This window comes from Onychostoma macrolepis, chromosome 25 (genome assembly GCF_012432095.1).
Source record: "Onychostoma macrolepis isolate SWU-2019 chromosome 25, ASM1243209v1, whole genome shotgun sequence".
NCBI classification, from domain to species: domain Eukaryota; kingdom Metazoa; phylum Chordata; class Actinopteri; order Cypriniformes; family Cyprinidae; genus Onychostoma; species Onychostoma macrolepis.
Window position 1 is genome coordinate 8560064 of NC_081179.1, and position 121896 is coordinate 8681959.

The window sequence follows — 121896 nt, forward strand, 5'->3', positions numbered from 1 at the left end:
TTATGCTTTGTTGTTGAATAAAGAACAAAAGTTGAAAAAAATCTTATTGACCCCAAACTTTTGAACTTTAATGTGTAATATCCATGAATTATTACGGTTCATTTTGATTAATTTCAAAATTCACAGTTGTTGAGGGAACTAACTGAAATAAGAAATATGTTATTTTGCATCTTGCATCTACTTTGCAGCTATTTTAGCTTATTTTATAGTGTGTTTCTTCTTATTTTAACTATTTTTGTAATAAGTTTGTTTTAAACCACTGGTCTAAAGTATTTTTGAGAGGTCTATATACAAGAACAGTTTCCAGACAAAAGTTGCTCTTACTTTTCTTCTCTCCTTAAAATGTTTGTTTGAAGATGGATGCCATTGTCTTTGAAGAAGTTTCCAGAGCTTCGCCTCAACCCCAAAAACTGTGGCGTCAGTGAAAATCTCTGAATGTCATCTATAGAGCAGTTACTATATTTAGTAACATGGTTTAAAATAATTTATATACAGTTAAACAAAACCGTACCATCATGCGATCACATCTTACACTCATGTGAATCTATAAGTGGCCAAAACAGTCACTGACAGCCACTTAAAGATAATGGTTGTTTTGTGCTTGTTTTTCCTGCCAGAAATACAAATGCGGTACAAATAGGCACTATTTGATTAATGGATGTTACACAGTAATGTCAATAAGTCCCAGTAGAGTTTAACAAAGCAAGAATAGATACAGGAAGATAAAACACACGCTGACATAATACCAAACATGCCCTGATTCCTAATTACAGACTCTCTTATATTAGATACATAACACCCAGCCGGCATCAATCATAATGTTTACAGTCACACTCATCTTTTTGTGCTCGTACAATGATCATTTATTTAGCCGTCCATCTGTGTTTGTTATAGGGGTGATAAGGAAGTGGGGGTGTGTTTTAAATGAAAGCCGAGCAGCTAATGTAATTGAAATGAATCTGAAGTGCAGGTATATAGCGGAGCTCCACGCTTTACGCTCATCATGACCATAACTAGGCTTGCTTTATAATAAAGGCAGCATAGATGGGCGCAGATTTACAGTGCCGTGCACGAGGAATGCAGTCAGACGAGGCCTGCAATGTCATTTTGAAGGTCGTAAACAATGTTGCAGCCCTCCGTGCTAATTTTATTGATGGCTTGCTTGTGCAGGAGTCTGCTAGAGAAAGAGAGAGTTTGTGTGTTTGCAGTTGCGTTCAGGCTGTATGCTGAGATTCCAGTTCGGCTGTAATTGAATGATGTGCGTGTGTGTGTGTGTGTGTGTGTGTGTGTGTGTGTGTGTGTGTGTGTGGTTATGAGATTGCAGAGTTGGATACAATAAGTGTCTATTTATGAGTTTGAGGTCCTAAAGTCTGAGTCTACTTTGTTCTAATTTAATTAAAAAAAGAACATAATTACAAATTATGGAAGAAAGCCTGACTGTTGTAGCATAATTTAAGGTCATAGCATCAATAAAATGAGCTCATTTCAAAGTTGTTTTTGTTACACTAATTTCTAATGTTAGATACTGACTATCAGAAATCACCTCATAAAAGAAACTAGCATGCTTCTATCCAGTTGTGCAGGTTGGGAAGGTTACTTTGGAATGTAAAATAATTAATAAAGAAAAAAATCCAGTAGTTTACATATGGCATAAATTTGATGATATGATAACATTCATAGTCAATAATGTCAATAATGAGTAATTGCATAATAAAATAATAAAAAATAATCAATTTGATTTAATTTAATTCTTGTTGACAAAATTCAAATTTTTGTTGACTAAAATTACAATAGATGCAGTTTTAGTCAGAGTAAAGTGCCTAAAACAATATGGCATGATGAAGTATTGACTTAATTTAAAGGGTATTTTGTCAGAAGAAAGATTATATAATTTTAATAACATTATGCCTAAGTACTGCAACTTTGAAAAGGCACTATATAAATAAAACATTATTTGTTTGTTTGTTTGATTAGTGACCTAAATATTCTTTGTTTTAAAATGTTCCAAATCCTAAAACTTTGAACTTTTGAATTCTAGATTTTCGACGTGGACTCCAACTTTTTGATGCCACTGTACATGTTTACTCATGTGTTTACATAAATGTGCATCTCCTTGTACCTCTTCGAGTGTTTATACCTGATCAGAGGCTTCGTAATCTATACTCTATCCCCCCAGCTCTCTCTCCATCCTCCTCTAAAACTCTTCTTTCATTTAAAGCTTAATCTCACAAAGCTCCACCGAGCACATATTTTTCATTTGATTACCAGGGGCCACCGAGAGAGATGGGCGCTGCAGATAGCACCATTGCCACGGTGATAACATCATCTCTAGGATGATAGAACCATCTCCACGGCAACCCGATCAAGTATCGGGGCGGATGGTAGGTGTCGGTAAAAAAAGGCTGTATGGGAACCATTAAGTCATCTGTGGAAGCATAACACTAAAACATGTCATCAAACGCTGAATTCTGGCTCAGTGTGTGCTGTAAGATTACACAGCTGATATCAGAGCTGTTTGCATATGCAAATTCTTTCCGCCACAGAGAGACGGGGGGAAAAGGAGGCTTTTATTCCCATCATGATCCTGGGTCAATTTGCAGGAACATTAGGACATCTACTATTGCTCGTTTTTTTATATAACATGAAATGACTCAGTTCATAGCAAGTTTATATTTAAATGATTTCTCTTTTTTGTTTGTTTGTTTGTTTAATTAATTAAATAAATTGTTTTACTGTTTACACTACCATTTAAAAGTTTGAGTTCTGTAAGATACTATTTTTAAAACAAATGAATGCGATTAATCGCATCCAAAATAAACGTTTTTGTTTACATAATGTATGTGTATACTGTGTACATTTATTATGTATATATATATATATATATATATACACACACACATACAGCATATATTTTGAAAATATTACCATGCATTTCCATGTATATATTTATATTCATAAAATTGATATTATGTATATAAATATGTTAAATATATAAACATAACATATATTTCTTAAATATATACATGCATGTGTGTGTGTATTTAGATATACATAATAAATATACACAGTATACACACATATATTATGTAAACAAAAACTTTTATTTTGGATGTGATTAATTGCGATTAATCGTTTGACAGTGCTCATTTTTATCAAATAAATGTAACCTTGGTGAGCATAAGAGACTTTCAAAAACATTAAAACATTGTACTGACCCCAAACTTTATTAGTTCAATAGACATCCAATAGCTTTCATGTCGACTTTAATGAATATATCTACACAGTAATGTTTAAAACCAAACATATCTTGAAAAATATTTATAAATAAGTAAATAGTGTGACAACTTCCCCCGGTCTTCCCTACTGCTGGAGCAACTGTTGTAGCATAATTTAAGGTCATACATAGCATCAATAAAATGAGCTCATTTCAAAGTTGTTTTTGTTACACTAATTTCTAATGTTAGATACTAACTATCAGAAATCACCTCAAAAAAGAAACTAGCATGCTTCTATCCAGTTGTGCAGGTTGGGAAGGTTACTTTGGAATGTAATAGATTACAGATTACAAGTTATCCTATTTAAAATTTAATAAGTAGTGTAACTATTTTAATTAGTTTTCTTAAGTAATATAACTGATTACATTGGATTACTTTTTGATTACTTTTCTCAATTTCTAACGAATATTTTCTACTGTTAATCATTTCAAGCATTTAAAGCAGGCGGTTAAACTTACAGTAGTTCTCAACACTGATTACTGTCAAAATCCTCAAAAATCCACTTGAATTAAGATTATAAAAATTTAATAAAAAAAAAAAAAAACAGGCACCACAAAATTAGACTTTAGCACCTCTTTTTACTTTGAGATCATTCTGAGGTTAAACAGTGATTTAAATCATAACAAGCAATAGTAATACAAGTATTCAGATGTAACTTACGTAACGCCATTAGACATAACTAGTTACTCCCCAACACTGCAGTTGTTACGCTAACCAGATGCGCTTGCTAAACACAGAGCCATGTATACGATTCTGGAACATTCTGGTCATCTGAACCCTATAAAAGTCATAAGGTACTTTCTATTGGCCCCAAAGGGACTGTGCTATGCCCTTTAGTGGCTGGCTTTTTGCGTTAATAACACAGCTTTCCAGAATTAAATTTCTCTCTGTCTCTCTAACGAGGTAACCTTTCCAGATGCCCACTAATAATATTACATTTCCTGCTTTTGGGCCTAGTGAGAGGCCACAGGGAGAGCCGGAGCTCCAGGACTCTGTTATATGAGCTAGCTGGAAGAACAAGAGTGTGAGAAATGCTTCTGTGTCAGACAGATGAACATACATACAAATACAGGGCTGACCTGTCCTATATAGCCCTTTTAAACCAGCCTAAATTGGTTTTAGTCTTAGGTGGTCTGTTGGATGTTTTAGCGGAGTAGTTTTTAGCTGGTCAGGCTGGGAAAACCAGCTGGCCACCCAAGCTACAGCAGCTAAACACCAGTTTGGCCAGGCTGTGAGGCCATCTTAGACCAGCTTAGGCTGGTTTTAGCTTTTTTCAGCAGGGGGTCTCTCTTTTATGAGTTAGTTTGAAGACAGAGAGTGTGAGAAATGTTTCTGCTCAAGACAGATGCACGTAAATACAAGCCTGGTCTGTCCTATATACAGTAGTTCTGTAGTTGGACCATTGCTAGTCAGTCTAGAAAACCAGCTGGCCACCCAAACTAATTCCACTAAACATAGGTTTAGCCAGGCTGAGAGAACAGTAAACCAGCTTAGGTTGGTTTTCTAGTCCTATGTGGTCCATTGGCTGGTTTTAGAGGGGTTTAGAGCACATTTCAGCTGGTCAGGCTGGAAAACCAGCTGGACGCCCAAACTAAACCAGTCAAACACCACTTTAGTTAATCTGGGAGACCATTGTAGACCAACAAACCAGCTCAGGCTGGTTTTTATGAATTGGGTGGTCTATTGGCTGGTTTTAGAAAGGTTTAGGACACTTTTCAACTGGACAGGCTGGGAAACCAGTTGGACTCCCAAACTAAATCAGCTAAACACTAGATTGGCCAGGCTGGGAGAACAGTAAACCAGTTTAGGTTGGTTTTCTAGCCTTAGGTGGTCAGTTGGCTGGCTGTACTGGGGTTTAACCAGTTTAGTCAGGCTGGGAGACTGACCATTTTAGACAAGCAAACCAGCCTAGACTGGTTTTCTAGTATTCAGTGGTCCATTGGCTGGATTTAAAGGGATTTGGAACACTTTTCAGCTGGTCAGGCTGAAAACCCAACTGGACACCCAAGCTAAACCAGCCAAACAACACTTTAGTCATTCTGGGAGACCATTGTAGTATAGCAAACCAGCTAAGGCTAGTTTTCTGATATTAGGTGCTTCATTGGCTGGTTTTAGAGGGGTTTGGGGCACTTTTCAGCTGGTCAGTCTGGGAAACCTGCTTGACACCCAAGCTAAACCAGCTAAACACTAGATTGGCCAGGCTCGGAGAACAGTAAACCAGTTTAGGTTGGTTTTCTAGCCTTAGGTGGTCACTAGACTGGCCAGGCTAGGAGACAATCTTAGACCTGAAAACCAGCTTAGACTGGTTTAGACAGTGTTTTGGACCAGGAAAGACAATAAACTGCTAAATGTGCTGACATAATCAGCAACAACTAGGCAAAAAAGAAACATTGAATCCATATGAATAGTTAATGTTCTAGTATATGTTGGGAGGAGGGCAAATGTGACTGAACCCCCAAAATCTTCTTATTTTTACAGCACTATTTAGTTGCACTAAGATTAATTTTAAGAAGTGCATTAATGGAAAGACTCCGGCGCACCACGTCACGTCTGTTTTCATTTGCGCTGTTCTGCACTCACAATTGTGTCGTGACAGAATGAAATGGCTGGTGAGACGTTTTTTAAGGGGCTTTCATTTTTAACACTGAGCTTTATTTTCCCGCCCTGCATTGGAGATGATGGTGGGAGAGATGAGATGTGAATGAACACATTGAACGGCACCTAAATAATCTACGGCTTAAGTGTAAGAACCCAGGAACGAAGGCTATAGCCACAGAGGAGGCTGATAGCGCGTCAGCTCAGTCTCCACGTTATCATGCTACACAAAAGCACGGCTTTTATCCGTGGTGCTGAATAGGCTCGTATCTGCCTTTCTAGGAAAAAGATTAGCAAGCGAGCATGAGGCTGAGAAAATGCACCGCTTGTACATTAGTATTTGTTTGCGTACTTGTGTGTGGTGACACTTCAGAAAACAAAAATAAACATCAATATGTGACGAGCTCTGAATCTTCTCCTTATGAGATGTGGCAAGATTACACATCTCGTTTCAGGTATTTCTTGAATTACCTTCAGGTTTTAATGAATTACAAGTTTCTCCAAGGGTCATAATTATGCCATGATCCCAGCCCTGTCTCCCACAAAGAGTAATTTCCTCCCATGAAAGGATCTAGTTCAGAAAGCGTCTTCAAAAGTCATCATTCAATGTTCTTTGTCTGGAAATCTGTGCAGGATACAGAGTGTACAAACAGCCCCGGTGATGTGCAGTCGTGTGGGTTCGGAGACAAAGACATAGTGCCGTTCCTTTCTGCCTTCCGCTCCGGTTTTCCCCACAGCACGAGGACATTAATCACAGGGAGGATGTGGCATTGACAGACAGCTGGATATCCCAGCATGCACGCTGGGAGAAAACTTCATTTTTCTCAGCTTCCTTCCAACTAATTCCAGCCGATAGGCTATACAGCTTGTACCCTAATTCAGAAACACTTTTCAGGGCTTGTTCTGTATTCCATATAGCTTATAATAATGGATTTTAATGAGTATGATTTGTTTGATATTGCATAAACATAGGTATATTTTTGTAATTACTGTATATGACATTTTTCTTTGAAATGGAGACGTCTATGAAACCTTATATCTGAAAAAACTTATCTGTGTACAATATTTGCAGGTTGTATATTGTAAAGATGACACAATATTTGCACACATTTTATATATATATATATATATGTATATATGTGTATATACATGTATGTGTGTGTGTGTGATAGATAGATAGATAGATTAAATTTTTTTAATTTTTTGAAATTGAGATTTATATTGATGTATGGTTTGTTAGGATTGGACAATATTTGGCCGAGATACAACTATTTGAAAATCTGGAATCTGAGGGTGCAAAAAAATCAAAATATTGAGAATTTTCAAAATATCTTAATGGAACATGATCTTTACTTCATATCCTAATGATTTTTGGCATAAAAGAAAAATCGATCATTTTGACCCATACAATGTATTGTTGGCTAATGCTACAAATATACCCCAGCGACTTAAGACTGGTTTTGTGGTCCAGGGTTACATTTAACCAGTTGCAGTCCTGGCTTATTTTAACAGTTTAGTATAATATATAACTGCTAGGTCACCGCTTAATTCATTAATTTATTTGGGTGTTGTATTTAAATCCACATGGGTTAAACATCTGAGGTTTGAGCATATATGACGCTTCCAAATACTGGTCCATGGAAACATCATTCTGATATGCTGAAATGTAACATCAAACAGGGAATGCTCTGGCAACGTATCACAAACGAGCAAATGCTTTGAAGCTGACTTGCATATAAAACAAACAGATACCTTATTGTATGTGTGCTGTCAGGGATTGCAACTGACAGTAGATTGTACAGGTACAGTATGTTTGTTAAATGATTGGTTTGTTTTATGAATTCAACCGAGATACTGTATGTGTGCCATGCAGTGTAAGCAGTAGGATCTGCATTTGTTCCACAGGTGTACAACATCTCACAGTTGGTTTCCCACTGATTTGAAGACTCATTATTTCAGGTAAACAGGTGGGGAAGTGCTACGGTGAAATCCCTGGAGAACTGGAGCATTAACACGGTCCAATCAGACGCCACTTGTTGTTTAGGGTGATTTTAAGTGCTGTAGTTGTGATGATGACTTCCAGCACTGATTGATTGAGATTTTTTTCCTTGCTGTCTCCTGTCTCCCTCTCCATATCTCTCCAGTTTATCACCTCCTTTTTCATTTTCTCCCAAAGGATTTGCTGCCTTTCCTTGGATTTTCCAGGAATCAAGCCTAAGAGCTTCTTCCAGCAGAAATGAGCACAAGATCTGATTTGCAGGTGAGCTCTATAAATGTGCTTATATGCATATAAAAAAGTAGTTTTAATGCATAAGAGCATGCACATGCTTGAAGCGATAGCTCAAGCATGTGCATAAAAATGAATAAATTAAATTTGTTATTCACTGAAAATCTGTCTCTTCTTGACATGTTTATAAGAGAAAGCATTATTATGGATTATGGACTTAAAGCACCTTCATGGTTAATTTGTTTCTTACAAACAAGCAGCTTTTCGCTTTACATAAAAGTAATTGATGACTGGAGTGGTGTGGATTACTTGTGATGTTTTTATCAGCTGCTTGGACTCTTATTCTGACGGCACCCATTCACTGCAGAGGATCCATTGTTGAGCAAGTGATATAATGCTAAATTGTGTATGCAATTCAAATACATATAGTAAATCGTACATTTACTGTAGGCCTAAATACTTTTTAAGCGCATCAGATGATCATTTTGGAATACCAAAATCCATTTAAATCCACATTTAACCTGCCTTAAAGTATTTTCATGCAGAGATCACACTGTCAGTCATCCTCCATTACAACTTTATTGCGACATCACGACTCAGGAGGGGCCGATCTCTGCTGGTTGGTCCTCTGCAGGCATGTTGTATATTTATGGGGGAGAGAGGCTGACGTTAATGAAGCTGCGCAGACCAGACCCGACAGGCAGCACTTTCCACCGCAGGCTCGCTCTAATCTCCGTTAAAATAAAAGATAATGAAGCATTTAAACCATCTGAACCTCTTTCAGCCTGTGGCCACACGGAGAGATTTGATATGGAGAGACAAGGCGAGAAGCGATCTGGTGAAAGAGGGAGGGAGGAGGCTGTCATTGTTGGGTCAGAACAGTTGATCAGCCTCAAGGCCTGCAGCTGCAAGCTGTGAAGGAGGTGGTAATGCTTGTGTGCCGCGGTATGTGTGTGAGCAAGTTTGTGAATTTTTAAAAATGTCCTTACAAATATATTAAAACATGTCAAAAATGCATTTTTAAGAGGTGTTCACCATTTGAACACCTCTTAAATCATGTTTTGCTCCAAATGTTATTTTTCTATGAGGGCATGGTTTAGGACTAAGGCTAATTAATGTTAAAATATATGACAGAGAAATATTTAACTAAATATAATATATATTTAAAAATACAAAAAGTATAAAATATTGCAGATTATTCAGTAATATATATATATTTATCTTTATATTTCAGTTGCAAGAAAAGGTAAGTGAACTATTTTCAATTTCCTGGTTTTCTGCTTAAATTGGTCATGAAATGAAAGTCACAAATATCAACAAACAATATTTCTGAGCTGATAAAACCCAAACAGTCATGATCTTAAATGTATTTATTGAACACACCCATTAGTGCTTTAATAACTGGTTGAACCACTTTGGCAACAGTAACCTCAAGCAAGTGCTTCCCGTAGCTGTGTATGAGACCTGCACAACGTCCAGGAGTAATTCTGGACCATTGTTCCTCACAGAACTGCTTCAGATCACCCATATTCTTAGGACATCTGGTGCGAATGGCTCTCTTGAGGTCATTCCACAGTATCTATATTGGGTTGAGGTCTGGGCTTGACTGGGCCACTCCAAAAGATGGATTTTATGTCTCCGAAGCAATTCTGTAGTAGATTTACTTCAGTGTTTTAGGGTTATTATCCTGCTGCATCACTCAGCTTCTTTTGAGCTTCAGCTTTTGGACAGCCACCTTGAGATTATCCTGTAGGATATCCTGAATAAACTTTGGAATTCATTTTCCCCTCCACAATGGCAAGCGGTCCAGAGGCAACAAAGCAGTCCCAAATCATGATGCTCCCTCCACCATTCTTCACTATTTTCATGTGGGTAGGCTGTTTTCTTTTTATGCCATAAATAGCACTGCATGTTCTTCCCAAACAGGTCTACTTGTCCACAAGACATTTTCCCATTAGTGTTGTGGAGTGTCAAGGTGGTCTTTGGCAAACTTTAGGTATGCTGCAATGATTTGTTTGGAGAGCAGTGGATTCCCTTATGGTGTCCTTCCATGGATACCATACCTGTTCAATGTTTTACGTATGATTGACTCATGGACGGAGCTGTTACTCTATAGAGTTCTTTTTCACCTCACTGAGCATTCTGCGTTGTGCCTTTGGAGAGATCTTGGCTGGGCACCCACTTCTATGGAAAGTAGCCACATTACCATATCGTCTCCATAGTTAGACAGTTTGTCTAACTGTGGACTGATGAATATTTAAAGTCTTAAAGTAAAGAGATTACTTTGTGACCCTTTCCAGCAACATGCATATCAACAACTCTTGATCATAAGTCTTCTGAGATCTCTTTTTTTTGCAAGGCACATCAGCTAATGCCGCTTGTGAATAGCACACTGACACTGTTTGGGTGTTTATATAAGTCAATTTAGCTCTTATTTCATTGATTGGACTCCAGGTTTGCTAACATCTGACTCCAGTTGGCATTTGACACCAGAAGCCTAGTGTGGTCCCATTAGTACACTGTAAAAAAAATTCCATAAAATTTACGGTAAAAAAACAGCAGCTGTGGTTGCAGGAATTACATTTGAGGTTTTACTGTTTTAACTTAAATTTACAGTTTCATTAACTGATATAATGTTAATATACCAAGCTATCCAGTACTGAAATCTGTTTTGTACCTTTGAAATACACTGATAACCACCAAATGCAGGTGGTGATGAGAAAGTCACGATGAACCAAAGCCCATCACAAGCATCTTTTAAATAATAACATATATAGAAGGTGCACAGTATCATTCAGTCAAACAATAAACACCATCATGGTGAGACTCATTAAACTGAAATATGCAATAAACATTCATTTAACAACATTAGATGTAACATACAACCCTAATAAACATAACTGATAAGAAAAATATGGAAGAAACATAGTTATTTCAAAGAAAAAATATCAAATTCAAACAAAATTTGAAATGCAACGTAGGAAATTCTGGGAACGTCAATTTACGTTTTTTCCCTGTAAATTCTACATTCTTTTTCACTTCCAAAAAGAAAGTGAACTTTTCATTACAGTTTTTCACCGTATATATTAGGGGAACTTACCGTTAACCATTTAACAGGTTTTTACTGTAGCATTTTCACAGTTTTTTACCATTAAAATCACAGTCGTTTTTTACAGTGTAAGCATTAGTTAATGCATTAACTAATATTAAATAACAAAAAGCAATATATTTGTTACAGTATTTATTAATATTTGTTAAAATTAGTTTAAAAAAATACAACTTCATTTATAGTTCATGTTAAATAATTAAATAATATTAACAGATACAACTTTTAATTTTAATAATGATTTAATAAAGTCAATTTTAAAAATAACATTAAAGAAGTAAAGAAGAAATGCTTTAAGAAGTAATTTTCATTATTAGTTCATTTTAAATAATGTAGTTAGGTAAAGTTAACAAATGGAACCAAAAACGGTAACACTTTATTTTAAGGTCTCTTAACTAGTTGCTAATTAGCATGCATATTAACAGAATATTAGCCATTTATTAGTAGTAATTAAGCACATATTAATGCCTTATTCTACATGACCTTATTCTACATCCCTAATCCTACCCAATACCTAAAGTTAACAACTATCTTACTAACTATAAATAAGCAGCAAATTAGGAATTTATTGAGGGAAAAGTCATAGTTAATAGTTAATAAGTGTTCCCTATTCTAAAACTATAGAATGTTCTTGGAACCTGGGGTATAGTAAGGTAAATATTGTTATTTTAGCTTGAAAATAAACATAGCTTCAAAAAATTCTAATTTTATCTTGATAATATGTCCACGTCTCTCTGTTTCTTACTTTCAAAGTTATCACATCATTATCTAATGTTTTGCTGTGCCAATCTGTTTTCTTAGTTGCATCATAGGAATTGCTGCCAGGGCAAAGAGGCGTGAGAGAAAAAGGATGAGAGTAAAGCAGCAGTGAATGTATGATGGATAGAGATGGCGAAAGAGTGGGAAGAAAGAAAGAATAACACACAACACTGGTAAGAAACAGGGTAGAAACGTGTTTGCAGCACCACATGGCTCACCTCTGTACTGAAATTACCTTTTCTCTTCCACTCAGATCCACAAAACCCCCACAGCCAGCAGAACCCAGACAATTAATGTTTTTCTGTTATCCGGTCAGTCCAGCTCCGTGTCTTTTCTCCTTTAGCCCCATGGAGCAGATACATCTCTGTGGGATCTGCCCTCACCAGCACAATCAACCCAAACAAAGCCGCGTGATCAAAGTATACTGCAGCATAAACAAAGCTCGAGAGCCCTGTTCGCCTCGCTCAAGCTCTGAGTTTTTGATGATGAAAAGCCACTCAGTGTTCTTACATCTGAAAATGAACTATTTGAAAACATCATGGTAATTTATTTGGTACGTTTGAAAGAAAAGATGTGTTTTGAGTTTATTTGGAACTTTGCGGCACTCACAAAAACTTTTCCAGACATAAAAATTGAAGGTTCCTAAAAGAGTTTTTTTAGCTTCATGCTGCAGAGGAATCTCCAAAAAGTGCCGTAGAACTTCCTAGAACACTAAATTACTTTTAAAGATTCTATAGCTTCATTGGTCCTTTAGAACATTTATGCGTTCCAATGAAGCCATATAAGAACCTTAAGTTCCTGTGGTGGGACCATGATGCCCTAGAAGAATCGTTACATTACATGTTTTGAAATTTATGAACGTTTTATGGCCCATTTTTACGACAAGAAAAAGTTGGATAGGAACTTATAAAACGGTTAGTTCCATTCCTTGATTCTGATTGGTCAGCAGCTGTGTTTTATTCATGATACAGCACGGCTATGACCGCTTCCCCCCAACGGTTCTGTGTATCACTGAGCAACACCCTTAGCATCAAAACTGTTTCATGTATTATGTATTTCGGCAGAATTAACTGTTTGTTATCTATTTAATGAAGTATGAGTGACCCCTGCTGACATTATGTTGCATCTGTTGTAAATGCGGTTGTACATTATGACGCTTCGCGTCATGCCTAACAACGCCCTTCAGCCGTGATTTATTCACCATACAGCACGGCCTCTCGTACCTTATTGCTTACATATAATGTTATATAGTACCATGTGAACTTAAAAAGTTTCCTCCGTGGCTTCACTGGAACTTAAAATGGTTCTTCTTTGGCATTATGGGAATATGTAATGGTTATATGGCACCACAAGAACCTAAAAAGTTTCTTTCATGGGTTTAATATAACTTATAAAGGTTCTAAAATCCAATGAAGCCATAGAAGCTTCATAAGCTCTAATGCAGTCATAGAATGTTTGTAAGTCAGTATGATGCCATGTAATGATTCTTCTATGGCATCTGGGAATTTATAATTTAACAACATTAGATGTAACATACAACCCTAATAAACATAACTGATAAGAAAAAACTAAGAAGAAATATTGTTATTTCAAATAAAAAACATCCCATTTGAAATGCAACACAATGGGAATTCTGGGAATGTCAATTTACGTTTTTTCCCTGTAAATTTTACATTCTTTTTCACTTCCAAAAACAGTATTTCACCATAAAATTGTCTGAAATGTCTATTATAGTTTTTCACCGTATATATTAAGGGAACTTACCGTTAACCATTTAACAGGTTTTTACCGTAGCATTTTCACTGTCATTTTTTAGAGTGTAACCTTCATAAGTTTCCATGATGCCTTAGAAGAACCTTTATATTACTTCATTAGAACTTATAAATGTTCTACACTCCTGTGACAACGTACAAAAAACTTTTGAAGTTCATACGATGCTATAGAACCTTTTATAACCTTAAGAAGTTCTGAAGAAAACTGAATACGTACAGGAGGGCTTTACTTTTCGTCTGTTAACAGACTGATACCTAGTCAATATGCCGATCTGAAGAACCTATACTCTAACACCAAGAACTTTTAGAGCGAAATATACAGTGGTTCTCGATGTGAAGAGGTTTCTCTCAGCGTAAGTGTGTACACAAGCACACACTTTATTGCCAATTTCCATCATATTCTGTCCGAGCGTGAGAGCGAGAAGGAGAGGTGGGCTTCACTCATAACATGACTAGTGCTTCTTCTGCTTGGTGATGTGGAGTGAATGTAAAACAGCCCTGTGGAGTGAGTGAGAGGGGAGTGCTGGGAAACCAGTGGTGGTAATATCTGCTGTCTCACCTCAGCGCCTCTCCTCATCTCTCCTTGATTAGCTGCAGAAACGCAGTTTACTCTTCACCCCAAATGAAGAGAAAAATAGATATGTGTTTGGAGTGGGGGCTCAGAGGAAGAGAGGAGAAAAGAGACACAGCAGCTTGTTTTGGTGAGTCGTCGTTCCCTTCCCTTCCCTTCAGGCAATTTGTTAAAGGAATCGTGGTCCCACTTTATATTAGGTGGCCTTATGTACTTACATTTAAAGTAATAATTTGGTACAATGCACTTATTGTGTACATACATGTTTCTACATTGTACTTATATTTTAAAAAATACCTATATGTAATTACATTTGTAATTAATTTCTGTAATTACATTTAGAATTACACTGTTGACCCATCCCTTACCTTAACCCACCCTTAAACCTACCCATACCACCAAACCTGTCCCTAACCTATATCCCACTTCAATAGCAGCAAAAGTGTTTTGCAATACAATGACCACAATAAGTACATTGTACTTATTTTTTGAAGTAAGTATATACAGTAGTAGTTAAGGCCACCTAATATAAAGTGGGACCGGAAGCGCTGACCACCAGCTGGGAGAAACACACTCGCGTTCAAGTGCACTCTGGTCTGCCACAACCTTTTTGAGTCCTAATTGAGCATGACAAGGCAAAGTGTTTTTTTGACACTTCCTTAAGGCATGAAAAAACCCCATAAGCACTTCCTGGAACAGACACAACACTCATTAAAAGGGTTCAACCTAATGTCCGTGTGCCACAATAGTGTGATAGTTGCATATTTAATAGCTTTATTGCCCCGGCTTGCCTGCTTGGCTCACATTGCAAGTGGATTGCTGTAAATACACCACTTGTTCCTTTTTACAATCTGAGGGACGAGTCTAAACTAGATTTGTATTTCCTGAAGGAAATACCAGTGCTTGCATAATAGTGTTTTAGGTAAGCTAAGGTTTGAGGCTCTGTGTAAATTAAATGCTACATCTAGCTGTACTTAACAATGAGTATAGGAGCTGTTGGTCTAAGGCCACGTTCACACAGCAGAACAATACGGTTGTTAATCCTGTATTTAAGTCCTTAATACGGTTACGTTCACACACAGTTCGGTATTTACCGCATTCTGTAACTGAACTCACACCCGTAAATTTTCAGGACTCACAACCGCATTCTCGGAACACAGGCGCTGTGAACGGAACAGGGCTGGACAACTAGTTGTCTGTCACATCATACAGCGCGAGAGAGAGCCACTCTGCCGCACAACGCGCGTCTACCGTGTGTTGCGTGTTTTCATGTGTGTTTTCGGTAACTTACAGTGACGAAGAAATGAGCTGCGTGTCATCTGAAAGGTTTAGGTCCAGTCAGTTTTCCATCGGAGCCACTCCCCTCAGTTTTGTGTTCTGCGCGCGACTGAAATACTCCGCTCTCCACCCAAATTTAAAAGCTGCTGTCGGTAAATGAAGATTTGACAAAAGAACTAACGGCTCGATTGGACTCTTGTCGTGTCAAAAAGTGATAAGACTTTCAGTTTTATGGACATCGCCATCTTTGATTTTACTTTGGTCACTGTCGCTATGGTTACTGGTAAGGAATACAGGCTTGACTCCCGTTGCACGTTCATACAGACAGTATTCCAAACACAATTGTAAACTGCTATGTGAACGGGACATTTCGAGACTCACACCTGCAAAGTAAATGCGGTTGTCAATCCCAAAAACTGACAGTGTGAACGTAGAAATATCAGCATGTCTGTGTTTTGGCTAATATTCATATAAACATATTTGCAAGTTTGATATTGATTAATTGTTCTACAGTAGTTCAGTATTCATCTTACATTTCAAACACAATATTAGTCTATTTTTGCAATATTATTTTTTTATTAAATATCATCTATTTTTGCTCTGCCAACTAAAATAGTTACAAACGAGCCCAAAACAGCCATGGTTTTGTTACAGTAAAAGTGTAGTAGGCCTAGCCATGGTTTTTTGATGGATAGATCACCATTTATAACCACAGTTTTACTACAAATACCATTGTTAAACTATGGTTAGTGTAGCTGTCACGGTGCACGCAGCAGGGAGGAACGAGGAACACGCAGACAAGGATAAACTCAAATTAATAGTCTTTAATGTTGACATCAGGGCAGGGCAAGACCAGGCAAGGCTGACACACAGACAGAAACACCGGGAATAACGAGTAGACCAGACCAAAACTAACTGAACAGGCAGGAACTAAATAAATACACATGACAATTACTGATAAATAGACACACCCGAACTGAATAAACTAATAAATCACACTTGACAAGGACAGGAACATGACCAAATATGGAAACAAGAGGCGGGAACACATGACACACACGACAGAGGACTGACAGTAGCAAAACCATGGTTCATTTTCATAAGGGCATTCCTAAATAAATAATTTTGAACTAATTATCTGAATGAATTTGGAACAACATTCCATCATATAATAACTTGTTGTAAAACTTTATTTATTTATTCATTTATTTCTTCGACATTTACTTTCGAGGCATTTTCTGAATGAATCAGTGTTTTTAAATGAATCGCTTAATAGAACGATTCTCTGAATTTGGAGTAGAATACTACCATTTTCCATTTATTATTTCTTTCATAACTCTACATGGCAGATACAGTAAGAATACTATGCTAGTTTGCTATTCCGAAGTCAGTCAGTTACTTTTCCGTTTGTAAATGAATCTGTGTTTTTGAATGAATCATTTGGATGAACGATGCAAATGAATAACTTATAAAAATAGGTTCTTGTCACCATCTTCTTGTGTAATTATGTATGCCCATATGAGCTGCTTATTGCATTCCTTGAATTAATTATTTTTGAATGAATCAATTGATAGAATGATTCATGACTGGCACTTGTTTCTTGTTTGTTTGTTTTCCTGAATAAATCAGTTTTTTTTTTTTTTTATGAAACTGATTAAGATAATGACTCTCTAAACACAGTGGCTGAATTTGGAGTGGAATACTACCAAATAATTTTTATTTCCTAAAAGAATCTGTCTTTTTGAACGAATCAGTTTCGTGTCGCCACCTACTGGCGTTACTATGTAACCTGCTTGTTGCATTGCTTGAATTAGTTCTTTAATTAAACAATTGATAGAATGATTCACTGACTCACTAAAGACAGACACTTGTTTTTGTTTTTTCCTGAATAAATGTTTTTGAATAAATCATTTATTGATTTCAAATGAATTGTTCCTCAGTGAATCTGTTTTTGAACAAATCAGTTGAATGAACGAGTCAAATGAATCACTCGTGAAGACAGTTTCAGTTAGAGTAACAGAAAAATCCCAACCATTATTGCAAATGTTGTGATGACTTTAAAGTTGGTTACATTTTACAAGTCAAAAGGAAATTTTCACATTTTAATCTTAAATTTCTTTAAAAAGTGTAACAAAAAAATAGGGGAATATTTGACAATACTTTGTATATTATTGCTTGGTAGAGGTGCAAAAATTCTGCATTTCACATTTAAGTTGTGGTACATTGATGGTGTCCTCTTGTCATAAGTGTTTTTTTCATGGTAAAACCTGAGAAGCTTTTTTGTGGTAACATCTCTCTTTTCTACACTTCTCAGAGCTCCAAGTCTGGCTTCTCCTGTGTTCCTGAACCTGACAGAGAAGTGGCAAACTGTGAGTGCCCTTGTCAAAAAGTGCATCACCCCATAACTGCTAAAGAATCCTCCTGCTGCTGCAAGGAATTCTGGGTAGGAGTGTGTGGGGATGCTGTTAGGGTTCATAAAAGTCGATCCATGGGGGATTTACATGTATGAACTGAAGCTAAACCTAATCAACATACCGCTGAGATCAATAAATCAGACTTTAAGCCCTGTAACTGCAGGCTTTAAAGAAAAAAACAACAGCAAACAAAATGCCCTGATTGCAGTATAATTTTTATTTAGACAACCACCATTCGTGCCAATTTTGATCATGATCGTTATCGCGATCGACATTATCATCATCGCAGTGCTGACAGCATCATTATTCCATAGGAATAGCCTACAGATGCAGATCATCTACAAGGACACATGATGGGACACGTTCATGGAAAGCCATTGGTGCTCTCATTGTGTGTCGTGATGATCTAGATCGTTTTCTGCGTTTGCGACCCTTTAGATTTATGAATGCATAAATATGGACCATCTCGCTTGAAAATATACAATGACTCTCAGAGGGCAAAATCAAACTCTAGTGGCTTCAATTATACGCCATATAAAAGCCAATGGGGAGAATCTATTGTTTGTGTCCAACAGCAGGCTGCAAATCCATTGTGTGGCGAGTATATGTGCGTGGAAAAAACAAATGTGTCTGAAAAGCTTGACTTTTAACTACCAAAATAAAATAAAAACACCCACTGATTATTATTGTTTCCATTTTGACAGTTCTGAATGGACTATTCAGACTGAAATGAGCTCTTTTCCAAAGTCTAGTGTGCTGCAGACTTAGGCACAGTATTTGTTTAGTATAATTGAGAAACTATTACGAATATTTTGAAAAGGTGTTGATTTTTATTTTATGGATTGTGTTTGTCATTTTATTAGATTTTATTTTTTTTTTTTTTTATATATATTTATATATTGTTTTCATTCATTTTTATTATCTTACTACAAGTTAAACTTAAAGAAAAAGAGAAATGGCAAACTTTTATTTTAGTTATAGATTTAATACTTTTATAGTGTCATGTTTTATTTATTTTTATGCATCTATTGTATATCTTTTTTACTTCAGTGTTAGTTTTAGTTATATTAATACATCAAATTCAACTAAATGAACATTAGAAATGAAGCCATGGCGAAATAGTTTAAATATTTGTTGATGTTTTCTTATTATTATTATTTTAATTAAAGTTTTTTTTAGTAGTTTTGTTCTGTGTTTTTGTCATTTTTATTAGTTGTTTTTTAATATGTACATATATATTTTAAATTAATTTCTATTTAGGTTTTATCTTTAGTTATTTTAATAATTTAATTATAGTTGAGAAATAATTTACATTTTTTTTATATTTTATTGTTCATTTGTAATTAAATATAACAATACTAATTAGTAGCATGTCTATTCCCTAAAAAATAGGCTCCTAAAACAGTAGGCAACATGATAATTTTGCTTTTTCAAATTTAAAATTTTGGCAAAACTGTAAGGCTACATTGGCAAAAAAGACAAAAAAAATTTAAAGTATTAATAGAAAATTAATGGTCAATAGAGTTAATTAATTCAGTGTATTACTTGCCATTTCTTCTTAATTATTTGTGCAATTTCTAAGTGAAAATTGTTTCAACAAATCCTACAGAACTTTTTTTTCAAAGTAGGCCAGAAATACCAAAAATGTTCCCGTCATTGCATCTCTCTTTTGAAGCGTGTGACTGCTTTCCTACTTTATTAAATGTGCTCTCATCTGAAAAATATTTAATATTTAATAGCACAGCATTTAATCTGGCAAGTGAAAACATGTAAACCCTTGGTAGTTATTAGCGTTTGTTTTGTATTGCATGTCAGTGCAGTGTTTACAGATGAATGCAGTGTAATGCAGTAGTCCATGATCACATGCACACCCCTGCTAGCTGCTGGTCATCAGCGGAGTCTCTTTCCTTCTGCTTGTAGAAAAGGAGTGTGACATGTTCATTAAACAGCAGGAATCCCATTAATAACCCCAGCAGCCACATGTCACATCACTCACACATAATTAGTCAAACAAACGGCCACAGGAATGATAATTGTCCCCTGATCTCTCTCCTTCTCTCTCTGTCATTGTCACTTCATCCCTATTTTCTGTCCTCTGTGCTCTATCCTTTCTTCCCTGTTTAGTGACGTCCGCAAACCTCAAACATTTTTATGCTATTTTTATTTTTGTATTTATTGTACTTTAATAATTTCATTTTTTATTTTATTTGATATGGGTAGGGGCAGTCGTGGCCTAATGGTTAGAGAGTCAGACTTGTAACTGAAAGGTCGCAGGTTTGAGTCTTGGTGCCGGCAGGAATTGTCGGTGGGGGGAGTGAATGTACAGCACTCTCTTTCAACCTCAATACCATGACTGAGGTGAGACCCTTCACTGCAAAAAAAAAAAAAAAAGTTGAGCAAACTTAAAATTTTAAGGCAACCAGCTTCAGCAGATTTTTGAGTTTTCTCAACTTGTCGTTTTAAGTTCATTCAACAAAAATTGGAGAAAATAAGTTGTGCAGACTCAAAAATCTGCTGAAGCTGGTTGCCTTAAAATTTTAAGTTGGCTCAACCTTTTTTTTTTTCACAGTGTTGAGCAAGGCTCCGAAACCCAACTGCTCCCTGGGCGCCGCAGCAATATGGCTGCCCACTGCTCCGGGTGTGTGTTCACTTGGATGGGTTAAATCCAGAGCACAAATTCCAAGTATGGGTCACATGGGTCACTTATATGTTGGTTATTCTTTTTTTTATTATTCTTTTTATTATATATTATTCTTGTTTTGTTTTTTTATATATCATTCTATTAATGTTATACCCTCCATCCATTGTATTTATATATACATATATATACTGTATACAGTCAGGTCCATAAATATTGGGACATCGACACAATTCTAACATTTTTGGCTCTATACACCACCACAATGGATTTCAAATGAAACGAACAAGATGTGCTTTAACTGCAGACTGTCAGCTTTAATTTGAGGGTATTTACATCCAAATCAGGTGAACGGTGTAGGAATTACAACAGTTTGCATATGTGCCTCCCACTTGTTAAGGGACCAAAAGTAATGGGACAGAATAATAAATCATAAATCAAACTTTCACTTTTTAATACTTGGTTGCAAATCCTTTGCAGTCAATTGCAGCCTGAAGTCTGGAACGCATAGACATCACCAGACGCTGGGTTTCATCCCTGGTGATGCACTGCCAGGCCTCTACTGCAACCGTCTTCAGTTCCTGCTTGTTCTTGGGGCATTTTCCCTTCAGTTTTGTCTTCAGCAAGTGAAATGCATGCTCAATCGGATTCAGGTCAGGTGATTGACTTGGCCATTGCATAACAGTCCACTTCTTTCCCTTCAAAAACTCTTTGGTTGCTTTTGCAGTATGCTTTGGGTCATTGTCCATCTGCACTGTGAAGCGCCGTCCAATGAGTTCTGAAGCATTTGGCTGAATATGAGCAGATAATATTGCCCGAAACACTTCAGAATTCATCCTGCTGCTTTTGTCAGCAGTCACATCATCAATAAATACAAGAGAACCAGTTCCACTGGCAGCCATACATGCCCACGCCATGACACTACCACCACCACGCTTCACTGATGCTTAGGATCATGAGCAGTTCCTTTCCTTCTCCATACTCTTCTCTTCCCATCACTCTGGTACAAGTTGATCTTGGTCTCATCTGTCCATAGGATGTTGTTCCAGAACTGTGAAGGCTTTTTTTTAAACTCTAATCTGGCCTTCCTGTTTTTGAGGCTCACCAATGGTTTACATCTTGTGGTGAACCCTCTGTATTCACTCTGGTGAAGTCTTCTCTTGATTGTTGACTTTGACACACATACACCTACCTCCTGGAGAGTGTTCTTGATCTGGCCAACTGTTGTGAAAGGTGTTTTCTTCACCAGGGAAGGAATTCTTCGGTCATCCACCACAGTTGTTTTCCGTGGTCTTCCGGGTCTTTTGGTGTTACTCAGCTCACTGGTGCGTTCCTTCTTTTTAAGAATGTTCCAAACAGTTGTTTTGGCCACGCCTAATGTTTTTGCTATCTCTCTGATGGGTTTGTTTTGTTTTTTCAGCCCAATGATGGCTTGTTTCACTGATAGTGACAGCTCTTTGGCTCTCATCTTGACAGTTGACAGCAACAGATTCCAAATGCAAATAGCACACTTGAAATGAACTCTGGACCTTTTATCTGCTCATTGTAATTGGGATAATGAGGGAATAACACACACCTGGCCATGGAACAGCTGAGAAGCCAATTGTCCCATTACTTTTGGTCCCTTAACAAGTGGGAGGCACATATGCAAACTGTTGTAATTCCTACACCGTTCACCTGATTTGGATGTAAATACCCTCAAATTAAAGCTGACAGTCTGCAGTTAAAGCACATCTTGTTCGTTTCATTTGAAATCCATTGTGGTGGTGTATAGAGCCAAAAATGTTAGAATTGTGTCGATGTCCCAATATTTATGGACCTGACTATATATTTTTTTATTCTGTATGTTTTTATTCTTTTTTATTTTATATTATTCTTGTTTTTTTTTTCATTCTATTTGTGTTATACCCTCCATCCTACATGCACTAACCTTGAAAATCGCACTGTGATGTCTAATATAAAAAGTGATTTTATATTAGGATTTTTATTTTTATTATTTAAATTATGATTTAAAAAAATGTTTGTCATTGTTTTTTATTAATTTTATATATGCTATACTATTTTTTGCTTATTTTTGTTATTTTTACCATTTTTAATTTTACTTTTTATTTAATTTGATATATTTTAATTATTTTGTTTAATGTTTTATTTTGTTTTAATTTTATTCTCTTTATTTGATATGTTATTCTTTTTATTATTTATTTATTTTATTCTATATGTTATTTTGTTATTTTTATTTATGCTATTCTTTTTATTTTTATTAACTTTTATTTATTTTTATGTATTTTAATTATTTTGTTTAATGTATTTTATTTATTTTTGTTATTTTATTACAATCTATTCATGTAATGTTATTCTTTATATAATTTTTATTCATTTTTACTTTATTTAATTAGATTCGAATTTTTTAAGCTATACAGTAGTTTTATGTAAGGAACAAACTGGAGTTTAAGTTATTATTCACCATAATAACAAATTTTACAGTATTTATTTTTTCTTTATTGGCACTTGACAGCCTCTAGTCACTGTGTTCTTTCACACTGTAAAAGAACAGTGGGAACATTCTCCAAAATATCTACTTTTGTGTTTCCGAGAAGAAAGAAAATCATATGATTTTGCGTAAACACTGCCTACAAATGTTTGTGTGAACTATTCCTTTAACCTCAGGTTGCTCCAGGGTGCTTGTCACAATAATTGTTGTGAATCTCTTCAGATAAAAGCATCAGCCTAAATGATTACTCATCAAAGACCATAAACACAGGCACACTCATGTGAGAACGCATAAGAACGTAGGTACTGCTTGAGCACCCAACAAGATCTCTCGTGTTAAGATTAGAATTGAAGGATGTTAATAGACCTCAAATCAGATCTACTACAAAGGACATGGAGAGGGTTGCATCTGCTCCCACACCTGCCGCTTAAAATAAACTTACTGCTCAATTTAACCATGTCACCTCAAAGCAATGAGTCACCGGTGCTGTATACTAATGCTAAAATAGCAAAGCGCCGAAATTAAAGGCAGATCGTGACCCTGGCAGTGACTAAACCTTATTTTGAGAAAATAGGAGGAGGAACCTGAGAGAATGCGTTTCAGTGAATCATAATCCCCATCGTGTTCGGCGAGAGAGATGTGCTCGACCTAAAAGTGCGCTTTGTTGGTGTAATCGCACGATTTGGCTTGTTTGTTTGCGCATTCACGTTTTTTTTTTATCATTATTCCCACGGTTTGCCAGAGGATGTCTGCGCCAACAGCTCACTTCCCCTCCGCTGAGCTCCGGAGCGGCGTTCTGTTCTGTCTGAATGAATCTTTCAGAATTAATTTGTTTCCCAAAACCCCTTCGCAGACACAAAAGAGCGCTATAATTGTTGCAAAATCCTGTCGACGTTCTTCTGTAAGAACTCATGGCATTCCGTACGGAATGTGGGCAGCGCACCAAAATGATTGGAAATGTTGAGTGTGTGTGTGTGTGTGTGTGTGATTTACCCATCTGTGACTCGGTCTGTGTATTTACAACCTTAGCACACCCTGTGGCTTTCAGAGCGACTATCATTCCAGAAGAGCTCCGGCCTCTGTTGTCCAATTTAAGCCTCTCGACCGATGTCCAGCCAATCAGAAGCGAGCTTTCCCCGAGCCCTTCTGCCCAAGCAGAGACAGAGAAATCCGTGGCGGTTGTGATTTTAGAGGGCAGCGCTGGCCGGCAGACGTCGGTCACTGGAGGTTTGCTTGGGCCGTAGCCTGCAGGCTGCCAGGCATGTAACAGATAACAGGAGCTTATGGTTCTATAGAGAGCATTGCTAATTTAACAACACAGACTTGCAGGTGGGCTGCGAAGAAGGCCATTCATACAGAACACAGATCATGGGGTACTAAAACTGAAGCTTTTCTTTAATTAGCGCTCATACTTTTGTGATCTGAGAACTTTAAACTTATGTATTAAAATTGAATGCATAACTATGCAACAAACCTTAAATTGTACAGATTGTTGAGATGTGTGCTGTTTCTTCAGGATCAGACTTCAGATCTTTACCTATAAATTTAAATTTAAATTATTAAATGGGCAAAGAAATTTAGGGGATGCACCACATGGTGTGGATGATATTAAAAGTCTTCTGATTCCTGTAAGGCAATAATTATTTTTATGTTGTTTAAAAAAAAGTTCTATACTATTGTGAAAACAGTAGTGATTATTTAAGAATTAATAACAACTATAATAATTATATTATTATAAAATGTTATTATTATTTATGTATTTTATTTGCATGTATTTTTAGTTTATTTATTTGTACATTTATAATTTATAGCCTGTTTGTGTATATAAATTAATTTAATATTTATCTATATTACATATAAATAAATGTATATAATTTTGTACTATTTACACAATTTTAAATTTATTAGTTTTATTTTATATGTATAAGCTATATTTTTATATTAATAATTTATATTTATGTTTTATATAATATGACAATTATTTGTTTTTGTTTTTTTAATAATTTAGTACTATTTACTATTTTTAAAAAGTTTTTATTTACTATTTTGGTTTCATCTGACCATATGACATTCTCCCAATCTTCTTCTGGATCATCCAAATGCTCTCTAGCAAACTTCAGACGGGCCGGACATGTACTGGCTTAAGCAGGGGGACACGTCTGGCACTGCAGGATTTGAGTCCCTGGCGGCGCAGTGTGTTACTGATGGTAGCCTTTGTTACTTTGGTCCCAGCTCTCTGCAGGTCATTCACTAGGTCCCCCCGTGTGGTTCTGGGATTTTTGCTCACAGTTCTTGTGATCATTTTGACCCCACGGGGTGAGATCTTGCGTGGAGCCCCAGATCGAGGGAGATTATCAGTGGTCTTGTATGTCTTCCATTTTCTAATAATTGCTCCCACAGTTGATTTCTTCACACCAAGCTGCTTACCTATTGCAGATTCAGTCTTCCCAGCCTGGTGCAGGTCTACAATTTTGTTTCTGGTGTCCTTTGACAGCTCTTTGGTCTTGGCCATGGTGGAGTTTGGAGTTGGACTGTTTGAGGTTGTGGACAGGTGTCTTTTATACTGATAACGAGTTCAAACAGATGCCATTAATACAGGTAACGAGTGGAGGACAGAGGAGCCTCTTAAAGAAGAAGTTACAGGTCTGTGAGAGACAGAAATCTTGCTTGTTTGTAGGTGACCAAATACTTATTTTACTGAGGAATTTACCAATTAATTCTTTAAAAATCCTACAATGTGATTTTCTGGATTTTTTCTCATTTTGTCTCTCATAGTTGAGGTATACCTATGATGAAAATTACAGGCCTCTCTCATCTTTTTAAGTGGGAGAACTTGCACAATTGGTGGCTGACTAAATACTTTTTTGCCCCACTGTATATGGCACCAATATATCATGCATCCCTAAAAAAAGAAAAAAGAAAATCCCATAAATTTACATATTCATATCTAGGGAACAGAATAGTATAGAAACTTGACATTGTGCTTTCGTGATTTGGGCCCAAAAACACCCTAGCAACCACACAGCAATCCTGTGGCAGCCACCCACATCACTGAAGTATTGTGGTTGTTAAGCACATAAACGAACTCTTTCTGCCTTTTTCTCAAAATAAGCGCAGTCGCACTTACCCGAGAAAGTCCTTTTCTACCATTTCTCACTCTCACGGGTCACTTCACACAATGTTAAGTCTTTGTAGCCTACTTGTAAAACTTGCAAAGCAAAAACAAGTGAAATTAAAAATATATATCTCGAATGAAAAACTACATGCCAAGTAGTGGTTTACATGACAGCTTTCATATTTTAAACAAGTGCTTGTGCTGCTGTTCCAGCCATGCGGCGTGACTTTAGTGAGCTCACAGTGCCATCAAGTGGCCTTCAGGCACATTGACCCGCTTCCTCCCAGAATGCAGCTGTGCAGGAAGAGAAGGGAAGTCAGACACATACGGTCATAACACACCGCAACATAGGACTCTTCAGTTCAACTGCTGTAATTAGACATTAGGTGTAATTACTCACGTGTGATGTTCAACAAATACAGAAGTGTGTAACACACACACACACACACATGCAAGAAACTCCTCATTCGGCACAAATCATTCGACTGATGCGCTGCTCATTACTCTAATTACATAGTCATTGTTCTCTCACAAAAAGGACGTAAAATTGCAATTTAGCCCGAGAAATTGTCATTTGTAGCTGTAATTGACCCTAATAAAATCATCCACTCTCTTTCTTTTCTCTGTCTCTTTCTCCACCTCGTGTGAAATATTAAAGATGACAGCTTTGAACGTGCTGATGAGAGCCTAATGAAGGGATCGGGTGAAATGAAGGGAGGGAAGGAAAGAAGGATTTCTGGTCTGTAATGAGCGCCTTTCTCGCAGACTGAGTGAGTTTTCTGGCAGCCGTTCCTCATGACTCAGCCTAAACACTGGTCTTAAATCTAAGCCTGGCTAGATTAGATCTTAATTTAATCTTGACAGTGTTTGAAAGGGTACAATGAAATAAAACGAAAACAATTCACTGCCTTTGAGGGGACTTTCAGCTCAGAGTCTTTCAAATTTACATGAGGTGTAATGTAGACAAGACAATAAATCAAAATGAGCCTTCTTGCAACAGTTGAAGCTATAAAGATGAAAGAACATATTCACAGCGTCAGATGGGACGTCACGCGTATGAAAATTACATTCATATTTTAGTTCTATAAATGAACTGTTTACGTTTTTAAAATTTCATGTCTAGGTTTCATGTGTGCCAGTGAATTGGGTTGTTTTTTATTTATTTACTGTTTTGATATTAATTTTCATTTTTGTTTTACTTAATTTTATTTAGGTCTTACAGAAATAAAATACAATAAAATTTCATATTTAATTCATAAAATTGTAATTACACGCCGCCCCCCCCCCCCAACCAAAAAAAGTCAATTTTATATAAAGTGCTGTTATCGTCGTCTTTTATTTAAGTAAAGTTGAAATATAATTAAATAGAAATATTAGATGAAAAACTTAAATACAAAGCGTAAATGAAAATAAGAAATGTTGACTTGACAACTGAAATAAATTGTTTGTTTAAAATGTATAAAATTAAAATAAAAATTGTGAAAACTAAAATATTAAAATAAAAGCTCATTCAAAATATTCATGAAGACTATAATTATATATAGATAATGCTAAAATAACACTGTTCATATCATTAAATTCATAGTTTTTCAGTTCACAAAAACATCTCAACACACTCAACACAATTATGCAAACTCTGTTTCTTTTTAACTAATGTCTTGAAAATATTATTAAAGACTATAATATAAATAGCAATAAAATAACACTGTTCCTATCATATTAAATTCATATTCATTTTATTTTATTCAAAGCTTTTCAGTTCACAAAAACAACACAATGCAAACTCTGTTTCTTCTTAACTAATGTCTTTTAAAAAATTACTAAAGTCTATAATAATAAATGTGACCCTGGACCACAAAACTTAAGTCGCTGGGGTATATTTGTAGCAATAGCCAAAAATACATTGTATGGGTCAAAATTATCCATTTTTCTTTTATGCCAAAAATCATTAGGATATTAAGTAAAGATCATATTCCATGAAGATATTTTGTACCGTAAATATATCAAAACTTAATTTTTGATTAGTAATATGCATTGCTAAGAACTTCATTTGGACAACTTTAAAGGCGATTTTCTCAATATTTACATTTTTTTGCTCCCTCAGATTCCAGATTCAAATAGTTTTATCTCAGCCAAATATTGTCCGATCCTAACAAACCAAACATTAATGGAAAGCTTATTTATTCAGCTTTCAGATGATGTATAAATCTCAATTTAGAAAAATTGACAGTTAAGACTGGTTTTGTGGTCCAGGGTCACAAATAATAATAAAATAACACTGTTAATGTCATATTAAATTCATATTTATTTCATTTTATTCAAAGTTTTTTTTTAGTTTGCAAAAACATCTCAACATACTCCACAAAATTCAAACTCTTTTGCTTATTAACTAACATCTCAAATCGTGACAGCAGATCTTTTCGTGCTTTTGCTTTGGCAGAGCTGCTGTGCAGATGTTGCATTGGCCGAAGTGTGTGAGGCCACAGATGTAGATAATATCCAGCACATATGTTGAGTCAGAATGAAGCAGAGTTTCTCTGTGATTTACCCATCATGTGTCTTAGAGCTTCAGAGCCTCTTTAATCAACTGCGTAAAGCCTCCCACTAACCTGAGCGCTCGCGGCCTGCTGTTTCTGTGTATGTCAGGGAACATCAGACCTCTGATCACGGAAGCACCACGTTCGTCTGAGAGCGAGAGACATGCAGCTTATGTTTTGATCATGTTTTGTTAGACAATGGAGTTTGCCGATTTATCTTATACTAACAAGTTGTCTGGGTGTAAGCATTTAACAATGGGTCGTATTATAGAGGATTCTCAATTATTTGGTTTGTTTTGAATTTCTCTTTTTTTACTACTTTGTGATTAACTATTACTGCGTTGCTGTTGTCATTCGTTTCACGTTTTAATGTATGTGCCTTTAACTAAATAGTTGCTTTAAGTTTTTTAATGACCTTTAAAAATGAAAGTAACAGAAAATATAAAATGAACAACATATTTTATAATGTAATTTTATATTTATTATATATATATACACAGTAAGTATATATATATATATGATTTTGTTGTCGTTTGTTTTGTTTTGTTTTAAAAAAGGAAATTAAACGTATTAAACCACTGATATTATTCAATAGAAATAAAACTAATAAAAATGACAAAAGCATATTACAAAATTAACTCAACTGAAATACTAAAAATACTATAACTAAAAATATTAAAATAACAGCTTGAAAAATAAAATGTATATTATATAAGTTACTATATCTATAGACTATTAAAAGCCTAAAATAGTATTTAAATAATGCAAAAAACTGTGATCATAATAAATTCATACTTCTTTTTTCAACGCTTTGAAAGTAATATTAAAATGAACTACTAACTAATAAATAATTATTATAATCATTAAGTTTTTGAACAGAAAGATTTTTAATGTTTTTTAAATAATTCTCTTCTGCTCACCAAGCCTGTATTTATTTGATTCAAAATACAGCAAAATAATTAATATTGTGAAATATCTTTTACTATTTGAAATAACTGATTTCTGTTTGAATATATTTTAAAATGTAATTTATTTCTGTGATCAAAGCTTAATTTTTAGCATAATTACTCCAGTCTTCAGTGTCACATGATTCTTCAGAGATCATTATAATATGCTGATTTATTGTTCAAGAAACATTTTTTTTTTAATTATTATTATTATTAGCAATATTTAAAACAGCTGAGTACTTTTTTTTTCAGGATTCTTTGATGAATAGAAAGAGCCAAAGATCAGCAGCTTTTGTAACATTATACACTGTGCCATTCAAAATCTTGGAGTCAGTTTGTTTTTGTTGTTATTTATATTGCATATTGTAATACTTTTATTTAGCAAGGATGCTTTAAATTGATGAAAGGTGATGATGAAGACATTTATAATGTTACCAAAGATTTCTATTTCAGATAAATGCTGTTCTTCTAAACGTTCTATTCATCAAAGAAACCTGAAAAAAAATTCTACTCAGCTGTTTTGAACATAATAATAATAATAAATGTTTTTGAGCAGCAAATCAGAATTTTAGAATGATTTCTGGAGGGTCGTGTGACTGGAGTAATGATACTAAAAATTCCGCTTTAAAATCACAGGAATAAATTACATTTCATAATATATTCAAATAGAAAACAGTTATTTTAAATAGTAAAAATATTTCAAAATTTTACCGTTTTTGCTGTACTTTGGATCAAATAAATGCAGGCTTGGTGATCAGAAGAGACCTCTTAAAAAAAAAAAAAAAAAACCTTACAAACTTTTGAGTTTGATAGCGTGTATATAAAAGAGTGGCTGACTATATCTAGATATTTCACTAAAAATAAAATTAAAAGTTTTTTGCACAAATTTTAAAGAAAAAGTTTTCACAGCATAATGTGCTTAATCTTCATTCAAAAATATGTTTTTTTTTTTTGGTCTTTTATGACCCAGAAACTATTATTAATAAATAATATAACTAATAATATCACCCTGAGAGTCAAAACGGGAAAATAATATAAAAACAAAAAGAGCAACTGGATGGTTGAGTTCTCGTTAAACATCAATAGATTAATCACCGGCAGGATTGCTTAAGCATGTGGGTGAGTGTGTGGGCGAGCGAGAGAGAGACTGCTAGTGTGTTCATAGTGAAAGTGACTTGCTACAACACTACCTTTTTTTTACCATATGCAAATTCCCAGTAACCCACCTGGCGTGAAAATAAGCCAATCAAAGCAGCAGGAAGCAGACAGAATAAAAATCCTGATTGGTGAACGAGGTTGCACTCTGTCACAGGAGTTTGGCAGGCCTAAGCAGTGTCACAGGTACACAACGCAACCTCTCCATTAAACTCTAATCTTCTCTCCCATACAGACGCTGACAACTTTAGAAAGAGAAGAAAGAGACATTTAACTCTGAACCAGAAGCAGTCTGCCAGGATCACATTCAACATCTCTGGTGAGACACTTTAATTCTCTTTGACTCTCATTCACTCATGCACTTCGGTGACGATGCAAAACTATTTTAATCATACAATAGTTGTAATATATCTGAAAATCCCAAAATAATTCAAATGTTGTGCCATTTGTTTCCCTTACTTTTACTTTAGGCAACTTTTTTTTTTTTTTCAGCATTTGCTTAAGCATGTTATACTTTAACTTGCATACATGTAGTATTCTTAAAAATCAAGCAGGCTGTTTATTTATGTGTTATTTTAAATAAATGCACATTAAACCAGTTCTAAAAATCAAGAACTATTTGGTGTCACATTGAAAATGTTAAACTCAAAAAAACGATTTTAAAAAATGCAATAAGAAGTGCACGTTTTTTAGGTTTAAAATATAAAACAATATATAGATATACTGTTTAAAATGAATATAAAGCACTTTGTGGTCATCATAAAGTAGTGGACTTGACTTGAACGTCGTCTAAGTTGGGACTAGTTAATAAACAGTTGCTAGAATTGCTTAAAAAAGATGGCGAAGTTACTTTTATGAAAAGCATCATTTGTTTGCAGATGCCACTTGGTTTGATTGTTTGATGCAATGACATTCATACATTTGTAAATGTCCAAATACTCTTTGGGGCCGCTGAAACTTGGAAACACTTTGCATACTGTGTACAACACATACAAATTGAGTGTAAATGGCCCGTATTTCTCCGTAACTGATAGGTAAAGGAAGTTGATGGCCTGTAGCCCAAAATGTTTGGTCAGTTACTTTAAGGAATGTGATAAACACCAAAATATGTGTTTATTGTTTTCTTTCCTCATACATTACACCATCACCATAGTAACACACCAGTCTGGGATGAAATGCATCAGATGGGTTTCATAATGCTGGAAAGAATCTGGCAACCTGCTTTTCCAGTTAAAAGAAACAAAGAGTGATTCATTAGTCATCATTTGATTTTTGAATAATCTTTCCATTGAAATAAAAAGTAGATTCATATCATTATTCTAGATAAATGACGACCATGATTACGCAGAATGTCCATTCATATTCGGAAATCTGTTTAAATTAATTCATTTTAGTAATTGCTTTTTAAATTAAAGTTTAAATGTTATTTTAAGCAACTTAGAGTTTTTATTATTATTATTATTATTTATATATTCATAAAATATTTATGAATAAAAAATCAAGAACTATCTGATAGGAATATTTGGATTAGAGCAAACTGAAAATGTTAAACTCAAGAAATTAATTCCTACGTTTTAGTAATTACTTTTTTAATTGAAGTTTAAAGGTTATTATAAGCAACTTAGTGTTTTTTATTATTAATATTATTGTTGTTTATATATTCATACAATATTCTTATAATTATTAATGGATAAAAATACGTATTCAAGAACTATTTGATAGGAATATTTGGATTAGAGCAAACTGAAAATGTTAAACTCAAGAAATTAAAAGAAAAAAAAAGTGCGCTAATCCAAATCATTTTAATGTGGGAGGAAGGCTACTAAGTTTTGGTTGAACGCTGAATGCTAAGTTTTTAATTTCCTTTGTTTGCTCTTGGTGTGAACATTAGTCTATTGTTAGCATAGCTCCCCCCAGTTTTACACACTTTCCATAAAATGTTCTGCTAGGTCATCTTCGGATCAATAAAAAGACAAATATAGGTCAGATTTCAAGTAGGAAGTTTGCTAGTGGAACAGATAACACAGATACGTTGTTCCCATACAGCTTCATACACTAACGTATAAGAGAATTTTCCAGAGTTGACACCAAACTAAACAGGTTAACAACCGTTCCAAGGAATGTTGATAAACTCAGTTCTTGTAAATAATGTCTACTACTGCTACTATCACTTGACTGAATCACATTTTTATCATGTGTTTTTTTTTTTTACGTTCATATCCTGTTGTTTCTTTGCATAATATGACTGTTATCTGATTTTTTTATATCTATTCCAAAACCTAGCGAAGTCTTCACCTCGTTCACACTAACAGCAACTTGAAGTGTCAAAACAACCATAGGTACGACCTTAGCAAAAGTTGACATTGATGATATGATTTGTGAAAGTCCAGTTATGCAACAAAATTGAGAAAAATCTAGCTTTATGCAAATGAGCAGCATCCTGATGGGACAACCAATAGGAATACACTGGAGATCACGTGGCCCATGTCATGTGAGATACTGTAGTTGAGTATAGGCTTTTATGTTAACATTAAATGTTACTTTTTGCAGATAGAATAAAATATTGTCTTATTTGTAACCAGCCGTACGTCTCATTTGAGCACACAAATAACATTAGAAAATCCAATGCGACATAAAGCAACATCTCAAACCTCATGGAACCTCATAAATGACAATTTTGTAACAGTCAACATAAGCAGCAACCACAAATTTTTTTTTGCATTTTTAGCATGTCACCACTCAAGCATACAAATTCATAGCACAAACTAATGTTGCATTACATATTTTTGAATTTTAAAAGCGTGTTTACAATAAACATTTTTTCTTGTGCTGAAAAATTCCACCATCTTGGATTTTTCATTGAAGTTATGAGTTATCATAGGAGGCTGTAAAATGAAGTTGCATACCTTTTGGAACAAGGTCTATAATGCCCTGAAACTAGGTTTTTAAATGATCATGGAACAGCATTATTTTATAAAGTTCAACAGACAAACGTTTCAGGATACTTGATTGGGATTCGATCTCGCTGATGTTTTTCATTGAGCTCCTCTGTACTAAAACTGTACGAAAAGTTACTTATGCAGTATAGCTTTCAGCAAACCTGTAACTCACAACACAGATGCATTCACAGCGTTAGATGATTTTAAAAAGTGCTTTGTATAACGCCGATCACATGATCATATAAAACAAGGTATGACTGCACCATTGATCCAACTGTTAAACTGAAGGACAGGTGGACCTTTTGTGTATGCAAAGCAGTTAGATACACTAACACATTCCTGTGCAAATGTGTCTGCATGTGTGGTTGAGTGCGGCACGAAAGACACCTACGCAAAATTCACCCCCTCCCTTTACCCCTTCGAACATACAAGACCTTTGTTTTCACTCGCTGATCATAACTGTAAACTGGTATAACGTCTACACTTAATTACATGTCCATTTTTGGCACAGTGTGTATGTTTACTATTACAAAAATGTCGTCAAGTGTGCTCTTACTCTCCCATGCAATAATTTTTATAAACATTGTGATAGTAGGAAGGGAGTTTGATGGTGCATTGTAAGGCTTTGGGCTATGGGTTGTTGGGTCAAATCCCACAAGGAACAAGCTATAAGGCATCAACTTTGTGCCTGAGGCTAAGTTGGACTTTTCTAGAGCATTGAATGAAAGTTTCAGAACTGTCTCTGGTTATGTGGCAAGAAATAAACTTTCCTTTCCATTCCTTTCAGTAGCACTGGATCATGGTCCTTCAGGCCAGCGGTGTCATGAGTATCCCAGCTACTGTGAGTGTTGATAACCAGCTACCTGCTTCCTGGACAACCCACTACAACTGCACTGATGGTAAAGTTTTTTTCTTGTCTGGAACAGCAGAGTCTAAGAAGGTGCACTTGTGATTATTCCACCATCCAGTACAGATTTTAGGTTGTAGGTTTTGTTTCTAATCTAATCAGCCGAGACTTTTCTGGCAAGTTAATAATTTACTCTAGTCACTGCTGGAGTTACTAGGTTATCAGTTGCATGCACTGGGGACCATGTACAGATAGTGAAAGTGATTCACACTTATCTATAAACCATGTGCAGTACTTTTATTTACACTTTTTTACAGTGTGTAACTGAATGATAAGACTAGTTTAGCTGTTCGGCAGCATATATTGTGTTTTGGATGTTGGTCCCCACATGTGATGCTAGTGTGCTAGAGTGCTCTAGACTAGAGGTCTTCAACCCTGCTTGGAGACCAAGTATCCTGCAGAGTTTAGTTCCAAGCTTGAACCAGTTAATCGAGGTCTTCAAGACTGCTTGAAAATCATGGGAAGGTTTGTTGAAGCAGGTTGTAAATAAACTTTGCAGGATGAGGGGTCTCCAAAAGCAGGGTTGAAGACTTTTGCTCTAGCGATACAAGCAAGACTTCCTTAAACAACCTGCTTCAACAATGACCTTTCTAGTCAACCAACTTCACCGGAAAACTTTGCTAGGAACACTATGATTATGCTGGTCCGCAAGCTTGAATAGCTCCCAGTCAGGTGTGCGTTTCCCAAAAGCAACTGTGGTTGCAAGTTCCGTTGTTAACAGTAGAGTTCAATAGAACTTGTGAGCAGTGTTGGGCAAAGATACATCAAAATGTATTTTAAAATAAAATGCCAAATACCTTCATTTTAAGGGCAGCCACACCATGTATCAAAATAAACTACTGTATTGTTATATTTTTAAAAATACTAAAATATACTTTTACAAGGGAGCATAACATTTCTTTGCAAACCTTCCATCAATTGCCTGTTTGATCTGTCTGACAAGTAAACAATGTTTGATAGCAACCGCTTTTCTCTGCCCGAGCCATGCCATAAATCTGGCATATACAACCAGTTAACAGATCAAATATTCACATATCCCTTTAATCTCCCAGATGAAGGTTAATTTTAAAGTAACCAACAGTTTAATTTTAACAGTTTGCGAATGACTCATAATTGTATCCTAATTTAGTTACTTGGTGTTTGGTAACAAAGGGCCTGCTTTGCATCAGCAACACTGACTCAGTGACAAACAAGTCATTCATAAGAAGACAATGATGGCACCTGTATTCAAAGCAACTAGTTTCTAACTTAATCATTTGATTGTTAATCACAACTAATAAACAGCTACTTCAATTAGGGTACAATATTCAGCAATCAAATATTTATCATTTATCATATCAATCATTGGACAGTGCACCCCAGCTTGTAACAGTTTTACTTCACTCTGGTCCAGTTAGTATTTTTATCTGGGGCCCTCTAGATAGACCAACAAGTCTTTCTCGTGGTCAACCAACTTCACTAAAAAAGCCAAACTTGACTTGCACCAACCAGCATAAATCAGGTTTCAGTAGGGACATTTACTAAACCCTTTTTGAAAACTGATCCACAGTGACTTCCAGTTACATGAGCCGGCTCTGGTCTCAGGATCTTCACCCACAAAACTGGACCAAGTACCAGGTGTGGGAATGGCTCCAACAGACGCTGGACATGCACCAAATCGATGCCACCAGCATTCCCTTCCAGAACTTTGACCTTGACGGGAGGCAACTGTGCAACATGAGCTTCCAAGACTTCACCCGAGCGGCCGGATCCGTAGGTTCCATTCTTTTCCAGAGCCTGACTGACCTCAAGTGGAATGGTAAGATCCAGAAGTAGTAGAGGTTGCATTTTACCTCTGTCTACCCTTCCAACCCTGAACAAGATGGTTAATGTGATTTTGCCATGTTCCTGGATCAACAATCTTGTTGGTCCTGGATCAACATTGCTGTCAACCAGTTATCAGATTTTAAAGGGTTTAAGAGTTGACATTGAGTTAGCACTTCTCGTCGATCTTCAGCTTCCTTCTGACGGTGTATGTTATGATTTGGCTTTGTGTAGGGATAGGGTTTGGCTTTCAGTTGTTTGCTATAGGAATGTCGTTTCATACAGGATGATAATCAAGGTTGGAGCCATAGCCTATAGCATGGTCAAAGCCTTTGGATAACCAAGCTTGTGGTCTTTTCCCAGTTCCATTCTGCTCTTTCCATTCCAGTCGTTTCCTGTCTCTCTTCGACTGTCCTATTAAGCCAGAAAGGCCAAAAATATTATTTTTTTAGGATTGTAATCCTAGAACCTGTACTAGTTGGTAAAATCACATTGGCTGATCTACAGATTCTTTGTCCATCTTGCCTTTAAGATAGTATTGTTGTTGAGCTAAATACTTGCAATCAAACAGTTAAACATTTTATCGAATACAGCGTGGTTCATACTTTTCACACCCAGTAGAAGCATTATTTTGTGGCAAAAAAATATTGTTGGTTATAAGGGATTCTCATAAGCATGAGCTTGGAAAGTCCAGTCATTAAGCATGTGTCCCTCTTGTATGGTATAGTACGTAGGAATTGAGCAGTCCATTTCTTTCTAAATAAGTAGTTGTCATGAAAAATTTCCCCCTTAGATATTCCCATGAAAATGTTTTTAGAGAAATAAATTATGCAATGTATTACACATTTTCATGTACTATGCTATAATAAATCCAGGAGGGTGTTGCTAACAAGTCAGTGCTATAAGTTTGATACACTTTCCATTACAGTGCATTACTTAACCTAATAAAATCCAGAAAAACCTATACAGGTGACATATGAGAACTGTACCAACAAGTTAAGCTGGTTTAAGACAACATGATGCGGGAGTGACTTGGAAATTTGATGGTAGTCGTGGCAAAACGTACTCTGTTATTGAGACATAATTTCTCTTTTTTGTCTTTTCTTATTTAATGTCTCACAGGTCAGTATGGTCAAACGGATATGTTTACACCAGGGGACATTAAAACAGAAATAGAGAGTAAGTAACCACACACAAAGTAAAACGAAAGGATCTTTTGGTTTCATTTCAATCCTTTTAGCATAAAGTTCACATAAAGTCAATGACTTAACATCGACCCACATCTACTGCTGAAAACAGAAGTTTACAGATTCTCTTGAAATAACTGTAGACTTTTCATATCACGATTTTGTAACCAAGTACTTCAATTTTCTCAGCAGATTTCCCTTGTTCAATCCTCCCCTTTAAGGAAGAAACCAACTTTTACAACACTTCAGGTACCTGTGAAATTACTCAATGATTTTAATTCATTTTTTATTATTTGTTTATGTATTTCCTGTTAAAACAAGGTGATTATTTATTTAACCTGTTGGTTTGACAATATTGTGTCATATGTTCTCTTTCCTAAGAACTGTTTGACATCAAAAGCTCATTCCAGCCCAACACCATATTATCCTCACCAGCTCCGTCAAGCCCAGGTAAATGATCTTAATTTGAATTGTCCTAAATCTAATCCTAAAAGCAGCATTCTCTTTGCTTCCTTCCATATAGAAAAGTACTATGCCAGTACCATGGCATGGGGATTGTGTTTGAAGGTAATACCATGGTAAATGTCCAGAAACATTGGTACACTCTCAGAAATAAAGGTACAAAAGCTGTCACTGGGGCGGTACCTTTTCAAAAGGTACATGTTTGTAACTAAAGGGTCCATTTTGGTACCTTAAAGGTACATATTAGTACTTAAAGTGTACATATTTGAACCTAATAGGTACAAAAGTGTACCTTTTGAAAAGGTACCGCCCCAGTGACAGCTTTTGTACCTTTATTTCTGAGAGTGTAATGTTTAAGGTTATCGCATTTTACATTGCAAGGACATTGGTTCAATTCCCAAGGAATGCATTAAATGATAAAAAAAAAACATGAATGAATGCAGTGGAAGTTGCTTTGAATAAAAGCATTTGCAAATGCATAAATATATCTGTTTTAACACACTTGCAAATAAATTTTTTTATAGACAAAGGTTTATAGTTATAAAACAATGCCACTTGCCCGGGTCTCTTTGCTGAGTTCTTCCCAAATCCAAAAAGGTTCGCTGCAGGCAAATAGGACTGAGATCAGGCCAATTAGATAGTCACGCAGTGCTGTTGCAAAGCTACTGATACGAATGAAAATCTTTACAGCCCACCTACAGACATTTAAACAACACAGTTAAACATAGGAACTAAAAATACATATGCATTAACTAGTGCACTTCCTGAATAGGTTTTCCTCCATTCCCATGAATGGATTGATTTTGAAACTGATTTTTCTTTTGTTCCATGGAACATGAAAAGTCCAATACATGAATACTGACTACAAAAGTACCCTTGAAATAGTCTAAATCTTCAAAAGCCAAAGTTGAAGTTATTATTCACACATTTTCCATGAAAAGATACATGAGCTGTCCCTTTAACAGCAGTGGTTTCATTTTAATTTTCTCATTTCAGATCCCAAGCGGTCACAAGTCAAAAGACACAGTGAGTTGAAATTTTCACATATTACTTCCCTAAAGGTTTTTTTTTTTTCTGTTAATGTGTCCTGAACTTCACCCGGCGGTTGTCTTTAGAGAACCTGACAGCAGCGCATACCGAAACCTCTGGCACGTGGATGTCTTGAAGCTGCTTTAGATTCCATCTGTTTCTCATCTAACAACGTTCACACAGTCTCATATTTCCACAGACCCTCGTGGGACGCACCTGTGGGAGTTCATCCGAGACATTCTCCTGAACCCCGAGCGCAACCCCGGCCTGATCAAGTGGGAGGATCGCTCCGAGGGAGTTTTCCGCTTCCTTAAATCGGAAGCTGTGGCTCAGCTTTGGGGCAAGAAGAAGAATAACAGCAGTATGACCTACGAGAAACTCAGTCGAGCGATGAGGTAACATCTTCCCTGGAGTTTTGCTTTTAAACTTTTTAAAGGACTCAAATCAGTATTCTGAGCTTCTCACATGTTTCTTTCTCTCCAAAGGTATTATTATAAACGAGAGATCCTGGAACGGGTGGATGGACGTAGACTTGTCTATAAGTTCGGCCGAAACGCTCGAGGCTGGAGAGAGTCTGAGAAGTGAAGGACTTTGTCTTCACGTGTAGCTTCCAAGTGAAACCTGTATTTATAACATTATAGCCATTTGAGTTGTTTTTTGAAGTACTTGTCTGTCAACTTGTTATTATTTGATTATATTTTTAGATGCTCTTTACATTGTTTACATTACAAATGTACCATTATTTTATATGCGTTTGACTCTGAAGGCATAACTGTTTTTGTATCAACTGTGCGAAGCTGGTTAACTGGCTTTTGGAAATGAGAAACCAACTCCAGCTTTGCTTTTAAATAGCTTCATTTGTCTTGAATGCAGGGACCTGTTCATAAAGTAGAATGAACTCAGTTTAGAGTAGACACCCTGGTAAAACAGCAAAGGAGTTGGAACGAAGGACTAAGATGTATAAAAACAAAAAGCACTAGCTTGTGGTCTTTATTGATGTGGCTGTCAATGTACATCATGAACCACAATGTAAAGTTTTTATCAATGCTTGTTTATAGGTTGTGTATTTTATAATTAAAGTTATTTAAAAACAAATAAAAGAGGTTTTAAACACTAAATTAAGGTTTTGTTTTGTATTTATTTTCTTTTCTATTAATCGAATTGAAATCGTGCCAGATTTAGACAAGATGGCAACTAAAAAATTAGCCCACAGATGTAATTTTATGCTTTTCTATGAATCTAATAATTATATGATTCTTAAACATGTAGTATATTTATATATGTCAAATATATAATTAAATATATTAAATCTATAATTATACAACCATATATATATAGTTTAGAATTTATAGTTATATAAATATAAGTATTTAATATATTCATATTTTATTATGTTTATATATCAATATTATATAAAAATATGAAATATAATAATATAAAACATTACATTTATTTATTTCTTTATGCAAATGTGAACATTTCTTATATTTGATTTTAAGATTTGAGTGGCTGATTTCATGTCGTTTTGAAATTTCAGTCGGAGGACACCTGAGAATCCTAGAAAGAATATAATTACATGCAAAAGTTATATTCACTTCAACATTTGTGAGACCGAGCTGAGTAAAGGGCACTTTCTAAAATGACTCGTCACAGAAAAGATGAATTTCAACCTGATTGAACCAGTGACCAATAATGTCCCTGAGTGTTCGGGAACGCCTCATCCCTTCACACACAGGAACAATGCTGGACGTCAAGCTAGTCTTTTATTTTCCTTTTTGTTGCTCGGATGGCAATGATAGCTAATGATTTGCAGCAGCTGTGGCCAAAGATGTTGTCAGTGCTGAGTTATGTTAGATAAGACGAAATGCCAGCGAGTTAATTGTTCCACCGTGCGTGTCACGGCCACAGTGCTGCCACCTCCGGACAATAGATAAACGGCTCCCTGCTGCTCCGTGAGATAAGAGCCGCTGACACTCTCTGGCCTCTCTCTTTGTTTTCCTGTCTGATTTTTTCATAGGCAAATCCCTCTCTCAGCTTCCAACTCTTTGCCATCACTTTCTGGAGTATTATGCTTCTTTTCACAAACGCGATTTCACAGGGATTTATTTAGATTTTTTCTTAATCCTTATCTTTATCCGCACCCACAAAATTTGCCACTGCATGGTTGTGCTATCTCTCCATTCCCTATCTGAGACTATGAAAACGGGCTCCTATCACGGAAGGGGACCTGTAAAACAAAACACAGCAGCTGCAAATATGGGAATAACTGAAGCGTTGCTGCTGGAGTGAGCAGTGCTTGTCAACAAGTTTATTATGTGTAGATAATCCACTTAAAACAATATAGTTCCTGTAACTGTAACTAAATCCCAAACCTTCAGCTAAGGCATTTTGTCACTAATGCTAGTCTAGTACCAGTGTTTTCAATCCAGAGACACCTGGGGGACTGAGAAGGAACGGCAGGGCCTCAGTGGAAAAGACATACTGTAATAAGAATTGTCTTTAAATATTTTCTTTTAAATCAGCATTATTTTTGTATTACTGAAATGCTAATATAGTTGCATTTGTTTAATATTTAAATATTTAACGTTTTCGTTTTTGTTAAAGTTTTAGTAATCTTTATTTGGTAACACTTTATTTTACGGTGTCCTTGTTACACATGTTACATGTACTTACTATTATAATAACAAAAAAAAAAAAAATTATGCATAATTACATGCAAGTAACCCTAAACCCAACCCTAATCCTAACCTTAACCATATAGAAAGTACATAGAGTTAATTAATATTACTCAGTACTTAAATATATAATTACAAGTACACTTTAAAATAAAGAGTAATCCTTTATTCATTTATTTTACATATAGCTTTAATAAATGTTTTATTTTTAGTTTAAGTTATTAACTATATATATATATCTTATTTCAGTTACCATTTATTTTAATTGAAGTACCAAAAAATGTTTTTTTATGTTTAAGTTTTAAGTTTTCGTCAACTGTAATATTTCTGATATGAAAAACTAATCATGTCACAATATTTTTCATTATGGTTCATTCTGTTAATTGTTAACTGATGTTTGTTGTTGTTCGTTAACTGCTTATTAATATTCTATTGTTCATTTATGTTCATTCATAATGCTATATTATCATCCCCAAATGCATTTTTTAAAATATTAATTTATAAAAATGTATTTTGATACATGTATAAATGTATCAAATATTAATCATTACAATTAAGTATTAATGCATAGCAATTATGGCCAACAGACTAATAAATGCTATAAAAATACTGTTCGGTAACATCTATAACCTTATTAGAAAGTTCTGTTATTAAAAAATGTGTCTATGCGAGTGAGTTTGTAAAGATTTAAAAATCAATTGGTGTTGGTGAATAATTTGGGGCTATGAAAGGAGCCTTTGGTTCAAAAAATGATTGAGAACCCCTGATCTAATACACATACTGCGCATAAAATGTAACGTTTCTGCATGAAATCCATGGATAGCGCACTCAAAGGCCGTGGCATGGAGAGAAAAGAGGCTGAGGTAGAGCAAATGAGTATGTCTGACAGTGTCTCATCTTTCACACTGTCTGCTGTTAGACTGAGCAGGAAAAATGTAAAAATGAAAGACAGCCAGCTGTTCGGTGCATGTCACAACACACTGTTTGGCCAAATCACGGGAACGACATGCTAATATATTCATAGCTAGGCCAAGGGTTGCACCACATACCTGACAGATTCATATTTTTGGCCCAAAAGAAAGTTGCATACATGGTCTAATCTAATTTAATGCATAAATAGACCTACTTTTCTTATAGCCTATACTTAACAAATTTTTTTCTCTTGCTTTAAAGATGTTTTTAAGGATATTTTTAAAGGAAAGCGAGACACAGCTCATCAATTTCACCCTAAATAAGGTCTTTATACGTCGAATGAGATAGCATTAGCATTCTGTTTTACATGCTTAAAGGACCCAATATCTCAAAACACTACACTGATTATGAACCTATTTGAATGTGCCATGTGTGTTGTACTCAGACGTTTCATTATTTAAAGCACCTTGATCATCAGATGCAGCATCCAGAACAGGGAAGTGATGGCAGATAACCATAGGTAGCCAATAAAGACAGCGGCAACAGACGGGTGTCTATCAGCTGATCTTGGATCAGACGAGGCTTTGTGCTTGTTCTATGTAGTCTGGATCCATCTTATCGTTTTGCTTCGCATTCAAAAACTCCTTTGAGGTTTCAAATGAGGTGCATTAGTTTGGCTGATGGCAGAACCCAATCGCTAGGTCTACATATTTTGTGTGTCAGTCATGATGTAGCCTACAAAGTAAAAATGTTTTACGTTTTGCCTGTTTAGTTTATATCAATGGCCTTCCTCTTAACATACAATTAGAATGATTATTAAAACTTATTTGATGTGAACAGCCCTTAAAGGGTTACTCCAAACCAAAATGAAAATTTTGTCATTAATCACTTACCCCCATGTCGTTCCAAACCCGGAAAAGCTTCGTTCGTCTTCAGAACACAGTTTAAGATATTTTGGATGAAAACTGGGAGGCTTGTGACTGTCCCAAGTTAATAACACTGTCAATGCCCAGAAAAGTATGAAAAACATCGCCAAAATAGTCCATCTGCCATCAATGGTTCAATCTGACTGTTATGAAGCGACGAGAATACTTTTTGTACACAAAGAAAATAAAAATAACAACTTTATTCAACAATTCGTCTCATCTGCATCAGCATAGAGCCATTTTGGAGAATATCCGCTGGACGCGAACTGCGTACGCTGTTCTGTGTCAGCCGCACCACACGGATACACTGTTTTCGTTCCAATCATAGAACAGCGTGCGCTATTTGTGTCCATGCACCCAAAATGGCACTCTACGAATAGTCGTTATTTTTATTTTCTTTGTGTACAAAAAGTATTCTCGTCGCTTCATAACAGTCAGATTGAACCACTGATGGCAGATGGACTATTTTGGCAATGTTTTTCATACTTTTCTGGGCCTTGACAGTGTTATTTACTTGGCAGTCAATGGAACAGTCATCCAAAATATCAAATTATGTTCCGAAGACGAACTAAGCTTTTACGGGTTTGGAACAACATGGGGGTAAGTGATTAATGACAAAATTTTCATTTTGGGGTGGAGTAACCCTTTAACCCTACTAAAAAAAAACAAAAAACAATAGAAGCCCAATAGAAACCATAGAAACCACAGAAATTCTAATGGTTTCCATTAAAATACCACTATAAATCCATTAGCTTTTTCCAGTAAAACCATTACAAAATTCCTTTTTTGTAGTGTGTTTTGGGCATTTTTCCAATAGGATTTAACATCCCACCAATAGAATCCATCACATACCAGTAGACACCATTATAGTTTCCATTAAAACCAATACAATTCCCATTATAACCATTAAAACCATTACATTTTCTATTGTGTTTTGGGTCAAAATAAATGAAGTCAAAATATTATTCACTGGGACTGAATCAACCCCGAATTAGGTTATATCAAACATCTGTATTTATTTACTCACCCTTATGTCCATGAAATATAAAATGAGATTTATTTAAATTGAAAATGTTGTCATTCGTCCAAACTCTGCGCGTGATGATAAGACGTAGTGATGGTGGACTCACGATCGACTCGTTCTTTTGAGTCGGATCTTTTGAGTGAAAAGTTCGATTCGCCAAACTGCTCTGATTCATTGATGTTTCGGACTGATCCGATTCTAGAGTTCAACTCACGATAAAACTATCGTGTCAGATGAGATTATGACTTTATACATTATCTTGAATATAGCGCGTGCGTACAAGCTACCAGCACAGAGGCCAATTTTCTTCATAAAGTCATTTATAACATGCTAGTGAGTAGATGACGAAAGAATTTGCATTGTGAGGGAACGACAACTACACCTTTTCACTTTTTTAAGTGAGCCTACAGAAAAGTGGTAAGCATCTGTATTTGTTCAGTAAATTCATTCATGTTATAGGCCTATTTACTTAATGTGTCAATATGCTTTTCACCTACTTAGTGTATACAGTGAAACTTTATAGGCATACTTCCTGCTCAGGTATCACACTTGTTTAATTAATCTATTTTTATTGTATTTTTGTTAAAGCTTTTTTAAATAAATTATCAAACAACACAAAACACCATGTAGTTTATGGGCTACATTTGTTCTTGACTTGTACAACACATTTTATTCATGTAGAATCTCATCACATTTTTTGTAATTGAAGTACTCATGACAAATGATTGCACACTAAACAGGTGAAACCTGTGCAAAGAAACTTCAGTTTCCTTTAAAAGTCTCATACCACTAAGAGGGGTTTCCCCTGCATGCTAGACTCAATGGCACTAACCCACCATGCAAATATTAACAGCAGCACCAGCCCTACTTATTTCCTGGTCCAGAATCTTTGGGAAAATCAACTAAATGTTTGTTATACAGAACCGAAAATAAAAGTGACACTACTAAATCGACTAGAGGTATGTCCCCCCATAATATTCAAGGTTTAAAGGCTGATAAAAGTATAAAAGAAATGTTTAACAAACAGTATTGTTACTGAAACTACGTCTTGGATTGGTTGACTAAATGTATTGTATTGTTATTCTTGAGCTAGTCACCCAAAGAGTGTTTGACGGTAACCATAATACACTTTAAAAACCTTTATTAAGTGAGTCACAAATGTTTGAGGCAATCACACAAAGGTTGAAATTCACACATTGCTGACTTGATACAATAGAACAGACAAACTCAGTCAGTGAGTCATCAGTAAATGGTGTGAATTTGCACCCATTTGGAGATTGTATGCTGTTTAAAAAGAAACAAGTGAATAAGATACTGTAGACATTGGCAGTGAAGAGATAAAGATGAAGTGTGAAAGTTTTTTTCTCTGTTTCTGTCCTAGAAAACAACAAATTTGAGAGGACAAGGGGTGTTATTTAATTTTATGTAACAATTTATTCATATAACTATTAAAGGACACTTTATTCAAGATGATTCAAATATGTTCACAGAAACACTAACAAATGTGAAAAACTGCAGTCCCATGGTGTCTTTTTTTTTTTTTTTTTTTGTATATGAAAAGTTGTCTTTCTTCTCTTCGTTATATAAAATATCCAAAATGCAGCTGTTTCACCACTATCAATTTATAAATAAAGGCAAGTGAAAGCATCATGCTCTTGTAAGATAAAGTTATGTTAAATTTGCATTTTTGTACCACTTTTGCTGAAATCACTCAAGCATTTACATACAAACCTTTACAAAGAAAAAAAACTATTCAAATAGCAAGGTTTTCGTTGCCTCTTTAAATTACATTCTGACAGACATTTCAAAGTACAGTTAATGCTGTTGATGTTACATCACAGACCATGTAAAGTCATACACAAATAAAAACCCTTTGATAATTAAAGGCGACAAAATATGAATGAATCAGTTAATCACTCTGAGATGTTGAGCTGTCTTGGTGTAAACAACACTTTAATGTGGAATGAGGAAGTGGTTTGTTATGGATAAATCTGATTAATTGGGGTATGTCGATTCCCTTCAATTAGTTTCATTAACTTACTGGCAATGTTACATAAAAATCAGATGTAGTGCCACGAACTATTTCAGAAATATTAACAGTGACATTTAGGTCAACAGAGCTGCACTGATGCTCCGTTTGCAACCACTAGAGGTCAGTGTAGAAACACACTGTCATCAATAAGAAAAGCGTACAAGAATACGGATAAAATCTTTGGGATTGTGGAATCTCCCCTTTTTTTTTTTTTTTTTTTTTTGTTCATGTAAATTTAAAATCCAAAACGAACTTGAAGCCATGTTTCTTTGTGATCGAAAGGTACATGTTGTTTCCATTTATTTGCATAAGTACCTGCATCCACAGGGTATACATTTTCAATGTATTGCAATTCTAACACTGTTCCACAATTCCATGTATTGTGTGTGTGTGTGTGTGTGTGTGTGTGTGTGTGTGTGTGTGTGTGTGTGTGTGTGTAGAATATGTTAATTACGTCCCAGCAGGCTTTGCAGGTTAAGGTGCTTTTTAATGTCTAAATTTATTCTCAGAACTGTCCATAGATCATCTATTAAATCTATTCATGTCTCAAAGAACAAAGACAGATGAGTTGTCGTGATTTATTTGCCATTGTTGCAACAAAATACTTCTTATAATACAAAGAGTTTTATGTAATGCCTTAAATATAAATGGAAACATGCCGCTGGTATTCAAATGAAACAGGGAACTGTTTGTAATAGCTTATATTTTGGTTTAGCAAATGCAGTGTATTGTGTGGTTGTTGGGTTTATTTGTGTTTTGTTTTGTTTTTATTGTCATGTTCCACATGAAGTGTATTTTTCAGGTTACACTTTTTATAGTGTATTTAATGTAACCCAAATTTAGCAGCTGTTGTCTTTAAGTCTCATTAAAAATCTATTAAATCCTGTTTTATTACCATTTACCATTAGGTGGCAGAAAAAAGTTATACATTTCAGTTCTTTTAAAACATCTTCAGTACTTTGTGTGTGTGTGTGTGTGTACCTGGTATTCATCACGTTATGGGGACCAAATGTCCCCACAAGTATAGTAATACCAGTAAATTTTGACCTTGTGGGGACATTTTTTAGGTCCCCATGAGGAAACAAGCTTATAAATCACACAGAATGGAGTGTTTTGAAAATCTGAAATAGCAGAAAGGTTTCTGTTAGGTGTAGGGCGATAGAAAATACGGTTTGTACAATATAAAAACTATTACGCCCATGGAGAGTCCCCACAAAAAAATGGAAACCTGTGTGTGTGTGTGTGTGTGTGTGTGTACTTGTTTATGCTACATTGTGGGGACCAAATGTCCCCACAAGGATAGTAAAACCTGAAATTTTTGACATTGTGGGGACCGGCCTGCAGCTACATCAAATACACAAATTTCTATCATACACCCCATTTTTAATTTTTTTTTTTATTAGGTTTTTAAGCTCTTCCAAAAAATGTTTATAATACAGTGTAAATACAGTGATAAAACAAATACAAAAGTTTATTTTTCCTGTCCACAAAATTCACGTTATTTAATCTATACTTCACACATAACTCACACTTATTTAATTTATTTAATTGTGTAATCGATACAGAACTTATTTTGCATTTTCACTGCTTTGTCCCAATAGTTTTTACCAAATAAAGGAGACCAAAAAAAAAATGCTGCAGGAAAATAGACAGAACAAAGAACATTTCTTATAATCTCATTGCTACACTGAGGTTTTAAAACATCAACATTATCAAGAGTTAATCGAAGTAAATTCTCTTTCTGGACTACACATTTATCATCCTCCGCAGCACGTGCCGATTCAAGTCCCGCCTTCTGCAACATGATTGGCTGGTGACAATCACACGCGCAGTCTGTGATTGGACCGTTAAGACGTCGTTCACACAGTCGCGCCAATCACAACAAACAAAGCGCAGGCCTGAGACGTGACTTTATGGTAGTCTTCACTACAAATCCCATGATTCCAATCCTCCTTTAATCGCATCATCCAGGAGCTTCTGGATCGCTCGGGTAAAGCTGGGGGATTGAAGCTGATTTTGTTTACATGATTTTTGGCTCTTCCTGAAAGCAGAAGGGCGGAACAGCGATGAAAATGGACCTAAATGCCATTATAGAGAAGATGGAAACGGGCGATCAGGACGCCGCACTGACAGCTTTACAGACCTTTAATAAAGAGGTATATATAAGATGCATATAAATCAGGACTGTTACAATGTGATGCATGTGAATATGTGCCTGTTTTATGCATATGAAAAGTGTTTTTTGTTTAATACAATAACAGATATATATTTTTGTAAATATTGCATATTTTAGAGTTCACTGCATTGTGACATTTGGTTGTTACAAATAGTCCTCTGTTTTGTAAATATTGCATGGGGGAAAAAGATATCAGTGAGCTTCCTTGATCAGAATAATACATTATGTTTCAAATTATGCAAATACATACTAATTTCACTAGTAAAGGATATAAAATGAACGTCATTTACCTATATAGCTGTAGATATTTATCAAGAACGTTATGTTTTTGCGTAATATTACACAAACAGGAATAGAGAGAAATATCATATTCAAATAAAGAATAGAATAAGTACCAGTGGGTTTGTTCATATTGTCAATTATCATATTGTTATCCTGAGAGGCATTCAGAAATCCATAGCTTGAATAAAGTTGCTCTGTCAACAGTAAGGCAGACCTTTACTCAACTCCTCTTAAAAACTTTCATTTTTATCAATATATTGTCATACTACTTAATGCACTGATGTTTGGCACTTCATGCACTGCTATGGGGGCTTTCCTCTTTATACCTAAAATCCGATCAAAAGGTTTAAAAAAACAAAACCAGACAGGCCTTTGAATTCTTGACAAATGATCCACATGGGAAATAGGTTAGTGGGTAAATTGAAATCCGAAACGATCTTATCCAAAAAGAAAGTAATATGAGTTAAAGAACTTTGTGTGACGTTGGTTGGCTTAGGACTCAAGCAACATAAATAGATTTCTTAGGCTGATCCTGATGATTCGTGAGCCGGTATCACAGAGGTTCATGCGGTTAAGCGCTCTAATCATGCTTTAGGACAGAACTGATTTGTCACTGATACATACCAAGAGATTATAAATTAATATTATAATTTGATTTAATTAGCATTATATCACTTGCTCTCCAATGGATCCTCTGCAGTGGATGGGTGCCGTCAGAATGAGAGTCCAAACAGCTGATAAAGCATCACAATAATCCACATGACTTCAGTCCATCACTTAACATCTTGTGAAGCGTAAAGCTGTGTGTTTGTAATAAACAAATCAGGCATTATGACGTTTTTAACTTCAAACCCTTGTTTCCAGGTAAAATACTAGTTTTCTGTCCATAATATTGCTTTCAATCACCGTTTACATGCAAAAAGAGTCCAAATAAACAGTTTTTAACAAATATATTGGTGGATTTTTGACAAAAGGTGATGGATTTATTCACTGGAGCAAGCATTAGACTTGTATTTTGACCAGAAGTAGCTAATGGTTTAAAGGCATAGTTCACCCAAAAATGAAAATTCTGTCATTAATTACTCACCCTCACGTCGTTCCAAACCCATAAGACCTTTGTTCATCTTCGGAAAATACAAAGTAAGATATTTACTTGAACCCCTGATGTCACATGGACTATTTTAAGGATGCCCTTGCTGTGTTTCTGTGCCTTGATCGTGGTAATATCCTTTGCTGTCTTTGATTCCATCAAAAATATCTTAATTTGTGTTCCGAAGATGAACAAAGGTCTTACGGGTTTGGAACGACATGAGGGTGAGTAATTAATGACAGAATTTTCAATTTTGGGTGAACTAACGCTTTAAATTTCCTTAATGATGATTTTCTTCATTACAAACATGCAGCTTTTTGCTTCACAAGATGTTAATTGATGGACTGGAGTCGTGTGAATTATTTGTGATGTTTTTATCAGCTGTTTGGACTCTGATTCTGACTGCACCCATTCACTGCAGAGGATCCATTGGTGAGCAAGTGATTTAATGCTAAATTTCTCCAAATCTGCTCCGATTTAGAAACATCTTGGATGACCTGAGGGTGCATACATTTTCAACAAATTTCAATTTTTGGGGTGAACTATTCCTTTGCAGTATCTTTTGTATTTGCGCATAAATGTTTGTGTTTGGATTTCACATTATGTTGTTTTTTCTCTTTTAGAAATCACAGTGTTTTTCATTTACCCCTGGGGAGGAGGAAGACAGAGAGGTAAGCCTTACTCGACATCATAATGCAAGCAGTCAGCAATTCAACCCTGAACAATGAGCTTTTTAATGCTTTGTCTAGCCGTGTTAGATACATTACTTTCAGTATTCATGAATATTCATTAATATTTCAATGCCAAAATCTTCAATTGATTTCCAATAAATATAAGAAGCTAGTGGAATCATATTTCATAGCACTGCTATTGTAATTTGTTCTTTCTTTGACTTTATATGCTTTTTTTGCTTGCATTTTTGGTAGGATGGACATTTGCAAGAGGTATATGGGTAGCTCGGTGTTTTAGATGTAGCATAGCATTAGCATAGAACCCAAAGCCTATTTCTCATTCCTGATTGGCTAATGCTAGATGAATCTGGTGTTTTGACTACGCTGTAAAACAAAGAAGGTTTTATGGTATCACATGACAGGATCATTCCAAAAATATAAAGAAATACACTTTGGGGTTTTCTAAGATGGCACTGTGTTGAGATGGATGGAGTATGTTTCATGGGAATCAATGTGGTTCAGAAACAAGCCAAACATGATATCTTTTATCTGTATGCTGTCTCATTTGAATTGCAATATTTTCCCATTTGAGCACATTGGTGAAGTTGAAATTAGTCGATCAATATGAGTTTTTAAATGGCCAATGCTAATATCTAGACCAGCGGTTCTCAACTGATGGGTCACGACCCAAAAATGGCTCACAGGTCTATACTGGTGGGTTGAGGAAAGCAGAGAAAAATCAATGCTTAATGCAATCTATAAAACATTAGTCATAAATTCATGCAAAAAATAGAATAGCTTTTAAAAAGGAGCAGAGAAAGCAAGATTTTTATTGCAGATTTGGCTATTACCATATTTCATATTTTTTAGTGTTGAGTTCTACGGTCATTCTGGTCATTCTGTTCCTAAACCGCACTTTTGCTGACCACATTTTTGCTTTTGTCTCTAATATGAACTGACATGCAGTTTTCTTCATTGCTGTTTTTGACTCTAGTCTCTTATATAAAGGCTGACCTCTGTCATTTTAATATTGTTTTAAAACATCCACTTTACAAAAATTACAGTAAATCATTTTTGCACTGAGATGTATAGACCAGTGATTTTGAAACCTTTTGATGCCAAGGACCCCCAAACATGATGACTGCATTGCAAGGGACCCTCTTTCTCTTTATACTGTGTGAGGGAAAATAGTGGGAGTGATAATATTTGTGATAATATTTTTGTTGCAATTTAATTTAATTAATTTGTACTAAAGCCAAAATATATCATTATATTTTTATCTGGAAAATATTTGTTTGAATTCAAAACTATCATTCATAAATATTTATTTATAAAATGTATTTCTATAGCACTTTTACCATAAATTGGTTAAAAAAAATTATATATATATATATATATATATATATATATATATATAATATTATTTATTTATAATTTTTGGTAAAAGTGCTATAGAAATGTTTTTTTTTAATTTCTCCTAAATTTTCTGACGCCAGTTAGTTATAAGTTATAAAGACAAGTTTTGTTGCTGTTTTAATTTAATGATAATCATTTAATTTATATGAAAACCAAAAGAAATTATTAAAATATTATTTGAAAAATATTTGTATAAATTCTAAGTAATTATTAGTACATAATTATTTCTAAAGTGTATTTTTAGATCATTTTACAATAAAACGGCAGACCCCACTTTGAAAACCCCTGGAAAAGACTGTAACTCTGTAATACTGTTATATTTGGTTATCACTGTGTGATGCCACAGATGCGTTTCAAACAGATCTAATTTTGTTCATTGCTTGACTGGGTTATGTAAGGACGTGTCACAGTTGGACTCCAATTTGGTAACTGTAAATTCTACAGTGAGACAGTTGGAGGTCTTGGCAGTGAAACACAGTCAGGGAGAATTTGAGGAGTTGTCAGTCATCCACCCATGTGTATATATAGCAAGCTGTCTTCTCTAACAATAATGAATGATCCCTCTCAGGAACTCCAGGTGTCTATTTCTACAACACACAATGTGATTCATTAAATTACCTTGGGAAGAGCGGAGAAAAAAATGGATGTAATGTTGTTATGCTGCATAAACAGGTCTCAAGTATGTTTCAAAACACAAATTCAAAGCTGATTGTTTTTAACCACATTGAATCACATGAAAATAACAGCCATGAGATTTTCTCATGAAGCCTGTAACAGTGTTTCTCAAATGGTGGGTTTCATAATAGGTCTGTTTTGATAGCGTCCCAGGCATGTAATTTTCATGCATTTTTGTAATTTATGTATTTATATGTAGTGTATTTTGAAATATAGGTTATATATTTGTATTTTTTATTTACTTGTATATCTCTTTATGAATTTATATTTAAAATCTAAAATATATGAACTACCCTTCAAATGGTTGTCAGTCAAGATTAGTTTTTTTTTTTTTTGAAAGAAAGAAATTAATACTTTTATTCAGCGAGGATGCATTGAATTGACCAAATGTCACTGTAAATAAATTTGTTACAAAATATTTCTATTTTAAATAAATGCTGCTCTTTTGAACTTTCTATTCATCAAAGAATCCTGAAAAAAAAAAAAGAATGTTTGCACAAAAATATTAAGCAGCACAACTGTCTTCAACATTAATAATAGTAAGATATGTTTCTTGAGCATTAAATCAGGATATTAGTGATTTCCAAAGGTCTGAATGATTTTAGCTTTGCCATCACAGAAATAAATGACATTTAAAATATATTAAAATAGACAACATTTACTTTAAATTGTTATAACATTTCACCATTTTGCAGTTTTTACTGTATTTTTAATCACATAAATGCAGCCTTGGTGAGCATAAGAGACTTCTTTCAAAATCATTAAAAAATTTACTAATGTAACATTATTTTATGTATTTATATTATCATTTTTACATTTTTATTTCCTTTTTTTATTTTACATTTTAAAAAGTCTTTTTAAGTAGTACAAATTTAAAGTAAATCTGGATTTTGAAGCAAAACCAGTTGAGAACCGCTGGCCCATAAGGTGATGGTGGAGAGATGGTTGCTGCTGTTCACTGTATCTCTCTCTCACCTCTCAGCATCTGGGCGAGTTAGTGCTGGGCTTCCTGGAGAGAGACCTCCAGCCGTCCTGTCAGCTGGCCTGCCTGGAAACCATCCGCATCCTGTCCCGTGACAAGAAGAGCCTGCTTCCCTTTGCCACCCGCCACGCCATGCAGATCCTGATCCGACATGCCGGCCTCGGTCAGGGTGAGGGCTTCACGCCCGAGATCCCGGACCTGGAGGTGATCGTGGAGGCCCTGAAGTGCTTGTGCAACATCGTGTTCAACAGCGAGGCGGCTCAGGAGGCGGGGGCGGAGCTCCAGCTGATCGTGGGATTGGCCGAGAGGCTGAAACAGTGCCGCGAGCCGCAGTGGAACCACGACGTGCGATTCTTCGACCTGCGCCTCACTTTCCTGATCACCGCCCTGCGCGTGGACGTAAGAGCCCAGCTGGCCCGCGAGCTGCGGGGGGTTAGTCTGCTGTCCGAGGCTCTGGATGCACGCTTGGCCTCTGCTGGCCCGACACGTACGAGGTGGCGCGTGCAGGCTTCGACGGCTGCTCAGAGCTGCCCCCGCTGGGGAGACAGGAGACGGAGCGAGCCATGGAGATCCTGAAGATCCTCTTTAACGTCACCTTTGATTCCAGCCGCCGCAAGGTGGATGAGGTGAGACTGTGCCACCACATTTAATTGTGTAAAGCAATGGTTTGCAGTCAAACAGTGACAGTGCTGCTGTTTCCTGAATTTTAGTGCCCTGATTATATGCAGGAATATAATTTTTGTAAAATAAAGTTCAATTGGTGAATCTCACGAAACCTGTAAAGAATATGTGTGTATATATAATTATATTTATTTTGCATTAAGGCCACAATTCCTACTTTTATTTAGGAATTTTTGTAGTTTGAGACAATACAATAAAAAATAATATAGAATTTAAAAATATATATAAAAAGGGGAAGATGTTCTTAATTTTCATGAAAATAATGCAACAGTGCAAAATTTTATTTCAATTATTTTATTTTGAACAATATATATATATATATATATACACACACAATGCTGCTTGAAAGTTTGTGAACCCTTTAGAATTTTCTATATTTCTGTATAAATATGACCCAAAACATCATCAGATTTCCTGAAAGTAGACAAAGACAACTGAATCAAACAAGTGAGAGAAAAATATTTTCTTTGTCATTTATCTATTGAGAAAAATTATCCAGTATTAAATATCACGATCAAAGGAGATCATCAGGCTAAAAAAGGTTACAAAACCATCTCTAAAGAGTTTGGACTCCACAAATCCACAGTCAGACAGATTGTGTACAAATGGAGGAAATTCAAGACCACTGTTACATTCCTGAGAAGTGGTCGACCAACAAAGATCACTCCAAAGCAGAACGTGTAATAGTCTGCGAGGTTGCAAAAGTTCCCAGGGTAACTTCTAAGCAACTAAAGGCCTTTCTCACATTGGCTAATGTTAATGTTCATGAGCCCACCATCAGCAGAACACTGAACATCTATGGTGTGCATGACAGAGTTACAAGAGGAAAGCCACTGTTCTCCAAAAAGAAGATTGCTTGCTAAAGATCATGTGGACAAGCCAGAGGACTGTTGGAGAAAGGTTTAATGGATGGATGAAACCAAAATAGAACTTAAGAATCTTATCCCATCTGTGAAACATGGTGGTAGTATCATGGCTTGGCCCTGTTTTGCTGTTTTTGCAACGCACAGATATGTAACACTGGATCATTTTTCTCAATAAATAAATGACAAAGAAAATATTTTTCTCTCACTTGTTTGATTCGGTTCTCTTTGTCTACTTTCAGGACTTGTGTGAAAATCTGATGATGTTTTGCGTTATATTTATGCAGAAATATAGAAAATTCTAAAGGGTTCACAAACTTTCAAGCAGCACTGTGTATATATAAACAAAACATACAAACACAGTAAATGTGTTGCAACATAGCAAAGGAAAAGCCACATTTACAAAGATACAAATGCTGCAAACAATAATTACAACAAGTCCGAAGTCTGATTATAGTATAATTGAATATACTATAAAATATATGTATTAAAAAATCTAAATACATGTACATTATAATTAATTTATTACCATTTAAATTTTAATATTTTAAAATATATGGTTATTATTATATTATATTTATTATAAAAGATATAATAGAATGGCAAAACTGAATTTTACTGTCAGTATATTAGAATTAAACATTCATATTTTTCAAGTCTGTTATAAAAAGTTAATATTGTTTAAGCCTGAAAAAATAAGATTATACCATTATCTGCCTGTTCTGATCTGATGTGGTAATATTTTATTTTTATTTTTTTACAATTTATAAGCCAGTGTGTTAAAGGTGTGTCAATTTAATTTTCACATCTTGCTGAATAAGCATTACTCACCCGCAGCAATTAGATCTGTTCTCACAGTGTAAATAACAGTGTTTAATTAGTGATGCAGATCTAATGTGGTTTCATGGGACTTGCGTTATGCTGGTGTGTGTGTGTGTGTGTGTGTGTGTGTGTGTGTGTGTGTGTTGCAGGAGGAAGCAGCCACTTACAGACACCTGGGTGCCATACTGAGACACTGCATCATGAGCACCTCCGAGGGAGAGGAGCGCACAGAGGAGATGCACAGGTACACACACACACACAGCAGGGCAGAAGATTTAGATACACAGAGGTTTATTAAGGCAAGGATACCGTTTCTCAATAATGCATAAAATAGCACAACTGAATCATGTAAATTTGTTTGACACAGTGACACACTGGCACAGATTCTCACCATGTGTCTTGATCTGATTTGTAGAGTTTGGTAACAAATTAGAGCAGACCCACAGGGATCTCAATCTCAATTAGTTTGTAAAAGGAAACCAAATTTGATGTGAATTTGTGGTAACACTTTATTTTAGGGTCTCTTAACTAGTTACTTATTAGCGTGCATATTACTAGAATATTAGCCATTTATTAGTACTAATTAAGCACATATTAATGCCTTATTCTACATGACCTTATTCTACATCCCTAATCCTACCCAATACCTAAACTTAACAACTACCTTACTAACTATTAGTAAGCAGCAAATTAGGAGTTTATTGAGGGAAAAGTGGTAGTTAATAGTGAATTCGTGTTCCCTATTCTAAAGTGTTACCGTATTTGTTTTACAGCCACACGGTGAACCTTCTGGGGAACCTGCCGCTTCCATGTCTTGATGTCTTGCTGATGCCTAAAGTCCAGCAGGGCTCTATCGAGTACATGGGCGTCAACATGGACGCCGTCAAGGTGCTGCTGGAGTTTATGGAGAAAAGACTCGACCGGGTGAGCAATCGAATGCTGCTTTTGTGCAAAAGTATGTTCCTCATACGTCAATATTGTGATAAATCACATTTCTTCAAGTGTTTGTTAAAAATGGCAACACTGTCACACATAAAGACACATTTTTTTAGTCACTTGGTTGGTAGCTCCGCCCACAGTGAAATGTCATTGGTCCAAAATCACACTTATTTATATACTAAATGTAATTTTAGTATAAATCATTTTAATGAATAAACAAATTGATCATTATTTTTTTACTCTGCTTTTTCCATATTCTCCAACAAAAAATTTTCAACAGTTAAAATGAAAATTACATTCATTTATTATTAATGTACAGACTCCTATAAGTATATCCAACCTTACCCAGATTCATACAGCTATACAAATAAATTGGGCTTGAATTTTGCTGCGTAGTTATGTTTAGGTGAAACACCTGCGACAAAGTTATTTTTGTTCTTTCTTTTCTGGGAGCTGCCCTCCACCTGTTTGTGCTGGTTGGTTTGTTATTGTTTTTGTGCTGTGTGTGATGGGAATGCTTTGAGGGATTTCTACACCAGGACACAGCTGGAGCTCCAACGTACAACAATTTAACTGCTCACGTCTCCACCTGCTGATGTTGTATTTCCAGGGAAACAAGCTGAAGGAAACCCTGCTGCCCTCGTTAAATCTACTAACGGAGAGCGCTCGCATCCACAGAGAGACCAGGAAGTTTTTACGAATGAAGGTGAGATTGGATGAAAACTCGACTGTGAACTTGATGGACGTTTTATTTTTAGTCATGAAAGTGTATGGTGTCTGTGCAGGTGCTTCCACCATTACGAGATGTCAAAAACAGACCTGAGGTCGGGAACGCTCTACGGAACAAGCTAGTGCGTCTGATGACACACATAGACACGGATGTGAAGCACTGTGCGGCTGAGTTCCTGTTTGTGCTGTGCAAGGAGAGTGGTATGTTACACTATTATTAAAAATACACAAGATCACTGGAATGTTTTTTTTTTTTAACACTGGAGTGTATTTTTATTTTTTTTAGAGCAAACAAACAAGAGTTTTTTTTTTAGGAACACCAGTACATTTCTTTGATAGATTTCTTGATTAAAGTCTGACAAATACAATTTTAAGCGAATTTAATACAATTTTAATTAAGAATAAATGATGACTTCTAGTAGTGACTGCATAAATAATCCCCCTCACATATTAACATCTTTTGGAGTGATTCGATTTTTTTAATTCTTCAAAAAAATAAGTCTCTTATGCTCACCAAAGCTGTATTTATTTGATAAAAACAAATGCAGTAATATTGTGAAATATTCTTACAATTTAAAAACTCTCTTCTATTTTAATATATTTTCAAATGTAATTTATTCCTGTGATGCAAAGCTGAATTTTCAGGAGCCTTTACTCCAGTTTTCAGTGTCACATGATCCTTAAAAAATCACTTTAATATGTTGATTTGGTCATCAAGAAGCATTTCTTATTTATTGATGTTGAAAACAGTTGTGCTATATTTTTGTGGAAACTGTGATAAATTTTGTTTCAGGATTATTTGGTGAATTGAAAGTATAAAAGAACAGCATTTATTTGAAACCATTTTATTTTCTTCTGTTTTTTGTAACATTGTCTTGTTGTCATTTTTGGTTAATTTAATGCATCCTCCCCTGAATAAAATTATTAATTTCTTAAAAATCTCACTTTTAAACATTAGTGTGTGTATATATGTGTGTGTGTGTGTGTGTGTGTGCATATATATATATATATATATATATATACATACAGTGGGTACGGAAAGTATTCAGACCCCCTTAAATTTTTCACTCTGTTATATTGCAGCCATTTGCTAAAATCATTTAAGTTCCTTTTTTTTTTTTTTTTTTTCTCATTAATGTACACATAGCACCCCATATTGACAGAAAAACACAGAATTGTTGACATTTTTGCAGATTTATTAAAAAAGAAAAACTGAAATATCACATGGTCCTAAGTAGAAGGAATTTAGTAGAAGCACCCTTTTGATCTAATACAGCCATGAGTCTTTTTGGGAAACCTGGATTTGGGGATCCTCTGCCATTCCTCCTTGCAGATCCTCTCCAGTTCTGTCAGGTTGGATGGTAAACGTTGGTGGACAGCCATTTTTAGGTCTCTCCAGAGATGCTCAATTGGGTTTAAGTCAGGGCTCTGGCTGGGCCATTCAAGAACAGTCACGGAGTTGTTGTGAAGCCACTCCTTCGTTATTTTAGCTGTGTGCTTAGGGTCATTGTCTTGTTGGAAGGTAAACCTTCGGCCCAGTCTGAGGTCCTGAGCACTCTGGAGAAGGTTTTCGTCCAGGATATCCCTGTACTTGGCCGTGTTCATCTTTCCCTCGATTGCAACCAGTCGTCCTGTCTCTGCAGCTGAAAAACACCCCCACAGCATGATGCTGCCACCACCATGCTTCACTGTTGGGACTGTATTGGACAGGTGATGAGCAGTGCCTGGTTTTCTCCACACATGCCGCTTAGAATTAAGGCCAAAAAGTTCTATCTTGGTCTCATCAGACCACAGAATCTTATTTCTCACCATCTTGGAGTCCTCCATGCGGGCTTTCATGTGTCTTGCACTGAGGAGAGGCTTCTGTCGGGCCACTCTGTCAAAAAGCCCCGACTGGTGGAGGACTGCAGTGATGGTTGACCTTCTACAACTTTCTCCCATCTCCCGACTGCATCTCTGGAGCTTAGCCACAGTGATCTTTGGGTTCTTCTTTACCTCTCTCACCAAGGCTCTTCTCCCCCGATAGCTCAGTTTGGCCGGACTGCCAGCTCTAGGAAGGGTTCTGGTCGTCCCAAACGTCTTCCATTTAAGGATTATGGAGGCCACTGTGCTCTTAGGAACCTTAAGTGCAGCAGAAATTTTTTTGTAACCTTGGCCAGATCTGTGCCTTGCCACAATTCTGTCTCTGAGCTCTTCAGGCAGTTCCTTTGACCTCATGATTCTCATTTGCTCTGACATGCACTGTGAGCTGTAAGGTCTTATATAGACAGGTGTGTGGCTTTCCTAATCAAGTCCAATCAGTATAATCAAACACAGCTGGACTCAAATGAAGGTGTAGAACCATCTCAAGGATGATCAGAAGAAATGGACAGCACCTGAGTTAAATATATGAGTGTCACAGCAAAGGGTCTGAATACTTAGGACCATGTGATATTTCAGTTTTTCCTTTTTAATAAATCTGCAAAAATGTCAACAATTCTGTGTTTTTCTGTCAATATGGGGTGCTGTGTGTACATTGAGGAAAAAAATTAACTTAAATGATTTTAGCAAATGGCTGCAATATAACAAAGAGTGAAAAATTTAAGGGGGTCTGAATACTTTCCGTACCCACTGTGTGTATATATATATATATATATATATATATATATATATATATATATATATATATATATATATATACACACACACACACACGTGGTCAGAATTGTTTGTACCCTTGGTAAATACGATCAAAGAAGGCTGTGAAAATAAATGTGCATTGTTAATTCTTTTATTTTTATTTTAAAAATAAAATCTAAGCTTTCATTGGAGAATAAGAATTTAAATGGGGGGGAAATATCATTATGAAATAAATGTTTTTTTCTCAAATACATGTTGGACACAATTACTGGTACCCCTAGAAATTCTTATGAGTAAAATATATCTGAAATATATTCCCATTCATATTCACAATTTTGAGCACTCCAGGGTGATTATGAACATGAAATTATCCAGCCATGGCTTCCTGTTTCACAGAAATATAAATAGGAGGGAAAACAAAACAAAGGCTAAATTCCAAATTAATCATCCATCACAATGAGAAAAACCAAAGAATATATTTCTGATGTGCAGCTAAAGATAATTGAGCTTCACAAATTAAAAAGTGGCTTTTTAGAAAAGAAAATTCCCATTTCCACCATCAGGGCAATAATTAAGAATTTCCAATCAACATAAAATGTTAGGAAACTGTCTGGAAGAGGACGTGTGTCTATATCGTCCTAATGCACGGTGAGAAGGAGAGTTTGAGTGGCTAAAGACTCTTCAAGGACCACAGCTGGAGAATTGCTGAAAATAGTTGAGTCTCGGGGTCAGAAAACCTTTAAAAAAAATATTGTCAAACACCACCTACATCAACACATGTTGTTTGGGAGGGTTTCAAGAAAACTTCTCCTCGCTCATCCAAAAACAAACTCCAGCATATTCAGTTATCAGACACGACTGGAAATTCAAATGGGCTTCTATGGTCAGATGAAACTAAAAATGAGCTTTTTAGCAGCAAACACTCAAGATGGGTTTGGTAAACACAGGGATAAAAAGTACCCCATGTGTACAATGAAATATACTGCTGTATTTGTGGGCCTATATTTCTGCTGGAGGTCCTGGACGTCTTGTTTAGACGCATGGCATCATGGATTCTATCAAATACCAACAGATAAAAAATCAATAAGTGACTGACTCTGTTAGAAATCTTATAATGGGCCATGTTTGGATCTTCCAACCGCTTCCAAACAAGCCTTAAAAACAACACAAAAATGGGTCACTGAGCACGAAACCAAGCTTCTGCTGGCCATTCCAGTCCTCTGACCTGAACCCTGTAGAAAATGAGTGGTGAACTGAAGAGAAGAAGCACCGTCATTGAGCTGTGAATCTAAAGGGTCTGGAGTGATTCTGGATGAAGGAATGTCTCTGATCTCTTGTCAGGTGTTCTCTAACCTCATCAGGCATCATAGGAGAAAATATAGTGCTGTTAAACTGGCAAATGGAGGTTTCAAAAGTATTGAATAAAAGGGTGCCGTTAATTGCGTCCAATGTGTATTAGAGAAAAATATTTATTTCATAATGATATTTCCCCCATTTCAAATTCTTGTTCTCCAATGAAAGGTTAGATTTTTGTGAATTTTTTAAATAATAGATCAAAAGGATTAACAATGCAGATTAATTTTCACAGCCTTCTTTGATCATATTTACCAAGGGTGCCAACAATTCTGACTACGTGTGGACCACAAAACCAGTCATAAGGTTCGATTTTTCGAAATTGAGATTTATACAGCTGAACAAACAAGCTTTCCATTGATGTATGGTTTGTTAGGATCGGACAATATTTGTCTGAGATACAACTATTTGAAAATCTGGAATCTGAGGGTGCAAAAAAATCTAAATACTGAGAAAATTGCCTTTAAAGTTGTCCAAATGAAATCATTAGCAATGTACAAAATATCTTCATGGAACATGATCTTTACTTAATGTCCTAATGATTTTTGGCATAAAAGAAAAAGCAATAATTTTGACCTGTACAAGTTTTGTGGTCCAGGGTCACACACACAAAAAATATATATATATATAATTTTTTTTTTTTTTTGACAAAAGTTGAAGAGAATTAATCTTTTATAATAAATAATCTATTATTTTCTGTCTATCAGTTTCCAGGTTTATCAAGTACACAGGTTACGGTAACGCGGCGGGGCTGCTGGCTGCTCGGGGACTGATGAGAGGCGGCCGAGACCCTGGACATTACTCAGAAGATGAGGACAGCGATACAGAGGAGTACAGAGAGGCAAAGCCTCAGTACGTCATTATTAGAAACCATAAAAGCCATCACTAAATTAGAAATAAATCTGAAACATTTGTCTTTTGTGTTGAACAGCATCAATCCAGTGACCGGCCGTGTGGAGGAGGAGCAGCCCAACCCTATGGAGGGAATGACTGAAGAACAGAAAGAAAACGAAGCCATGAAACTGGTCAACATGTTCGACAAACTCTCCAGGTAATAAATAGACTACAGGAAACAGCGATGCTGTCATCATGCTTTCAAAATAGGATATTGTCAACTGTAAGTAACAACAAACATGCTTTTCTTTCAGGGAGCAGGTGATCCAGCCAATGAAAATCGGAGCTGATGGTAAAATGACTTCATTGGAGCCACAAGAGCTTCATTATTTAGCCAGCCAACAGTTCGGAGAGTCCAATAATTCTGACAGCGACAGTGACGCAAACTAACTCTCCTGAAATGAGTCTTGAGTCTTTTCCCAGGACGGATAGGATTGCTCATTTAATTCTAATCAAAATCAAAAGCTTATTGTGAATCATGTAAAAGAACTCAATCATTTGACACATTAAGATTTAAATGCTTTGGTTTTACTCCAAAGGAAAACACCTGGTGATTGTTATTTCGTCTCATTTGAGGTTTATTGTGTTGGCCTGTCTTTAGGTAATATTTTCTGTACAATGGCAATGAAAATATGGTTTGGTGGCACAGTGCTAGTTTATTAATGTAACAGGATTCATTTAATGGAACTCTAAGTTATTATACTTCACGGATTTTATTTTTCATTTAGAATGTGTTCTGAGAAGAAAACAAATGTGACACTGGGTGAAGACCGTATCAGAGCCCTGATATTTATTTATTTACTTATTTATTCATTCATTTGGTTTTAGGATGAGCTGAGTGGGGATTTTTTTTTTAAGTTAAAAATATATATATATATATATATATATATAGTTTATGATATTTTATGAGGAAGGACAGTTCATCATTTTTTGGTTTTACTCAGGAGCATGTAAAGCCTCCTGTGATCAGCTTTTCTTTTGTTCTGTGGTAAAAGGATGAATTGCTGTATATTGTTATTGGTGGCCCGTGTAGTTACATGTGAAAGACTGAAGGAAATGTTGTATAATTTGTATCACATTGTGTTTAAAAAAAAAAAAAAAAAAATATTGTGAGATTATAATAAAAGAGATGAATTTTTTTCATTGTCTCTTATTTGAGATGTTTTATACACCTACCTTTTGGTAATACAATGTTGATATTTTTATATCTTTATAATTTTGTAGTTATTAACGTAATCCATTACATTATGCATTTTAGGTAATGTAATCAGAATACTTTTTGATTATTTTTGACCTAACTTGTTTATCACATTGATTTAAATCGGGATCTTGTACCATACTGATATTAAAATACAAAGAGTAAGAAAATATGTTCCATTTGTTGTAATTAATGACATTACGTCAAGGTTTCCCAAACTGGGATTCGTAAAGGAACTGCAGGGGGTTTGTGAGTTTAATGAAAATCTAATAATCACTTACTTGAAAAAGAGGAATTAGGGAGAATCAATAAATTAGGAAAAATGTATTGCTATTGTGTGAATCATATGTTATCATGTAATCAGCAAAAAAGTAACTGTATTACGAATATTTTAAAAGTAATTTTTGGATTCTGATTATGTAATCCAGATTGCATGTAATCACTACCCAGCTCTGTATGTGTGTGTGTGTGTGTGTGTGTGTGTTCCTCGGGAGACATCGCGTTAAGGGCCCCCCTGTATAGGCCTATATATATCGGGCTTTTCTGTACTTCAGGAAATGCTGTTCTGCTGGGATTTTCACACACAACCATCTCTAGGGTTTACAGAGAATGATTTGAAAAAGAGAAAATATTCAGTGAGCGGCAGTTCTGTGGGCGAAAATGCCTTGTTGAAGCCAAAGGTCAGAGGACAATGGCCAGACTGATTAGATGAAAAGGCAACAGTAACTCAATAACCACTCATAACAACCAAGATATGCAGTAGAGCGTCTCTGAATGCACAACATAGAACCTTGAAGCGAATGGGCTTCAGCAGCAGAAGACGACACTGGGTGCAACTCCTGTCAGCTGAGAACAAGAAACTGAGGTTACCATTCACACAGGCTCACTAAAATTGGACAATAAAAAGTTGCCCGGTCTGAAGAATTCGGTTTTCTGCAGTCATTCAGATGGTATAGGGTCAGAATTTATACCACTGCCGACCAAAAGAAAGAAAAATGTATACACTTACTAATGTGCATTGTTCCTTGGAATAGGCCCACTAAGGACCGCTGAATGTCACATTACAAACTAACTAGATTATGTGAGTTTTGCCTACTACATCAACATTTTAAATTACTTACGTTACTTACTTAAATTACTCGATTCTGCTTGTGTGTTGACAAAACGAGGTCATGTGAAGAGAGGAAAAGTTAACGTGTGTGTGGAGGGAAGGTGGGCTTAATAATGGTCTTGACTGAGATCAGAAAATATCAGAGAGGTTATGTTCCTTTTGCGCGGGTTTCGAGTCCGCTTTGGGCTGGTGTGTGTTTTTCTGGGACTTGGCAACCCTGCCTCCGCTCCGCTATGTGGCGGTAGCGCGCTGCTCTGCTCAGCGTCCGTTTAGTTTATTGATGTAGATTGATTCGTGACAGCAGCAAGAGCTTCATTCTTCTCCTCAAACAGTCAAACATCTACATTCAAGATGAAAGATGTCATCGGATACCTCAAACAACAGCAGAGCAAGAGTCCGACGCCTGAGATGGCCTCGGAGTGGCACTCACTGGAGGATCTGCACAACAGAAAGTATGAATGTTGTGTGTTCAGTGTGAGAGTGTGGGCTAGCTGAGTCATTTAGCTTGCTAAGCTAAAGGCTACTTGTATTAATTATACCATCGAATATAAGATACTTTATCTACATGGAAAGGGTTTAAAGACAACGTTGGCCCTTTATTTGCGTATTGGTTTTATGTTTGTTGCTGCAGTTATTATAAAATGAGCACTAGCGCGTTTATGAGGATAGCAAGTCATTGCTGAAGTGAGGTAACGTTATCTAGTATGTGCTGTTTTTGAAATAAGACAGGTTTGAACGTTAAGTTAACAGTTTCCTAATGTAACGTAATACACTGCTTTGAATCATGCTTTATATACTTGAAAATGAAAAGTAAACCTATCAAATCAGTGCCTGAATTGCTTGACTCTCTTAAAACATCAGTGCATAGATAGATAGGAAAGAAGGTAAACAAATTGGTGGGTAGGTAGTTATAGCTGAGTAGATGGTAAGATGGGAGCAAAACAGATCAATTTACTTTATTGTATTCATTAAATTTCTCTCTTTTGACAGATTGTGGCATCAGTTGACTCTGAAGTTGACTGTCTTTGTGCAGGACCCTTATTTCTCCAAAGGGGACGGTCTCATTCAGGTATGGTATCAGATCAGAATTGCATCTTACACTTCAGAAATGTAATGTGAAACATTTTAAAAGTCTTTATTTGCTTTCCACAGCTCTATGAAAACTTCCTCTGTGACTTTGAACATAGGTAAGAGGCAATTCTGATGAGATTTACTCATGCATCTGATAACTGGTAATTATAAATGAGTTGATCATTTTAGCACCTCCATTCATTGGCCATGTACACACTGTAAAATTTCAGGGGTGACAACCGCATTTAATTACGTGAGTGATTCCTCTAACAAAATCAATTTGGGGTGTACGGAACAGAACTCGCTCTCAAAATTGCTATAATTGACACCATGGTAACCATAGCAACGTTCTGGCATCTGGCATATTTGGTATCTGCTATTTTTGACCAAAGTAATACTTTGACCAGTTTGGAAGAAGTGCACTTTTGAAGTGTTGCCATGTCCACGTAATATAAGCGATGCTTATAGAGCATCTTTGATCTTATTTCATAAAGCAATCTAGTTTATGGCGTTATTAAAGTTGGTTCAGGTTGTGATATTTTGTTTGTCTGGCTTATTTCCAAAATACAGTATTTGAATTAAAGTGGGCTTGTTCTTATTTACAAGATCTGGCAACACTGAGTTGAAACGTATTTTGCTCCCTGTACTTTCTTACACTGTACATACAGAAAAGAGACAACTCTGATGTGCGTTTAAATGCGTCATTAACAACTAGTTAGCTACAGTGTGTATGTGGCCATTGTGATGCTCTTGTGCTTCTGGAAAACTTGTAGTTTAATGGAGACAAATTCTTTTTTTTTTTCTGGACAGAATCAATCCATTGTCCTTAGTAGAAATCATCCTTCATGTTGCAAAGCAAATGCCAGGTTTGTGTATCCTATTAGTGTTCAATGATTCCCATCGCAAAGCCTGTAGAGTGAACAAAAAATACTACTATGTTGTAATATTAATAGCATCTTTTGTTCTCTAACAGAGCCAAAAACAGCCATCACCTTTCTTGAGAAAACAAAGGAGAAGGTAGCAAGTTGTTCTCTTGTGTTTGAATTCACAATATGAGTAACTGTGTTGAAATCATTGTTTGTCGTTTTATTCAATCAGGTCAAAGCCAGCGACGAGGCCGTCATCCTCTGCAAAACCTCCATTGGCAGCCTCAAGCTCGACATCAATGACCTCCCTGCGACGAAGGTCATTTGTTTGCATATTTTTCTGTTCTTATGTTGTGCTCACATTTACCATCGCATAGCGTATTTTTATGAATCAAATCCAGTCATTTCAATAGGATTCCACTAGGGCTGGACGATATATCACATGCGATTGTCATGCGCATCTCGTCAGTAAAGCGGTAAATCTCCATCACCTGCTTTCAAATGCTACACAATATCGCATTCATTATCAAAGGCGATTCATCTGCGATAATGAACATGATGTTGCGTAGCTTGTCAGTGATCTACGGCTCTGTGTATTAAATGTCACTCCATTTGAAAGCAGGTGATGGAGGTTTACCGCTAATCACGAAACCGGCTTTACTGGCGAGATGCGCATGATCATCGCGTTCGATATATCGCCCAGCCCTAGCATGATCTTGAATTTGTCAAAATACGAAATGTTGCCGAAATTTGTGATCGCACCACTTTTATTTGAGACCATTATTCATGTGGTCTTATGTATAATACATTTGCAGAAATTAATAGAGGAAGTGGATGAGATGCTGAACAATCTCCCTGGTGTGACGTCAGTGCACGGGCGATTTTACGATCTGTCGAGCAAATATTACCGCATCATTGGCAACCACGCTATGTACTACAAGGATGCCCTGCGGTACTTGGGATGTGTGGAAGCAAAAGACTTGCCAGGTAAATATTCTGACTGCTGGATGTTTACATTTGACAAAATACTTGGGGAAACAGCGCCCTCTGGTGGTTGCCCTACAGAAATCAGTTTGAAAAATCGAGGTGAAAATATGACAAGATGCTGATGTTAATGCTCATTTTATCTCATAACAGAAGCAGAGCAACAAGAAAGAGCTTTCACATTAGGCCTGGCCGGCCTGCTCGGAGAGGGAGTGTACAACTTCGGAGAACTGGCAAGTGCCTGTCGTACCTGTTAATTTATTTACTGTAATAGTATATACTTTTGAATGTGCTTTTATTTCTATATATTTCTAGTTAATTTCTCTGCTATGTGTCTCCATCATTGGCAACTGCTTGTTCTGATGGATTTATGTGCACTAATAGCTGATGCACCCGGTCCTGGAGTCGCTGAGGAACACAGATAAACAGTGGCTGATAGACACACTCTATGCATTTAATGCAGGCAATGTGGAGAAATTCCAAGCCCTGAAGACCGCATGGGGTCAACAGGTTAGTTATTAAATATACAAAAAAAAAAAAAAAAACCTATCAAGTGTTTTTCAAATTTGTCAGTATTGTTACTATGTGAACCTGCATGAATTTCTGTTTTTCTCTCCTCAAAGCCTGATCTCGCAGCTCAAGAGCCCAAACTCATGCAAAAGATCCAGTTACTCTGTGTTATGGAGGTATTAATGCTATTGATTTAAGAATGTAATAAGCTGTTAATTTACTCCAAATCTATATATTGGCATTTTGTTAAATGTATCATTATTTGCTAATTAAGTTGCACAGGAAGAGTCATTATTGAGTTACAAAGCTAAAACAGTTAATGATTGATTGTCTTCATAGATGACTTTCACACGGCCAGCCAATCACAGGCAGCTGACGTTCCAGGAAATTGCACAGAGTGCAAAAATCCAAGTGAACGAGGTTTGTTTCTTATCTTTTGAATCAGAAAAAAATAGTATAATATAAAATACATTTATTATCAATTTATTAATATAAGCATAGGCAGCATTAAATAGCTTACTAATAAATTATATTTATATTGTAGTTTTAAAAAATATTTTTTGTTTATTAATATATGAATAGACATTATGTTTTGCCTTTTTTTTTTTTGGTTTTCTTTTTTACGGTTTTCTTAAATTTAGTTTTCTCATGTTTACTCTTACTGGCTAAGATGTTCACTCTTCAAGTAGACACAGGTTAAAGCTAGTAATAATGAAGTGTTTTTTTTAGTCAGCATAGAAGTGTATTTAATCCAGGACCTGACTTTATCTGTGTCTGGGAGATGGTCTTATCCTCATCCTTTCCCTCAGGTGGAGCTGTTGGTGATGAAGGCTCTGTCTGTCGGTCTGATCAAGGGAAGCATCGACGAGGTGGAAAAGAAAGTTCACATGACCTGGGTTCAGCCCAGAGTACTGGATGTGCAGCAGGTACGTCCAAACCAATGAAGAAGACATATATGTATACATATACAAAAACTTTTTTTTACGGCCAACACAAAGTTGTTGTTTTTTTTTTCATCTCTACAGATTAAGGGCATGAAGGATCGTCTGGACTTGTGGTGTGGGGATGTTAAGAACATGGCCATGTTGGTGGAACACCAGGCTCAAGACATCCTCACTTAGAAATGTCCTTCATGCTATCGGTCCCATTCAAATGTTCCTTTGCATTGCATTCTCTCAGTTCTTTGTGATACATGTCAGTATCTTCATTCTGTCATTAAAGCAGCTTGTTTTCACAATCATTCGTTTGGTTTTTATATGCAGTACAAAATGTACAGGGATGGTTCAACCAAAAATAAAACTTCTACACCTTGGGCTAAAAATGTTCCTTAAAATATATTTTGTGTTCTGCAGAAGAAAATCACACAGGTTTGGAACAACATGAGGGTGAGTAAATGATGACAGATCTTACTTTTTGGATGAACTATCCCTTTGACATTTTGAGTTGGGTCATTGAAAGGTTTTTTTTTTTTTTTTTCAACTCATCTGAACCAAAATCACACATATTTGTCATCAATTGGTCTGTTCATTCTAGATCTGCATTGACTATTGAGAACAGCACTGTTAAAGTGAAACCCTGAAAATACAGTAGTTTGCTTCATAACATTTGGGAACATGTGACCTCACTGAACTCCAGCATCTAATTTGAGATACAGTTACTCCCATTCCTACACTGCCCACATCCTGCACTGAAACAATGGAGCAGTGCGGTAAAAAAAAACGGTGCAGAAATCATCATACACTACTGAGAATAGACAAGATGTTTTACCTTCTGCCAAATGGAGGATTCCATAACATTTAGTATGCATGTAACTGGTTAACTGGACTTTAAATGGTTAATCTCACTACGAAAAATAGATTTCTTGCTTATAGGAAAATGGACACTATAAGAAGTGCATGTGAATTAGTGTCCTTATTGCAATAGTTTGGCTGCTTAGTTGTGAAAAAAACAAGTGAAATTTACAATGTCAACTATACTTTGAAATGGTCATTCATGATGCAACCTAATTGAAAAAGCTTTATCTTTTTAGTTTCAGTTATGTTGACTTTTGGTCATGTACCAGCAACTGTAAAGCACATGTTGTGTATAGAATGCAACTTAGAATAGAAAGTATTTTATTTGATACAGACCAGTGCCACCAGTTGAGGCGTTTAAGTACATTCATTTATTAAAACATTCTTAATGAGGTTAAATAGTCTTCGTCAGGAGGAATGCTCAAAGACAGGCGGGTTCTTATTCAGCTCCACCAGGACGTTTCTTGTAGTCCTCCAAATGTGTCAGGACCCATCCAGAGGGGCCCAGGATGGTCACGAACATGGTCACCATTACAAAGACTTGCTCCTGCATTGAGAACGCAGAGACGGTCAGATGCTCATCTTTATTAGTCTAGACCCTTGTTTTAAGTAATAAGGCTAGCCAAGCTATTTTCCCATGCATCACCCTCAAGCTGGCTGTATTTTTGGTGCCTTTTCCCTTGGAGACTATTATGCGATTTTTATTTGGACAAAATGTAGTTGTGCACAACTTGAGGTATTTGTGTTTTGGGACATAGTATCTGGTTCATAGCTGTTTTTTTTATGGAACAGAAAACACTATCTGAGGTATTTGTGTTTTGGCACACAGTAAGTTGGCTGGTTTATAGCTTAGGATATCACAGACCAGCAATAAACAAGCAGCGCAAACAGGACGACTTTATTTATTCGAGAAGGTCATACAATTGGCTGTTTTCCAGAAACTTATAAGGGCACGAAGCATTTTAAACACATTATTTAAAGACTGTAATATTAATTTCTTAGTTTTATGGCTACGAAAATGTTGATATGACAGAAAACAGACTCGCGCGCCATTTCCACACTCTACGTGAGCGCACAAATACTATCAATGGCGTTAATGGAAATCGTGCAGTCTCACTTTTAATTATACTGGGTCAGATATTATTTATATAAAGGTATTCATGTCATACTTAAAATGTTTTATAGCGTCGCCTATTCAGGCATTAAATGTAAAAGCGTTTTAAAAGTATTTCGCAGGCCGTCACACTCTCGCGCGCACCGTGAGTCTGATCAAAGTGCGCAGCAAGTGAAATCAACTCATACTCACCCCGACGGACAACACATGTTTGGCTGGTTTGCTTGAAATATTAGCTTTAGGGATGATTTGAGGTCTCATCACACCCCTCAGCAGATTGAACGAGCGATTCAAGCCTGACATCGTCCTCTTGTTGGATAAGTTATATCCAAACGCTGAAGTAAATGCTCCTGTCGCGCGCGGCTCGAGTGGTCTGGAAATGCGCCGTACAGGGAAAGTCAGAGCTGCAATTTCTTGTACACCTGCCAAGTCCTTTTTAAGGTCAGGGTGAGGAAAAAACAAAAAGAAATGTGTGTGTTTGCCAATCCGCTGCGCGTGTGATAAGCTCGCTCTGTTTAATTGGCTGTCCGATTGTGTTTGCGTGCAGACGCACCAAGAAGGAGAGCGTTTTTTTTTTTTTTGTGCCAAGACGTCTTAAAATTTATAGGCTTCTGTACAAGGCTTTAAAACTGAAGGACTGAACCACAAAAATCAGAAGGCACGAAATGCAGTTTATAGGGTTTTTTTGTTGTTGTTGTTGTTTTTCGTTTCAACGAAATTTAATTTCAACGTTTTTTAAATTTATTTGGTTCACTTTATTTTGTGCCCTTGTTACAGTGTAATTACACATTTAAGTACTGAGTAGTATTAATTACTTAGCCTACTATATGGTTAGGGTTAGAATTAGGGATGTAATTATGCATAATTTGTTGTTATTATAATAGTAAGTAGGCTACTACATGTAACGTGTAACAAGGATACCTTAAAATAAAGTGTTACCATTTATTTTTTATTCCCATTTTGTTTAGGCTACGTTATTTTGTTGCATTTCAGTGTTTATTTGTATTGTATATGTATACTAAACCTTATTTAGTGGGTGAACGTACAATCGATTTTCTTGTTCTCATTAAATGGCTGCATTTCAGACCTGCATTTCAAAATATAGCCTATTCAGACTTAAAACATTGGTTAACCATTTAGAGTTCCTTCTGCCTCACCACCAGTAATGTACCAGAAGATGGAGCTATTGATATATAACAAGCAATGTCCCATCATATACATTACCGGTGTTGTACCAAATTCTGACCCCCGCCAGATTACTAGTATTGGTAGGTTTAGGGTTAGGTGTGGGGGAGGGGTTAGGATTAGCGAATCAGGTAGCGATTTCAACGAGAGGGGGTAATAATTTGGCAGGGGTCGAAAATGGGCACAATTCCGCTGCACTATCAATGCCTGTGGTGATATCCCAGTCCGTACAGAGAAAGCAGCCTTTCAGCTCTTCTGTTTCTTCCCCCTCGGCCTTGTCCAGACCTTCACAGTTTGCATTTCGGGTTTACAGGTCTTAAAAACTGACCGGTAAATTGGCAGCAGGAGGATAACATTGTGATCGGATTGGAGGGGTTTTAAAGAAATAAATAGCTTCATTGAGCAAGGTGACAAAAAAAAATAATAATTTGGAACTCTATCCAAATTTGGAACACCCCGCCATAAAAAAAAGTACTGTTTTCAACATCGATAAACCTATGTTTTGTTTTTTTAGCATCAAGTTAGAATGATTTCTGAAGGATCGTGGATCGGGAATAAATTATATTAAATTGCAATATTTCACAGCGTGACTATTTTTACTGTATCAATTAAATGTAGCCTAGCTTGGTGAGCATAAGATACTTAAAAATATATATACAGTAGTGTTTTAACATATTGGATAAATATTAGCCTATAGCCTACTCACTTTTAAAGATGATAAACATAGTTTTTAATCAAACTATAGTGCAGGTGTGAATTTTGATTGACTGAAAAAATGTCAATCTTTTATCATCTAGGAATTGACATCATATTTAGTGGGAAAACAGTACAAACATGAGCAAATATTAGTGATGGATTACTGAATTTTGTGATGTTTTGATGCACTCGTTTGTAATCATAACCATTTATTTGAATCCCTTAAGTTAATTTTCCTGGCACCGTGTAAACAATCAAGCAATGATGTTAAAGTGCCTGAGCTTTACCAGAGCATCTGAAAGTCCATTCATACAAATACTTAAATTACAACACAAACATATTCAAAATGGCTTGCTGCAAAGTTTGTGAACCTGAGAAAGTGAAACTGGCTAAAGGCATGATGCCAGAGACAGTGTAGATTAAGTTATAAGCTCTGCAAAGCAAGTAAGTTCATATTTCTCTGTTAACCAGAACTCATATTGAGAGAGAATATCTCCCATAGTGTTTTCAGTGAATACAATGAAGGGCATTTGAGGACAGTGAAAGAAGCCATTGCTCTGGGAGCAGGAGACACGTCTGGCTCACATGATCTGATTTCTCCTTTTGCAGCTGTTGGACTTTGGCTGCGAATCAAAGGTATATTTAAGGTCATCTAAAGTACCTCAGCTGGGTTGGATGGATTTATGTCTGTATCTATATACAATGACTTCACTTTATTAAGAAAAGTGCAACTAAAAGTGAAAAGCCACTGAAACAAATGTGGATGCACACAACTAGGCATGTGAGTCAGCTTCAGTGTGAAGGTTATCTTAACACATCAACCACAGTTCGATTTATAAAAACATGACTAACACCACTGTCAGAACATATACCATCAATCCTAAAAGATATAAAGCCCTATCTAAACAGTAAAATAAATGAAAATTCTCCCACGTATTTGACATAAATAGATTTATTTTGAATCTTAAACATTACAAAATATGGCACACTGTACAGACCCAGCAAACAAAAAGTTAACGGATAACAAAGTTGTGCATTGTGAACAATCCTGATTGTTTTCTTGCATTCAGCGACTTCAGTTTCTGAAACCCTTCAAGAAAACACAACAGTCAAGATTACTTCATTTATCTATAGCATCTGCACCCATTTCACATATTAAGAAATTATTGATCCACACCTTTGAGAACTGCGTACCAGCTTTTCAACCCTGAACTTGAAATAATATCATCAATGTCAGGAACAAACCGTCTTCCATCTGGGGGGAGAAAGGGATATTCAATACAAATACGGCAAGCAATCAAAATCATATCACAGTTTCAAATGGAAGAGTATCAGCTAAAACAAACACTCAGGATCAGCATTAACAGGCAATCGATTTGATTACTTCAAGAGTATTAGGGAGGCCAGGCAACACTCACGTTTTCCCTTTAGGTAAAGCATTGACTGTGGTCCCCAGTTCTTAGATGAAGTGGTCTATTAAAAGACATAAACAGTCAATAAGTAAAAGAAACAGCATACGTAATCATAATAAAAAAGTATTTAACACTCAAAAAAACCTTACCTTTTGAATGCAATGACACTCTCTGACCAGTAAAAATATCACTGCGCACGTCCATAAAATCCACATTCTTGATATCTATTAAAAGAAAATAGATGAAAAATTACGTGTTATTCTATGCTAATGCATGCACATAAAAACAGGTATATGCATATTTACCATTTTTGTCGGATCAAGAACGGTTTTTGATCAGAAGATCTTAACAAATCTGAACGGTCCAGTTCTCTACTCCTCTATTTATGTCCTTCTTTAACAACAGGACCCAAGGTTCGATATAACCCCCTGCGAGAGACATCACTTGCTTGCACCTTGTCCTATCATGGGAACGCTCTCTACATTAACCTGCACAAAAGCCTGACGTCAAGAGCATCTGCCATAATGAAAATCAATACGGTGAGGTCTACCCTACAGCTGTGTCTCTAAAATCTCTAAAAACACACGTTTTTCCTAAGAGTGTCTCAACCTTGAATCCAGAATGGCTTGAACTGAGTTGCCTGCATAAATAGAGGTCACATTTGAACTAAAGTGGGATTTGAGCAGGATGTCAATCAATTTATATATATATATATCTCACTGGAACAGAAAAAAAAGTCACTGATGCATGAACGCAGTGACATCTCCATTACAGAAAAAACATACACAAATGGCAAAATGAAAATGCCACACTAAATTTCTAATGTATGGAAATGACTGCACTGAGAACCTGACCGAAATTCCCTGACACAAGAACCGAGATCAAGTTTTCGAACAGTAAAAATGTTTTCAGGATAAGCAGCAGGTTATGTGGTCATATAAATTAGATAATATAAATGATATTAATATTTATATTAAAATATGAATAAAATCTTCAGTTCAAATAATTTAGATGTGATGTGGTGGGAATGAATGGAAATCAAAAATGAAATTATAAATAATAATAAATATTTTAATAATTTTTAAGTAACATACCATTTATATTTAAATAAATAAATACTGACACAGAAAAAAAAGTCACTGATGCATAAACACAGTGACAGCTCTATTACAGATAAACAACTGCAAATGGCAAAATGATAATGCCACGCTAAATTTGTAATGCAAGAACCGAGATCAAGTTTCCAAACAGGATAAAATATTCCAGAACAAGCAACAGGTAATGTAGAAAAAAACAATGTAAACATTGCTCCTGTTCAAATTGTTTAAAAGCAAGGTTTTGTCAAAGATTTAGCTTTCTTTGGCTATAAATACAATATAATATACAATAATATCAACATACTGCCAATAAAAACGTGGTTGGAATCATTTAAATAACAAAAATAAATAAATAATTTTTCGATAATATATTTAAATAAAAATAAAACGTTCAATTAAAATCTTGCAGATGTGAACTGGTGGGAATGAAAATAAATTAAAGGATAAATAAATAAATAAAATGTGCTATTTAAGTCGTGAGGATATGAACTTTTATAGCATCTCTTAATGTTGAGGTAAATGAAAACAAACACTTGTTGGGAACCAAAGCACATCTGGATCAATCGTAACACTGAGCATTTGTTCCCCAGCTACTCATTGAATTGCACGCTGGTGGATTTGAATATTGATCGGACAATCTGCGTCAGGCACTGGCCGAACTCCTCCAAAATCATTCTCTCAGCGTGAGCCGAAGTGTTCCCTTCCTTCTCTGCCTCTTCAGCCTGGGCGAGGAGACAGCCGCATGTGGCTTCCACTACATCGGGCGTGATGCACACCAGAGGACTCCTATCAACAGAGACACCCTCAGTGACCAAAGGAATAACAAAACCCTACTGCTCTCATTTACTACCATTTGAAAAACAACCAACAAAGCACGACACAAACAGTAGCCTGTAACCTCAATCTCATTGGGCTAGTTCACAGTGTTGCCATAAATGTGGGCTGACAGTTTATAGAAATCCATGTCCAATCAGTCTTCAAGTGACACTGAAGGCCTCTTGATTCACATTATCTACAACCTTGAAAGTCTTGGGCCCTTATTTTTACTCTTAAAATATAATCGATATGACATAGCCGACAGTTCCACTTATTGCTGTGAGTGACTCTAATTGCATATGTGCTCGTGGTGTCACACGGAGGAAGTGGAGGTGGGAGGGAAACTCCTACTAAAAGACCACATTGTTACACAATATAGCGGAAGTGAGGTGTATATATAATACTGTATTTTTGATATACAGTGTTGGCCAAAATGATTAGAACAGAGTATTTTCACAAGCTAAAAAACGGTTTTAAGTCAGTTATGTCTATCTTTTGCTGTAGTGTGTCAGTAGCAAAAATATCAGTTTCCATTTCCAAACATTCATTTTTCATTAATTGTAATAATCCAGTGAGATTTTTGTTTGCACAAGGAGTCTGACATCAACCAGTGCTCCACACAAAGATCTGATCTGATCATCATCGTCTGTCTGGAATGACATGAAGAAACTGAACAAACTGAGACCGACTAAATCCAGAAGAACTGGCAACGTCTCCAAGATGCTTCAAGAAACCTCCCTGCAAAGCTTTCTGAAAAACTATGCGCAAGTGCACCTAGGGCAAACGCTGCTTTAAACACAAAGGATGCTCAAACCAAATGTTGATTTAATTTAGTTAACAGAAGTTAATTGATAAAGAAAATCTATTTATGACATTATTTTTGACAGCATCCTCATTTTACAGCATTTTTACACAAGTGCTTAAAACTTTTAACAGTACTGTAGCTTTGAAGGTAGGTTTCTTGAAACATCTTGGAGACACTCCCATTCAAAAGTCTGGGGTGAATATGATTTGAAAGAAAGAAAGAAAGAAAATCTTTTTTTCAACAAGGACACATTAAACTATACATCAATAAATCATAAAAAAAGCCAACAGTTCCTAGTGTTTTGATTTACATTTTTAAGAAAAAAAAACCACTGCAAACATTATTTTATTTTATTTTTACATTTTTATTAGTATTACAATGGTATTACATGTACCTGGTCGGGTAGTAGATGCTGAAGTCAGGCCTGTCCCGCTCAGAGCTCTTCTTCGAAGGACTTTCCTCATAGTTTCGGCAGCCCACACACTTACAGGTGGATGTGCACATGATTTTGGCCTGTGTGGAATTGCAGTGTAGAGTGGCTCCAAATAAATACACTATTGAAAATATACTACTGATCAGGTCAGTTTACCTCATAACACTCGCAGTAGTTCTTCAGGCAGCCTGAACGCTTGCAGTTGCAGCCTTTTGTGTGACATCCCTTCACATTCCCCTGTTTCCTACTGCCAATCTTAGGCCGAAAAGCCCCTGGATTCCTGTCCAGACAGGCCTAAAGAAAGTGTAGAATATAAGAAGTTTTTCAGTGGCATCTAGTCAAAGAGACCATTTAAGTTGGTTTATTTTAAGAGGTTTCTGTCATGTGGTTGACCTTTATAGCCTGGGATCTCTCCAAGTTATGTTCAGTATTATTGTAGCAGTTTAAGCATTTGCAGTTGTTGCAGACATCTCCGTTCGCAAAACATTCACAATAACTGCCAAAGAAATTATTTGGTAAGAACTGATTTTTCATGGTCGGGACATAGCAGTTATTTTTGTACGGAAGCATCAGTCATCATTACCAAAGCAAATAAATTTGTTGGGCTCAGTAGAGGTTACATCTGAACAAATGAAAGGCAAAAAAAAAAACATGAAAATACCTACAGTTTCAGACACTGAGATTTTGTGCAGTTGCAGGGTCGCTTTGATTTTTCCCACTTCACACTAATAAACAAAGAATAGTTATACCATAATTTAAACTTTTTTACAAAAATTACAGGTCAGTCGTCAAGAATGAATGTGAGAGCCATGAGGATTTATAGTAATGACATTCATACCGTCTACGTCCTTTGGTCTGTCCTTCCTCTTCCAGTTCTACAATCTGAGTAGGGCAAAGTGCCTGATGAAGCTAAAAAAAAAAAAAAAAAAGGAAAAAATAGTATTTATTAATTTAAAATTAATTTTAACTTCAGGTCCTTCCACAACATTTCAACAGGATTGAGGTGGTTGAATGAATTGTGTGACCCACTTTCTCTCTATTGTTCAATAAATGATGGCAAGCCATCCTGGTCCAGAAGCAGTAAAACAGGCCCAAACCATGATACCACCATTACCATGTTTCACAGATGGGATAAGGTTCTTATGCTGGAATGCGGTGTTTTTCTTTCTCATTTAAAACAAAAAGTTCTATTTTGGTCTCATCTGTCCACAAAACATTTCTCCAATAGCCCTCTGGCTTGTCCACATGATCTTTAGCAAACTGCAGAAAGGCAGCAATGTTCTTTTTGGAGAACATTTGTTTTTTTTTCTCCTTGCAGCTCTGCCATGCACACCATAGATGTTCAGTGTTCTGCTGATGGTGGACTCATTAACATTAACATTAGTCAATGTGAGAGAGGCCTTTAGTTGCTTAGAAGTTACTCTGGGTTCCTTTGTAACCTCGTGGAGTATTACAATGATCTTGAATTACTATACAAACTTGTTGTATTATACATTGAATTATTCAAACATGTGTGGTGAAGATCATATTGATAGATCCCTGTTCTTTAAATAAAACAGGAGACTCACTGACACCTGACTGCCATCCCATCTCATTGATTGAAAACACCTCTGAATAGATAGACTCTAATTTTGCCTACAAATTAACTGCTAATCCACTCATAAATATGTAATGCCTTTTCTTTTTTTTTATAATTTTGCATAATGAAAGTAATGTCACAATTGAAAAATCTTAATTGTGTTAATTGTGTGGGGGCAATGTATGGCAAACATTTCCTCATGAGATTTACTGATTATGTAAGTATAGGCCTATATATATATATATATATTTATCTGCACTATGATACATGCTAACCATTTACTCCATGTTTCAAACTGACTGATGAAGTTTCACAGCAAAACTACCTGTGAAGCATAAGGTCCTGGTGCGAGGTTGAATGTGACACCTGCAGATGTCTTGTGGGTCTGAAGCAGTCCGGTGGATGCAAACTTCTCCGAATGTCCGGCATCTGATGCTGGACAGGACATTCAAATACTTCAACAGTACATTCAACTACTAACCTCATAGTAGATATCATAACGTATCTATATATAATTTCCATTAGCTTTCAAAATGCTTGCGTTTATTTTTAACAACAGTAAATGCATTTAATTTTACATGCAAAAAGGATTATTTATATAGAAGACTGAAAGGCACAGCAACAAAATAAGGCCTGTTCAACTCTAAGGAGCATGGGAAGCATGGAAAATGGCCACGAAACACTAAAATTATCATGGTTTTGGCACCAAAAAAACCTTAATATGCATTACACATAGACCTCAGGGGAAAAAAATAAATGATAAAATATGCATTAAATTAATTAAAAGGTCTACATTTTGTAATCGTTCAAGTATAATCGTTTCACCTTTTCCAGTGGGTGAGTGGTCCTCAGTAGGGCAGCTCTGCTCAGATGGGTTTGGCAGAGACACTGTGTTGAGATCCGTCATCAGAGAGTGAGGAATCTGATCAGGACCGCAATGGTTCAGCATGACGACCTGCCCTCCACCGGTCACATCACACACAACCTGCACTGGCTGTAACATCTTAGAGAAGATGGCCTATTTCATCAATTTTGAAATGGCTTCATTTTTATTTATCACATATAAATGACAAATATTTTATTATACTACTAGATGTTTGAACCGTGACTGATTTTTAGTTTTCTTTTTGAGAGAATAATGAGAATTATGACGTGTGTTTGTTTGTGGCAATAATAATATATATATATATATATATATATATATATATATATATATATATATATATATACATATATGTGACCCTGGACGACAAAACCAGTCTTAAGTGTAAATTTTTCGAAATTGAGATTTATACATCATCTGAAAGCTGAATAAATAAGCTTTCCGTTGATGTATGGTTTGTTAGGATCTGACAATATTTGGCTGAGATACAACTATTTGAAAATCTGGAATCTGAGGGTGCAAAAAAATCAAAATATTGAGAAAAACATCTTTAAAGTTGTCCAAATGAAGTTCTTAGCAATGCATATTACTAATCAAAAATGAAGTTTTGATACATTTACGGTAAGAAATTTACAAAATATCTTCATGGAACATGATCTTTACTTAATATCCTAATGATTTTTGGCATAAAAGAAAAATCTATAATTTTGTCCCATACAATATATTTTTGGCTATTGCTACAAATATACCCCAGCGACTTAAGACTGGTTTTGTGGTCCAGGGTCACATATATATATATATATATATATATACAGTGAGGAAAATAAGTATTTGAACACCCTGCTATTTTGCAAGTTCTCCCACTTAGAAATCATGGAGGGTCTGAAATTGTCATCGTAGGTGCATGTCCACTGTGAGAAACATAATCTAAAAAAAATCCAGAAATCACAATGTATGATTTTTAACTATTTATTTGTATGATACAGCTGCAAATAAGTATTTGAACACCTGTCTATCAGCTAGAATTCTGACTCTCAAAGACCTGATAGTCTGCCTTTAAAATGTCCACCTCCACTCCATTTATTATCCTAAATTAGATGCACCTGTTTGAGGTCGTTAGCTGCATAAAGACACCTGTCCACCCCATACAATCAGTAAGAATCCAACTACTAACATGGCCAAGACCAAAGAGCTGTCCAAAGACACTAGAGACAAAATTGTACACCTCCACAAGGCTGGAAAGGGCTACGGGGAAATTGCCAAGCAGCTTGGTGAAAAAAGGTCCACTGTTGGAGCAATCATTAGAAAATGGAAGAAGCTAAACATGACTGTCAATCTCCCTCGGACTGGGGCTCCATGCAAGATCTCACCTCGTGGGGTCTCAATGATCCTAAGAAAGGTGAGAAATCAGCCCAGAACTACACGGGAGGAGCTGGTCAATGACCTGAAAAGAGCTGGGACCACCGCTTCCAAGGTGGTCCGCTTCCAACTTTTTGGTCATAATTCCACTAAACGTGTTTGGAGGAAGAAGAATGATGAGTACCATCCCAAGAACACCATCCCTACTGTGAAGCATGGGGTGGTAGCATCATCTTTGGGGTGTTTTTCTGCACATGGGACAGGCGACTGCACTGTATTAAGGAGAGGATGACCGGGGCCATGTATTGCGAGATTTTGGGGAACAACCTCCTTCCCTCAGTTAGAGCATTGAAGATGGGTCGAGGCTGGGTCTTCCAACATGACAATGACCCGAAGCACACAGCCAGGATAACCAAGGAGTGGCTCTGTAAGAAGCATATCAAGGTTCTGGCGTGGCCTAGCCAGTCTCAGACCTAAACCCAATAGAGAATCTTTGGAGGAGCTCAAACTCCGTGTTTCTCAGCGACAGGCCAGAAACCTGACTGATCTAGAGAAGATCTGTGTGGAGGTGGGCCAAAATCCCTCCTGCAGTGTGTGCAAACCTGGTGAAAAACTACAGGAAACGTTTGACCTCTGTAATTGCAAACAAAGGCTACTGTACCAAATATTAACATTGATTTTCTCAGGTGTTCAAATACTTATTTGCAGCTGTATCATACAAATTAATAGTTAAAAAATCATACATTTGTGATTTCTGGATTTTTTTATTTAGATTGTCTCTCACAGTGGACATGCACCTACGATGACAATTTCAGACCCCTCCATGATTTCTAAGTGGGAGAACTTGCAAAATAGCAGGGTGTTCAAATACTTATTTTCCTCACTGTATATATAGATGTATAGGGCATTTGAGAGAGATAATACCTGACAAATATTGGACGTGTCATCTGGAAGCTTCTGGTCATGAGGCGACACAAGAAGAGCATGAGGCTGATTTCTCTGAAAAATTATATATGAAGAATCCATCAAGTCCCTTTGAACCAAGCTTCACATACACGACACAATCATCTTCAGGCTGCACATTACATCGTGATGTCTGAATCCCTGATGTGTAGAATAACCCTCCAGACTGTAAACATCTGCACCATCAGAGCTGATACTTGTGACAGCTCGACAGATCTCTCCCTATGAGACAAAGAATTCAGCAAAGTTTTACTTATTTAATGAGTTAAAGACATAACATGTTTGCTTTATGTGTTCGGTTCTGACTCGTAATTTCAGATTTCACATAGAAAATACTTTCAATTTCTGCACACTCACTGACGACATGCCATAATGAAAAGCCTCCTGGGATGGCCAGGAGCTGTACGGTTGGCCTAGCACATGCTGATAATGGCTAGACTGAGCCAGTAAGTATTCAGGATAGGACGCTGAACTGAAGTGGGCTACTGGAGGCAAAGGATCACATGTTAGCTGTGGAAGAATCCTGTAAGTGGTGTAGTCGTCCTCCCGCAGGGACTCTTCCATCCTGGAGTATCCCGGTACTGAATGCATCCCATGACTGATGAGATTTGCCATTCTAGGACTTTCATGGGTGTGGTGTAAAGGAACTAGAGACCCTTCAGATATGTCTCTTTTGTAGCTGTACTCTTGGTCCTCCAACTCATTCATTCTCCTACTCTAGATGGCGCTGGAATCACACAGGCAAATAAGAAAACTGAATGTTAACCTTCAGATGCTGTATAAAAATGTTATAAAACAGTTTTCACTTTAATTTTAAGATTTCTATTTGATTTCAATTACAATTATATTATTATTATTATTATTATTAAAAACAACACTGGTCCCGACTACGTAATGTAAAGTTGTATAGTGAATATACATTTTTCTAACGTTATACTCTTCAGTAAACTATTCCATTCTTAATATATTTATTTTGTGTTGAGTTAAAAAGCTATCAAAAAATGTATCTAATATAAACAGATAACCAACTATTTAAATAAGATGTTTAGTTTATTTACTTTGAGGTGAACTGGTTTTGCTAGCGATTTCGCTAATCATTCGTCCACCTCAAGATATTAGTAAACTAAGTTATCAGATCTGTTGACATTATGATATACTTACCAGATAACTAAGAGCGTAATGGGTATTTTGACCGCTTAAATAAACAAAATTAACTTGTTTTTCGACGTTTCAGATAACCTACTATAAGAAAGCGCGAATTTAACGGGATTATTTGAGCTCACGCGCATAAACACCGCGAGAGGGCGCGCGCATCTGTATTTCACGTAATTGTGTTTTATTTAGTAAATCCGCTTTGTAAACAATATATTAAAATGATTTAACGACGCATTTTCACACAACATTACAAAACTAAGAAAATTTAGCAACGTCACCTTCCCTTCTCGTTTTTAATGCATTAGCTAATGTTTGGAGGTTGGACGCTTATGAAACTAACCCCGCCTCCAGCCGGATTTAAATTGTGAAATACTTTAAAAGAGCGCGCTTGGAGTGCTCCCCACGTCTTGAAGATGAAGATCAACTTCTCAAAGTGTCACTCGGTGCTCATCACGGGGGCAAACAGAGGTCTCGGACTGCAAATGGTCCGACAGCTGCTCGATACGCCGAACAGACCCCAAAAGATCATAGCAACCGCGCGGAATCCAGCCGCTGCAAAGGTAGGCCATCACAGTGCACCATAACATCTGTGCACAATAAACATATCTGGACAAGTGGCTTAACTAGTGATTATGGTTTGCTGTCATTGTCAGGAACTGCAAGAACTCGCCAAATCGCATCCAAACGTTCATGTTTTGCCTCTAGGTGAGTTACATTGTCACGTGACTAACACGGAGGTGCTTAACAAAATATGTGAATTATTAAATTAAATTAAATATTCCACTTCTGCATCATCATCATCATCATCAAGACGATATGTGTATAGAATTCTGTTTGTGTTTAGTTCACTGACTATTTTCTTTATCTGTTTGAATTTTTCAATACTTATATATATATATATATATATATATATATATATATATATACATTCATAAAAAAATCATTATTGTTTAATAATTAAAACAATAAATACCACCTAACCTCCACTATAATGCATAAATCACATTGAAATAATATACTAGTGGAGAGCAATTCTTATATATGTCCAGTAGGTGGAGACAAAAGACAAAGAAAGGTGATTCTTATTGACATCGACACATATACTGTTTTATTTCCACAAAAACTCTAAATATTCCATGATAAACTAAATATAAAAAGTCCAAATTATATTTATGTATTTGTTATTTATAGGATTTAAACGTTTCTGGAAATCATGGGAATATCAGGGGGGTTTTAAATGGTGTTTTTCAAATAGTGAACAGTGTTATTTTTGTATCATTTATATACTATTATAGTATATATTCATATTTTATACATTTTCATTTTTATATGTTCAGTTTTAGTAATTCTGTTATGTGCATTTTAGTTTTTTGTCATTTAAGTTCAAGTTTAAATCTGAACGTATGTCATTTTCCATATAGTTGGTTAATTCCAAGCATTACTTAAATGGCTTAAAACTATTTTTAATAGTTTTAGTTAACAATCATAACACTGGTCCTGCATAAGTAACAGAAAGTTGTGTAGTGAATAAGTTTTCTAGTTATGCTCTTCCGTATAATATTTCAATAGTTATCTCTTTTGTGTATACAAATAAGCCATTGAGATGTTTGATTTGAAAACAAATTGGTCTTTTGAGTCACTTCTTTTTAATGAACCGGATCAAATGGATTCACAAATCAGTCTATCTTTATTATTTCAGATGTGACCAGTGACAGCAGTGTGAATGCAGCAGCGCAGTCAGTGGAATCCTTCGTGGGCGCGGATGGTTTGAACTGCTTAATTAATAACGCGGCGATTAATATACCATCTGAACTGGACACGGTCACTCGAGATGCCATGATGAAAACCTATGAGAGTAACACAGTGGCTCCTCTTTTTGTGACCAAGGTAATATGACTGGATTAATTAGCATCCAAAGGCGACTGTAATCTTTATTAACGGTATTTTATTTTCAGTGTTTGTTCATTTGAATACCCCATGATCTTTTTCAGGCTTTTCTGCCGTTGTTGAGAAGGGCGGCAGCTGAAGGCGGTGACATGGGGTTCCAGAGAGCCGCGGTGATCAATGTGTCGTCCGTCCTGGGATCTGTGCAGCTCAACTGGGGCGAGGGTGCGAGCTTCAAGAGTTATGCATACAGGGCATCTAAGGTAAAACACCTGTTTAGTTGCTTTGTGGGAAAAATGATGAATTCTATATACTCAACTTTGATTTTTGACACATTCTAGAGCGCCTTGAATATGGTTACAAAGTGTTTGGCTGTCGATCTGGAAGCTGAGAAGATCTTATGCGTCGCCCTTCACCCTGGTTGGGTGCGCACTGATATGGGCGGACCAATGGTGAGTCTGAATGTGGTTATTTTTTTTATTTTTTTCTTCTTTTTTTAGTTGTCTTGATAAAAATGGCTTTGTTTTAACCCATTTTCTTTCATTTGAAGGCACCTTTGAGTCCAGAGGAGAGCATATCATCAGTGTTGTCTGTCATTTCTGGATTAACGGAGAAGCATCATGGTGGATATGTGGACTACACTGGGCAAAGCTTACCCTGGTGATCTCCATACTGTGTCACACTGTCTGAGTGCCAGATGACCGCTGAGAAGCTAAGACCAGAGAAACAGCCTGCTGTATTAATTATTCATGTTTCCACCTGTATCTACTGACCAAGAAGTAAAATAGTGAAGTAACCTTAGGTCTTTGGAGAATTGAATTGTAATGAAAGGTTACAGGGGTGTGTTTATACTTTGTCGTGGATATTGCCTTTTCTATGAATATAAAATAAAAGATAAGACAGACAGTAAGGTGAGTCGAATGCCATTTATGAGTTTTATTTTTGAATCCATCTCCACATCAGCTGTCAAGTGATTGTGACAGATTAAAGTTGCGTGGTAATATTGAGAGTTTAGCGTGTGGAGAAGACGTTGAACGTTAATACAGCCTCTGAGAGCGAGTTCAGCCGGGTGCAGTGGAGGTCATGGTGTGTCGGTGCTGGATTCGGTTGAAATTAGGGTTGACTTATTTCCTCTGACGTGAGAGAGGAAGGCAGACTGTCGAGAGCTCCGATTTCTGCAGTACAAATGTGAGAATTAGAACAATTCACTTTCTTGCAGTCAAATTAAGCTCTTATTTGCCTCAAACCTACAGAGATGGTTATTCAGAATGCACGGTGTATATACATTACTTTTCTTTTATGTGTCTGTTTATTAATATTTTGATGGTTCCAGTTACTAGTATAAGTCAGAGGTGAATTCTTTTAATTTATTAATTGAACTTTGCTTTGGAATTTGAAATGAATTGGTCAACACTTACAGGACACATTTGAATTTAAGCTGGAATGACTGGATTGAATGGTTAACAGTAACACCGCAATTGAATTTTAATAGGCCAACGCAACAAAAAAATGGCCGAAAACTGAAAACATCTATATTGAATTTTTTTTTTTTTTTTGTTTCTGGAAAAAAAAAAAAATACAGGGTAAAAAAAAACCTGTAGTATTGCCAAATATCATTACAATTAAAAAAAATACAAGTAAAAATAAAATAATTTTATCTAATATTTCAGTATAACATGATCCTACAAAAATTAATTTTAAATTTAATTAAATGAATCAAAGGCTTATATATATATATATATATATATATATAAAATATATTTTTAAATGTATATACTTTATTTATTTATATTTATATACTATATAACTATACTCCCAGCAATTTGAAGTTGATATGTCTTGATTGTAGTTTCATAAATCTGATAAAAAAATTTAAAAAAAATCTCAAAATAAATAACAACTACACTTACCTTTTAATTTGAGATAAGAAAGAAAGTCTATAATAGTGTGGACAATATCCTCATCTGCTATCCTCAGAGCTGCTAAAAAGCAAAAACAAGATTTTATAAGGTCATTCTCAGTTATTATTTTACTTCCAAAGCCTTACCACAACATCTGTGAAAGTACATTAACGATAAATGAATTGTGTAATTAACCTCCCAGCCTTTAGAGAGTCTAATAAACCATATAGAACAATGATCTTAATTAACACAAATCCGTTTTGGGAGTCCCTACAGGCGGTGCATGTTTCTTACCTGTCTTGAAATCTTCCTCTATGGGCATTTCTCTCTTGCCTGCCAGTCCGTGCTTGTCGCTAAGGGTCCTGTGGCTGTCTATGGCATCTGATCACAAAGCAAAACCACACATAATCACATTGATCGTTTGAACAGCCCACTGAGCACCACGCCGTCAGACCCTGACGCCCCGGCTGATATTCATAGACCTGCCTGTGGCACACATATGTTCCTAATGCGACAAGTCATTACCCGAGGAATATCTTTTTGGTTGGGTTTCTGTTTTTGGGACAGATTGAGTAGAGCAACCTGCAGGAATTGAGTCATGGAATTGCTTTTTTGTTGCAAGGCAAAGCACACGCTCACATCCTTGTGAAAAAGAAGTGTACTTTTGGTGTACTTTAAATCTTAGAAGTGTATTTTTAAAATCTGCATTTGCAGATGATATTACATAAATTAAAGAAAGTCCTCTTTCATGACTATGTTTATTAACACATGGAAATAATATACTTAAGTGCAAGTTTTTGGACACTTAATTGCGTAAGTAATCTTTTAAAAGTATTCTAAAGTGTACTCCTTTTTCACAAGGGCACCCAACGCAAAAAAGGGCAGTTTGACAGCAAAAAAAACAAAACAAAAACAGCAAAAGCTCATAGCAAGTGGACCAGCAGAGACAGAGGGTAAAACGAAAGATAGAGGATGTAAAAAGAGTGAAAGCACCTATAATAGACTATTTAGCGGCTATATATTCAGAAAGAAACCTGCTGCTAAAGGGGTTAGTACTAATAATTGAATTTAAGACTATGGCAGTATTTAGAAAGTTCATGAAGAATATTTCATGCATTCGCACACAGAATATGTAGCTAAACGATGCCCTCAAACAGCAATGATTGATCTTTCCAGTTTAGGTGAAAAGATCTTTCTTTGATTGTGCCGAATGGAAACTTCACCAGCAATGCAAAACAGCACAAAGAGCAAAACGCCACAGAGCAATTCCTCCTCTGACTTCAATAACCTGCAGGTGCTATCTTACATTGACCAAGCAGATCTTCTCTCCCCCTTGCACTGGGAGTATCCTTAATCTGTATAAGGTGATCAATACGACCTGAAACACAGGGAGCTTATGTAACTGACCTACACAGGTGAGCTCAACATCAGTGCACCCCAACACATTTCATCAAAGAGAGCGAACAGGCCTGCACAGATAAGGACAAACTAAAGAGTCCAAGGTTTAAAAAGCAGACCTGTGAGCTCAAAGCAAAGCAGAAAAAATTTAGGCCTATACGTCAAATCATACGCAACTGTTTTTTAATAAACAGATATGGGGAAAGATAGAGAGTGGTATTATTGGAGAAGACAAAAAAAAGTCTACAAAAGATGTAATGGGGAACTCACGAGGACCGAGGAGATACCCAGCGCTGTTGAGGGTCCATCCTCTCTTCTCCTTTGCCTGTTTTATAGAATATTTAGTATATAGGAAGTACAAGTTAATAAATATATACTGTAAAAACTGTTAGCTGTGGTTGCCAGAAATTCACTGTAAAAATTGTTTCAGATATTACAGAATGACATACATGCCCATTTTACAACTAAGGAATGCATATTTACATTTAGTCATTTAGCAGACGCTTTTATCCAAAGCGACTTACATATTTTATTAAGTGATATAATGTTAATATACCAATCTACTTGAACTAACGAAAAAACTAATGTTTTTCGCCATAATTTATAAATTCAGAGTTTTTACTTGCAAAAAAAATTGTAATAAAATTTCACAGTATTTTACTGTAAAACTACATAAAATGCAATGTTTAACTATTTATAGTTTTAACACAGTTTTATTGTAGGCTATAGCATTTTTATGCAAAAATTACAAACATTTTACAGTGTAGTTGAGACTGGGGCTAAGCCTCATATCTCAGTAACAGAAGGTTTTGAGTCAAAATTGAAATGATACGAATAATTGTTTTCTTTTGCAACAGTTTTGTATAATGGTTCAAAATCCTAATTAATATGTCATTTAAATAAAATAAAAAAATCATTTAAAAACCATATTTTAGTCATATATGCTGATTTTTACCTACATGGTTAAAGGCTATTTTAACTGTTTAGTCGGGGCAAGTTGTTACGTGGTTTATATGTTATAAATGTAAGCTACGTGTTTCAATATTTGTTTTTCCATAGCAGTTATTGTTATTGACCTTATACGCTACCTTTTACATTCATGCTATTAAATAATTTTGCCAAAAACCCTATAATATTCTATTTAATGCCGTATCCCGTTGTGACAACTTACTCCATACAGCGCGACAACATGTCCAGGTACTGGGGCATGTTGTCACAAAAGTAAAAGAGCGTTCTTTTTCTTCTAACAGTGCAAATGTTAAATATTTACAGCGAAGATTTAAGTTACGTGTTTAAACAAAAATTTGAAATTGTGAGAACAATTTACTAAAAAAAACGAATTGTAAAAATTGTGACAACTAGCCCCGGTCTCCCCTATAAAGATGTTTCAAGGGAGTGTTGTTACACAGAACAGTTCCTATATCTTCAAAACAAAATCACTGTTTCCGTAATTTAACATGCATTAAAACATACAGGATTAAATATTAATTATTTTGAATCAAAGTAACTCTTACCGCAATCACCATTCCGAGTGTTTCCGTAAGAAACGCGCACACAATAAGAGACACGCAAACTCCACCGACACACCTGTGCATCTGAAAAAGCAGCATCAGTGAAGTATTATGCAACATACAGAACATGCACAATCAGAAGAAAACAGAAAGGAGAAGTCTGAGAACTTACCCTGAGTATCAGTCGGGTCTTTGGAGAGTAAAAACACTGGTAGGCTAATATTCCTGCTGCTTCTTGCTCCTGGTCCTCTGATGCTCCTGGGATCCGGCGCCTTTTATTGAAAGGGAATGTCTCACCTCTGACGTACTTACCTCAAAAGGTGACACTGGCAGGCTCTTCATCAATGACTCCAGAGCAAATTACCAAAGATTGAGTCTGTTTGTGTCTATGGATCAGTTAATTAGCGTCTTATTGATTATTGTATTGTCATAGAAAAGACCCATAGTTCACCTTCAAGAACCACCTATCAGATCTATTTAAGGAAATTATATTGTGGCTTTTACATTTTCCAGTTTGGCATTCCATGCTCAGCATAAGCTCACACATTTTACAATAACAGAAACATTATTTTGCTTCAGATACTCTTAAAATGTACCACATGAATGCTTCTAAAGGATTAAAGAAATAATGTCCTTGTTGACCAATAAATTAATAAATGTTAGAGTTATGTCAGGTTATTTTGCAATTAAATTGAAATTAAGTTATTTTCTTTCGATGTGAGAGAAATAAAAAGAAGAAATCTTTTTAAAATCTATACTCTGAAAAAGTTTTACAAATGCAGTCTTTGTATTCATTCATTCATTTTTTTAAAGCACATAACACTTTATAGCGCTTAATCCTTATTTTAAAAAACCGAAGGTAAAAAATATTTGTATTTTAGGCTATATTTATTATCATGTTTACAAATACACATCTTTGTGACAGGTTACACATGAACAAACCATACCTTTTTTCTTTTTTTTTCAGAAATTATGCTCTCATTTAGTAGAGGTCCAGAGGTTAATATGTATTGGTACAAGGACCTTTGCACCTGCTCAAGTCACCCTTTTGTTATTGATCTGTGTTTACTGACATGTTAATAAAGAGATACAGAGAAACAAACACTATTCATACCACACAAGGACATTCTTTTAAATGCTTTATTGAGTGCTGAAGGCAATATGGGTTCATATGTTCATATGGGTGGATTGTACAATCCAACAAAGCGCAGTTTTACAAAGCCATTCATGCATTTGTTAAGACTCAGCGACCTTAAAATTCTGTCCCACTCCAGGTAAACATACTGGCTGGCAATCATGAAAATAACAATTATTCCCAAAATAATGAACAACATGAAAAGAATTCTGATGGATTTCCTCAAAAGGCTTTGTTCCTTCTTATGTAAAGGACTCTCAGCTTCCTCATTCTGCTTCTCAGTTTCTTGAGAGCTGCGATCTTGATTGTCTGCACCACATTTCTTCTGATGATGTCCCTCAACAACTGGATGGATGACGGAGGCTGTTGGCGACGAAGCCCTTGATGAAAATGGAACAGAGTGCATACAATTCATCATCTTTCTTTTTAAGGAAATCAGTTAATACAGCTGTGTATGGTGTCTTATTTAATCTAGTAAAACACTTTTGCAGGAATTTTAGATGAATACAAAATGAGATTCCACATAACGAAATTATATGATATATTCTGTATTCGATCAGTACATTAATCTGCACAAGAAAAAGAAGCCTACCTGTAGTCATTTGCAAGATGCTCCTGGTTTAAATCCGTTTTTTGCGTTCCATGAACATTAATGAGTAATCTGAAAACGGCTCGAGAACGGCAGTGTCCAGGACAGCAGGATTTCTCTAATTTTACTATATTTACTGTGTTCATGGCAGTAGATGTCTTATCGACCTATGAGACAAACATTTCAATGTCATTCAGTATATAGTTTCAGTCATGGTGTGAATTATAAAGTGACTTTAAAGGAGTTCCACGAGGTTAACCGTTATAAATAATGCTTAATCTGAAGGTAAAGATCATCTCTCGAAATGTATAGTCACTTTGGGCCAATTAGAGCTAGCTAAATGTCAACAGATAGCCCTGCTGAAAAAACAAAATCAACATCAACCATAGAATCCATCACAGATATTCGAATGGTTTGCACTACAAATACCATTACAAATGATCAACTTTTCACCTTTAAAACCATTTTAAAAAATGGTTTTCTGTAGTGTGTTTTGGGACATATTCCATTAGGATTTAGTGGTTTTAACAAGCCACCAATTACCAGTAGAAACCAACAGGCAACATTTCAGTTACCATTAAAACAATACAATTCCCATTATAACCAGTAAAACCATTACAAATTCTGTGATGGTTTCTATCGTTTGTTTGTTTGTTTGTTTCCAGCAGGGAGCAAAAAGTATTTGTTATATTTGAGGTATGTTAATACATTAAGCTGGTGCATAATTACAGTAACGTTAGCCTACTTCTCATGATTAATCGACGTACAGAATGAAATAAAAGCGCTGGAACGGGGTAATGTTTGCTATGGTTAGCCTAGGCTATTTGATGCGGGAAAACAGATCGAAGAAAATGCGCAAACTTTTGGAAAACTTCGTCGTTACTGAACCTTTTGAACGCTGTTGAACCAATACTTCGCACCCTGATTTCAGCTACTTCTGATGTTCCACTCAAAATCAAAGAAAGACAGCCAAAAAGAGAAATAAAAATAATAATAATTAGACTTAGTTATAATTAATCTAGTAACTACCTCAACTCCTTTCAAGCCCGTCTTCTGTTTCATTTCTGTGTTCTGTGTAACTGTAAGGGGACAAAAACAATTCACCAATTTAACAAACGATCCCGGAACATGTAAACTTGAAATCAGCGGCCTGGTGTTGCTATGGTTACCACCTCACGAGAACAGAGCTTCTCACTTAAGCGTCTACTTAGCGTCAACTGAACTCATCCACGCGGAGAAGTAATAAACCGTTTTCCGTGAATGTGCGAGAGTTCCTGTTCATTAGCCGCGGTAGGGAAATAACGAGAAGAATAACTAGGTGCAGTAAACGGTAAAACTTTTTTTTCACTACAAACCAATGTGTTCATAATTACATTAAAATAATATGGTAAGACACACCAGTTTGCAATATCAAGCAGAAAAACCAGCTGTTTTGTCAAATGGCTGAAAGCGAATAACACCGGAAGCCAGTCCCATAAAATTTTCAAATGTTCGCGCGGAAAAAATAAGGTGGATAAACTTAAATTTGTAATCCATTTTTGAGGGGTTATTAAAAGATAACAATGACCTTGCCTGAACTAAAATGTAAAGGCATTTTTAAACAATAGCCTATTGTAATTTATTATAAGGTTCTATAGAAAAATAGTTTCATTCAATCATTCAAATCCATAGAACTAAACTTGTTTTCATCAGATAAACCTGTTTCTTCCAACTGAACATGCCTGAGTGGTTAGTTCAGGCCTCTATGTGAGCACCATATCAATGTCAGACAATGTTTCCCATTTATTCACTAAGAATTGAGAGTGTTTAGTTTTTATGTCCTAAATAAGCGTCTTAATTATCAAACAGGTGTGCACATCCCAAACACCCAGATCGGGATCAGGTGCAGAACAACTAAGTAATTTAAACGGAAAAAAAAAAGGATTGAAGTTCGCACACTGAAAAGTAGCTGTTCAGGATTAATTTATTATTAGCAATGTTTCGACCCACATAAGCGTCTTAGCATCTTATAGCCATTAATTACAATCATGTGTCTCTTTGTCCTTAGGGTCCATTATGAGATCACATCAAAGAAAGCCCTGATTTGACTCATTATGACGCATGATGTCCTGAAGACCACAACTGACTCACACTTTTGTATCTTTTGGTCTGCAGTGGGCTTTCTTTTCTTTTCTGAAGAAGACTCCCTGTACAGTGATTCACATCCAGCATCCTTTCAGATTACAATGAACATCAGTCTTTTATTCACGGTTAGCCGTTTCAAACGAGCGAAAACAAACAAATTCACTGTTCTTGCCGCATATTTGTTCCTTTTATGTGTGTTTAGATGTGTCTCTAGGGAGACCAACCTGGCGGGTACCATAAACCTTTTTATTTTAGTAAAATAAGTTTATTTTAGAGTCCATTAACTGGCATTTCCTCCTTTTGCGTCATTTAACATTATTGTCACTTTTGATGGATATCACCGTTCCACACAGCTGTCCGTTTCTCACCTCTGCTGAGCATATATGCTTGCTGCATTTCCGATGGATCTCAAGACACGCTCTGCCTGCGTGTTACTGTCATTGTGTTTAGCTAGAGGGACTGGATGAAATTACAAGCATAAGACAACACTCTTAAAAATAAAGTTTCTTTATTGGCATTTGTGGCTCCATGAAGAGCTTTTAACATCCATGGAACCTCTCAATTCTACAAAAGGTTTTTTATAGTGGAAAAAATGTTTTTTTTAGATTATTTAAATGTCCTTCACACAAAAAAAAATGGTTCTTTTAGGAAGTGTTCAATGAAAGGTTCTTTGAGGAACCAGAAATTGTTCTTCTGTGGCATTCACTATGAAAACTCCCTTTTGGAACAGTCAGCTAGAAATAGTTTACCAAAAAATGGAAATTTGGAGATGTATTTTCCCTCCAAGATGTAGATGAACAGATTTGGAGAAATGGTGAATGGGTGCCGTCAGAATGAGAGTCCAAACAGCTGATAAAAACATCACAATAATCCACACCACTCCAGTCCATCAATTAATGTCTTGTGAAGCCATCATTAAGGTGTTTTAACTTTAAACTGTCCCTTCTGGCCAAAATATGAGTCCTCTTTATCCATAATAACACCTACTCTAGTACTTAATGAGAACATTGCCATGTGCTATCCCTCTCAGCAGAATATTTTATGGAAAATTGCAATTAATTGCATTAATAATAACTGTTATTTAGACAAAATGCATTTTCATATGGTTATGCTGCTTTTAGCCTTTAGCATACAGGCAAATAATTTAGACATTCATTTGTACCAAATTGGTCTGACTCCAATTTGATTAGGTTGGCATAATTAGGTTATACTGTACACAGGGTCAAGAGAAGACTCTTGTATGAAACAACATAATCAGCTGTATAATTTTGTTAGCGGTGAGAAATGGCAATTTAAGTAAAGAATCTTAGTCTCTCCAGATTGTCTGTTTTTTGAGACAGGGATCAGGTGCACTCGTGCACGAGAACTGCAGCATGAATACTAATTTTTATGCTATATGGGATAAATAACAAGCAATATAGACAGTTTAGACTTTTTTGCTCTCAGATCATCTAGTCTTCATGTTGACTGTTTAAAAGTATAGTTGGTTTCCCTGAAAATTATGCAAAACCCTGTGACTCTGTGTAGCAATAAAAACTGAAAATCTTATTTTTTGGCACAGAAATTCATAATTTACAAATATCTCTATGTATTGAAATATTTCATTTGCATGCTGCTTATATGGTATATTAAGACCTTTAATAGTGTTTTATGATATTAATTTTAGAAAATTGGTAAACAAATATCAAAATATACAATTTACATTACAAATGTTTTTATCCCAAAACGTTTTTTAATATATTGTTATTGTTGATTTCATTTTAATGTCACCAAAATGGTATTATTATTAAGTAACATGAGATGGTTTTTAATGAACATTTAAAAAATATTTTACATTTAAATATATTTTATAAATTTTGTTGTTAAAAGATATTTCTTGTTTTTTATTTAATATTTTTAAAATAAAGTTTTAGTTTTTAAACATTTAAATATTTTTATATTTTATAAATATTTAATTTTATTTTAAATATTTGTTGTTAATTTTATTATTTTTATTAAAAATTAATTTCGTTTATTTTTAATGTCAGAAAATTGGTAAATGATGTATTTTTCCCATATGCTCTCAGCAGAGAAAAAACATCATGTTTAAAGAATTAGGAGATTTTTTTTTTCATCCAAAAATCAATAATCACCAATAAAGCCCTTAAAAACAACAGTATTGTATTTAACATTTGTTCTATTGACATGTCAGGCATTATATCTTGTCGGCTTGATGACAGTTTTTGATGCCGATAATGAGGGAGATTTTTCGAACATACATGGCCGTACACTTTCTTCTGTTAGGTGCACGATGAGGAGCAGAAAATCTCCAGCATGTCAGGTCACACTAGCACAGAGTCAGAGCTCCTCTCACACACTCCAGCAATAACAAGCTAAAGCCTGCTGACTTTTAGTGCTTTTAGAGCAATCTCCACCGACACTGCCATCAAAGGAAATGGGACACATCACAAAATATAAATGATTAGGTCTGTTATAAGGCAGGATGAGGCTTAAGATCAGGAGGGCTGGGTGAATGTACCATCCCATTGTCAGAGGAGAAAAACAGCGCAGGAACACAGGTGACGTCTGTAAGAACACGGTGGGAGACATTACCTCAAAGCTCCATTTCACACTGCTGTGCATCTTTTCAGAAGCTACATAGTATTAGCATTTCAATGGTAGATTGATGACGATCCTTGTGTGGAAGCTATTTGAATAATGGAGTGGGATTAGGGATTTGAAATATGTATTGAAAACTGGATTTGTCCTCATGATTTCTGGTGTGATTCAAGATACAGGCAGATGTGACTTCAAGGACAGCTGAGGAGACAATATTTCATGCACACTGCAAATTTCCTTCAGATTTAGCACAAAGAGATTGTTCAGAATGACTAAAAAAGAGTCAAAGTGTTGAAGTTTCACATGGCAAACTGAATACCGATTTATATACCTTCAATAAATCGATTCAAATGAAAAGGCACAGGAAAGATTAGGGTGTCGATTTCTCTTCATTCAGATTATTTGCAATTACAGTTTCAATTCCAGGCATAATATTAAAAGCATTCGGACAAATCTGAGCCAATAGGTCAGTGGGTCACAGAAACAGATTATATTTAATAAGAAAATAAATAATTTCTGTAAAATCTGTGAAATCACACACACACACACACACATATATATATATATATATATATATTAAATTACCATTTTATATTTTTATAATATATATTTACAATTTTATTATATTTTTTATAATAAATATTTATTATAGCTTATATATTTTCAAAATACATTGATATATTTTGTGAATTATAAAATGTTATATATATTAATGTTACATATATTTTCAAAACACACACACACATATATATATATATATATATATATATATATTTTTTTTTTTTTAAATACAAATGTTTTATGAGTGATATACCAATGATAAGTTTCAAATCACTGAGATTTTAAATGTATTTGTAAAAGTTTCTTTTGCATTTATTGTGTCCTTGCTAAATAAAAGTATTAATTTCTTCGAAATCCTAAACGTTGGTTTTCCGTGACGTGCATCACGTGTTGTGTAATGAACTGCATTGACACATTTCACAACGCAAGGATGCGTGAAATCAGACTTGATGCTTATCTTGCAATTTAACAGTTTACAATACTGCAGTAGTATGATAGGTAAATCATGATGAGTTTATTTTGTACGTTATGAACTGTAATGCTTTCTATAAAAATACTAAATTCAGAAACATACAAAATGTATAACATAAAATAAACACACTTAATAAAATAATGAAAGTACAAATAAATGCTTAGGATCAGGTAGAAGATAATTTGGTTTTATGGCCGAGGGAAGTAGCCTGTATGAACTTTCAAACATTGTCATTGAATCAGGACAATGTACTTGCATGACAAACAGCCTGTGTCTTAAAGCTCTTGTTCTGGACTTTAATGAAAGCTTTATTGTGTTTTGTCAGACAGTAATTCTGAGCGAATACTCAAAGTGTGTCTGCCTCCTGTCAGCATCGACATAACAGTCTTTACCAATGTATTCTGTGCTGTTTTAAATTAGCTTTCAAAAGGTAAAGGTCAAAGTTGCATTTCTAAAGGACAAGAATGAGCTCAGTGAGACAGTAAAAAAAAAAAAAAAACAGTATATATATATATATACACACAGGTGCATCTCAATAAATTAGAATGTCGTGGAAAAGTACATTTATTTCAGTAAATCAACTCAAATTGTGAAACTCGTGTATTAAATAAATTCAGTGCACACAGACTGAAGTAGTTTAAGTCTTTGGTTCTTTTAATTGTGATGATTTTGGCTCACATTTAACAAAAACCCACCAATTCACTCTCAACAAATTAGAATACTTCATAAGACCAATAAAAAAAACATTTTTAGTGAATTGTCGACCTTCTGGAAAGTATGTTCATTTACTGTATATGTACTCAATACTTGGTAGGGGCTCCTTTTGCTTTAATTACTGCTTCAATTCTGCGTGGCATGGAGGTGATCAGTTTGTGGCACTGCTGAGGTGGTATGGAAGCCCAGGTTTCTTGCAGTGGCCTTCAGCTCATCTGCATTTTTTGGTCTCTTGTTTCTCATTTTCCTCTTGACAATACCCCATAGATTCTCTATGGGGTTCAGGTCTGGTGAGTTTGCTGGCCAGTCAATCACACCAACACCATGGTCATTTAACCAACTTTTGGTGCTTTTGGCAGTGTGGGCAGGTGCCAAATCCTGCTGGAAAATGAAATCAGCATCTTTAAAAAGCTGGTCAGCAGAACGAAGGATGAAGTGCTCCAAAATTTCTTGGTAAACGGGTGCAGTGACTTTGGTTTTCAAAAAACACAATGGACCAACACCAGCAGATAACATTGCACCCCAAATCATCTCAGACTGTGGAAACTTAACACTGGACTTCAAGCAACTTGGGCTATGAGCTTCTCCACCCTTCCTCCAGACTCTAGGATCTTGGTTTCCAAATGAAATACAAAACTTGCTCTCATCTGAAAAGAGGACTTTGGATCACTGGGCAACAGTCCAGTTCTTCTCCTCAGCCCAGGTAAGACGCCTCTGATGTTGTCTGTGGTTCAGGAGTGGCTTAACAAGAGGAATACGACAACTGTAGCCAAATTCCTTGACACGTCTGTGTGTGGTGGCTCTTGATGCCTTGACCCCAGCCTCAGTCCATTCCTTGTGAAGTTCACCCAAATTCTTGAATCGATTTTGCTTGGCAATCCTCATAAGGCTGCGGTTCTCTCGGTTGGTTGTGCATCTTTTTCTTCCACACTTTTTCCTTCCACTCAACTTTCTGTTAACATGCTTGGATACAGCACTCTATGAGCAGCCAGCTTCTTTGGCAATTAATGTTTGTAGCTTACCCTCCTTGTGAAGGGTGTCAAAGATTGTCTTCTGGACAACTGTCAGATCAGCAGTCTTCCCCATGATTGTGTAGCCTAGCGAACCAAACTGAGAGACCATTTTGAAGGCTCAGGAAACCTTTGCAGCTGTTTTGAGTTGATTAGCTGATTGGCATGTAACCATATTCTAATTTGGTGGTGGGTTTTTGTTAAATGTGAGCCAAAATCATCACAATTAAAAGAACCAAAGACTTAAACTACTTCAGTCTGTGTGCACTGAATTTATTTAATACACGAGTTTCACAATTTGAGTTGAATTACTGAAATAAATTAACTTTTCCACGACATTCTAATTTATTGAGATGCACCATACAGTTGTGCTCAAAATTATTCATACCCTTGGTATGATCAAAGAAGACTGTGAAAATAACTCCGCATTGTTTATCCATTTGATCTTTCATTCAAAAATTTAAAAAAATCTAACCTTTAATTTAAGTCAAAAAGAAAAAAAAGTAAAAGTGGGGGAAAATCACATTATGAAATGAATATTTTTTTCTAGTATACACAATGGCCACAATTATTGGTACCCCTAAAAAATTCTTATGACTGAAATATCTCTGAAGTATATTACCATTCATATTTGCATTTTTTATCACACCAAGGTGACTAGGAACATGAAATTATCCAGCCATGGCTTCCTGTTTCAGGAATATAAATAGGGAAAACAAAGCCCAAATTCCCTTAATCCAGTGGTTCCCAAACTGGGGGGCGCGGAGTTATGATAAGGGGGGCGCGGCGAGGCTAGTGTACATACAGTCAGCCGATATTTATAGGGACGCACCGAAATTTCAAAAGAGAAAAACGGTCCAATGAGCCGAAAATATCTGCCGAGCCGCCCGGCAGTATTCAGCGCGCAGGCTCTCGCTCTCTCTCTCTCTCTCTCTCTAATCACTGCCGTCGTGACACTCCGCTGAATATTCCGCTCTATGAATGTGCGCAAAGCAAAGTCCTCTCAAATAACGCGCCAACAGAAAATTTCAATGTATACTTGTTCCTTTTTGCAATAGCGCTATTGTGATGTAACGTAGTACAGCTGTACTGCACAACGGTGGTAAAATGACGCCACCCTCTCGTGACGCGATGCTCTGCTCACGTGCTCTGATAATAATAGATTTGTAGGACTATAAAAAAAGTTATATCCGATTCGGTTTCATAGAACTGAATAAAAATAATATATTGATTGATATTTAATATTAATAGGCTATATTTTCTGTCCAATTTTGTGTTACTTTCAATAAACGTGGTTATTTTATTGGCTTGTGATTTTTAAATTCAGTATCATTAAAATTGAGTTAAATTAAAAAGTCTTACAAAAATGACTTAATATTATTTAATAAAATAATAAATAATTATTACAAAGCAGTTTTGGTTTCGGCCATTGATGTCACCTCTGATTCAACAACAAGGCTTCAGTTTAAGTCCAAGGCATTGGCTGCATTTTGGATTGGAGTGGAAAAGGACTACCCATTGCTGGGCAGGAGAGCCCTGGCAATACTCCTTCCTTTTGCCACATCCTACCTATGTGAGATAGGGTTTTCTGCGGTTGCCTCAATCAAGACAAAATACAGATCAAAGCTGGACATTGAAAATGAGCTAAGAGTGGCAGTCTCACAGCTGCATCCCGATTTGAGAGGATCTGCAGCACAAGCAAGCCCACCCAGTCACTGAAAAGACTGTGGGACTAGTAAGAATAAGTCTAAATCCTGCAGTTCAAAAATGTTCATTTTTGACAACAAAGAGAAAATCTGTTGAAAACAATGAATACTGTTACATAGTTAAAAATAATAATGATAATAATAATAAATAAATAAATGTTGAAGCTGCATGCTTTACTTGTAATGCTTCTACTATTGACTAGTTCCTTATTTATTTATTTATTTATTTCAGTAAGTTGTCACACACTGAATTTGTGTTAATTACCATTAATGAATTACAATGTTTCAAACAAATCCTCCTGGAGGTGTGTTTATGTGTATGTGTGGGGGTGGGGGGGGCCTTCATTTTTTTTATTCTGCAAAAGGGGGGCCCGGCAGAAAAAGTTTGGGAACCACTGCCTTAATCATTGATCACAAGGAGTAAAATCAAAGAATGTATTTCTGTTGCGCAGCAAAATATTGTTAAGTTTCATAAATTAGAAAGTGGCTTTAAGAAAAGAGCTAAAGAATTAAAAATTCCCATTTCCACCATCAGGGCAATAATTAAAAATTTCCAATCAACAGAAAATGTTACAAATCTGCCTGGAAGAGGACGTGTGTCTATATCGTCCTAATGCTCGGTGAGAAGGAGAGTTTGAGTGGCTAATGACTCGCCAAGGACCACAGCTGGAGAACTGCAGAAAATAGTTGAGTCTCAGGGTCAGAAAACCTTAAAAAAAAAAAAAATTATCTAACAGCACCTACATCACCACATGTTGTTCAGGAGGGTTTCAAGAAAATTCTAGAAAAGAAAACACTTTCATCCAAAAACAAACTCCAGCATATTCAGTTATCAGACACGACTGGGACTTCAAATGGGACTGGCTTCTATGGTCAGATGAAACTAAAAAATGAGCTTTTTAGCAGCAAACACTCAAGATGGGTTTGGTGAACACAGGGATAAAAACGTACCCCATGTGTACAATGAAATATACCGCTGTATTTTTTATGCTGTGGGCCTATTTTTCTGCCAGAGATCCTGGATATCTTGTTGGCATCATGGCATCAAGGATTCTATCAAATACCAACAGATAAAAAATAAAAAACTGACTGTCCATGCTAGAAATCTTATAATGGGCCGTGGTTGGATCCTCCAACAGGACAATGATCCACAAACAAATCTCAAAAACAACACACAAATGACTCACTGAGCACAAAACCAAGCTTCTGCTGGCCATTCCAGTCCTCTGACCTGAACCCTGTAGAAAATGAGTGGTGAACTGAAGAGAAGAAGCACCAACATGAAGCTGGGAATCTAAAGGGTCTGGAGTGATTCTGGATGAAGGAATGGTCTCTGATCTCTTGTCAGGTGTTCTCTAACCTCATCAGGCATTAGAGGAGAAAATATAGAGCTGTTAAAAAATGGAGGTTTCAAAAAGTATTGAATAAAAGGGTGCCGTTAATTGTGGCCAATGTGTATTAGAGAAAAACATTTATTTCATACTGAGATTTTTCTCCCATTTTAAACTCTTATTCTCCAATGAAAGGCTACATTTTTAAAATAAAAGATCAAAAGGATTAATAATGAAGATTTATTTTCACAGCATTCTTTGATCATATTTACCAAGGGTATGAATAATTTTGAGCACAACTGTATATATATACACTGTGTATGAATATTATATATTAAAATATATTTTATGAAACTACCTCAAGCATCTACTGTACACACTCTTTTTTCTTCATACAAAATAATAAGTGAGCCTACTACTTTGTCTAAAGACCTGAGTTTAAATGTAGTCTCAAGGGTAATTATCTCCACTCCACACATTGAACCCTGATAGAAGGCATGAAGTATATTAGCAAAAACCATTGACGGGTAAATTACACCTGATTCATCGGTTATTTACTACCTTAGTAATAAAAGAGCATAACATTAGCAATTTCAAAACATTATAGTGTCACGCTGCAATTATGGGTTATTTGGAAAGATAGGGCATAATAGCTGACACACTCTCTAACACGTTTATCTTAGCCTGTGATGTGCTAGTTCAACATACGCTGGGAAAACGCTGCGAACCTCATAAACTTCTGTGTGGCTGCAATGCCATGGTGATTTATGTCGTACTATTGTTCCTACGATGCTTTTAAGATGTCCCAATTTTTTACGGCTTTGTTTTTTTAATGTCACTCATGGATAAAATCGTGATTTTTCCTTTCACAGACAGTAAGTGGCTGTTTCTTTTGGCTCTGTGGACTTTGAGAAACTAAACTACCTTAAAACACACTCTCGCTAGTTTATTTAATTTGTCTGCTGACAATGTCCAACACACACATGCTTACCCACAATAAATACTGAAATTAAATAGCCTATGGTTTATTTAGATGATCAAAGTTGCAAAAATGTAATAATTAAAATGTTATTAATATCAAATATTAATGTGATTCATATTTTTAATTGCAGCATTTCATAATAGTATAGTGACACTTTTTTTTATAGTTTAGGATTGAAAACCTTTACAGACAGACAGACAGATGGAAATGTAAAATTAATAATAATAATTAATTAATTAATTTAAAAAATAAATAGTTGCAATGTTCTCAAAATCAACCCCATAAAAGTTGTGAAGAAACATCAAATACTAATTGAGCCATTTTGTCAATTCAGATCTTTAGTTTTATCCATGTGTCCTCAGATTATGGTAGTACAGGTATCATTCAAGAATGTGAAAGTGTGACACACACACACACACACACACACACATCAAAGTGCTGCTCTCACCCTCCCTCAGCACTGAGCTGATGACAGAGACTCACTGCTGAAAGCAAATAAATATGTCTTCAATGATATCAGCACTGCATCTCACTGTATAAGACCCTTTCATATCTGTGCTCTACAGGAACAGGAAAGTCTGTATATCTACAAAAAAAAAAAAAAAAAATCTGACGTGTTTGATGCATGTTGCATAACATTTGAGCTGCACTTCAATAATGACAAAATGTCAGACATATTTCTGCATAAGTGTATTTGGTGAGAAAGCATCTGCTTTAAAGCATAAATGTCAACATTTTGCAAGGCTCATTGAACATTATGATTCAACAAGCCTTGTAAAAGTGAATCCTGTGATCATCTTATTTTTAGCAGTGTTTTCATAATGCTCGCAAAGCAGTCATTACAATAAAAAAAAGCAGGTCATGACCGTTTAAAGACAAGGATCTATCTATCCATCCATCCTACTGGTAAAAACTTGGAATTAATGAACATTTATTTTGTTTTTGGAAGATGTCTCTAATAGTTTAGATTATTAGAACCAAAATCTGTTTATCTAGTGTCAAAACCATTACAATTTGAGTCTTTATTATTCACTGCATTCTGACAATTGGTAAATCCAACATTAGCAATCTGGTGCCTTTTCTTATTGATGTTTTTCAGCTATTTCATTAATTTGTATAATTTTAGGTGTTTCTCTAGACTCAGGTCATGGTGCCACTGGTAGGCCTAATGAGACAGAGAGCCAAACTGAAAAACTAATGACAAATTCTGAGCTTAACCAGTCTGAGAGACCAGATGAAACCTGATTTGATGATTTACGATGCAGTTATGGAACTAAATCGCTTCCATTATAACAAAGTCTCTTTAAGAGGGTATTCTATAGTCTTTGATTATAATCAACACTGCAAGTGACTAATTGTAACCGGAGGTTATTTTGTGTGCTAGTCAGCATAGTAGCTGCTGACAGTTTGTTACCACCACAAAAAAAAAAAGAAAAGAAAAAAAAAAAAAATGTTTTATCGTTTTTGTTATTTTTTTTGACAGGAATGAAAACGAGGTTGAGGAATTTAAGTACAGTGCATTCATGAATTGTAATGTTGTTTAACAACCCCTTACGAAAATTAACGTTTTGTTAATATTGTGAATGCACACAAATAAAAGTAGACCCTTTACAGTTCCGAATGATGTATTACTGTTACCTTTATAAGCAAAAATTACGGCATATTTTAAGTCGTTTCCACTATCAAGAAAAAAAATGCATGACCGCTCTGGCGCCTCCATGTCCTGCAAAGCGCGCTTCAGCTTCTACTCTTCACACAAAAGATTAGATATGCACACCATTTATATAGTTCAAACATTTAAACTAACATTGTGATATGCTTGTTTTATATCTATAGATTGTATTTTAGGCAAGTCGTGATGATTTGAGAAGGCTAAATTGATCAAACATATAGGCTATGATCAGCCCACTGTCTGCCGCTGGCCGCTTGGTCGTTACTTAAAAAAAAAAAAAAACACCTTACATTTAACGAACAAAAACGAAACGAAATATAATCACTTTACCATAACATACGACCCCACCCAATCTGTTAGATTCAATATGGCGTCTAACCTGATATAGGAAAAAGGTTTGTGGTGCCAAAGCGGAATGTGGAAGTCGTTCGTTCGTAGTGGATCCTTAAAAGGACATTTCATCCAAAAGGTTTGGGACATTATGAGTTAGAAATGCCCGTCGTTTTAAATATCCATGCCTGGTATTCTGTTCTCGATTTTACAGAATTTATGCATTTACAAACTGAATGGTTATGCAATTTAATAATTGAAAGCCTCGTACTCGCACTCTATTTTACCATGACTTTACTGCCACCTGTTGGCTTTAAAACAGAAGATACAGTGTACTGACCTGCAAACTTGAAGTTTTTAAATAGTCATGTTGTTTATCTCTTCGCTCAGCAAACAATGGTTTTTCATAACTACCAATTTTGAAGACTCCCTGATAAATCAAGCCTAAATAGAAACTGAATCACCCCGTTGACAGACAAGAGCAGACAGTAGATAATAAACAATACTGATGCCCCTAACAGACCGGAGGCCTGTTTCATAAAACAAGTTTACCAAATAAGCCAGGTTTATTTCAGTTAGTCAGACTTATTGTCAGTTGATTCGGTTCAAAATAAGTCAGACTAACTGAAATAAGCCTGGCTTGCTTGGTAAACTTGTTTTATGAAACACCCGGCCAGGGCCTGTTTTGTAAACCAAGTTTACCAAATAAGCCAGGTTTATTTCAGTTAGTCCGACTTCTTGTCAGTTGATTTGGTTCAAGATAAATCAGACTAACTGAAATAAGCCTGGCTTATTTGGTAAGCTTGTTTTCTGAAAAAGGCCCCAGGCCTCAAGTAGGTAAGGCCTTGCCCAGATCAACAGCATGATCGATTCTCATTCAGAAATACGTGCGATTCAGAGACAGAACCTTTTCCTTCTTGCTGGCACAGATAGCGTTTTATTACAAAAAGAAAAAAAGTCGATGCATGATCATTGTAGCATTACCGGGAATATGTTGCATTCCCATCACTCTTCAGGTAGAAAGGTTGACTTGTTTGGAGAGGATAACAGTTATAAAAGTCGGGCTGTACTGAACACAGGCCCGTAGGTAAGAATCACTCTTACTAGCTACATGCAAATGGAGACCCATCTGTCCATTCACTCCAGATTTGAATTTCATCAAGGGGGGCGTCTAAGTAACATACCATCTCTTTGAGAATAAATTAAGTTAAAAACTATACCAAAAAGTGTTTCTTTTGTCTAAATCTTGCTTGTGTTGAAAGGATACAAGAAACATTTACAAATAACACGGGTGGCAAAATAAATCATTTCTGAATATCTCAAATCAGTCTCCCCTAACAATAAGCTTAAAAATAAAACAGACCGACATAAGTTGCCAATTTCAGATTTCTGTGGTAGCTGTTGCTTTTACTTGGAAATTAAATAGCAGATTTGTGTGCAAGAGAAAAATCCTATCAAAAAGACAGCTTATGTTTTGGTCACACATTAACGTTCCAATCGGTATACTTCGGTTTTTATCAATCCTCTGTTTCTGTATACATTTGTCTTTTATAAAATATTTTTTATTCATACAATCATTTTTAACTATAGCAACATTACTATTCACTTTTAAGTGGCAAGATGTCAGACAGATCACCTCATAAGAACAATAGTATATAAACGAATGCAAAAAAAAAAAAAAAAAATCATTAGAGTATGTTTCTCTTCATAACAGTTCAAATTTTCTGTACAACTGTCTACTATGAATATTGCTGGTCCTGATCTGGTGGCGTCAGTGCAGTGCTGGAGTAAGAGACAGCAGCAGCAGTGGTGGTGGTGGTGGTTTCTGGGGGGCTCCAGTCTGGCACTGGCCTCTCCGGGTGGTCCTGGAGGAGGGGTGTGCGCGTGGCAGGAGCTGACTGACAGCGCCAATCTCATCATGCCGGACCGTTCACTGCTGCCTCAGGGTTGGCTGTGCACTGCTCTGATCTGGTTGGGAAAAGGAGAGGGTCTTGATGTCACGGGTGGAAGCAACACTAAACTAGAGGAAATGGGAAAAAGTGGAGGGCACAGAACTCACTTGGCTTCGTCCATAGCAGCCGCATCCTCAAGAGGACCATTTAGAGCTTTGCAAGTGGCATTTGCTTTCTCTTCTAAGTGCCTTAGACTGAAGGCAAAAAAAAAAAAAAAAAAGACAAAGTTGGTTAAATGACACTTTAAAAATTTAATTTTGCGAAAAAGTAATTTCCCTCTACACAAAAGAAATGAAAACATTTTACATTACAGCGGTGATAAATTTTCAATATTTAGATCATATCTGTATGATATCTGAAATTAATGTATTATACACAAAATATGTAATATATAATTTAAATATTTGAACCATGAATATATTCATTCATCAACAAGACAGCCAGTAGATTCAGGAAACAACACAAGAGGGAGCTAGTACTAGGGCCCTATGAAATGTTTCATTTTTTTCCAAATTGCATTTTTTTCAGTTTATTTCACTTTTTATTTTTAGGTTTTAATGGTTTAATTAAAAAAAAATTAAACAAAAACATGATTAATTAAAATCATGTCTGATCAACTGAAATTATGACTTAGACCATTGAACTTCAATTTATTAAAGATTTAACAAAATTACATTAAGGCCACATCTGCACCATTCATTCACACAGACACATGCAGGATTCATATTTAAATAGTATTTTTGAGGCTTAATATTCACAAACACTAGTCAATATTGTGATTTGATTTAAGTGTACTGATCAACTTTTGATTTATCCATCCAAAATTTGACAGGATTCCACATTTCCACCCGCGTTTTCTGCATTGCGGAAAAATCCCAAACATCTGATATATAATTTAGAAAAAAAAACGACATTTTTGATTCACAAAATTTTGCTTCTGTATATTAATCAAATTAATTATTTCAATGAACAAAAAATGTTTATCAATTTTGGTTAACAATAACAACTCTGGTCCCTAGACTAAAAGCAAATGATTCATTTTATTAATTCTTCAATAACTTCATAAAGACTCTTACCCTGGTTTCTGACAGTTGCTTGAAGGACAATTGCTTTTCTCCACTTCCCCACTCTCTGCAAACAACTTTGCAGATGCGTCTTCAGAGGTAGATTGTTTCTCTTCCTCACTACAGGACGATCAGAGAGGACAGCGTTTTAAAGAGCTTTCATTGCCGCTCTTTTAAAGAATAAAACCCCCTTTTTAAATCCCTGGACAAACATGCAGAATGGAACAGACCACATTAAAAGCAACGGGGCAAAACAAAAATGTTCTGAAATGGGGTTTGGCGGACAAGTAAGATGAGAGTATGACGTACAGAGACGGGAAGTGATTATGAACCACACAACAGCTGGTTTAGACGATGAACTTGTTTAGTATGTGAGTGTGAAATGGTGTGAAATCAAAGCTAGAAATTTTACATCGCATGCCAGCTAACTTTACCTTTAGGGTGGCATCAGCACAAACAGTCACTGAATTAATTATAACCTCCTCTTAAAGTCTCACGCCAGGAAGATCATGGCGGATTTCTGGACTAGGGAAGGTCTACAGAGATGCATCCTCCTTTATCAGACTGATATACACAAATTAAAGTTCACGCAAGGCCTGGATTTTAAAAGGCCAGCTCGTACTCAATCTAGCCTTGCAAAAGAGCCATGGGGCCAAACCGCAGCCGAGGATGAGAAGGGAATCCATAAATCTTCACCTGCGGTGCTGGAAAGACTGGGAAACATATGGGCTTGAAACTTTTGGGATCAGAATGAACTACATCTAAGGATGCATGGGGCATTTCATGCCGTTAACAACCAGTACATCTGATATTAACATGCAAATGGTGATGGATACATTACTGTTTAAAAGAAAACAAACAAACATACGAACGAAGAAACAAAACATGGTTCCAAATCAAAACGCAGTGGCCGACATGGGAAAAACCAAACCAAACAAAACAAGACACGCCCCCTGATTGGCTGTACATACCGATACGATTTCAACACTCTGAAGCCACACGCACGCCAAAGAGAGAGAGGAAGCTCATGTTGTAAGAGTTGCAGTTCAAGAAGGACAGATTGTTCTTTTTTTGCGTTCTCAAACAGACAAAACAGATGTTACAAAGCTCTGCATCTTAACAGGCCCCGTTTAAAAGAGACACGGTGGGCGGTCCAGGGCCTGGCTGGCTCTAGGTGCAGGACGAGGAGGAGGAGGAGGATACGTGACAAGGAAAGATCAGGTCTACATGCAGAGTGAAGTGAAGCTTGTGTCTCAAAAGGGGAGAAGAGGAAGTGATGCGAGGCACTGTGTGTGAAACCGGCAGGACTCACCTCTTGAAAACAGCAGTTTCAGTTTTGGCGTCTACAGTAAGGCTGACCGTCTCCTTCATAGAGCCGTTGGTGACCGTTTCTGTGATGCGGTCACTGACAGGCTCTTCATCGGGGTCCGAGGAGTCCCCAACCTTCCCTCTAGGGGAAGTCAGGGTGGTCTCGTTGGGAAGCCACTGATCTGTGTCTAAACAATTAGATTGTTTTATTCTAACCACTGCGGGTTGACACATGGACAAGAGGAATGGTAAAAGAATCTATTCTTACTTTCTTGCTGCATGGGCGCGTTGACTCCCAGAGGGTCCACCGTTTCTATGCTGGTCTCCATGGCTACCGGGGAATTGCTCCTCAAAGGATCCTTGGGGCTAAAGAAAGAAAATAAAATAAAGAAAAAAAAAAATGAACTAATGAATTTTCCACATTTACTTGTTCAGTGCTGCATTTTGTACATCAGTAGTGCAGGTTGCTGCCCCTTTCTATAAATCAATAAACATGTATGACTTAATTTATATATTAATGCCATTTTTCTGAATGCCCAAATTAATGTTAAAACGATGGCATATTTGAAAAATTTGTTTAATGGCAACTTTTTACTATGAATGAAGGCAAGAATCACCGATACCAATACTGATATATCAGATCATCTATTAAACTGATTTTTCTTTTAAATAAGAAAATATAGCCAATTAAAATTACAGTAAAATTTGTGCCATTATTTTTAACATTTAATAGGCCTAAAAAAGATATATATATATATATATATATATATATATATATATATATATATATATATATATATATATATATATATATATATATATATATATATATATATATATATATATATATAAATAAAACACAATTGAAATTAAAACAAACCCATTATAATAAACTATAATGCCTTTTATAGTTAATGATAATTTTTTAATAATTGCAGAAACAGGTTTTGACAGCCCCAATATGCATTTGTGGGAAAAAAAATAAATAAATAAATAAATATATATATATATAAAAAGTGCATTTTAAACATGCATTCACATGTCATGTGAATGTACCTGACAGGTGTGAAGCTGGAGAAGTCGGCCCAACTCGACTCTGCAGCTGCGTTTGGAGAGTTCCAGCCTGAAGATTCAGGCACTGCAGCCGGTGAATTGGACACAGGTGCGCTGGGAGCCGTGGAGCTGCCCGTGTCCATGGGTACATCATCAAAATTTGCCGTCCATATCGGTCCTGAACCAAAGCATTATACAGAACAAGGACGTGTGAACTTTGACCTTCAGCTGAAGATTAAACAGCGATAGATACGGCAGCTGATCATTTCTATTCTCACCATCCCCAGAGTCCACTTCCATTCTGTCATCAGAGGTGGCATTGGCAGAATCAAACGGGTCTCTCTTCCCATCCTCCTCCTCAGAGTCCGTACTCTCCTCGCTATCTGTACTTCCTGAGCTCCTGCGAAGGAAGAAAGCCGTGAAGAATCGACACACTGGCATGATGAAAAATGCTTTAAAAGTGCGTTCCAAGGATTACAATACCTGGTACGTCTCTGAGCTTCTGGAGCAAAAGTGACATCCTTCTCATCCCATATATCTTCCTCATCTGATCCGGCATCTTCAAACTGCTGGATCTTCTCCTTACAGCAGGCCTCAAATAGTGCCATGTTTGCCTATGAGCATAGCAGGAACAAACTATGAAAACATACCATGAGCTTTTCAATAAATTCAACTAATAATACACATTCATTTGAGTAAATATATGACATACTTACACTTTCATTTGTATTCAAGGAAAAATTGATGTCTGATATTCTATCAAAAGGAATACTGCAAGATTAAAAAAACTGATTTTAGTATGGTTAAGCCCTTAAGACAATGAGCAGCACCCATCACCCCAGCATTACGGACTGTCACCATGTACACCACACCAGTCTATTAAAAACATGGATAATCAGAACGGAGACATTTAAGTGATCAGATGTAATCTACACTATATGATCCATGATTTAACACACACAACCCCCCAAAACAGGCTTTGTGAGTTTATTGAAAAGCAACAATCAACCAAAGCCCCCACTTATAATGCTAAACCTTCCCCAACTGATTTGATACCAGCAGAAAAGGCAGAAAATCTGAAAAGCGTCATGCATGATGGGTACTTACTCCCCGACATCATCCTGATCGGCAAACTCTTCGTCATTGAAGCCAAACTGCTCAATAAAATTGGACGTCATTTGTTGCATCTGATAATCAGAAAAGGCCTGGCAAACCCAGGACCAATGATAATGATATAGTCTTGACACTACAGAGAAGCTTCATTTTAAAACAGCTGATAGCAGTTAAGCGTCTTGCATCAAAAAGCGCTCAAAAGACTAAAACAATTATAAATGTAGTTTAAACACGTAGATTTATTCATATGTACCATTAACATTAGCATTCAGATATTACAATTAATAGCAGCTTTTGTGAGCTCATCCAGGCACAGACTTACTTGCTGTAGGGAGGAGTCCTGATGAAACCCGCTGTCTTTGAAATCTACCTCATCATCGCTGGATGAATGTATGTGGTGTGTGTTAACCTGAGAATGTTTGGAAAAGAAAAAAAAAAAAGAGGAGAAACTTAGTTTTGATGTCAAATACACTTATGAGCATTGTAAAACAAAAGCAATAGTTTCAGAAGACGGTGAATAAAACAGCACACTTACTAAGTCTACAGTGTTTTTCTTGTTTGTATCTGCTAGCTGTCCTGACATAAACGCTTCCCATCGTTCCCTATCCTCCTCTGGAAGCTCTGAAAGTGAGCAAATGTAAGTGGAAATGGCTCTGAAAACAGTATGAAAAAAAATGTATATGCGTTTAAACGAACCTGAGATGAGCTGCTGAATTTGTGCCCCATTGGGGCCCTTGTCGCTGTTGTGGACTATAGAGTTTGCTATTCTGGTCAGGTGACCCATGTAACCTCTCCGCCGCCCACCCTCGGCCCTAAGGAAAGAGAGACGGAGGATTTAGTAAAGACCTCTCCAGACAAAACCACAGAGTCACAGATGTGTAAACAGGATGGTTCCTCTTCTTCACACGTAAGCGATCAGATTTACGAGTTACTCACTGCTCCTTCTCATTTGATCCCCAGGCATCAAGAATTCTTTGTATTAACTGGCACTTCTGAAAGAGCTGCAGGTCAGAATGGAGAAGAACATATTAAACTTTGATGTGTGAAGCAAACAGCTTGTTTCAAAAAGAGAGTAAGAGGAAAGAATGATAAACTTACATGTTTGATAAGGATGTTTTCTCTTATGGGCTCTTGGTCATTTTCTCTGTTGATTTCAGGAGTTTCACTTTGGGTTGAAGGCATCGCTAAGATCATCGCCGTACAGATTTCTACTTGCGTGTGTAGGAAATTATTCCATAAGTATTTGAAGTACATGTCCTTTAGACAAGAAAGACAAATTATTTATTTTACAACAGTTATGGCATTCAAGCTCAGATTTTATTATACAAACATCTTTTCTGTCCTAAATCTTTTGACAATAGCTGTGTTCCAAAAAGTAATGAGCTTATCAAGTTTCAATGTGACTAATTAAAAAATGTCTATGTAGTTAGTATAGAGCAAGGCAATGGATTGCATTACCATTCAATATTTGTCTCAGTGAGTTATTAAACTAATAGTTTTATTCAGCAAAGCAGCATTAAATTGAACTTTAACAGACAAAAAAAACATTCTTGCCACTGGAAATTCAGCTTTTCCATCACAAGAATGAATTACACTTTAAAATATTAAAATAGAAAACAGATTTTTAAATTGTAATAATATTTCTATTTTTAAATCAAATGCAGCCTTGGTGAGCATGAGACACTTTTTAAAAAAGTAAAACAAATGTATAAAAATTGGCCCCAAACAGCGGTGTGTTTAAGAACATGGTTAACAACTAGCTTTTCTCATTGCAAATAGACGTCACAGAACTCTTTAATTGCATCTCAATCACTCACTAGTATGACTCCCAATGTGTTGAGGGCAATGAGCTCCTGGTTGATGATATGCGTGTTGGTCTGTAGAAGGCTGGTCACTAGTCGCACCACATTTAGACGAGTATTTCCCACTGGTGGATCCAACACTCCCCATGTGGTATTCAAAACAGTTTTCTAATAAAATAAAATAAATAAAAAAGATAAGAAATTAAACGGCAAGGATGAGTCTGGATGTTGATTTGACTCTTAAAAACTCTACTTTAAAAACAACTAAACAGCATATAACAACTATAAACTACTATTAAAACAATATTAATTCAACATATGGCTGTGTGGGCAAGACAAGCCGCTCTTTAAAAGGACAAGATTCTGCCAGGTTATATTTGTACAGGCACAAAGTGTTGTTGTTGTCCAAAGCTTAATGTAATTAGGAATTTGGAGATTATGGTCTAAGTTAGGTCAGCTGATATAAAGTTTAGCCAACGCAATGTTTTCACCTTTGGGGGCTCGAGCAAAAGCTGGTGAAAATCTTTCAGCCTGGGTCTGACAGCATCTAGAATACTCTGATTGACAGAGAATGAAGGATGGTTCATTCCAGGGGGGCAAATCTCCAGATGACCTTCAAACCTGAAAGGAAAAACCAAGGATGATATTCAGATATGAACAAGCACCTAAGGCAGCCAGAAAAAAAAAAAAAAAAATATATATATATATATATATATAGTATTGTCCCGAATATAAGACAATGTTTTTTTTTTTTTTTTCTTGGAAATGCATCTGAAAAAAACGCGGTCGTCTTATATTCGGGGTCTAGACTTTGGCATGTCAGTAATACACCCACAACAATAGGTGGCGCCAAAAACGCATATAAGGAGTGTGCCATGAAATATGTAATGTAATGCGTGTTGTAAAGATCGCGAGCGAAAACAAAACAAAAAGAAAAGCTTACAGCGGCACGAGTCGTGACTGTCATGTTAACCTGATGGAACCAAACTTCCTCTGTAAGTGATTTTAAAACATGACAGTACCCAGATTTGAAGACTACAATAAGATTTCACTTCTACTGATAATAAAATGTTGGTAGGCTACTATGTGATGGATAGCCTAAATGTTAGATAATTCAGATGGGCTACCTGTTATTTCAATGGTATATCAAAAAGTGTATATTTTTCAATGTCATTGTTGGTACATTTTACCAGTATTTACCATACTTTCAAAACAAAAATTAAAATAGGAAAAATATGCAATTTGAAAATAATTTAAGAAAAAAAAAAAGTGTTTTACAGAGAGAAAAAAAAAAAAAAAAAGATTTGGTTTTCAAAAAGCCTTTTTCCAAAAGGTACATCTGGAAAAAGGGGGGTCGTCTTATAATCAGGGTCGTCTTATATTCGGGACAATACGGTAATAGAAATAAGTGCAAATAATTGAATGCACTTACGCTGGTCTCCGTGTCTCAAAGAGGGTTAGAAGTATCTGGATCACACTGACTATGGCAGAATCATTCTTCTCTTTGTCAAAGATGTTTGACAGCAACTGCTCTACTGTCTCTTGTCTAAAAAGGAAGACAAACAGTCCATTCAGTACTACAGCATTAGTGTGTCTGAAACTAGAGCTCGACTTTAATCCCTCCAAAAATGCCACCTTCCAGAAAGTCACTAGAAAGAATTGTATTGACATGGACAAACTCACTTCTCCAGTGTGGCCAGCAGAGGGTCAGGCTCCGAGCAGCCCTGCACCTGGAACATTTGATCTCTGCTCAGCCGAATGATCTCACAGAGCGACTGGGACGCATTTGAGTGTCTCTGTGTGGAGGGAACAAGCATTTACTGTTACGTAGCTAGCAAGCAGGGATGGGCCATCAGGACTCAACAATAAGGGCCGGTCAGACATGCAGATCACTTGTTTTTTTGTTACTTTCAATCCCAACATTTTCACTAGCTTTAAATCACAAAAATATTAAAATTAAACATTTAAAAATGTATCATATATATAACATTTTTATTATATTTTAAATCAAATTCACTATAATACTTCAATGCAAAAAAGAAAAATATATGCGTCAATGGCTTGTTTTCAAAATTTTATCCCTCCAACTTTGAAAATTACATTTAAATAAAATAAAAAAATTAAGTTGCTTTTCTTATTACATTGCTTCTTTGCACTTCACTTACATCCTCATCTTGTGATGGTTGTACCATGTCAACCAGCCGCTGTATAACTTTCTCTTCATTTAGCCACTGCAAGAGAGGAGATGAAGAGGAAACTTTGAGGTGGCATTACGATGAGAGTGAGTGGATTAAATGACTAATCCGTGTTGAATTTCCTGCTGTATTCAAATGAAAAACATCCATATCTAAAACTAAAAATCGTGCATGCACAAAGCCAAACCGCTTTTTACATGAAAACCCACATTTAATACATCTTGTCTAAGCTGCTGTGGTTCAATGCAGGTGAGCATCCTAAGCAGGAGGTCCATAATAGCCGAGGTCCCTATGTGTTTGATCATCAGATCCACAAAGTCTTCCCTCTTCCTGAGGAACTCCACGATCTAGATGCAAGACAGAGGAGGTTAGTTCACTTTTACGCATCCAACATGAAACAGTATGTCTGAAGACGTACCTGCTCTGGTTTCCTCCCAATGAGGATGCTCAGGACCTTGCTGAAAAAACTGGCCAGCAGCGGATTGAGGGGAGGCTCGTTCTGTAGGAAGCTGTAGAGTTTCATCAGTAAACTTTCATCTTCACCCAGCCTGTCATTGATCTGGCTAACATCTGAGGTCAGGAGTTCACAGGATATGTTGGGATACCTTTACATAAAAAAAAAGGAACAATCATGTTTTGTTTTTTAGAACAAATGCTTTTGTTGAAAAGCATCAAACGTGTTATTCTTACTTGTATTTGATCTTCTCCTCCACATCGTCATTGGGCTCCTGAGTGATGTAGCCCACGAGATCCTCCATGCACTGTGGCCTCACCAGGAAGTCCACAAGCTTGTGGTTCTGAGCCTTGCACTCCTGTAAGACGTCCTCTTCGTCCATCACCTCTGTCAGTGTAACGTCTTCCTTCTCCAGGAGCGTGTCAATGTGGGACGTTGTGTGCAGATCAAACTTCCAAAACATGGTGCTGCTGAAAAAACAAAAAAAAACAAATGGGAGGGGGTTGTTTTCAGATGCATGAACTGAAAATGAAATTAGGATTGCTCATCTATGAGTTTTTGGTGAGTTTTGCATTATCATTATGACTGTAAAGATGCTACATTTAAAACTTGACTAATTATGAAAAAGCTTACTTGAGTGAAGCAGAGACCAGAGAGTAAAAACTCTGATTAAAAATAAAATAATGCTTGTGCTCTTTGGGGCTTCTGGCCCATTACAGGCACCACAGGCGGTAGAAACTGGACAGACCCTTAAATAAAGGACACATGCAGCAGAAATGTCCTCTGCCACAGCAAAAACGCTCAACACACACCTACAACAGAGAACAGACAGGAAAAAGATGGTTATACTTAACATATTAGGCATTTGTAAAGAAGTCAAATACCTCTCTCAAAGATTGGTTCTATAAACAGACCTGCCCAATTCTGATGATTACACTCTCAAATGGTCATTACTAGCCAGAGCATTAAAAACAAATACATATTACAAAACACATGCAAAACAACAATAACAAGAGTCCTTTTCCAGTTTGCCGGGATCTCAAATCACAAACAACTTTCAAATGTAGAATCTATTCTAACTCTATGAATAGAGCCTGATTTAATACAGAAACAACGCACCAGTTTACAGTGACAAAGCAAATGGTAGTTAGTAAACAGATGAAAGTTTAAATAAAACCAAACAATTTCCTTGTTGTGACGTTGACAACCTAGCAACACAACAAATACAGATGCGCTCTCACCAGACTAACTCCTCTGATCGGTCGGTAACCATTATTAACTCAAACCACACATGATTGTGGTTTTGAGTTAGCAGTTGTGGTTTCATTTTCTTTTTGTTTGTTCTTCTTACAAGGAAAGTGTACATAATTTCTAACATAAGAGATTCAGTTATGTCAGGTTAAATCCAAATGTCCATTTGACAGCTCTGGCATCAAATTGTTATAATTGGAGACATCAACACGCAGCTATGCATTATTAAGGATAACCAAGAGACTATTTTTCCAGTCTAAAAGGTGGATGGATGCACACCACTGAGGTGAAAGGTTACCAAGCTGGCAAGCAGCCATCTTGACTTTCATGAATGGCTAAGAGGAAGGAAAGCTTATTAATAGACTAAGGGGGATGGGCTAGGCTCACCCAAAAGAGCTTTGACATCGGCCAACTTCCATTCTTCAGCAAACATGCTTTCCGCCAATTTACAGAATTTTAAAAACATTGATAAACAACCAAAAATTCTTCCTAAAAGAGCTCTTGCTGTAAGTTCTGGCGCAATCAATGTCAGATTTAAAATGACAAGCATTAAAACATTAAACTGCACAATGACATGAACTTGAAGTTTGAAATAGATACAATGTTGATCTTTCAATTCAAAAGTCTGTGGTCAAATTACTACTACAATCACTTCTTTAAATCAATATTAACCTACATTGAATTGACAAGTTTGGGGGGGATGGGGGTCATACTCAGGCTATCAACTGTCATTTTTAATTAATGATAATATTGATACTGGGTATATAATACTTCACACAAAAATGGGGGTCAAGGGTCAGTATTTAACATTAAATTGATCGAAAGTGACAGTAAAGACAATGTTAATAAAAATAATGTTACACATACAATTGCATAAATATACATTGGTCTTTTAAATAAAAAAAAATATTTCACAGTATTGCAGTTTTTTTTTTTTTTACTGAATTATTGATCAAATAAACATGCAGCTTTGTGAGCATAAGATGCTTCTTAGAAAAATATTTTTAAAATCTTAATGACTGTGCATGTCTACATAAATTCCAGAAAAAATGTCAAAGTATATATATATATATTTAAAAAAAAAAGGAAAACTAACAATAGAGTCCATCAAACTGATGGATGATTATCTGCAGCACATCCTCCGATTCTGAACTGACTAGTCATCAGTGACGCGTGCATAGCGCATTGAGTTTTAAATGAACATGTCCTATTTGGCTCACTGCTACATCTATAATTATATGCATGCCTTAAACAACAGGTTATATTTTGTAGCTGTGACCGCCTGACTTACATTTATATCAAGACTATGCATAACACTGACGTATCACAGACACATGGCATATTTTGGGCAAATAAACCTCTGTGACTGGATAAGGATTTTCAAAAATAATCAAACATAAGCAGCATGCATTACTTTTTCATCTTTAAAGTCAGGAAATTTCACTTGCACTGAAAATTGACTGGTGCAAAAGGCTCAATTTGATGTTCAATGTCAACATAATTTGGTTGACAAGTACATCTTGACACTTGCACTGAATGTCAACCATTTAGAACACCTTATACCACAACTAAACTGTGATTTATTGGCATAGCTTTTCCTGACATTTACACTCGGTCCAAGTCTTTCCGGGTTCACTCTTGCTTTATCTAGTGTAAAAGGGCGAAGAACACCACACTACACTAGATCACCTGTACCATTCAGCTTGAGTAACTCTGAGCTGAAGAAAATCCTCGTGACTCCCTCTCAGGGGCTATAAAAAAAAAAAAAAAAAAAAAAAAAAAAGTGTTGCCAAACCTCTCCAGCATCCCAGATGCCACAACACCACCGCCACCACCACCACCACAAGTCCTCTGGTTGCACTCAGAATCGTGTCTGCAAAGATGATCTGCCTGAGTGGACCATAAAAATGTGCTGCCATGTCAAACCAACTAGACTGTTTACAAGAGTGAGCGATCTGCTCATGCTAACAATCTTCTAGGAGCTTTCACATGCAATCACATCAAGCAAGACTAGAAATAAACAGTTGTAAGATTTTAGTGGCGTTTCTATGGATAGGCCAAAATAAAGGCAAATACACAGATCCGTGATCAGTACATGCTGTAAACAACTCTACGGAGATCTAGGACTCTGTTTTCAAAATATATACTGAAATTACATACTATATTAGGAAAATCATCACATCGAATACCCAAAACAAGCCTAAACTTCGATGATCCTTTGATAATTTTATATGACAGCAGTTTCAAAATATAATCTTAAAAACAGAATGAACATTTCCAGACGGGTTTTCTGTTGGTGTTTTCGGCTCTCTCAAACCCCAGCGAACTACCTAACGTTACCTAGACAGCATTTTGGAGCACCACAAGCGCGTTTGAACATTCCAATACAACCTTCATATGCACTTACATTGGTCAAAAACGTTGTCTAAGTGGACAACTCACTGGGTTTTGCCTTTGTGTCTCACTTTCTTAAGTTTTTCGGTATGTCGGGCCCCGGCATTAGCCGACACTGAGCTTCCGCAGGAACAATATTACAGATTTGACACTTTCTTAAGAGTCTGGGTTGGTTTAAATACGTAGTAGTCCCGCTAAGTGTGAGAAGAATTCAGTTAAATGAGAGAAAAAGCTGGAAATTTATGCTGTTCTGACTCGGCAAAACAGAGAAGTGGTAACTGGCTAACGCTAAGCTAACAGAGACACACACAACACAAATACGTACCGATTAAGAAAGCGGAATCCTGCCAAAGCCCGGCATGAAGACTGGCGAACCTTTGGATAAAACGGTCACCGGAATAAAAAAGAAAAATGGGGCGAGGTATGATAGAATGAGGTGTTTATAACAGATTGTGACAGGCGCGAAAAGAGAGACCATCAGAGTTCACTTTTCAAGATGGCGGCGTTATCAACTTCAACAGCCCCAACCCCCACCTGAGGTAGAGGAGCTGTCAATCAAACCCCACTGCTGCGCGCTGATTGGCTACAGTGGGTGTCAATTATAGCTGGTCGTGTTTGTTAATTTCGGACTGTGTGGGGTAAAGCTTAGATTTATAAACGCCACGAAAACAGTGATGATCTTTACAAACGTATGCTCTTTTCTCGGAATTAAAGAAATGTCATAATTATACATTTTAGAAGCAATATTTAAGTGAAACTGAATCATTAGACACGCCCACAGCAGTTAAGGCCAATAGCATTTAGTTGGATTTAAAATCCCTCGTCTGATTGGATCACGAGAATGTCAATCAAGTACCGATTTCAAAACTAAAAGTACGGCGATATCAAAACGCACATATTGCTTTATCTTACCTTCTTTGTGAGAGCCTGTCCCTTGAACGGATTCCTTAAATTTCAACATATCCAAAACATTAAGACAACGCGGTTATAGTTTCTTCACAACGTTGCACAAAGCAGCCCGTTCACAGTGTCGCTTTCAGAATGGCCTTAACCGGCTCGTTACTTGCAACGCCCTAGCAACAATAAGACGTCACGGTGATTGACATACCTGTGCTCCAATCAGCTTCGAGTGCATGTATCACATATTACTGAATGGAGCATCCAGTTCGCCACAAGAAAGGCTTTATTTCAACATGAAATCGATTACATAAAACACATCAAGATATATCATATAAAATAAGTGCGTTTAAAGTATATATATATGTATGTATATATGTGGATAGTTGACAGAAATAAATTCATTTTAAATGAAAGGCATTATTTCAAATGGAAAACCAACATGAAATTGATTAGGCCTACATAAAACAGTAGTCTAAATCTGGTGCATTTTGCAT

General features: G+C 36.0%; 10 protein-coding genes across 25 annotated transcripts; 4 read left to right on the plus strand and 6 right to left on the minus strand.

Annotated features, from left to right (window-relative positions):
- Nucleotides 1–9488: 9488 nt before the first annotated feature.
- ehf (ets homologous factor) lies at nt 9489–40298 on the plus strand. Of its 6 annotated transcripts, none has more exons than XM_058767513.1 (12): nt 9489–9965; nt 12005–12135; nt 17898–17952; nt 31116–31199; nt 34610–34718; nt 36276–36524; nt 37652–37708; nt 37909–37965; nt 38098–38166; nt 39175–39204; nt 39407–39602; nt 39693–40298. In XM_058767513.1, exons 5-12 carry the CDS (start codon nt 34619–34621, stop codon nt 39790–39792), a joined length of 858 nt encoding a protein of 285 aa, XP_058623496.1. In that variant the 5' UTR covers nt 9489–9965; nt 12005–12135; nt 17898–17952; nt 31116–31199; nt 34610–34618; the 3' UTR covers nt 39793–40298. The 6 variants fall into 6 exon arrangements, with proteins under 6 accessions (XP_058623496.1, XP_058623491.1, XP_058623493.1 ...); XM_058767508.1 differs by having other exon boundaries at nt 9495–9965; nt 37906–37965; XM_058767510.1 differs by lacking the exons at nt 9489–9965; nt 12005–12135 and adding an exon at nt 15603–15866 and having other exon boundaries at nt 37906–37965.
- Nucleotides 40299–48652: 8354 nt separating this feature from the next.
- ric8a (RIC8 guanine nucleotide exchange factor A) lies at nt 48653–63833 on the plus strand. Its single transcript, XM_058767870.1, is given in 11 exon segments — nt 48653–48932; nt 50948–50995; nt 54069–54534; nt 54537–54694; nt 56584–56678; nt 57208–57358; nt 57984–58079; nt 58159–58303; nt 62782–62926; nt 63006–63125; nt 63223–63833. Coding segments are annotated over 11 exon segments (1650 nt in total). The 5' UTR covers nt 48653–48842; the 3' UTR covers nt 63359–63833.
- A 1696-nt stretch (nt 63834–65529) lies between these two features.
- Nucleotides 65530–69948, plus strand: psmd13 (proteasome 26S subunit, non-ATPase 13). The gene is made up of 13 exons (XM_058768015.1): nt 65530–65729; nt 66268–66346; nt 66430–66464; nt 67159–67214; nt 67322–67365; nt 67447–67533; nt 68030–68201; nt 68352–68431; nt 68583–68708; nt 68822–68884; nt 69048–69128; nt 69518–69634; nt 69734–69948. Exons 1-13 carry the CDS (start codon nt 65629–65631, stop codon nt 69827–69829), a joined length of 1137 nt encoding a protein of 378 aa, XP_058623998.1. The 5' UTR covers nt 65530–65628; the 3' UTR covers nt 69830–69948.
- Nucleotides 69949–70805: 857 nt separating this feature from the next.
- LOC131534899 (cytochrome c oxidase subunit 8B, mitochondrial) lies at nt 70806–72050 on the minus strand. Its single transcript, XM_058768016.1, has 2 exons — nt 71808–72050; nt 70806–71048 (listed from the first exon to the last, which is right to left on the minus strand). The coding sequence occupies exons 1-2, from the start codon at nt 71916–71918 to the stop codon at nt 70941–70943; spliced, it is 219 nt and encodes a 72-aa protein (XP_058623999.1). The 5' UTR covers nt 71919–72050; the 3' UTR covers nt 70806–70940.
- Nucleotides 72051–74382: 2332 nt separating this feature from the next.
- LOC131534814 (spexin prohormone 2-like) lies at nt 74383–75821 on the minus strand. Its single transcript, XM_058767853.1, has 5 exons — nt 75214–75821; nt 75058–75132; nt 74915–74969; nt 74674–74751; nt 74383–74586 (listed from the first exon to the last, which is right to left on the minus strand). Exons 1-5 carry the CDS (start codon nt 75214–75216, stop codon nt 74510–74512), a joined length of 288 nt encoding a protein of 95 aa, XP_058623836.1. The 5' UTR covers nt 75217–75821; the 3' UTR covers nt 74383–74509.
- Nucleotides 75822–75958: 137 nt separating this feature from the next.
- tesmin (testis expressed metallothionein like protein) lies at nt 75959–84479 on the minus strand. Of its 4 annotated transcripts, none has more exons than XM_058767848.1 (12): nt 84339–84479; nt 83201–83570; nt 82967–83065; nt 82805–82879; nt 80464–80641; nt 79964–80073; nt 78898–78968; nt 78725–78784; nt 78453–78555; nt 78216–78353; nt 78021–78139; nt 75959–76791 (listed from the first exon to the last, which is right to left on the minus strand). In XM_058767848.1, exons 2-12 carry the CDS (start codon nt 83549–83551, stop codon nt 76596–76598), a joined length of 1500 nt encoding a protein of 499 aa, XP_058623831.1. In that variant the 5' UTR covers nt 83552–83570; nt 84339–84479; the 3' UTR covers nt 75959–76595. The 4 variants fall into 4 exon arrangements, with proteins under 4 accessions (XP_058623831.1, XP_058623833.1, XP_058623830.1 ...); XM_058767850.1 differs by lacking the exon at nt 84339–84479 and adding an exon at nt 84005–84325 and having other exon boundaries at nt 79964–80067; XM_058767847.1 differs by lacking the exon at nt 84339–84479 and adding an exon at nt 84005–84322.
- Nucleotides 84412–86774, plus strand: zgc:110339 (uncharacterized protein LOC550490 homolog). Its single transcript, XM_058767851.1, has 6 exons — nt 84412–84558; nt 84652–84703; nt 85698–85885; nt 85990–86145; nt 86224–86334; nt 86433–86774. Exons 1-6 carry the CDS (start codon nt 84412–84414, stop codon nt 86544–86546), a joined length of 768 nt encoding a protein of 255 aa, XP_058623834.1. The 3' UTR covers nt 86547–86774.
- Nucleotides 86775–86925: 151 nt separating this feature from the next.
- Nucleotides 86926–91040, minus strand: gal (galanin/GMAP prepropeptide). The gene is made up of 6 exons (XM_058767852.1): nt 90865–91040; nt 90696–90776; nt 89452–89506; nt 88078–88164; nt 87793–87864; nt 86926–87057 (listed from the first exon to the last, which is right to left on the minus strand). Exons 2-6 carry the CDS (start codon nt 90774–90776, stop codon nt 86996–86998), a joined length of 357 nt encoding a protein of 118 aa, XP_058623835.1. The 5' UTR covers nt 90865–91040; the 3' UTR covers nt 86926–86995.
- A 795-nt stretch (nt 91041–91835) lies between these two features.
- On the minus strand, nt 91836–106477 carry si:ch211-107e6.5 (uncharacterized). Of its 4 annotated transcripts, none has more exons than XM_058767590.1 (4): nt 106257–106477; nt 93446–93495; nt 92420–92583; nt 91836–92207 (listed from the first exon to the last, which is right to left on the minus strand). In XM_058767590.1, the coding sequence occupies exons 2-4, from the start codon at nt 93476–93478 to the stop codon at nt 91868–91870; spliced, it is 537 nt and encodes a 178-aa protein (XP_058623573.1). In that variant the 5' UTR covers nt 93479–93495; nt 106257–106477; the 3' UTR covers nt 91836–91867. The 4 variants fall into 4 exon arrangements, with proteins under 4 accessions (XP_058623573.1, XP_058623572.1, XP_058623574.1 ...); XM_058767589.1 differs by lacking the exon at nt 106257–106477 and adding an exon at nt 94138–94196; XM_058767591.1 differs by lacking the exon at nt 106257–106477 and adding an exon at nt 94115–94163.
- Nucleotides 106478–107454: 977 nt separating this feature from the next.
- Nucleotides 107455–121570, minus strand: ppp6r3 (protein phosphatase 6, regulatory subunit 3). 5 transcript variants are annotated; one of them, XM_058767412.1, is made up of 25 exons: nt 121415–121570; nt 117491–117669; nt 117094–117327; nt 116822–117008; nt 116613–116750; nt 116374–116439; nt 115892–116004; nt 115641–115754; nt 114700–114829; nt 114224–114376; nt 113505–113663; nt 113343–113407; nt 113103–113218; nt 112942–113027; nt 112729–112815; nt 112401–112498; nt 112010–112064; nt 111777–111907; nt 111572–111693; nt 111297–111471; nt 110509–110606; nt 110245–110428; nt 108945–109052; nt 107976–108062; nt 107455–107884 (listed from the first exon to the last, which is right to left on the minus strand). In XM_058767412.1, exons 3-25 carry the CDS (start codon nt 117318–117320, stop codon nt 107833–107835), a joined length of 2751 nt encoding a protein of 916 aa, XP_058623395.1. In that variant the 5' UTR covers nt 117321–117327; nt 117491–117669; nt 121415–121570; the 3' UTR covers nt 107455–107832. The 5 variants fall into 5 exon arrangements, with proteins under 5 accessions (XP_058623395.1, XP_058623396.1, XP_058623398.1 ...); XM_058767413.1 differs by lacking the exon at nt 121415–121570 and adding an exon at nt 120828–121029 and having other exon boundaries at nt 117094–117324; XM_058767415.1 differs by lacking the exon at nt 121415–121570 and adding an exon at nt 120828–121029 and having other exon boundaries at nt 112401–112447.
- Nucleotides 121571–121896: the final 326 nt, after the last annotated feature.

What these genes read in the sequence shown, in the direction of transcription:
- ehf (XM_058767508.1), top strand. Translation starts at nt 34,619, where the DNA reads ATGGTCCTTCAGGCCAGCGGTGTCATGAGTATCCCAGCTACTGTGAGT. An exon ending in ACCAGCTCCGTCAAGCCCAG is followed by an intron (nt 38,167 to 39,174) that starts GTAAATGATCTT and finishes TTCTCATTTCAG; the next exon opens with ATCCCAAGCGGTCACAAGTC. An exon ending in GTCACAAGTCAAAAGACACA is followed by an intron (nt 39,205 to 39,406) that starts GTGAGTTGAAAT and finishes ATATTTCCACAG; the next exon opens with ACCCTCGTGGGACGCACCTG.
- psmd13 (XM_058768015.1), top strand. Translation starts at nt 65,629, where the DNA reads ATGAAAGATGTCATCGGATACCTCAAACAACAGCAGAGCAAGAGTCCG. An exon ending in AGACCGCATGGGGTCAACAG is followed by an intron (nt 68,709 to 68,821) that starts GTTAGTTATTAA and finishes CTCTCCTCAAAG; the next exon opens with CCTGATCTCGCAGCTCAAGA. An exon ending in AGTTACTCTGTGTTATGGAG is followed by an intron (nt 68,885 to 69,047) that starts GTATTAATGCTA and finishes TTGTCTTCATAG; the next exon opens with ATGACTTTCACACGGCCAGC.
- LOC131534899 (XM_058768016.1), bottom strand. Translation starts at nt 71,918, where the DNA reads ATGTCAGGCTTGAATCGCTCGTTCAATCTGCTGAGGGGTGTGATGAGA. An exon ending in AACATGTGTTGTCCGTCGGG is followed by an intron (nt 71,049 to 71,807) that starts GTGAGTATGAGT and finishes TTCTCAATGCAG; the next exon opens with GAGCAAGTCTTTGTAATGGT.
- LOC131534814 (XM_058767853.1), bottom strand. An exon ending in GCTTTACCTAAAGGGAAAAC is followed by an intron (nt 74,752 to 74,914) that starts GTGAGTGTTGCC and finishes TTCTCCCCCCAG; the next exon opens with ATGGAAGACGGTTTGTTCCT. An exon ending in CTGGTACGCAGTTCTCAAAG is followed by an intron (nt 74,587 to 74,673) that starts GTGTGGATCAAT and finishes GTTTTCTTGAAG; the next exon opens with GGTTTCAGAAACTGAAGTCG.
- tesmin (XM_058767848.1), bottom strand. Translation starts at nt 83,551, where the DNA reads ATGAATGAGTTGGAGGACCAAGAGTACAGCTACAAAAGAGACATATCT. An exon ending in CCACTCACCCACTGGAAAAG is followed by an intron (nt 80,074 to 80,463) that starts GTGAAACGATTA and finishes TGTCCTGTCCAG; the next exon opens with CATCAGATGCCGGACATTCG. An exon ending in CAGACCAAAGGACGTAGACG is followed by an intron (nt 78,785 to 78,897) that starts GTATGAATGTCA and finishes TTTGTTTATTAG; the next exon opens with TGTGAAGTGGGAAAAATCAA.
- zgc:110339 (XM_058767851.1), top strand. Translation starts at nt 84,412, where the DNA reads ATGAAGATCAACTTCTCAAAGTGTCACTCGGTGCTCATCACGGGGGCA. An exon ending in GGAATCCAGCCGCTGCAAAG is followed by an intron (nt 84,559 to 84,651) that starts GTAGGCCATCAC and finishes TGTCATTGTCAG; the next exon opens with GAACTGCAAGAACTCGCCAA. An exon ending in CTGATATGGGCGGACCAATG is followed by an intron (nt 86,335 to 86,432) that starts GTGAGTCTGAAT and finishes TTTCATTTGAAG; the next exon opens with GCACCTTTGAGTCCAGAGGA.
- gal (XM_058767852.1), bottom strand. Translation starts at nt 90,776, where the DNA reads ATGCACAGGTGTGTCGGTGGAGTTTGCGTGTCTCTTATTGTGTGCGCG. An exon ending in TGGGTATCTCCTCGGTCCTC is followed by an intron (nt 88,165 to 89,451) that starts GTGAGTTCCCCA and finishes CTTTGTGATCAG; the next exon opens with ATGCCATAGACAGCCACAGG. An exon ending in TTCTTATCTCAAATTAAAAG is followed by an intron (nt 87,058 to 87,792) that starts GTAAGTGTAGTT and finishes TTTGTACTGCAG; the next exon opens with AAATCGGAGCTCTCGACAGT.
- si:ch211-107e6.5 (XM_058767590.1), bottom strand. Translation starts at nt 93,478, where the DNA reads ATGAAACAGAAGACGGGCTTGAAAGGAGTTGAG. An exon ending in CGGGCTTGAAAGGAGTTGAG is followed by an intron (nt 92,584 to 93,445) that starts GTAGTTACTAGA and finishes TTTGTCTCATAG; the next exon opens with GTCGATAAGACATCTACTGC. An exon ending in CATCTTGCAAATGACTACAG is followed by an intron (nt 92,208 to 92,419) that starts GTAGGCTTCTTT and finishes ATTTTCATCAAG; the next exon opens with GGCTTCGTCGCCAACAGCCT.
- ppp6r3 (XM_058767412.1), bottom strand. Translation starts at nt 117,320, where the DNA reads ATGTTTTGGAAGTTTGATCTGCACACAACGTCCCACATTGACACGCTC. An exon ending in AGAAAAACACTGTAGACTTA is followed by an intron (nt 112,816 to 112,941) that starts GTAAGTGTGCTG and finishes AAACATTCTCAG; the next exon opens with GTTAACACACACCACATACA. An exon ending in GATCAGGATGATGTCGGGGA is followed by an intron (nt 112,065 to 112,400) that starts GTAAGTACCCAT and finishes TTAATCTTGCAG; the next exon opens with TATTCCTTTTGATAGAATAT.